The following is a 104,714-nucleotide window of genomic DNA, read 5'->3' on the forward strand; positions in this document are numbered from 1 at the left end:
AAGTTAATGCCAAGGCACTGGTTTGAAGTGATTTGTTGCATTTTAACGGCAGTTATGGCTGCCATTGGTTGGGGAATTAAACTGACAGCAAGTATTGTCACTGCTTACATGTGCTTTTTTGTTTGATGTTTGAGACCTTCTGTTGACTTTTACTGCTTATGTCTCCTTTTTTATTTTATTTTTTATATTGAGAAAATCTTTCTGCATCTCTATTATAGTCTCCCCACAACCTAGGTAATTTCAGGTTTTACCTTTATGGTGACAATATTATCCTATCTTTATGCACAATATTTGTTCCCTGCATTTATGCAAAACCTGACCCACATACGTATTTATACAGTTAAAAACATAAAACTGCTAAACCAAGTAATAACCCTAAAATGTTTTATTTAAAATATATTTAATAATGGACTATAAACAATATAAATGATATAATAATAATTATTATTATATTATATCGTTGTCATTATCATATTATATATATATATGGATATTTTAGTTTTTTTTTTTTTTTGCGCTAACGGCAACAGCTCGAAGCGCGGAACTAATGTGTCAACCTCTGGTTGTTGCAGTGGGACGTTTTTGCTTGTTACTCAAAACAGCTTCCTGGAGGTTGACGTGGACGTTGATAATGGCAGAGACTAAAGCAGAGCTGTCAATTGATGCTTCAAACCTTAACACCTCTAACAACAGCGGGAATGCGTCCTCACAGCCCAACAACCCTCTATCCAGAAAACTCAACAAGATCCTGGAGACCAGGTTGGACAATGATAAGGTTTGTGACAGTCTGTTCGCATTTGCTAACTTCTTAGATCGTGGTGCACCTGACACTACAGATTGTTTGCACGAAATTAGTAATGCTTATACTACTACTACTACTAATAATAATAATACCGACAAATAAATAAATAATTTCCGAGTCATTAATTTGTATATTAAATTGCACATACAATTTTTCATTAAAATGTTTTGCAGTAACGTGTCTCAGATTCAAACATGCATGATATAACCGTCCTCAATTAGAGATAGGATAAGTGCCAAAATGTACCATGATATTATATTTTATTAAAAATAATGGTAAATAATATTTCAGTAGTGGGGTGTTCTGCATGTCAAACCCTAACAGAAAACTACATTGGTACACGTTTATGTTATAACATGGTAACTCTTCAGGGGCTCAATTCTTATTATTATATTTTAATAACTTTTCATTGTCTATATTCTCTAGGTTGTATTTCCGTGTAGTAAAGGTTGTTCAGAAGTACTTAGTAAACACCATGGGTGAAATAGGAAACTTGTCAGGCTTCCAAAAAAAAAAAGAAAAAAGAAAGGCATATCTTGGAAGCCCGTTTAGCCTGAGCTTATGTAACTTCGTTTTAAGAATACGATTAAGACTATGTACAAAAACCTTGGCAAGACTTCATTATAAAGGAATAGTGGGTGAAAAGTAAACGATAAGGATTGTGCCCGAACAACACAGAACTACTGCAGCAAAGTGACAGCAAACCTCAGTAATCACATTGAAGAGAAGACCCTGATTTCCCCCCAAAACTGAATTTATTGAATGATGTAAATTCAACATCCAAGAAAGAACACTAATTGCTAAACATGTAATCACAGACATTAATGCTAAATTGAGAAAAAAAAGATGCCATGATAATAAAACCTGGAAATTTTGAGCACCAAAATGAACTTCAACATCTAGCCCGGCCAGATTAATCACTGGGTTTGACTATTATCAAACCACTGAGGATAGATTTGGAAGGAAAAATCAAAAGTTGCATAAATCTATTGTAAGAGGGTTGGAAGTAAATAATAAAGAAATATTGAATATTTCCCAGTTGTCAACAATTTTGTCTAACCCATTTATAATACTTTTAAGTAAAACGTACTGAAATTCTTGTACTAGGTGTTTTTATGGTACTAAAATAAAAGGTACTAAAATAAAGAATATATGGTACTTCCGTGTTTCATGTCTGAAAAAATATTTGTAGTTTGTTTTGTTTTTGGTTTTTTAGTACGTGGAGAAGCATGATATTATGATGTTTTTTTTTAGACATGTTACAATGGTAATGTCATGTTTTTTTCTTTTTCCAAACATAAATCATGGTGCCATATAATGTAGCCTATGGTAAGGGTCAGTAAAGTTACTTTCTTATGTTTCTTCAGCATCAGATCAGCATATTAAAATTATTTCTGAAGGGTTATGTGACACTGAAAAAAAAAAAATATTTAAATAATTTTGAATAATAAAATTTTAACTATAATAAAACAGAAAACAGTTCTTTAAAATGTAAATAATGTTTCATGATATTGCTGTTTTACTGTATCGTTGATTGGATAAATGCAGCTTAGGAGACTTCTTTCAAAAACATTAAAAGAATCAGCTTTTGAACATTAGTCTTTAACGAACAACCAACAATTGCCATACCATCGCTGTACTGTACCATTGTACTACTATAGTACATTTATTGGTGAAGGTGTTTGCAGTAATATTATTTTGATCAGAACATGCATTATCCTGGCTAAATTCGCCCATTGGTCTCTGACCATCATGGCCTCCTAACAATCCCCATATCTACTGATTGGCTTCATCACTCTGTCTCCTCTCCACCAGTAAGCTGGTGTGTGGTGGGCGTTCTGGCTTAATATGGCTGCCGTCGCATCATCCAGGTGGATGCTGCACACTGGTGGTAGATGAGGAGATACCCCCTGTCTATGTAAAGCGCTTTGAGTGTCTAGAAAAGCGCTATATAAATGTAAAGAATTATTATTATTATTATTATTATAATTTTTTTAATGCAGTTATGTCTTCTGATGTTCATAGGTAACATGCAGTTTCTTCACTTATCTCCTTATTTTGTTTCTTTCTAGGAGATGCTGGAAGCGTTGAAATCTCTCTCTGTGTTTTTCACTGAGAACAGCCTGAGAACCAGGAGGAACCTCCGAGGAGACATAGAGAGACGCAGCCTTTCCATCAATGAAGAGTTTGTACGGATATTTCAAGAAGTGACAGAGGTAAATTCAGAATGACGGTTCTATACAGGAGCTCAAAAGTGTATATTTAAAAAGCAGTATGTATATGTATATTTAAAATCATCCTGTTATATTACATAAAATGCTTGTGAGACTGTTAAATAATCAAAAAATACTATTATATTTTGAAAGTTTATATTTTATAGTTTTTATTTTAATTTTAGTTGAAGTCTTAATTTTGTTGTGAGTTTTTTGTAAGTTTTTGTTTTTAAATTTATATTTAGCTTTCATTTATATTTATTTCAGTTTTAGTAATTTTAGTACTTGTCAACATCTTATAAGGTATATTATATTTAAATTACAAAGTCTATTTATGCATTTCACTTCTGTACTCTAGCAAACACTGGAAACTATTTGGTTTGGGTTGGCAATAACTTTTTTTTTAATAAATAGCTTATTTGAGCTTATAAAAACATTTACATTGTTACAATAAATATTTCAAATTATGTTCTTTTGATCACCCTATACATCAAAATCTCCAGAAAAAAAAATCTATTAATAAAAAAGTAACATTTCACTATATATTAAAATATACAACAGATAAGTTGAAATACTAAATTTACTAAAACTGAAATAAATAAATATAAATGAAAGCTAAAGAGAAATATATATAAAAAGCACACAACGCAATGAATCAAGACTTTAACTAATATTCAAATAAAAACTATAAAAAAATTAACAAATGTAAAATATTAACAAAAGCTATAGTTGTATATTAACAATAATAAAATAATGCTGATATGTGGCTTTGTAAAAAAAAAAAAAGCATCTAAATAATTATAAAGATGATGATGTTGAGGTGGTTTACACAATAAACATTTTGCATTCAACCTTTGCATCACAAGTGAACTTCTACTGCAATATAAGACTTGAGTATGTCTTTCTGCTTCAGGAACTAGAGAGCGTTCATGAAGATGTTCAGGCCATGAGCTCCTGCTGTGAAGAAATGACCAACAGGTTGAAGGTAATTATGCATGTATGCATTTATTTAGCATATTTCTCTTTTGGAAAATCATAATTTCTTTACTTGAATTATTAGCAGCCTACCAAAGATTACAGACCTCAAAAGCTTGAAAAGCATTTCAAGGGATTGAAAAAATAAATTTAAATTTATATAGTTGAAGGGCCAGCATGCTCTTTTCCCATAACTCAGCTTCCATGTTTTGTGTCAACAGGCAGCCAAAGAACAAACCCAGGATTTGATTGTGAAAACCAACAAACTTCAAGGAGAGAAGTGAGTCTGATATAATTATCTAATGATCTGCTGATCTGGAGAGATTGTGTTTGCTTATGGCATAAATTTAAGAAACATCAAAAGTCCTAATGCTGTTGCACTAAATATTTATATGGAATACCACTTGACCAATCAAATTTGATTGTATAATTACATGTATACAAAGGTAAATGTACAGCAAATTAAATACACACAAAATTGTTATTAGTTAATTTATAAATTATCTAATACAAAAGCTACTTCTAACTACTTTCTTACATTACCTTATCTTCGTTAGTGGGCATATTTTACAATTTATGAATAAAAACATATACTACCACTAGGGATGACCCCAAATAGTCAACGATTCGATTCGAGGAGCCTGATTCGACAACCAATCTCCCAGTCGAATATTCGCAGGCTGTTATGATTATGACATTCTGACTATATGTGAGCGCTCAAATGTCTGATTTCACATAGAACATGTGGTTTTCTCCCAAAAAGGTAATATGCAGCCTATAATGATAAAGCCATGAATAAGAATCTGACAAGAAAGAAGCTTCAAATTAATATAATAAGTTTGTGAATAAACCCAACCACCCCTATAGATTTATGTTGTATAGGGATTTAAAACTTTACCAAGACTAAAACTGACAGAGGCAGAGACTGGATTTTTCAATCAGGTAATAATAATAATAATAATAATACATTTTATTTATATTGCACTTTGCACATGAAGAACACATCTCAAAGTGCTACAGCTGCACAGATAAAAAACTGAACATAAAAACAGTCAAAAACAGCAATAAAACAGAATTATATTAAGAAAATGCAATAAAAAATAAGTGAGTCTTTAGATTATTTTTAAAAACCTCAATAGATTGTGGCATCCTTAGGTGGTTGGTGAGGGTATTCCACAGTCGAGGCGCAGCCACCTGGAAGGCCCTATCTCCCATAGTGCGAAGTTTGGACTTGGGGACCTGGAGTTGGTGGCTATCAGTGGAACGGAGATGTTGGGTTGGGTTTTGCCTTTTGATGAGGTCTTGGATAGGGGTGTGCACAGAAAGTCGAACATTCGAATATTCATTCTGCTGTAATTATTCGATAAATATAAATGATTCTAATTCTGTTATATTTTTGCTTGCCGTAAAAAAAAAAAAAAAAACACAATAAAACCTAATTCGGTCACTTTCTGTGATTCTCTACCGCATATTTGGAAATGTCTGTAAGCAAAAAAGAATTAATGAATGAATAAGAAGTGCGGCCTTTTACAGTGCTTCAAATATGCTGTGGAGAATCACAGAAAAAGAAAGAATTTAAGAACATTGTTGCGGCATATCTCAAGCAACAAATAAACACTGCTTACTTGGAGAATGCAGGGAAAAGTTTTCTTCTCATGTCCGCCCTAGACCCTCGGCACAAACGTCTCAGGTTCCTCAACGAAAACATGAGAGAAGTAAGAAAAATTTCTTTTTGGAACATTATCAGAGCATTTTCATTATCAGAGTGGCGCGGATGCAGCCGCCACTACCAACGATGAAGAGGATCTGGTGTTCTGACACCGGCAATGTGTGAGTGAGTGCAACGGCAATGAGTGGGAACAGTTCTTGCTGGAGCCATGTATTCCACCAGATGTCAGTAAAACTTCATAATGCCATTGGATCCTCAAGCTCTAAGCGAAACCTCATCACTTCACCCCGCCTCCACTCAAATTGACGCGCGCACACAGTCTGGAGGAGACAGATCTCCGCTTATTCGCAAAGCAAGGGTAAACAAATAACTGTTTGAATAGTACAGCATTATCTTTACTCAAACACTATGTCTGTAAAGGCTTATGTCTTTGTGTGTTTGAAGACTGGAGAAGTACGTTATTTAACATCTAGCCAATATACTTTTGTAAGTTTTGAATATCCTGTGGATAAGCGCTTTATCGTTTATATCACGAGACACTGGCCAAGTTTACTAAACAACAAGAAAAACTAAGCTGAAGTGCAGACAAGATGCGCTGATGAGAAGAGCGCTCCGAGAGAGTTTATGGTTTCGAATGACTGATTGAATCTTGTTTGTGTGGATTTATTTTATTATTCAAACTAGGGCTGTCACGATATTAGATTTTTCAAATCACGGTTATTGTGGCCATAAGAATTCACGATTTCGATATATCGTGATATCTGTAGAAACCTTGGGGTGGGGAAGATATCAGTCAAATTATTTTTTACCAATAATATTGATACTGATAAACGCAGGGCACAGGACTCTGGCTTTTCTCCGTCTTCTTTGAAGCTCTTATGAAATAACAAGAGAGAAAATACTGTCAAGTTCAACGGTATGATGAATAAATATTAATGGTAACACTTTACAATAAGATGCCATTTGTTAACATTAATGTATTAACGAACATGAATCAACAATGAACAATACATTTATTACACAATTTATTAATCTTTGTTAATGTTAATAAAAATCAAGTTATTTAATGTTCATATTACATTAATGTTTACAAACACAACTTGTGATTTTAACAATGCAATGAAAATTAAACAATGCTGAAATTAACATGAACTAAGATTAATAAATGCTGTGGAAATATTGTTCATTATTATTTATGTTATTTATATATGTTAACTAATGTAATTAACTAATGTTAACTAATGAACCTTATTGAAGAATGACCACAGATGAGGTATTAAGTGCATGGCACTGTGACCAACTTAACATTTTACAGAGTTTAATGTAGCAATGTGGTCGCTCAGTTTTTCAAGATCCATTTTAATCGTGTAACGGTTCATAGATTTCAACAAAGAAAGAAATAAAGTGTTACTACGCACAGGCCGTATTGATTGCAAATACAAAAATAAGATGAGTAAAGAAAACGCAGTACTTATTAAAATAATCACCCTTTACTTAAGTATATGAACACAGAAAACCGCTGTTAATAGGTTATATAATATTTCCCAGTCTATGACTAGTAAAATAATAACAACTTACTCTGATGAACACAGCTCTCCTCAGAGTAGCTGGGAGTGCTGCTTCTTCTTCCTGTGTGACAGGTGTCAGAGTTAAGGCACGATACTGCCACCTGGGCACTCAACCAGGTATTGTTACCAAGTATTACATGTTATCCCTTACGAAAAATAACCATGGTTTTATTATAGTAAAACTGTAGTAACCCATGGTTTTTTGGCGTATTGACTGCCATTTGTAAAACCACAGATTTACTACAAATACCATGGTTAAACTATGGTTAATATAGCAAAACCATGGTTAATTTGTGGTTACCATGGTTTAACTACAGTAACCATGGTTTTTTGGTTTTATTTGTAGTAAAACCATGGTTAATTTTCGTAAGGGATGTCATCATAAGAGAACTGTTCATTTTAAATATTGCGGTTATCACTAATACCGGTATATCCTCATACACTAAATTAACATGATATCGATAATTGTGTATTTGAATATCACGGTTATCGTCAATACCCGTATATCGCGATAATTCAAACCTACAAGCTATGTTGAATAAATGCAGGGATTTACCTCATTATAAACTTGAAAGCTGCGAGAATTATTAAAACAACAGAAATGTAGGACCTGATTAAATATAACTATTACACAGAGATTTGAAAAATAAAATTCCACAACTTTTTCAAAATGTTTTTAGGCCTGGTAATTGTTGTTTTAAAATTGCATGGCATTTTCATGACCTTACAGACCCTAAATGCAGCTGGTGCACGCTCTTAAATTCACTTAAACTGGTCCAGCAATGTGATTGCACGAATGTTCCGTTACCTCTCCCTCCTGAAATTACATACCTGATCCGTTACCTCGTTTTGTTCCGGGACCTCACAATTTACAAATGAACAAGAACATGTAAAACAATAGAAAAAAAAAAGATTTGCAGACAGTTTAAAAGTTTCCAAGTTAAATTTAGGCTAGGGTCTGTACAATAGCCTAATTGCTGCAGGCTGCTTTATTTAAGTTTTTTCTTTGTTCACTTTTTTTTTTGTTGCTTTTAATCTTTACTTTTTTGTTTGTTTGCACACATTGTTAAAGGTTTTCAGCTACAAAACACGATGTAGCGCAATGTTCAAGCTTATTGTGTATAAGCTTGTTCAAAAATGACGGAAACAATAAATTTTGCTGAAAAATATTGCTGTCTTATTAAACTTAATTTAAATAAAACGAATATTCGAATATTCGTTTTTTGTGAGCTCAAATATTCGAATGTGATATTTGCGGAAAACGCCCATCCCTAGTCTTGGAGGTACACTGGTGCGCTGCCGCGGACACACTGATAGGTCAGGAGACATATCTTATACTCAATCCTGAACTTAACAGGAAGCCAGTGAAGTTTATGAAGGATGGGTGTGATGTGCTCAGATTTATGCACCCTCATCAGAACCTTGGCAGTGCAGTTCTGAATGTACTGCAGTCTCTGCAGGGATCCCGATGAGGAGTGCATTGCAGTAGTCGAGCCTTGAGGAGACAAAGGCATGAACCAGCTTCTCTGAATCGGAAAAGGAGAGGGAGGGGCGGAGTTTGGAGATGTTCCGGAGATGGAAGAATGCAGTCTTACAGATAAGTTGGATGTGAGTGTTAAATGATAGGTGGGGGTCAAATCAAACCCCCAAGTTTGTTATAGAGGATGTGAGAGAAATGTCATGGCCAGCAAATGAGTAAATGGTCAGGGTGGAGGATCAGAGTTGGTGTGGGGTCCCAATGAGGAGACCTTCAGTTTTGGAGCTGTTTAGCTGAAGGAAGTTGTCAGTCATCAATGACTTTGTCTCCTCCAGGCAGGCAGTTAGAGTGGGGAGTGATGATGTATACATGCCTACTTATGATGTGGCCAAGGGGAAGCATATAAATGGAGAAAAGGGTGGGGTCGAGGACCGAACCCTGAGGCACTCCACATGTGACTGTGTGGGGCCTCGACCTGGCCCCCCCAGGGCCACATACTCAACTCTATCAGTCAGGTAGGACTGAAACCACTGAAATACTGTGTGTGAAATGCCGATGAAGTGTTGCAGACGGTGGAGAAGGATGGCGTGGTCAACAGTGTCGAAGGCGGCTGAGAGGTCCAAGAGCAGGAGAAGGGATGGAGAGCCCTGGTCAGCGGCCACAAGTAGATCGTTTGTGACCCTGACTATGGGCGGAGCGGAAACCAGACTGGAATTTTTCATAGAGACTGTGTGAGTGGAGGTGATTGTGGATTTGGGTGACAATGACTTTTTCAGTGACTTTAGAGAGAAATGGGAGGTTAGAAATGGGCCAGTAATTTGATAAAACATCAGGATCGAGGGAGGGTTTCTTAAGCCGAGGGTTGATAAGTGCAGTTTTCAGAGAGATTGGAAAATGGCCAGATTGCAGGTAGGGGTGTCAAAATTAATCGTTTCTACGGTGCATCGCGATGCAGATGAGGACGATTCGGTTTCGGTTCAGTAATAGCCCATAACCGGTTATAATGTACTGATGCATTTCTGACGTCAGCACCGCGTACTTAGTCGCGGCATACAATGGCAGAGGGAGGCAAAACGCCTGAGCGTGCAATAAAAAAATGCTCCAACCACTTTAAAAGCCGACATTTGGGCACATTTCGGCTTTTATCAACAACACGGTAAGCCCGACCTTGACAAGACACACGCTGTGTGCAAATCATGTCACGCAAAAATAAATATGCAGGGGGTAATACCACCAACATGAGAAACCACGTCAGTCGTTTTCACGCCGAGCTGCAAACGCCTGTCAGTGCCATTTTGGATCCAGCTCAGCTCAGCCAAAAATTGATCAACTTATATCAACGTTGCCGCCAAACTCAGTGAGAGGGCAGAGAATTACCAGAGCAGTGTCATCTTCTATTGCAAAGGATATACGGTCCTTTTCTGTAGTGGAAAACGGCACATTACATTAGCGATGGCTGGAAGATTTTGTCTCATGTGCTGCAAACGAAAGCCGTTTATGAGTCTCACACGGGTGCTCATCTGGCAGAGCTACTGTCTCATGTCGTGGATGAATGGCAGCTATCACATAAGGATGTAGTGCTTGTAACAGATAATGCGTAGAACATGATCGCTGCAGCTCAATTCGGAAAATTCCCTCACGTAACATGCTTCGCGCATACGCTGAATCTGGCATCCCAGCGCGTGCTTAAAGTGGGCGCGCTCTCCAGGCTTTTGGGCAGAATCCGAAACACTGCTGAAGTGCATATTTAGTTTTTTGTATATTGATTATATTGAATTAGGTTTTGCCTCTTGTTTATTTTGGTTTGTAATTTAATTTCATGTTTATACATTTGTCAATATTTAAATGTTGTTTTACAAGAAAGTACACTACACTATATAAGTATTTAAGTACACTCCCTGCATTATGCACTTTTAGTACTTACATTTGTGTGTTCTAATCTAATGCTGCTGTTGTCTTCTGTGCCTAGACTTGAGTTTTATTTGATGTTTGATACATTCAAGAAGCGTGTTTCAGGTAAAATTAAAGGTTCAGTTCATATATCTGACTGCTTGTATTTATTGACAAAATTGTATACATGTGAAGCAAAATTTAAAAATAAGGATGCAGTGCATTATCAATGCATCGTGATGCATCGAGATAATCGAATCGAACTGAATCGATGACTTGATAATCGTAATCGAACCGAACCGTGAGACCAGTGTAGGTTCACACCTCTAATTGCAGGGAAGAGTTTATAATGGTGGTGTTGAGAGGGCTTAGGAAAGTCATATTTGATTTGATCAGAGCAGTGGGAAAGGGGTCCAGTGAGAACGTTGAGGGTCTCATACTGTGTATGAGAGTCTCAACCTGTCTGTGTGTGGGGAGAATGAAATGAGAGAATGCTGGTGCTGAGGTTGAGGGGATGGATGGAATGACATTGCTGGGTGTTAAGTTAGAACGGATGGTAGTTATTTTTGTGATGAAAGAATCAAGGAATTTATTGCACTGATCGTCTGTACTGTTATTTTGCCTAAGGGTTGGTGGACTGAGAAGATGATTTATTGTTTTAAAGAGCTGTTTTGAATTTCCTGGATTATTGTTAATGATGTTGGAATAGTATTGTGATCGTGCCTGGCTGAGTAATTTGGAATATGATCTTTGGTGCTCTCTATAAGCAGTTTTATGGACAGTCAGCCCAGAGGCAACGTAGCGTCTCTCAAGGACCCTCCCAGCCGCCTTTTGTCTACGCAGCACACCAGTGTACCACAGAGCAGAGCGTGTAAATGTTACAGTCCGTGTCTTGAGGGGTGCATGGGCATCAAGTATCTCTTGCAGTCCGGTATTGTAATGATCGACAAGTGCATCAGGAGAAGAGTGATGGGCGGATATGGCCAGGTTTTGTAGGTCGTAAGACAGGCTTTCAGGGTTAATTTCTTTTGTTTTGTGAAAGCAGATTTTGTGATTAGGCTTGTTGGGTGAGGTTAAGAATGAAAAGTCTAATGATATGGCATTATGATATGCCTAAATCATGTACATGAACATTGTTAACAGGAAAATTTGTTATAATGAGGTCCAGTATGTGCCCTTTTGGGACTGTCACAAGTTGTCTGAGATTGAGTGTATCAAGAAGTTGTAATAATTCTGTAGTATAATGACTAGTGGGAGAATTAACATGGATATTAAAGTCTCCAAGAGGTAGGGTGCAAGTGATTTCAAACCATTTCAGCCAGTGTATCGTGGATATATTATTAATCTGATATAAAATGCATTTGGTTTTGAGTCAAGCGCTTCATTGTAGTAAGTACTACGGTGATATCTCTTCAGGGAACAGTGCAAGCAGGACAAGCTACAATGCAGAATATTATTAACCATGACTGGACTGTCACACCCATACCATTATAATCAGAACACAATTATAATAAAATGCTTTGAATTTTTTGAGTTTAGCTGCCGTGTTTCTGCACATTGTTTCATGAAGAACGCATCGACAAAAGGAGTTCGCATTCAGAGCCGCACAGACACGTTCATGAGCATTCGGGCTCTTTTTGCAGATAGCAAGCATATTAGTCCTAATATTAACGTTATGTTGTATAAATAACGAAGTGTATTCTACATTAAATTATGAGTTTAATCCCATTGATTAAAAACGTATCAAATGCGTCACTCTACTGGTTATCTTCAGCACGCAGCTCAAAACAGAAATGCAGAACATTAATAACTAATGTCATATAGGCTAACTTCATAATGAGAGCACTATTGTAAAAATTGTGAATTGTTAGGGTTTAAACTGCAAGAGCGTGTAGATTTAAACTGCAAGAGTGTGTCATCCTCCCGAACAATGTTAGGTAGGTTATTCCAGAGTTTAGGCGCCAAATAGGAAAAGGATCTACTGCCCGCAGTTGATTTTGATATTTTTAGGTATTATCAAATCGCCTACGTTTTGAGAACGCAGCAGACGTGGAGGATTATAATGTAACAGGAGCTCATTCAAATACTGAGGTGCTAAACCATTCAGGGCTTTATAAGTAATAAGCAATATTTTTAAATCTATACGATGTTTGGTAGGGGTGCTCCGATCACGATCGGCCGATCGTTAATGCGCATCTCGTCAGTAAAGCCGGTTTTTTAATCAGCGGTTAATTCCATCAGGTGCGTGATTTCACATAGAGCAGCTGTTACTACACAGAGCCGTTGTTAACTGAGAAGATGGGCCAATAAACGCTGAAAATCAACGTGATTTGCGCATCTTCTCTATTAACAACGGCTCTGTGTAGTAACAGCTGCTCTATGAGAAATCACGCACCTGATGGAATTAACCGCTGATTAGAAAACCGGCTTTACTGAGGAGATACGCATAACGATCGGCCGATCGTGATCGGAGCACCCCTAATGTTTGATAGGGAGTCAGTGCAGTGTTGACAGGACCAGGCTAATATGGTCATACTTCCTGGTTCTAGCAAGAACTCTCACTGCTGCATTTTGGACTAGCTGTTTGTTTACTAAGCGTGCAGAACATCCACCCAATAAAGCATCACAATAATCTAACCTTGAGGTCATAAATGCATGGATTAACATTTCTGCTTTTAACACTGAGAGCATAGGCTGTAATTTAGATATATTTCTGAGATGGAAAAAATGCAGTTTTACAAATTCTAGAAACGTGGCTTTCTAAGGAAAGATTGCTATCAAATAGCACACCTAGGTTCCCAAGGGTAACCTATAAAGTGTGAAGAGTAGTGGCCCCAGTACTGAGCCTTGAGGTACTCCATACTGCACCGGTGATAGATATGATACCTCTTCATTCACTGCTACGAATTGATGGCGGTAATATAAGTACGATTTAAACCATGTTAATGCACTTCCATTAATGCCAACAAAGTTTTCAAGTCTATGCAAAAGAATGTTGTGATCAATAGTGTCAAACGCAGCACTAAGATCCAATAGAACTAATAGAGAGATTGCAACCACGTTTAGATGCAGGTCATTTGTAACTCTAAGGAGAGCAATCTCAGTACTATGATATGGTCTAAATCCTGACTTAAATCTATATCTGATGTCTATAAATGCTGATCCCAATGCATCTTTTTCATTATCAACATGGATATTAAAATCACCAACTATTAAAAATTTATCTGCAGCCAGAGCTAACTCAGATGTAAAATCACCAAACTCTTTAATAGAGTCTGTATGGTGCCCTGGTGGCCTGTATACAGTAGCCAGTACAAACATCACAAGGGATTTATCATTAACATTTGTTTCTCTGGATAATGTTATATAAAGCACCATTACTTCAAACGAGTTATACTTGAAGCCTTCCCTCTGAGAAATCCTGAAAACATTGTTATAAATTGAAGCAACACCCCCCCCTTTGCCTTTTGGATGCGGCTCATGTTTATAACAGTAATCTTGGGGGGTGGACTCATTTAAAATTATGTAATCATCAGGTTTTAGCCAGGTTTCTTTCAAACAGCGCACATCTAGATTTTGATCAGTGATCATATTATTTGCAAAAAGTGTTTTCATAGAAAGGGATCTGATATTCAATAAGCCATGCTTTATCATTTGTCTATCCGTATTGCATCTGTTTTTTGTTTGTTGAACCTCAATTAAATTTGGTTTGGACATTTTTTGTATTTTCTAGTTCGGGGAACAGACACAGTCTCTATAGTGTGATATCTAGGTGAAAGAGTCTCTATGTGCTGAGAATTAACTGACCTCTGTGACGTGAGTCAGCTAGCAGACGGTCGGTTTAGCCAGTTTGTCTGCTTACTGACCTGGGCCCCAGTTAGTCAAGTATAAACACTAAGACTATTTGCCATATTTCTAGAGAGAAGAGTGGCGCCACCCCAGGAGGGAAGAAGACCATCTCTTTTCTACAGGTCAGGTCTGCCCCAAAAGCTTGTTCAATTGACTATGAAACCTATGTTATTCTGCGGGCCCCACTTAGACATCCAGCCATTGAGTGATGACAATCTGCTATGCATCTCGTCACCACAGTAAGCAGGGAGGGGACCAGAGCATATTAGAGTGTCTGACATCGTGCTTGCAAGTTCACACACCTCTTTAATGTTATTTTTAGTGATTTCCAACTGGCGAAGACGAACATCTTTAGTGCCGGCATGAATAACAATCTTACTGTATTTACGTTTAGCATTAGCCAGCACTTTTAAATTTGCCAAGATTTCAGGTGCTCTGGCTCCTGGTAAACATTTGACTATGGTGGCTGGTGTCTCAATATTCATGTTCCGTACAATAGAGTTGCCAGTAACTAGAGCACTTTCATCAGGTTTCTCAGTGGGTGTATCACTGAGTGGGGAGAACCTGTTTAATGTTTTGATCGGAACAGAAGAGCGGTTTTTTGACCCATGACTATGCTGCCTCACTGTAACCCAGTTGCCCTGCTTCAGGGGCTCTGCCGGAACCTAACAATGTACAGGAATCCCTGAGCTAGACACATCCAAAGCCGTATCTAGAGCCCTAACATTTTTATTGTACTCAATTAAAGTTTGGATGCGTCTCTAATTCTGAAATCTTCTCTGTCAGCAATTTCCCTGCATTTTTCACATGTGAATCCCTCATCAGCGACAGAGATAGATAAACTGTACATGTGGCAAGAGGTGCAAATAAAAATAGCAGGAGAAGCCATTACTCACAGTGCTTAATGAAATATTCTTACCAAAGTTGTTTGATGAACTTGTGAAAAACTGGAGTGAGAGAGAGTAGCGAGAGAGAGGAGGAGAAAAGAAAACAGCGATAGGTACGAATGAAAACACTAATGACATCGATTCTGAATCATTTCTTGATTCGCGATGCATCGTTTTATTCTACCAGCCCTACTGAATATGCCTTTTAATTTAATTTCTTATTTTATAGCCCCCCATCCCCCAAAAGACATAGCCCCTACCTGGCCTCCTTCAAATTTTCTGTTGTAAGGTATTAACCCTTTAGGCGCCAGAGTTTTTTTCCTAAAACTTTCGATTTTGACATCTTAATTTCAAAAGGCTATATCTTAAAAGTTATAAAATATAGATTCTGTGAATTGCAGAAATATTAAGGATGACCAAAAGTTATGTAAGGATTACATTCCCCCATATAATTTGAATATGACGTCATATGGTGGCGGCCATCTTGGATTATAGAATTTTCATGAAAACTCTCATGTTTAAATGATAAAATGCAGCACTTATTTCCCCCCAAAATGTCCCTCACTTTCTGTATGCTATATTGCACAATAATGAATGTTCAGGTAATTAGTAAGTAGTAAACAAATTGTTTAAATCATTACTAATAAATGGTAGAAACAAACCAAATGCATGTAGCGGTTGGCCTTTTGCTGTAGAGATTTTCCATTTACTACATATAGTAGGCTCTCTGATTCCATGTATGGGGCACATATACACTCACCTAAAGGGTTATTAGGAATGCCATACTAATAGTGTGTTTGACCCCCTTTCACCTTCAGAACTGCCTTAATTCTACGTGGCATCGATTCAACAAGGTGCTGAAAGCATTCTTTAGAAATTTTGGCCCATATTGATAGGATAGCATCTTGCAGTTGATGGAGATTTGTGGGATGCACATCCAGGGCACGAAGCTCCCGTTCCACCACATCCCAAAGATGTTTAATTGTATTGAGATCTGGTGACTGTGGGGGCCATTTTAGTACAGTGAACTCATTGTCATGTTCAAGAAACCAATTTTAAATGATTCGAGCTTTGTGACATGGTGCATTATCCTGCTGGAAGTAGCCATCAGAGAATGGGTGCGTGGTGGTCATAAAGGGATGGACATGGACATGATGGTCAGAAACAATGCTCAGGTAAGCCGTGGCATTTAAACAATGCCCAATTGGCACTAAGGGGCCTAAAATGTGCCAAGAAAACATCCCCCACACCATTACACCACCACCACCACCAGCCTGCACAGTGGTAACAAGGCATGATGGATCCATGTTCTCATTCTGTTTACGCCTAATTCTGACTCTACCATCTGAATGTCTCAACAGAAATCGAGACTCATTAGACCAGGCAACATTTTTCCAGTCTTCAACCGTCCAATTTTGGTGAGGTTATGCAAATTGTAGCCTCTCTTTCCTATTTTTAGTGGAGATGAGTGGTACCCGGTGGGGTCTTCTGCTGTTGTAGCCCATCCGCCTCAAGGTTGTGCATGTTGTGGCTTCACAAATGATTTGCTGCATACCGCGGTTGTAACAAGTGGTTATTTCAGTCACAGTTGCTCTTCTATCGGCTTGAATCAGTCGGCCCATTCTCCTCTGACCTCTAGCATCAACAAGGCATTTCCCCCCACAGGACTGCCGCATACTGGATGTTTTTCCCTTTTCACACCATTCTTTGTAAACCCTAGAAATGGTTGTGCGTGTAAATCCCAGTAACTGAGCAGATTGTGAAATACTCAGACTGGCCCGTCTGAAACCAACAACGAAGCCACGCTCAAAATTGCTCAAATCACCTTTCTTTCCCATTCAGACATTCAGTTTGGAGTTCAGGAGATTGTCTCAACCAGCACCTCACCCCTAAATGCATTGAAGCAACTACCATGTGATTTGGTTGATTAGATAATTGCATTTATGAGAAATTGAACAGGTGTTCCTAACATTCCTTTAGGCGAGTGTATATTATTCATATGACACACAAACACAAGTAGACAAGCCCTGTTTAGTTCAAAAGCTCACTCACCACGGTATGGCACAGATCATGAGTGAGATGACGAGACAAGATGAGAGACAATGTAATTATTTTTTTTGTCTCGTGGTTTTTGTTGATTTTTTTTTTTTTTTAATTAGCTGACAGACGCACACATCACAAGGACATTAACACACACAAACAATAACACATTTTACACTACTAAATGGTCAGGTAAGTAGATAAATAAATAATTACTAATAAAAGGCAGACAAAAGAAATTATAATAATAATTTGTGTAGCAGGCATTTTGCTGTAGAGATAATGACTTCCTATCCATCCAGGAGACATTTATTGTAGTGTTTCATGTTGTTGGTACCTTTCATTGCAAGGCACAACACATTGACCCACCCCACACTGCCTGCACATGTATCTTAGATCTGCCTCTTGCATGCGCCGAGTGTGCACAGCTCGGACTACTCTTGTCATTGCGACTCCCCACCTTGCCTCCACGTTGCTAACATACCCCGTGGCATTAGACAAATCTCCACCACAATACTGTTGCCGCAATTGCGGAGAGGCACATGGCCAGGAGACAGAAGACAAAGATACATGGCTAGCGTGGTAAAAATCTCCTGCTTCGTTCCCCACAACATTAACACACAAAAGTTAATGACACTGAGAGAAGAGGATTCTGGTATATGCGACTAGGTTTCTTGTTTACTTCTTTGGTTGAACCAAATCCTATAGGGCAATTTGGGTATATTCACAGACACAAAGTAAAGGCACAGAATGATACATTGAGGCTCTAGCTTCAGCATATCTTGTATTTTCTGCCACCCACAGATCAGGTTTATGGCCCTCACTGGTGAAATGTGCTTGTTTATGGCCATCAAGAGGCTTCCAGTGAAAGTCATTTGGGTGGAAGTGATTGAAAAGAGGGATGATAGGTCATTGACACTGCTGGGCTGTGGTGTGCCATGTGGTGAACTAATGAGATGCAAAGAGAGACAAATAACTCTGTTCCCAAACCCAGTGAGCTGCCTTGCTGTCGGCTTTCTATGGGCAGCTACCTTCTAGGCAGCATTTATGTGTCCACTGGTTTGGGGCTGTGTGGGTGTTTTCAGTTTAATGGGAGGTGCGGGGAATTGCGGGATTAACAGCGGATTGTAACATGCATTTAAAAAGCTGCGAAAAGTAAACATTAATTAAATGTGTGCGTGCGTGTGTGTGTGTATGTATATGTACACATCGTGGACTTCTAATATTGCTGAGCTCACCAGTGGGGTTTTTGTTTTTTCTCAGAATGTACTGAACTGTTGATTTGGCTATTAATAATGTTCCTGCTATCTTTCTAATTTATTTGTTTTGTTTTTGAAGCTTAACAATTGTCTGTTTCATCTGCATGGGGAGATCCTTTGACTGCATGATGTTGGTTCAGAGCCACAGCTATGAAATGCAAATAGCACCCTTAGAATCAACTCCAGAACATTTACCTGCTTAGTTGATGTAGAAATAATGAAGGAATAGCCCAAATCTGTCCATGAAATGGCTTTTGAGTCAAATGTCCAATTATTTACGGTGCCTTGAAAAATGGGGGAGGTAAATATTAAAGACCTGTAATTAGTTGATCTTTCCTCCAATTGTGATAAGAATACCCTCAAATTAAAGCTTGGAGTGCACTTTATGATAATATTTATTATATAACTGTAACTTGAATATTTTTTAGTCAGCAGCTAAAATAATCAAAGTTGTGCCAGTGTCCATATATAAAGGGTCCAAACTTTATACAGATACACACAAAAATACACAACCATGCATATTTTAAAACGCTTAAAAAACCAGTTGTGAAATATTATTTAAACTGAAAATAAAAAGGGTTCTATTTTAACGTCAAAAAAAAAAAAAAAATATTATTCCATTGAGGGATAAGCTGAATCAACTATTCAGCAGCCATTACTCATGTCTTCAGTGTCACATGATCCTTTTAGAAAACATCTTCTAAATCACTATCAGTGTTGAAAAGGGTTGTGTTGCTTAACATTTTTGTGGAAGCATTTTTTAAGGATATTTTGATTTTGCTTAAAGAACAGAATTTAAATAAGGATTTCTATTTATTTATTTTTTTTTTTTGATAATTCTTTCCAATTTAAATGTTTAAGTTGTAGTGTAATATGTAAAAAATATGTAGCACTGAACTATATATATTCAAAGTGGACATGTTTTATCTGTCCTTGAGTTTTCTGCAATATATTGTTGCAGCATTAGAAACTGGCTTACAGAGTGGTGTTAGAAGGCAACATAACTTTTGGAGCAAATGACAGGCATGTATCTATTATGTCTATTATATCTATTATTGGTAGGTTTTCAACTAGGTTTTCTGATTAGGATTTTGGAACAGACTTCAGTGAGGTAGGAAACATTGTGGTGACTCAGAACAACATATTTTGATTAAGAGATTAACTGAAACGGAAGTTCAGAGATTTGAGTGATTAAAGAAATCTGATATTGGAAGAGGTATTAGTCCTGTTGTTTGAGAACCAAGAGTATTTATGACCTTGTGGAACGGCCCCAGATTTTGGAATCAGAACAGATGCTGACATCTGTGATAGACAGTAGGCTTTTCTACGCTCCATTGCCATCAACCATGTCATGTACTCATCCAGCAGAAAAGTTTGACTAAATCCACAGAGTGAAACACAAAGACAGACAGGTGGGAGAGGAGAGAGAAATAGACATTGATGAAACTCTAATGGGGTTCAATTTTCTGGAATGTATTGTAATGGACTGCTGTCAGGAAATATTTGTCATGGTGACATGCCATGAAAAAACAAAATTCCCTTCCTCTTTTTCCTGAATAAGAGTTTGGTCTACTGAATGCAAAAGCTTTCTCTTCAAAATATTGCTGGTTTATGATGCCACAAAAGTTTAAGTTGCTGCGTACCGTCCACATTCCAGGGGAGCTCAATCATGCAGCCAGTGTGCTCTCATGACTGCTCACATTCTCTGGGCAACTCCATCCCGAGACAGTCCAGCTGAACTGGAGTCAATTTGGGGAAGCTTAGGACATTTTTGCTTCCTGTGAATCCTCCCATGGTTAGCTGCATTACTCAGTGACTGAGGCCCCCCCTTGGCATGGACACAGTGGCCTTGGGCTCTATGCAAGTATGTGTTTCACCCAGTGAGATTTCTTGCACAGACACTGTACAAGGTCAGGGAGGATGAGGAACAGTTCTTGCACTGTACTGGCTCACCCAGACCTGTTTTTCGAAAATCATGGTCCTCATGACAGGATTTCCTTTCTAATGGGCTTGGCACCATATGGCACCCACATCTAGATGTTTGGGACCTCCACCTGTAGCTCCTGGATGGGATGCGGCAGACTCAAGTGATCTGGAATACAAATACTTGTATTTAAGTTCCTGTCTGTGCAGTCTGTCTCTGTTGGTTATATTTGTTGGAGGTCGTCCTGGTTTCCTTTCTCTACTTTGAATTATTAAACGGTTCTTCGTATTATCTTCAGCATTTTCTTGTTCCTCATTCTCTCCTAGAGGGAAAGTGTGACAGAAGAACCAACTAAAATATAGTTTATTGCAAGTTTCCCCTCCATTTTTTTTTTCTGTGTTTTTTCTTTCTGTCTTTCCGATGTATCCCCTTCTTCGCCCCGAGTACCACATGAGACATGCCCGTAGCTTACACCACCACTTACCTGGATGACACCTTGTGTGCTTTCTATGACACAAGCCTGAATGCCGAGAGGATTTCACCGCCTTCATGGAGTGGACTCTTGCAGATCCACTCTTGACCCAGTGGCCCCCACCCGGGAGCAAGCTATGGACGTTGTAAATGCGGAAAGAAGCTCCGCCCCCTGCATCTCGTCTGAGAGAGAGTTGAGTATGGCAGGGAGTTCTATCTGGAGAACAAACTGCCCCCTCTCCTATCTCTGTCATCTCCGCTGGTCCCGTCCAGCCCACCTTCATCCTTGGTTCCAATATCTGCTCCTCGAAAGTGCCCTCCAGGGCCTGCTCTTCAAAAATGCCTGGTCACCCACTCCTCCCGGAGCTGTTGATTGGCTCCCTGGAGTAGGCGGCCATCCCTCCTCCATGGCTCCTCCCACCATCAGCTCCACCGTGGGTTGCTGTTATGGCAATGGCTTGGGTCCCGTCCTGTCTCTGTCCTGGCTCCTCACTCCTTCATTGCCCCCCTGGTCTCTGTCTGCCAGGGTATCCATCCTCCTCCAGAACCTCCTCCCAAGCTTCCGGGTATCCATCCTCCTAAATTATGTTGTGGGATAAATAAATATATTCTAAATAAACTACAAATATAATTATATACATTTATTTTGTTCTCACATTCTTTCTTGTAACTCCTCCCTCACAGTGGCACAGCTGACTGAGAGGCTCATTATGCAGCTCATTATGCTGGCTTTTGTCTTCTCAGGTGTAAATCACAATGATATTCATGATAGTTGACGCCTACTCGCATGACTTTTACCAACAAAATGTGTCTTAGAAAATTTAAATCAATATATTGTTTTCTGTAAGTGAGTAAACAAGATGATTTTCACATAATTTAGAAAGAAAAATTCTAGGCTACAAGCTCCAGTTCTGAAAAATCCAGAGAACCAATGTTTTGTATGTGTTTTATGGCCTTATTCAAGTGATTTAACATTTTTAGTTTTTCCCTAACCACGCGTAACATTTTTTTTCTCAAAAATACAATCATGTACATGCATGCATTTCACATATTATTATAGCCCAGTTTGTGCTGATTACAGTGAGATTAGACTTTTCTGGAAAACAACCCATATAACTTAACAATGTGCACTTGCATAAAGAGAGCAGTTGCACAGCTCTGATAGCATAAGCAAAGTAGTCTCTAGATTATGATTATGGAAATTATGATTATGAAATCATAGATTATGAAAAATGAAATTGTGACTGATTGAATATCATTAGGTGGACCAAAAAAAATAGAAAGTGTAATGTTTCAAACTGAAGCGCGCGGCTTGAATACGCCCACACAGAAGAAAAAGCAGCGAGACTGTTCTTCAATTTTTTTTATTTTACTGTTTGCTTCGCGATGAGAGGAATAAGACATAATTCACCCCAAAAAGATGTGATGTGGTTGAGGATTTGACAAATAGATTTCTTCAGAAAAAAAAAGAATGAAGCACTTTATTCAGCAGGGATCATAGAACACGAGTAAGTCTCTTTTTATTTGTTTATATACATGTACTAGTTTTCACATAACGTGTAAACATTTTACTAGTTAGACTTTTTCCAAAGACATTTTCCAAACTATAATTCCTGACTGAATGTATAATCAAGTGAAACATTATGAAGTTTCAATAACAATATACAATACTATACCATTCAAAAGATGGTTGTAAATAATATAAATGTAACAAATAGATAACTGTAACAGATGTAAAAACAATGCTGTTCTTTCAGTTTATTCCCCCTAAAAAAACTGAAAAATTTTCTCAGCTCTTTTCAACATTAATAATGATAATAATAATAACAATAAATGTTTTTTAAAATAATAGAAAAATAATAGAAACCAAAATAATAGAAAGTGTAGGATGAACTTACTTTACATCTAAAAATATATATATTTTTTAATGCACTGTCCCTATGGAATCACATTGATATTCTATGAATATAGATTATACCTTCTGCTTATGTTGCCCTACTGTTCTGTTAGGGACATTGCATGTCTCAGTGACATTTTCATCAGACAGATGGGATTGTGCCTGCTTGTCCGGCTGCTTTTTAACCCCAGAGGGACAGCTGTGCAAGGGACAGGTCAGGACATGACTTGTCAAGCTTTCATAGAGGACAAAAGTAGGATCTCAAATATTAATACACACCTGCTGGTATGCAGCTTTCTAAATCTGGAGATCACCCTGCCAGATTACCTTTCTGCATCTGATATTAAAAGAGAAAATTGTGTTGCAAAAGTACCTGTAAAAAGAGATGAGTATTACAACATGCATTTACTCAGCAGTGCTTATGTATGATGTCTTTCCGCACAAGCCCCCAATTTTTGGCATTTTAAACCTTGCTGTGCCATAACATGATGTTGTTTTTTCTATTTGTACCAAAGTTGTTGGAAGTACTTTAATGTCATTGTGAAAAAGTAAATGTTATAGTTTGACTGCTTTTGACGGTTTCATTTAAAATAACTACAAATACCGTATTGTTTGTGATGGCATAACTGAGTTTGCGACAGCAATAAAAGGTCCAACTTAAGGACAAGCAAACAGACCAACACCTGGCAGAACTGTTTATCCACAACCTTCATCACTCATTTAAGCTTTAGCTTGTGTTGAGAGACATTCTGAGTAAGAGGCAGGAAGTGATAATTCTGAAGGCTGTGGGACACAAGCAGGACAGAAATCATCTTGTCTAAAATCTTTGTCTTCCCCTGATGTTCCAAAGGAAAAAACATCTAAAAACCCTGAAAAATCTGTGAGCATGTGCAAAACATGAGTGAAGATTTGAGAAAAGAAATTGTCTCGTAATATTAATGTAAAATAGCATTCAGATACACACACATAAACTAACTAACTAACTAACTTGACTAAGAACAAAATAATCCAACAAATAAACAACAAAAAAAAAGGTCATGCCACCATATATGATTTTGGACCAGGGGCAGTGGCACAGCCCTACTAAGTTATTAAATCAATTATTTAAACATGGAATGCACTTTCAAATTTAATAATATGAGGTTCTCTAAAGAGATGTTTTGCAACATTTCTTCAATTAAGGATGATTGCTGCGTAGTATATGGTGTTTCCATTTGCTTGAACTTCTTCAAGTGAGTTACAGGGCAAACTGAAAATCCTCTTTCACTACTGATACCGCGATATTCTTTTTTTGTATGTGTTTAGTCGCTGGCATTCTCCACATTTATTTTATTTTTCCCTTGTACCGAACTAATGGCTGTTGATGACTATTTGAATTAAATTTTGCCAAAGTGCATGCTTGTATGTAAGTCTGCTCATGTATGAAATTAATTGATGAAAAACAAAAAATAATTTCACATAAAAACATTAGGCTATAGCTTATATTTCTTTAGTAGCCTACATTTTTTTCAATTAATGTAAAAAATTAAATTAATTGTAAAATATAGTTTTTGTGTGTGAGAACCACTGCTTTAAGCACTGAATGAATGAGTGACAGGTTCGTTGGTAACATCGCACAAGGCACATAAGAGGGTGACATCTAGTGGAGAAGATTTGTAATTAGATTAATGCTAATCTTACATTCAATGTCTGCGGAAATAAATATGAAAAAAAAAATCGATTCATGGCCTTTGAGAATCGATTTTGAATCGACCACATTTTAAAAAACGATTAATTGAAAAATCTATTATTTTACCCAGCCCTAACTGGTCCTAGTTACAATTCTAGCAGCTGAATTTTGTACCAACTGTAATTTACTTACCAGCAAAGCGTTACAGTAATCAATACGTGAAAAAAATAGTGTTGATTAACTTTACAGCCCCAGAGAAAGTCAACATTTGACGCAATTTGCCATAGCTTCTGAGATGAAAAAATGATGATTTGACTGTGTTATGAACATTATGTTCAAATGTTAAATTGGGGTCAAATATCATTTTTTAGTTTAGTTTGGAATCATAAAACAGAGCGATCCACATTTAAGGTTATGCACTCTGCTTTACGCAACTGATGAGGTGAACCAATAAGCATCCCTTCAGTCTTGTCACTGTTTAGACAGAGAACATTTTCAGATATCCATTTTTTTAATCTCAGTAAAACATTGAGAAAGAAGAGACACAGGCATATTGACATTAGGTTTTGAATGTATTCAGATCTGAGTGTCATCTGCATAAAAGTGAAAGTTAAGACCCGGAGTTCTTAAAAGTTGGCCAAATGGAAAAATGTAAATAGTAAAAATTAAAGGGCCCAAAACTGATCCCTGGGGAACACCAGAGTGCACCACACCGACCTCAGACTTGCAATCACCCATCACAACAAACTGCTTGCGATCAGAGAGGTAGAACTTAAACCACTTTAATGCAAAATCAGAAAGTCCAAAGATAGTCTCTAAATGTAATTTATTAATAAGATTCGGGAGGAGCGCGTCAGATACTTAGCCTAATCAACACAGGTGGACCATAATCAAGTAATCAATCCCATAGTATAAATATCGCTGACTTACCTCTATCCATTGACGGTTTATCAGCATCCCTCCTCCACCCCATTTCCTCACTTCAAGTTCACTTTATAAATAGATGGGGAAGGGGGGTACTCTAGGTTCGGGCCATTCCCGAGCTCGGAGCCCTTCCCCGGACAGCACGCCAAATACGCATACCATACCTCAGCTAATTATATGTAAGCGTGAACTAGTGAAACGGGTGATTAAAATGGAGTGATCTATAGTGTTGAAAGATCAACAAGAATCTGCATAGACAGACGGCTAGAATCAGAAGCCATTAACAAGTCATTAGTGAACTTAACTAACGCTGTTTCAGTGCTGTGGAGTTTACGGAAACTAGACTGAAGTTGCTCAAAAAGATCATTAGAGGAAAGATGAGAAAGCAGTTGAGAAGCCAGTTTGTTTATATCAGTTATAACGATTGTCCACGGTTGAGTGAAGAAATATGAGAATATTTTTTTTTTGGAAACTAAATAACACGTCCCAATCAGTGACTTGTGTGCTCAGATGTTCTCAGCACCCCATATGATGGATTGTATTATTGTAACATTTAGTGTTGTCACGGTACCAAAATTTCAGTATTCGGTACCAATACCAGTGAAAATCCATGGTTCTCGATACCAGTATCGGTACCAAAGCAAAACACACTTATTAAAACATGTCTTGCACTCTATTTGTGTTGGGTTTCTCCGGTAACGACTGTAATTAGGGATGCACCGATATGAAAATTTTGGCCGATACCGATAACCGATAATCAGCTGCATGCGGTGAGCTAAAGATGATCACCAGCAAACTGAAGTGCTCTATTAACCCTCTATTGGCTATAGCTTAACCAAATGCATTCTATATGAGTAAAATCTGATTTATATGCATAAAATAAACACAATATTACAACGTACAATTGCACAAAAGACTAAATGCACAAGCGAACTTAACTGTGCTAGTCATGTGGATCCATTGTGGATGCGCTCTTCCCTTAACAATGCACTAAAACACAGGCAAACAAAAATTCTGTTACATTATTTTACAGTTGCTAATAATCTCATTATAATATGACAGACTTGCTCTGCACATGTTGCAGTTCACTGTATTTTCCTTTTAGAAGCATTTCCAATGATATTCAAAGTAATTAAAAATTATCATGGTGAACAGAGCGCATCTGAAGTGTCTCTGCAGGAAATAATGCAATTATTTATTGGCTCTAAGATTTCGGCCAAATTCTCTTATCGGTTTGATAATGATAACAGGAAAATTAACATTTATCGGCTGATATCGATATGATGGCCGATATATCGTGCATCCCTAGCTGTAATCAAATAAGTGCTCAGCCAGCGCTCCCAAACACTGCTCAGTCATTACAGGCAAGATGAAATAAAAATGAAATCCATAATTTTCTGAAGACAGCTGGTTTCCACCCGCACTGGGTTTTGACTTTGACATGTACTGTTCAGCAAAGTCAAAGCCTTTTAGAAAATCTATTTGTGATGGTCAGTTTTGATATTGTGGCAGGCTGACTCAAATAAATCAATGTATGGGAAACACAATTAAACTTACCTGCTTGAATTCTTTCATTTGATCTGGGGTGTCTGTCTTTAAGGGTGCTTTCACATCTCTAGTTCGATTCATTTGGTCCGAACCAAGGACAAACAATTATACATTGCAGCATTTTTCAGCTTTTTTGGTTCCTTTTCACACCACACTGATTGCTTTGGTCCGTACCAGTTGAAACGTACCAAAATGCAGTCACATGACAACATCTACATCACTGATTGGCCATGACGTATTTCCGAAACTGCTTTTCGATTGGTCAGAATTTACGTGTGGTAAAATTCCAACATAAAGAGGCCAGCAAACAACACGGAGACAACACAACTACACAACAACACGACTGGCGGGCTGATTTTTGTCCCTGGCCATAATCTGTTACATTGATTTTGTACACCACCATATGCAAAAAAAAAAAATTCTATAATGAAGCGCGGATGCGGCTTGAAAACAATGTTCTAATGCACTGCAAACGGCAGGCGGGAATCGCTCGAAACTTCCAGCGGAGGCGTGCATTAATTCTTCTTAACTGACATGCTCATGGTCATCTGACCAAATTTCTATGAGGCTCCGCACCAGTGTTAATTTTGACACGAAATTTTAATTTAGTTTTAGTCTTAGTCTTTTGACTATAATTCTTTTTAGCTTTAGTCAAGTTTTAGTCATCTGATTTGTTTTAATTTTAGTCTTATTTTAGTCGACTAAAATTGCTTGGTATTTTAGTCGACTAAAATAAGACTAAAATCAATAACAGATTTACTAGACAATTTTCTACAGCTGGTATAGGAAACAAACTTAACCAAAATATATAAAACACAAATTCAACTTTATTTCAACACAACTGTGTCTTTATTTCGATTCAAAAGCTTCTATGCAGCAACAAACACTGTCATGATAATGTAAACAATAACTAGCTGCCAATTGACCATCAATAAAAGAAAAATAACGTTAGGTCCAGGACCTTAAAGCTTACAGCTGAGCTGAACAATAAGTGCATACATTTAAAGTAAATATTTAATAAGTTGGCAGCTAGGTGGATAAAAAAAGTAACAAGATTTTATAAGGTATTAATTTGTCTAGCAATATTGTATGTTTTAAATACTACAATATTGCTAGATTTGTGTGTATAATGATAGGATGTGAACATTCATGTTTCACATGACTAATATAGAAATATTTGTGATATTGTCAACAAGTAGAACATTATAAAATATACTAAACATTAGTATTAATCAAATGTATTTATCATGATATTACGTATTAGTATTGTGCTCTCATCTAACTTGAAGAAGGGGCTATTTTACAGTACTTTTCAGTTCGTAATATTTAATGCTACAACATCTACGCACTGCACTATTCCAATTTTGCTTAGCTCAATAAACAAAAGAACATCGTTGTGAAATTACATTTGAGAAAATGTCCGGGTGGCTCGTCTGTAAATGTCTTTTCAAATTGGTTGTGTTCTTGCCACGAATGAGCGCTCCGCGTGCTTTACGCTTTGTTTTGTTTTGTTCGTCGTCAAACGTGAAGTGAGCTGTGGACATTTTGTCGCTCTTTTAGACATCACCTCTTCGAATGCCGTCTTCCCGGGAGCTCATTTAAAAACTGAAAACCTTCGCTTCACGTCTCAATAAGTCAGGCTCTGATTGGTTCTCTTCTCTCATGCTGTCTGGCCTGTTCCGTTTTGCCGGTTCTTTTGCTCATTCCTCGCATCTCTCCCGTCTGCTGATTTGATTTTCGTCACAGTCTATTTTCGTCTCGTCCTTTATTCGTTGACGATAATGTCAATCAATTTAGTCATAGTTTTAGTCTCCATCAGTGCCTTCTATTTTAGTTTTCGTTTCGTTTTCGTCCGCAAAAATATATTCGTGATGAAAATAATGACGAAAATATTTAGTCAACGAAATTAACACTGCTCCGCACCTCCTCACTACTCCAAGTTTGTCCATGAGCTGCCATGCTAAAGGGCAAACTGTCAACAAACACTTCCTCATCCCATAATGCACAACACAGCTGACTACAGCAGCCGGTTTAGTCCAAAAATGATCAGTACTTTTTGCAGTTGGGTCTGTTCGAGGTCGGATCACATTCTCACCACAAACGAACCGCTCCAGAGTTTGTTTGAAAGGGTACCGAGACCACCTCTTCAAGTAGGTCTCGGTATGCTTGTTTGGTCCGCTTTTAGTCCGCACCCGAGTGCGAATGCTGCTTTCTCACCTGCCCAATCCACACCTTTCAGCATCAGGAACCAGGTTAACCGGGTACTCTGTACCATTGGTACTTAAAAAAAAAAAAAAAAAGTAGTATCGGCTCTTTTAACAACACTAGTAAAATTTGTTGTTTTGTTGTCATGGTATCTGAAGGGATAATTTTAAAAGTCATTTGTTATTTGATGTCCCTTTCTTTGGTAGTGATATTTCTGAAAGTGAAGACTTGCAGTGAAAATTCTGATATTCAGAAGGGCTTGTTATCTGATTGTGTTAATTAAGCTGGGACATTATTACCAACCCACACAAATGTCTTTGTCTTTAGTATATCCCCATACACAGCAAATAAATGAAGGTCAATAAGTAGGCAAGCCTGCTGCACTGTGTTGTGGGCTTCTGTGGATGTTATTCTGGGTTGAGGCATTGATTAATGTCTTCACTCATTTTCTGTAATATGTTGTGCTTGATAATCAGTAGGTTTGATTAAAGGAGGCGTTAGCCTGAGGAACACTTTGGATGGTTATTTCAGTGTTAGTAGATCAGACATAAAAAAAAAAAAATCATAATTTCATTTATCAGCCATATTTATCTGTGGTAACAAGGTTATTGGGGTGCACCATAAAGCTTACAAATATTATTAAATGTATGTATTGTATAGCAGTGCAACTACAGATTAATATTTAAGTCATTGAATTCATGTAAACTCTTCTCTTTGCTGCGGCTGTCTGTCATCCTCCATTCAGCATTCAAACTGTGTGTCATATTTATTTACGACAGTCAAGACGATGAAACTCTCTCCAAGAGCGCACAATAACTGAGATTTAAAACTGTTAAAAGAAAAGGCTCAATATGCTATTGCACAGATTTAATGCATCAATATCTCTTTCCTTGAGCTTTCTTTGAGCTTCTCTATGTGGAGCTGTGCGCTGTGACTCTGTATTGCTTTGTGTTGCCTCAATTATTAACATTTGTCATTAATATTTAACACTGCACAGCAAAAGTCTTCAGGGTCAACCTATGCTTTCTATATACTACGGCAGTGGTTTTCAACCTGTGGTCCACGGTGGTATTGCAGGTGGGCCGCCAATTACTATTAAAATAAATAATATTGTTAATATATGTAAAAATGTCTAAGTCATAACATAACATCATTTCATATATATAATTAAATAATAAAAAAGAAATATTAAACTGTTACTATGCTTCCACTATTCGAGCTCGCTGATTGGTTTAAGAATAAACCACCAATTTATCTTAGATATTTTTGCTGCATATGCTACAGAACAACAAATTCAAACATGCATAAATGGCTGTTGTGTTTCCTCCTAACTGCTTGCTCCGGTGACTATCTATCCGGTGCTGAGCTCTGCCTGGATCTGGTTTTCCCATTTTGCTGAGCGGTGCCAGCCCAAGTTATTTTCTGTTCATTTCCAGTCCATTCTAGGGCTGTGTGATTAATAGAAATCATCATAAAATGACGATTTGAGCGTGCACGTTTCTAAATCACTTTATAGCACGATTTTCCGTGGCAATGACCTCCTGTAGTATGCTATCCAATCCAATCAGAATGCAACGCACCTAGCGCGAGAACAGAACAGACTGGGCATATGCCTACTCCAGGTTCACATACTGTCTGTGATGCGCCTTTTTTCCGAGCCCATGTTAACGGATCAGCGTGTTCACACTGCACGCGGTAAAAGGCTAGAAATAAAAACGTGCGAAAATAATATCTAACACATGAGCATAGAGAGTGTTGTGAGTGCACAGGACGCAGTTTAAGTGAGAGGAGACACGTTTTAAGTGCGCACACTCTCTCCGTGCAGAGCAGTGTGTAACTGAGCAAGCACGTCTGGATTTGTGACAGCGCAAAGGAAATCTGCGTGCGAACAGAGAGATTCACACTCGTGCATTATTTTAATGTGCTTTCGCGTTATATTTATGTGCTTTCGCTGTTGACCGCATACACATACTGCACACTGCAAACACCTGAGGCACCACTACAATTAATGAGCTCTATGAACAATGCATGACAAAAAAGAAAAAAAAAAGTCCCTGGACAAGGGATTTTTTTTTTTTTTTTTTTTTTGACATAAGTCTATACATTTTGTTACATCTTTACTATAGTGATAATTTTGACTTATGTCTGTTCTAGAGACGTTACAACTTTTTGATAAAGCTCTAATTGGTTTTCTTTTGGAAATATGTTTCAAATTAATCGTGAATGCATTTATGACTGTAAAAGCATATTAGGTGTGTGTCATAATCGCAAAATTGATCAAATAAATCGCGATAGTTTTTTTTTTTTTTTTGTCCATATCGTACAGCCCTAGTTCATTCAATAAATACAGTTAACAATCTAGCTTCTGAGTACTTAGTTATTAACCCAACAATAGCGGTGCCAGTTAATTTTTTTTTGAAGTGGGCCGCGCAAACATATGTGTGTGGTGGTGTGGGCCGTGAGCTGAAAAAGGTTGGGAACCACTGTACTATGGTAACTAAACAAGCAATAGCTAAAACAAAAGAGAATGAGGAAAAACAAGACCAAAAGCAAACACAAAAACAGAGGCCATGTCCACACGTACACAGGTTTTTTTTTTTTTTTTTTTTTACAGTTTTTTTTTTTTTTTATATTAAAAAAAAAAGCTCTGGTCACATGAAAATGCAAAAGCATGCTATGAAGCACTATCAAGAGCATGCCAAGCCAAAAGATGGCAATATAATCTTAATGGTAACGGCCATATTGGCCAATCAGAAGCCTAAAAAATGTTTCCAGTAGGCGGAGATAACTGCACATGCTCTGACTTCACAAGCCAAAATCTCTGGTTTCACTGTCTACAAGATAACACTGAGAGTTTTTGAAAATCTTCACCCTGGCAGGAGTTTTCTTTCTTTTCAATTATAGGCCTATGTCCTGAGCTTTACAGACTGCTCCTAGGTTTTCATCTGTGACTTTCTGCTTTTTTTATAGTTATATTTCTTCACTTGTGGGATGGTTTCACCCTTTTTCAGTTCACTTTGATGTTTCTTCTCATGTGACATCCTGTGGTTCTGCAGTGATCTTTTGGCACCAGCAGTTCTCATTAATAGCTCATGAGGAGGATTCAGAGGATGATTGACAAAACACAATCCTTCACAGCTTGGTGTCCGATGAAGGCACCCATGCTCATCTGAGCCATAAGTTCAATAAACTGTATGCGCGTTTATCAGTGATTTTTTTCCACAGTTACACTCCACTGAAATAAATGTAGTTTAGTCTTAAAAAATGTGTAATATATGTGTCATCATGGGCATTCAAACCTTCAACCTTGAGCCAGATGGATTTTGAATGCAGTTTCTAAAAGAAACAACAAAATAACACATTTGATAATTAAGTTATGCAATTATTGTAGGTTCAACATAAACAGTGCCTCAAAGTTGTCACCTTTTAGTTAACTGCACGGGTTTTAAGCTAAAATCTATCACTAAGCCTACGTGGAGTTTTAGCAGGGAATTATTTTAGCCTTGCTGGTTAAAGTCAACAAACCGTAATGAAAGCTTTGATAATAGAAGCTAGTATATAATAATAATAAATATACACCTTTCATATCTTCTCATTATTCAAATATTTTAGGTCAGATCATATCTTTTCCCTGACCTAAAGCAAATGTCATGTACTTTTACACTGGAAACAGGCAGTATGATCCCAAAGCAAGCCCACACAACTAAACGCATTTTATCAAAAGTAAAAACAAAAATTACAGTCCCTCCAGAAAAACGCAATTATGCGATCGCGTGATTTAATGCATAATCAGCCAAAGGCCGCATATTTATGCGGGGTTGCATTTTTTCAAATACGCCCCACTTTCGCTGCATAAATTGCCGATATCAGGAAGCAAAATATGTGGAGGTAGCATGATTTCATAATAATAATAATTTTCGTTGCAAAAAAGTCAAATATATCTTAGCAGAAAGTTGAAAAATGTTGCGTTTACTTCACACAAGTAAATCGCCATTATTTTCCAATGATAACCTTATGAAGTGACGTAATTGCACGACGTGAATATCATCTGTGAAGCCCGCGGTGAAACCAGGGTGAAGGACGCAAATCATTCTCATCTGCCAACAAAAATAAGCGCAAAAGACCCCACGAAGCAGTTACCCGGTGTTTTACATGACAGTGGGGGCAAATTATTATGACAGAGGGATGAGGATGAGGATGGTGAATGATAGGCCAGTGTTAGAGGCTACGCAGTTAGCTTTCATTTTCACAGTGGACTGTTGTAGTTTCATTCAGAAGTTGATGCACCTCTACAGTTGTAAGATTGTACTTTTTTGTTACAGAATAGTACCAAAACCTTACAGTTTATTAGTTACAAGTATATAAGTAGTATATAAAATAATTTACGTAGCAGTACTAAGAGATTGCACGTTGCAATTCCTGTAAAACAGCATTTGTATATTTGTGTGTATATTTTATTTGTATTAATTTTTACAGAAGTTGTTGAATATTCCTTTTGTAAAGCTAGAGAACTTGTTTGACTAAATTTTTTGTAAGTTTGAGCCATGTGTTAATTAAGGTCTGAAATAAAACAGAATGAGAACTTAAATATTATGTGATTTAGTATGCTTGCTTATCATAGGAAGTCATAAGAAATGACTCTTTACAGTAAGGTAGTAGCCTAGTGAGAACGGTGTTGGGGGGGGGGGGGGGTCACCTTTTTTTCTCATTTTCATCAAACCGCAGTTTTTTTGCAAGTTCCCGCAATTTCATCGCATAAGATTGCAAAAATATCCTGCATATTCCATCGCATTTTTTAAGAAAACCTGCCGCAAAATCAAGGATTTTTGCCCGCAACAATCACAAAAATAATCCGCGTTTTTCTGGAGGGACTGAAATTTAATTAAGGACAAACAGAACAATTGAACTGAGATAAAAAAAAAAAACATAGTTTTTCAAATGCAAAAGGCTTATATATATATATGAGGCTTATATGATATAACTGTGTGCATTGACCATTCAAGTGCAATACAAATTTAAACAAACTGAATTGTCGGCTGTCTGAGAGAGGGACATTCTCTGGGTGTTATTAATAAAACTTTCACATTCACTCACAAAACTTGTAATGTTTTGCAGAGTTTTGCAAAAGTTTTGCGTTTCGTTACAAATTTTGAGGTTCACTCACAAGACTGAGATTTTGCATTCGATTGCATTGAAATCCACGACATTTATTTCACCCATCAAAATGCCCCTTTCACCATCACCAAGCAGCTCTGTATCTTTCGCCAAACAAGGTAGAAAATAGGGAATTTTTTATCCAACACATTATCATAAGGATCTGTCAGAATAGATGAAGCCTTTCAATACTTTGAATGGACTGAACCAATTGCAAATGGATTCGCTCAAAAATGCTGCACGCTGCAGGTTCAAAATCTCACTAGGACAAAGCAAGGTTATATTCGTAAACGAATACTGAAACTAAGACTAAAACTAAATCAGTTTTTAAATAAGATTTTCGTTAACTGAAATACAATGTAAAATTCTTAATAAATGAAAAACTAAAACTAAACTAAACTAGCAAGGGTTAAAGAAAAACTAACTGAAATAAAATAATTAGCAAAAATAAGTATTAGTTTTTGTAATTAATAAGCTTTCATCCCGTGACGTGCTTTAGTTTAAAACCAAACAGGCTGTATAATACATTTAACTGTAGATGGCGCTTTGTGCATTTGAGGTTAGCTGAGGCTGACAGCAACATCAGTTTACCGATAAATACGACAGACATGTATGATGGCAGAAGGTAGGAAACGACAGAGCCCTGTTTGGGACTATTTCGAATTTAATTCCGAAACAGGAAAAAGCAAATGCATTGTCACCCTGAAAAATAAACTTTGTGGTGTTGAAATTGAGGGGAAAAATCCCACAAACTTAAAAAATTTGAGGTGCATTTGTTTGGTACTTTTTTGCATCTCAAATCCTTGTTATTTTTATCAAGAGTTAACTGTAAACTGTGCAAACATTACATTTTGCTGAAAATAAATGTCTTGCTTTGCTTTCTTTGGTCTACACTGGAAGTGTTCTGTTAGCTGCTAAACTATAATTACTAAAACTAAATAAAATAAAAACTAAATAGAAATGTGTTTGCAAAATAAAAACTAAACTAAAACAAACAAAACCATTCATGAAAATAACTAAAACAAAAATTTAAAGCAAAATTGAAAACTATTTAAAAAAAGCAGAACTATAATAACCTTGGGTCAAAGGAATGGAGGACTTTATTGTTTCATTAGTATTGCTTTAACACTAAGAGACAGTATCTAATTACAAGCAGCTTCACAAAATAAATGCATGGTCTGAGTTGCTGGTAGGTGGTGAGAGGAAAGTGAAGAAATGAAAGAGGGCTGAATCAGCAGAGTTGCTCTCTTGAGGACATGACTGCTATTGTTCTGATGTCATGCTTTATAGATGTTCTTGTTCTAATAATGTTGCCTCGAGCCATCTTTCCTTGTTTTAGTGTTCTACAATTCCTTTTACAGTTCTCTTTTCTAATAGTGTTATGAATGGCGAAAGACTAGTAATATGTTTATTTTGAAGTGCGAGTATGGGTTGTAGTTTTGACAAGAGCTTTGGTGCCATCTTGTGGTTGGCTCAGGAAAGTTGCTTTGAATAAAATCTTTGTTTCTGTATAAGCGTATGCTGTTATTTGAATTTATATGTTTACATAAATGTAGGCAGTCATATCGCTCAAGTACAAGACTGCTTGCCCACTGAAGCTAAGCAGGGCTGAGCCTTGTCAGAACCTGGATGAGAGATGTCCTGGGAAATCTAGGTCACTGCTGTTAGAAGTGCTAGTGAGGCCAGCAGGTGGTGCTCAGCCAGAGGTCTGTGTGGGTCCAAGCACCCTATTATAGTGACGGGGACTCTATACTGTCAGAAAGCACCGTTTTTTGGATGTTACATTAAACCGAGGACCTGACTTTCTGTGGTCAGTCCCAGGATGTCCTTCAAAAAAATGTAGGGATGTACAAAATCCTGATCCTGAACAAATTCACCCATTCCATCCTCATGTCCATCATCATGGCCTACTACTCACCCCCATATCTACTGATTGACTTCATCACTTTGTCTCCTCTCCACCGATAAGCTGGTGTGTGGAGGGGCGTTCATCCAGGAAGATTCCCCCTTTCTATGTAAAGCGCTTTGAGTGCCTTGAAAAAACGCTATGTAAATGTCACAAATTATTATTATTATACCTATTAAAATGATTATTTAAACTTCTCTCTTTAGTCAACGGTTGGAGGTTCGAGCTCAGGTGGCCCAGGCATTCCTGTCAAAGTTCCAGCTGTCTGCCACTGAAATGGCAACATTACGTTCTGCACGAGATGGTCCCATCACTGAGGTAACCATGTTATCCTATAGAAATACTGCTGGTCATTGGCCATGAAAATTCAGTTGATAACCAAAGCACATAAATGAACCATGAGATTTGATTGTCAACATTATATTCATCTTAAAATATAACAATCCCCCCCCACCCTCCAAAAAAAACAAACAAAAAAACAAGATATTTAATTAAAAAAAAAAAGCTTCTCAGCTCAGTATTCAAACTTTCTTGTAGTGTTATATTACACCAATAAAACTCACAAGTTAAATTATCCCATGCCGACTAATTCGAAAATAAGTTCAGACAGAATCATCTCTAATGTTAGTTTGAACTGTGTGTGTATTGTGCAGGACTTCTTCACAGCACTGAACCGTGTGAAGAACATCCATGAAGATGTGAAGGTCTTACTGAGGACTAACCAGCAAACGGCAGGGTGAGAGAGAATACACTAGAATAGAATAGAATTAAATAGAACAGAATAGATTAGAAATGTAATTAAAATACAAGAATACTGTATATAAGAACCATCTTGATTCTTTCTTGACTTTTTGAATGTAGATGTTTAGTGATGTCTGTGCTTTACTGCAGGCTGGAGATCATGGAGCAGATGGCTGTGTTACAGGAGACCGCATACGAGCAGCTCTATCGCTGGGCTCAGAGTGAGTGTGTGCTCTGGACACACACACAGACACACACACACACAGCGGAGGCGAGAAGTTTCTGAAATATAAGCACAGTTGCTTCTGCCAGAGAATGTGAAACAGAAAACTGACTCATAGCTTACAGAACGACTAATGACACTCCTGTTTTACATTATTATTGTACTACTTTAGTATTATGTTTTAGTTGCATAATGAAAAAATGTAATAAGGTATTTATGTGTTTTTGTATTATAGGATGTCTTATAGATGTTTCTGTGTCTGTCTTCTTTGTCTGTAGATGAGTGCAGAGGGTTGACTCAGGAAACATGTGATATTTCTCCAGTGTTGAGTCAAGCTATGGAATCTCTCCAGGATCGTCCTGTTCTTTATAAGTGAGTTCTGTCCCTTACAAACACATTTGTCCCAAAACACACTATTTTCTAATGCCCATAGAGCATAACAATACACATCTTTTTTCAGCAGTGATGTATTTCATTTTCTTAGTGAAATCATTCTAAAATGCTGATTTGGTGGTTTCTTATTAGTAGTATGCTGAAAACAGTTATGCTACTTATTGTTCTTTTGGAAACGATACTTTTACTCATACTTACTGACCCCAAACGTTAAATTAAATAAAACGTTGAATTTGATTTATACTAACATGCTCTTTAAAAAACAAAGAAAAAAAACATTGCGCCAGACTTTAGACCAGGTTTGAGTTGGTCTATTACGCAGTCTATTTTCAGCTGCATAAAATAGCATTGCGCCAGCCCTTTTCTATAACCATTACGCCCATGGGCGCAAAAATGAGCGCCAATACATTTGCTAATTATAACGGCGTGGTGCTTGACGGGAAAATGCATACAGCACCGGACTGAATCTAGCAAACATACTTGCACTGCTATGTATATTCACATAGTTGTCAAAATAAATGTACAGTGAGTGTTTTATAATGGATGCTTGCTGAAGAAGCGTGTTCTGGAGAAGTGGTGTTTATGTAAATACTGTAGGTGCATCCCAGATACGATCACTTGTTCTGAAAGAGGAACTGTTCACTGATGATCTGCCTTCAGATCACTTAGTTTCCATACATTCAAAATTGAAATTTAGAATAGAATTGGTTTCATTTTTTTCATTTGTGTTTTGGTGTGTTTAGTGACACTGAATAGATTCGTATAGTAGTTTATATGCAGTCCTTTGGCATCTCCCTGTGGTCTTGTTTGGTATGGCAGGTTGACTTGTGCTTATTTGTTAAAGCTGCAGTCCGTAACATTTTTTTTTTTAAGGGGTCATATGAAGTCTCTAAAAATAACATTAGTAATGCGTGGATGACTCTTATTTTTATAAAGAATATCATATATTTGAGACTTTAGTCTTTGCAATTTTACAGATCTTATTCCACTCCAAAGAGAAAGGAAAAATTGTAATTGCATCATACGACCTCTTTAAAAATGAACTGAAATCAATATTTGAGCAAGTATATAACCAGCCAGTGTTCAAAACTATCGTCTTACTTTAGCCCGATTCACAATGGTTAGCTTATAATAATGCTTTATATTTTGAGTGGTACGGGTAGGTTTTTTTCGCAGGAAATTTTTAGCATGCTGCTGTCATTGTGTCACGTCTGTAAACCTAAAGATTTTGTCCCGGCTACCAGGCGATCACATGTCAGGATCCAGTTCGAAGGGAGTTTAGCTTTTTGGGTTAAAAGAATTTCAAATGGTATGACAATTAGGGTGCTTTCACACCTGCCTCATTTAGTTCGGTTGAATCGTACCAGAGTTCGTTTCCCCCTTTGGTGCGGTGAGAGGTGAGAAAGCAGCATTCGCACTCGGGTGTGGACTAAAAACGAACCAAACAAGCGTACCGAGACCTGCTTGAAGAGGTGGTCTCGGTATGCTTTCAAACAAACTCTGGTGCGGTTTGTTTGTGGTGAGAATGTGATCCGACCTCGAACAGACCCAACTGCAAAAAGTACTGATCATTTTTGGACTAAACCAGCTGCCGTAGTCAGATGCGTTGTGCATTATGGGATGAGGAAGTGTTTGTTGACAGTTTTCACTTTAGCATGGTAGCTCGTGGACAAACTTGGAGTAAGGAAGAGGTGCGGAGCCTCATAGAAATTTGGTCAGATGACCATGAGCATGTCAAAGTTAAGAAGAATTAATGCACGCCTCCGCTTGAAGTTACGAACGATTCCCACTCGCCGTTTGCAGTGCATTAGAACGTTGTTTTCAAGCCGCATCCGCGCTTCATTATAGAAATATATTTTTTGAATATTGTGGTGTATACAAACAATGTAATAGATTAAGGCCAGGGACAAAACCAGCCCGCGCAGTCGTGTTGTCGTGTAGTTGTGTTGTCTCTGTGTTGTTTTCTGGCTTTTCCTCTTATGTTGGAATTTTCCCACATGTAAATTCTGACCAATCGAAAAGCAGTTTAGGTAATACATCATGGCCAATGAGTGGTGTAGATGTTGTCATGTGACTGCATTTTGGTTTGTTTTAACGGGTACGGACCAAAGCAATCAGTGTGGTGTGAAAAGGAACCAAAAAAGCTGAAAAATGCTACAATGTATTTTTGTTTGCCCTTGGTTCGGACCAAATGAATCGAACTAGAGGTGTGAAAGCTCCCTTAGAGATTAATGTTAGACTGTACAGAAATTTTAATCTACATGCTAATACATACTATACTCATAGTCACACAATGCTGAGGTTGTTAACAGATGCCGTAGCGCTAGGCTCATGTGAACTTATCATCTCCTCCACATTAATAGCAGTTTTAGCACAAAATAGACTTGACTAATCATTTAAAGGCAAGTTGGTAACACTTTAATATAGGGTCCAATTCTCACTAATAACTAGTTACTTATTAGCATGCCTATTATTAAAATATTGGCTATTTATTAGTGCTTATAAAGTACATATAATGCATGACATCCATAATCCTACCCAATACCCTAAACTTAACAACTACCTTATAAACTATTAGTAAGCAGCAAATCAGGAGTTAATTGAGGCAAAATCATAGTTAATGGTTAGTTAAAGCGGCAGTAGGGAACTTTTGTAAAAATATATTTTTACATAATTGTTAAACCTGTCATTCTGTCCTTACAGTAGAATATGAGACAGATAATCTGTGAAAAAAAATCAAGCTCCTCTTGCTCCTCCCAGTGGTCCTATTGCCATTTGCAGAAAGTCATCCGCTCCCGGTAAAAAACAACCAATCAGAGCTGCGGTCCGTAACTTTGTTTGCGTTCAAAATGTAGAAAAATGAACATAATAAGCGAGTACATCATGAATCCATTTTCCAAACCATGTTTTTAGCTTGTCCTGAATCACTAGGGTGCACCTATAATAAGTGTTTATATTCAGACTATTTTAGATTGCTTCGGGGGTACCGCGGCGGAATAACCCAGTACCTTTGTGATTCTTCATAGACATAAACAGAGAGAAGTAGCTCCGGCTACGATGTTCTTCCGCAAGACACAAGCAGTTCTGTTTATTAATCGCTAGAGCATCAAAAGTTCCCTACTGCAGCTTTAATAGTGAGAATTGGACCTTAAAATAAAGTGTGACCGGCAAGTTAAAAGAGAGAGTATAACTTTACAATCCTTATCCTAGCTGTTTCATGTAATCGCTCAATCAGTTTTTCAGCCACGCAAAGACATCAATATAATATTATTATTTTAAAAACATCAAGTGTAATTTTAACATCAGTAAATTTTAACATTTTAGTAATGTAGTACCAACTGACTTTTTTCCCTTGAGAAAATTTGGCATGTACTGTACTAGGGCTGTCACTTTTAGTTCGAACCAAAACCAAAAAAGTTTCGAAAATGAAAATAGGGAATCGATTTTAACAAAATATGTACACTAATAATTTTAAAAGAATTAAAAAATTAAAAAATATAGATGTAACAAAACCCATAAACAAGCAGAAAAAGAAAATAAAGAATTCCGAAAAGTGCAGTATGTGTTGCAAAAGCTAGACAGAAAATACCAGCAATTTTACGTGCCTATAAGACCCAGTGACGTTGAAAGCGACCTCTTGTGCTGCGTACACACCAAAAGTGAATAGAGCGTCTGGCGCAAATAATTTCAATGTTAAGTCAATGTAAAGACGCGTTTACGCGCGTCTGGAGGTCTCGCGGTGCGGTAGACACGAAATGAAAAGGACCATTGCAAGCTGACAGCGACCGGCTTTTGTGATGGAAAATTGGCAGTAATACCCCCACCTTGCGCAGTTGTACTTGAGTGTCCCGGGACATCAGTGCGGTCAGAGCGCGTGTTCTCAACAGCAGGATGTATAGTGAATAAAAAACGCTCTGCTCTGGACCCTGAAAATGTTGATCGACTTGTTTTCCTGTCCAATAAATTTGTAATGGCCCTAGCCTTTTTGCACATTTCATTATGCCTGCCTAGTGCCGCCTAGCCTAAGTGTCGGTTACGTTCAATAAAAAAACACACATGGCCTGTTCTCAAGTCCATTTAAATGGATTGTTCATTATTTAAAATAATCTTGGAGATTGTTGAATTGCCTAAATCATAAATGCAGCCGTGTTGAAGGCTGCAATGATGTTTTTGTTTGGAATGGCAGCCGTCCCCGTATTTTTTCGAGAATGTTGCACTCCTGTTGCTGCTTGTTATTCTGCACGAAACTTAATGCCGAAACGTTGAAAAAGGAAACGTCTTTTTTTAAGACATGGAAAATCAATTTTACAATAGATTCAATGAACACTTATGTCTTAAAAATTAAAAAAAGATTTTTTCTCAAAAGTGACAGCCATATACTGTACCTTATATATATTCAAAAGAATTTATATCAAATTGAATTTTAATCGAATTGAATCGCAAGCTTGTGAATGAGAATCGAATCGTGAAATCTGTGTCAAAATTCAGCCCTAATAGATTGCGTTTGGGCAGAGTAGCCTAATAGTGTAATCTAACTATGGATAGAAACCAGTCTTTTATAAGTACCAGATATGGGTGTCATAACTGATTTGTATGTAAACATTTTAAGTTACTTAAGGTTTGTTACTAAGTACCCCTTAACACTTTCATTGTACAGAAAGAGAGCTGTAGTGTAGTGATATCGCGAGAACAGAACGAGAATGAGATCGCCAGAGACATGAGTGAGCATGTAACTGAAAGCTGTTGATTTATGTTAAAAGGCATTAACAAAGTCATAATATTGAGTCAAACAACACCGAAAGAGCAAAGAACATTTTCATTTACTTCAGTCTCAGAGTTCAAGCACTCTCAAAAACTCCCATTGTAATCAGTAAAGCTGTTTACAGTGTAAAATTTATATCTTACTTTTGGTTCTTACATTCGTACATCCGCACGTTGTTGTTTCTGATGAGAGCATTCAGTCAGTGAATGTGCGCGGTTAGCAAAACAGTGGGAATTCATTAATGACTAATCTGAAATGCCATTGTATTCATAAGCACAACAGAAAAATGTATTATTGGTTCAAATTTGCAGCACTGTAAAAACGTGTATGTCTCCCGCTCTGTGCCAGCCAGCGAATGCAGATTTGAATTTAGCAGATGGTTAAATGTGGCACTGAAAATTTTAATCACACTGGTGTGATTGTATCAAATATAAAAAATATATAAAATATCAGTTTTTTAAAGATACTTTTAAATAAACAAATTTAGTTGAATAACTTTCACTTTTTTTTATTAAATGTAGCTAAAATAAATAGTTTGCAACCGATTACCTTAAAAACATTTTATATATATATATATATATATATATATATATATATATATATATATATATATATATATATATATATATAATTTATTATTTATTTATTTATTTATTTATTTATTGTACAACTAACAAAAAGCAAAAAAGGCATCTAATAGTAGCTTGCTCTATTCTTTTTCTATTACATCTGTTTTCTTTTTATTTGTTATATTAAATTTAAAATTAAAATTAAATTTAAGCATTTAGCAGACGCTTTTATATATGTTATATATGTTTTATTATATAACAAATAAAAAGAAAACAGATATAATAGAAAAATAATATAGCAAGCTACTATTACACAGTACAGAATAACTTGTATATTGTTGTTTTGTTGATTTTGATTGCTTCCATTGTCCTCATTTGTAAGTTGCATTGGATAAAAGTGTCTGCTTAATGACTAAATATAAATATAAATCTAAAGGTGTTTCAGGTATGTATACTGTACCTTTTACCTGCAGTGAAATAGACTGCAATTCCATCATATATAACACAAGGTGTCAGTCTCTCACAATATTTTGGAAGCAGTTTCCTTTGTTTAGAGTCCAACTGTCTGTACATTAGAAATAAACTGTAAATGAATTTTTTTTTTAAGATTGATTAGTGTTTGAGTTAAGCCACGTCAATACAATGCAACAACAACAACTTGGTTTGAATGAATGAACACAGCCAGAAAAATGACATATCCCTGCAATGTAAATAAACTGTATCAAGCCCACACGCAGACATGGGCAGTATTTCAATTAGATGTATTTTAAATACGTATTTAATTACTTTAGTGTATTTTGTAGGTGTGGAAAAAATTAAATGTAGTTTGTAACAAAATATTTTGAGGGAGTGTATTTAGAGTATTTCAAATACTTAAATACTTTGAATGGCAATGGCAATGTCCAGGTTAGATGCACGAAAACCACGTGACACCCTGTAGACCGGGATCCCTCCAAGAAGAGAATGAGTTTTGAACATAGGAGAAGAAGTGGCGCTGCTCCTCTTAAAAACGGCATTAAGGTAAAGTGTTTTGTGATGTGAAAAATTATACAGTCTACACACACATATTGCACACTGAACGGCATTATAGAGAAAATAATTCTGCCTTATGAGATCAATGCACTGTGTTGTCATTAATAAAAGGACATCATACCTATTATGAAACAGCGCCAGAGCGACTTCCGTAACTCCACTGAACGCTCCATGCTAAGCAAGCTCGGAGTCCTCCACCCGGACAGCATGCCAAATACGCATAAACTTACTGTATTAAATATACATAGATGTGAATTCGTGAATCTACTATGGAAAAGGCATACGTGGTCAGGGCAGTTAGAGTCTCGAGTGTAAAACAAACCCACACATATTATGATTAATATGATTAATCATATATATTATGATTAAAATGGAACTTTGATTTTGCGATGAAAATTCTCGGTCTGTTATTCCCCCCCCGGAGTACTATCCCCAACATTTTCTGCAGTAATACGTTAGTTCTCCACTGATCTGAGCTAATGAGCTGATTACCTAGTGAGGTAGGGGTCCCGGGAGAATAATATATACTCCCACTCTCAAAACCTATTTTAAAGGTCAGGCTATAGGCCTACTGTAGTAGGCTTAAAGGCATTAATTTAATGTACATTCAGTAAAGGAATATGGTGTGCATTTTCCTGTAGTAATTATGAAGAAGTAATTGATTTAAAGTGAATAGATTTCATTCTGGCTAAATGTTTTATTAATAGAGCTTACTCCTTGGTGTGTAGTAATTTGAATTATGGCTGTGTAAATTGCAACTGCTACTATTTCTGTTATTGACCTTTCAATAAAGTTTTGCTATTAAGGGCAGCCTACCACACCATTGATGTGAACTTAGCTATACATGCCATTTACATCAGAGGGAGCTATTTCAGGCCCTGTTGAGATTTAGAGAAATGCCCATGCTTTTTTATTTTGCTTTTTTATTTTTATTTTGAATTTACACATTTCTCATATTTGTGTTATTGCTACTATTTGTGTTATAGACCTTTCAGTAATAAAAAAAGACATATTAAGATTATTGTGGGAGTATTTTTGTATTTTCAAAATACTAATTACTTGTATTTTATTTAAATACATTTTTCACATCAGTATTTTGTATTTTATTTTGTTACATTTCATGAGCCAGTATTTGTAGTTTGTAACAAAATAGCCATAGCCTATATGCAACAAATGCCTAGATTGTAATAGGTTTTATTGGTTTTGTCTCATCGTGCCCGGAGACGGCAACACAGTATGGTATGGGGCGTAACATTTCTGTCACACGCTTGAGACATTTGGCCAATCACAATGCACTGGATAGCTGGCCAATCAGAGCACATCTCACTTTTCAGACGATGAGCTTTGTAAAAATGTATGTGTTTCAGAAAGATAGGGAAAAGTGGAGCAACAGTAATATATATTATGTGGAAAATAATGTTTTTTTTTTTTTTTTTATAACCTTAAACTGCATTAACACATTTCATTACACCAAATACTCAAAGTAATGTTATTTTTAACAACATCATATGACCCCTTTAAAATGCTTGTTTTGTTACAAAATAGTGTAACTTTTGGATAATTTATGCTATCACCACAAAATTGAAACAAATACAGCTAATATGCCAGGGAACATCATCAAAAAAAAATTATCCTCCTTCCTTATTTCTGTCCTAAGATATTGAATTGCAAATAAGACGGATATGAAAAATTTATCTTGAACAACCACATTTTTCTTACATTTTATCAGCTATTTCTCAGCAGGACAATGTCCAAATGAAATACATTTCACATCAATCTACACTCCATACACCATAATGGTAAAGCAAGATGTTTTTTTAACGTCTTTGCAAATTTAAAAAAAAAAAAAAACGAATGATTCCATTGCATAAGTATTCATACCCTTATCTGGGACTGTTGAAATTTAGCTCAGGAACATTCATATTGCTTGTAGATGATACTACACTTCAAGTTCAATTGAATGGGTATGATTTGGAATGGCGGACATGACGTAATAAAAGGTCTAACAGCTGATGCATATTGGAGGATTGAAAATCAAGCTCTGAGGTAACAAGGAGTGCCTGTAGAGCTCAGAAACACGGTTGTTCAGAAAAAATTCTGCTTCACTGAAAGGTCACAGAAGCATGTAGTCTCTGTTACCCCTAATGGAAGAAGTTTGAAACAACCAGGACTCTTCCTAAAGCTGGCCTCCTGGCCAAACTGAGCAGCAGATGGAGAAGGGCTTTGGTTAGTAAGGTGACCAATAACCTGATGGTCACTCTAGTTCATATGTGGAGATAGGAAAAATCTACAGAAGGACAAACATCACTGCAACACTCCACCAATCTAGGATTTATGGAGTGTGGTGCAAGACTCAATTCTCGTTTCAGTTAAGACACAACAAAGGACCCTCAGACTCTGAGAAACAAGATTCTTTGGTTTGATGAACCTCAATTCTTAGCATGTTTGAACGAAAACAAGACAACTTTTTGAATGACCTTGAGTGGCCTAGCCACAGCCTGGGATTGAACCCAATCAAATATTTCTGGAGAATCCTGAAATTGTGCATCTGCCCCCATCCAACACGACCTGAGAGGTGAAGAGATGAGGAGAAGAATTGTAGATAATTGCCAAATGCTGATGAGCAAAGCTTGTCGCATTAAACAAAAAATGCTTGAGGCAGTAAAGGTGCTTTAGCTAAATATTTAGTTAGGGAATTAATACATATCCAATGTACTTATTTCAGTTTTTTGTTTTTAATAAATTTACGAAGTTGTGACAATTTTGTTTTTGCTTTGTTAGTATGGTGTATGGAGTGTATATTGCTATTTCAGTTTTAATTTAAATAATTGTGCTGTGCCATTTGTTTATTTTAATGGAAAACCCTGCATTAGACAGTGAATATTTAGTGTCACATATTTGCAAAGTTATGCAGTTGTCATATTTCATCTCATTTCCTTGTCAATACTTCCTGTAACGACAATTTGTGAAAGCATCTTTCAGTAGTTCCAAAATATTCAGTTTCTCTCACTGTTTGGTATTTCTTTCATTTGTAACACTTTTCATAGAACATACTGTTATCCAAGGTGTCACAGGACCATCATACATTTTAACAATGGCTTGTGCATTTCAATTCTGGGTTTTTTTTCTCACACTTTTATGTTTTATTGTTCTCTCGCTCTCTCTTTGTGTTTGTGTGCCCCTGTCTTTTGTCCTGCACTCTCACTCCCCCTTTTTATCTATGGGAGTCCAAGGACAGAGGAGAAAGAGTGAGAGGACAGGGCCTCCAGAGTTCCTGGAATCCATGCCAAACTTCTACATCCCTCCCCTCCTCCCTTTTTCTCTGGCTGCTGCGGTCACTGCTGTTTAGTCTGCACAGGGCCGTTCTCAGCCCGTAGATCAAAACACAGCCACGTTTCCTTACTTCAATGGGGCCCTCCATTGTTTTTGTCTGTGTGTGTGTGACCCTGGGTGTATCTAACATAAAGTATTTTTCTCTTTCTGAATTCAGTGGACGTTCCGAAGGTCTTGCAATGTCTGTTTTGTTTCGTGGCCCATTTAATCTTATTGTTACTAGATGTAAAAAATGACATTTTTTTTTTAAAAATCAACTAGTCTTTCCAACTAGTTGGTCTTAAGGATGCCCTTAAGGATTATGGATAATTTTAGGATAATTTTAGGATTATGATCATATGCATGTGCTGTTGTGTTCAAAGTTGTTGCATCTCTGAAGTCATTCAAGGAGGTCTGCAGTAGGACCCTCAGAAGTGCAAGGTTTGAAATCTTGCAATTTTTGCTTATGAGACCTCAGAACTCACAGAACTGGTTCTCAGCCAAGGGGCCTTAAGATGACTTAACAAAACAAGCATTTAAATAAGCTAGAACTATAGGAATAAAAAGCAGGAAAACCTTGATATATGTTAATAATAAATAATAAATTAATGTATCTATTTATTTTAAGAAATGTGTTTTGCTGACCTAGACTGCATTTATTTGACTCGAAATTTGAAAAATAATATCACAAAGAAAAAAGTTTTAAAGAATGGAACATTTTACATTATTACCAGTTTAATCTTACATTATAACCTATTTATTTCAGGCACTGCTAAATCATTGACATTAGTAAAACAGTAGTATATATTGTATGTGGCTTTGAAAAATAATATTTTTTTGGAAAAGCATTTAATTTTAAATAGCTTTCATACAGAAAGATCCATTTTGTCTGCAGTGTGTGTATTTAGATCGACCAATTAGCTAACGGGGCCATGCTAACCAGACAAACCATGTTCTCTTGAATTCATATTTAATTATCACTCTTTGTTTTAATTCTCTCAGGTACACACTGGATGAGTTTGGAACAGCTCGGCGGTCAGCTGTTGTCCGAGGCTTTATCGACGCCCTGACCCGCGGAGGAACGGGTGGCACCCCAAGACCCATAGAAATGCACTCTCATGATCCAATGAGGTAGAGTCTTATAACAAGTGCACATCCCAACCCTCCCATCCAATAATTCCATTTAAAATCTTGTGGAAAGACAATGGATAACATTTTCACTTCTGCGTGCTAAAAATAATCACTTCAATCTGACTATGATTGGGGGGTCATTTTGAGGGTCACGCTGTTATTAGCAGCTAAAAGCCTCTCCATTGCTGATTAACATCTTCACACACAAAGCCTCCATGCTTTCTATGTGCCACATCTCCCGAAGCTGAAAATCCAATTCAGTGTCTAAGCACATTAAACCCAACCTGATTCTTTCAGGGGAAGTGCTTCCTCTTTCAGAGAATTACTTAGTGCAGGTTCAACGAAAGGTCAGCTGTTGAAATCTATAGATTGTCACACGCGCTCCAGGCCAGTACCCCGTCAAGCTTTCGAACGCCCTCCTCCCCCATTCCGTTTGGAACCTGAGGAGAGAACATGAGGTTCTTGGCAGAACGTCGATAAAAGTGGGAAGCGCAGGTTCTCAGAACAGCACTTTCCCCCGGTGTCTGGTATTAAAGGATATGGTGCCAATGTAATGATAGCTGACTGTGTGATGGCCTCAAAACTCAGGAAATCTATAACTCCATTAGATGTAACTACAAATCTAGAAGACACTCCAAATAGTTATTAATCTGGCCATTCTGTTCCTGACTGTGCAACTCAGCACCAAGCTGTTTTTTAATTATGTCTCCATCACATTATATGTTCAAAATATACTCTATTTGATGTGCACATGAAGACAGGCACTCAACAGGTGCACTAGAGTTCAAAATGGCTTTGTATTTGATTAAACTAGAGTTCCAAGTATCTCTTATTTCCCTCAAACAAGCACTCACTCATGTGGGTGTCTGTTGTTGTTGTCTTCAGTAGTTTTCATGAGCGTACATTGTATGTATGTAGGGGCGCAACTGCACATTTGCCAAGGGTTATACCCACCCCACCCTCGGATTCTAGTAGCCCCTAGCACTAACTCCCACATGAAACTTTCTGCAAGTCATTGAGCAAAAACCAATTCCCTAGCTTGCACATGGCAGGATACAAAATCATCAGGAGTAAAAAAATAAAAAATAAAAAGTGGAAAAAGGGGGGGAAGTGTGTCACGTAACATCCCCTTTAACTCCTATGGCGGACCCCAGACAGTAGAACACACACACACACACACACAGATATATATATATATATATATATAATGAATTTGCCTTTTATTCATCGTTTACTACTAATGAACATCTGCATTATTTTCATTTTTACTAATAGAGATAATTCATGGAAAAGTTGAAGATTTCTGCCAAGATTTTTGCGATTAATTGATTATGCTTTTATCACGGTATCGTCAGTAACAAATTCTTTAAATATGAAACCGTACAGGCTGTGAGCCAGAAGCACCAGACTGTCCTTGCAAAGTTGCAATTGCCCCACTTTATTGAAACCGCTTTTGTGCACAGCCTTCCCAGATTCAGGAAACAGTCCTCAGTAAAATGTACTGCACACATCTCAATATTTGGGTTAAACTGTTCTGGAACAGTGTTGTAAATACAACTTAACCACTGATTTCTAGTTGTGTCCTCTTTTGGAAGACCAAACTAAGTTACTGTAGTTTCGCTTTCAAAACGAAACACACAGCATCTCCATGACATGGCGGCGGTGGCAGCAGCAGCAACAATAACAATACTACAGCAAGAATCAAAGTTACGCCTTCTTTCTTTGTGTGAACATTTGGGTGGTGTTATGCAACTCTTCCCACTCAGTGACATAGACCTGTGAGGGTGTGTTTAAATGAGCCATTTTAGGAGGGCGTGGATGAGTCTTAACTTTTTTTAAAGAATATCTCTTTGGATTTGCAACTTTAGGTATCTTATCTATTCACGAACAGCTTGTAAAACTCCAAAGAAAGTAGAAAAGAAAACTTGAAATTGTATCATATGACCCCTTTAATGAGTTTATAGTAAATAAATTTAACTCATTAAAAATGCTAAAATGCTATGTGTGGCGCCCATGGACTGCTTATACAGCATTCCCCGTTTTTGTGCCACTGTTTGTATGATTAAGAAGATCTGACTGTGCCGTATTATGATGATGAGGAAATTTGCATTTTGTGCACTATGTGGATATCCAAGCATACATGTAAAAAAACTAAATATACTTTGGGTTATATGGTTAAGGCCATTACACAACAAGCTAACGGTTGTCCATTTTTGGACTGTCATCGAGTCTCTCCTCAGTTTATATTGCATGTTCTTTACGGCCTGCACAAGTTGGACCCTGAATCAGTTTTTTTGGCCATTTAAGCATGTTGAAGCAGCAGTTGCATTTTGAGCAGTTGGTAAGAGAGATCAGTCTGGTTGGCTTGTTTAACTTGGTGAACCAGTGCATAAGAAAACCTAAAGTGATAAAAGCAAGCAAACTACAACATCAAGAGAGAGCACAGATGGCTCTTCTCATTTTACTTCTTCGTTTTAATTTCATTTTAACAACTGTCTGAAAAAACGTATTTAGGGGCCTTTGAAATTTGTGAATCAAATATGATTATGATTGCCATTATAGAGGTAAAGTAATATTGTGTATGGGTTTCCATGCTTTTTTATCTTTGTTAATGCTTATACATACAATCATCCAACCAGGTATGTTGGGGACATGTTGGCCTGGCTCCACCAAGCCACAGCCTCGGAGAAGGAGCACATGGAAGCCTTGCTCAAGCAAGTTACAGTGCAAGGTACATGTCATTCCACCTAAATCTCATAATGCACAAACACAGTGCATACACTGGAAGAGAGTTTTTCTTGTTCAGAACTACAGTAGTTTGCTTTCAATATGCACAAATCTGTCTAGATTTGGGCGTGTCACATTTGACTAGTGCCCCATTTTTTTATCACTTCACTTTTTTCTTTGCATCTAAAGATTAAAGATATTTAAGTGAAAATGTTTTCACTCATAGAAAGTTCTCTTCATAACCAAGTGGGATGCATTCACTCATTGTACAGTTGCTGAAGTCTTGCCTCCATTGTTAAAGTGTGGTCATATTAGCCAAACGAATAGGAATTGTGAGATTTTAACTTTCACATGAAGCCAAGTTGGTCTTGCAGATTTGCTGACTAACCATCAGAATGTTGCTTAGTGGTTAAAGTCATTTCTTTGTGAAATGAGCTTCATACATCTCTAAGCTATTGACAATGGACAGTATACCTTTTTTCGGACCAAACTGTATGTGACAAAAACCTTAAAGAGATAGTTCAGCCAAAAATTAAAATTCTGTTATTAATTATTCACTCTCATGTAGTTCCAAACCTGCAAGGCCTTCGTTCATCTTCAGAACACAATTTAAGATATTTTTGATGAAATCCAAGAGCTTTTTGATGCTCCATAGACAGCAATATAACTGAAATGTTCCCAGGCCCAGAAAATTGTGCGCAAAAAACAAACGAAAATAATGACTTTATTCAACTGTTCTTCTCCCCGGAGTTACCATCTTCCACCTTTATCAAGAGTACTGTGACGCAGGCTTACAAGGAACTCTCTTGAGGGAGAAAAATGGTTTAATAAAGTATTTTTCTTTTCTTTTTTAATTTGCACAAAAAAATATTAATGTAGCTTTGTAAAATTATGGTTGAACTACTGATGTCACATGGACTATTTTACAGATGTCCTTTCTATGTTTTTTGGCCTGGGAACATTTCAGTTGCATTTCTCTCCGTGTAGGGTTAGAAAGTTCTTAGATTTCATACAAAATATCACACACATTTTAAACTGGTTAAACTCATGTTGGGGTTATACTTGTTGTTCTGAATCTAGTTGCGTTATAGATAAATTTGTTCTGCTGTGTTTGTATAGGGGTTGAAGAAAACATGCAGGAAGTAGTTGGCCACATCACTGAAGGAGTGTGCAGACCACTCAAGGTGAGATTGAAACAGTGTCATAAAGACTGATATTTCAACTTTTAAAAAAATCAAAAAATATCAGCCTGAACCTGTCGCATAACAGCAGTTTGTTAATAATTGTGATTTAATTGTGATTTAGCTCAAGTTTAAATTCTGCTTGCAACATTTCTCAGTTCCATATATCAGACAAAACAAAAGTCAAAAACCAGTCATGAGGGTCTTTTTTTTTTTTTTTATTGAGATTTAAACCACCCGAAATCTGGATAAATAAGCTTTCCATTGAATGTAAGGTTATTGTTTGTTATTATTTAGGGAAGATACAGCTATATGAAAATCTGGAATCTAAGGGTGCAAAAAAAATAAAAATATTGAGAAAATCGCTTTTAAAGCTATCCAAATTAAGTCCTTAGCATTGAATGTTTCTAATCAAAAATTATGGTTTGATATATTTACGGTTGGAAATTTACAAAATTTCTCCAACATGATCTATGCTTAATATACTAATGATTTTTGGCATACAAGAAAAAAATTCATTTTGACCCATACAATGTATTATTGGTTATTGCTACAAATATACCTGTGCTTCCTTTGGCTGTTTTTTGTGGTCCAGGTTCACATATTTGAATGATCTATATTTCAAGAAACCCTTTACTTACTCAACAGAGAATAATGAAATCATAATTCTATATTTTTTTCTCTCTCTCTACCAGGTGCGAATTGAGCAAGTGATTATTGCAGAGCCAGGTGCTGTTCTTCTGTATAAACTTTCCAACCTGCTCAAGTTCTACCATCACACCATCAGGTACACAAACATGTCAGCGAATTACTTTATTGGGTTGATTGTCTTTTTATTGTATTTTATACTTTTATACTACATTTGATGGAAGACAAATCGTTTCTCTTTTACTGAGGAACAGAGATCCAAAAATACAGATGCAGTTTTAGGTATAACATATTGCAAGATGCTCCAGTTTTTCTGAATGCATAAGTCTCTCTCTCAGTGGTATCATGGGTACCAGTGTTTCCTCTCTGTTGATGACCATTGATGAGATGCACATGCTCAGTAAGAAGATGTTCTTCAACAGCCTTGGTCTTCACGCCAGTCGCCTCATGGATAAAGTAAGTACCTTTCAATGTTGTTTTTGTTAAATAAAACTAGAACTGTGAGGTAACTGAAATAAAGCTGACATGAATAAAATGGAAAGCTTAAACTGAAGTTAAACAAATTAGAAATGTTGCCTTGGAAACTAACTAAAATATATAAGTTCAAGTACTAAAATCACTAAAACATTCAAATAAACTTGTATATAGATATTTACAAAAAACTAAAACTGATTTTAAAAAAGCAGATAATATTACTGAAACTTGAAATATAAAAATATTCTGAAAATATACAAATTATTTTTATAAATGCTATAATAGAATTCAAACAATACTTTTTTTTCTCAAATATCTCCTTTTGTTCTACTTTTCCCACATATCGTAAAAGGTGTAAAAATTCTGATTTTTTTTACCTACACTTATACCATTAAATCAGTAAATGTTGGCCTTACCAGCCAATGAAAACACTTTAGCAACTGTCTAAATACAACCCAGAATACACTAGCATTGAGGTCCTCTAACACAGCATCTTACCCCTATAGCTCTGTAGTGATCAACATAACAAATGTGCGCAAATGTGCCTCACGTTCATTCATCAGTTGGATTAGATTTTTAACAGGCTGAAAAAACACATTCTCATACCAGGGATTTTAAATTATCCCCAAAATATCCTTGAACACGAACAGGCTAGTAAAAAAAAAAAAAACACACTTCATTGATAAGTGGATCAATAACCAGAACAAGATGGCCTCTGCTCTACACTTCTAAAATAATTATCGCCTTAGCAGCACACTAATCAAATCACCTCAGGCTTAGGACGTTACGTTTCACTCCCTGACGCTGCTCGGTGCCAGGAACACAAGTCTGAGCTAATAAGATATATTAGAGGCAGCAGAGCTCTAGTTAGTGTTCGCAAGCAGGTTGTTTATTAGTCAGCTTTCAGAGGTGCCAGTCTCGCTGTCAGACATGCCTGGCTTGATTTTGAAGGTCTTGAATTGTAAATACTGCTCTTAAAGGTCAAAATGTATGGAGTTACTAAATGTGTTTTCAGATGGTCAGTGACATGATGCACTTTTTTTTTTTTCGTTAAAAATGCTCTTTATACACACTGATATTAATACATCTTACAATAGACGTTTTCAGTTTTCCTGTGAAATTTATATGTACTGTATTACTTTTTTTTTTTTTTTTTTTTTACGATTTTTAAAGGACTTCTTGTTTTCATGTTTTCTCAGGTAGAACTTCCACCTCCTGATCTGGGTCCCACTGCCTCCCTTACTCAGACTCTGTCTCTCCTTAGGGAGGTTTTGGCCTCCCATGATTCATCAGTTCTGCCCCTTGATGCCCGTCAGGCTGACTTTGCACAGGTGAATTTTCTTTTCAAGTTTTTTGGCAAAAAATCCGGTATGTATCCACCTTTTAATGACTGGAATTTGGCAGATATAAAGAATGTGTCAGAAAAAAAGGTCACTGTTTCTCTTTTGTTTGTCAACGTTATTTACTTTACATTTATGTAAATTATTTTGTGGAAGAAGTGGATTTTTGTTGTTGTTTCATGCAAGAAATGAATCGGTTGTCTTAATATATTTGAATTTATGTTTATACATGTGCAATATTATAAACTATACTAGTAGACTAATAATATTACACACTATTCTATTTAGGCATGGAGTACTCTATTCATGTTAATGTCAGACATAAACATTTATGCCACTGTTTTTTTTTTGTTTGGTTTTTTTTGCTTTTTGTTAATCCCATCATCCTCAATGCTGTTTCTCAGGTATTGTCCTGCATCCTTGACCCATTGCTGCAGCTGTGCACAGTATCAGCCAGTAACCTGGGCACAGCAGATATGGCCACCTACATGGTGAACTCCCTATACATGATGAAGACCACATTAGCGCTCTTTGAGTTCACAGACAAACGCTTAGAAATGCTTGAGTTTCAGGTGTGTTACATTATAAAATTATAAGATAATCTAGATCAGTTTAAATTGTGATGAGTCAAACTGAGTTAAAATGTAATACATTTGTATGTATTTTTATTGGCCACTTACTCTAGATTGAGGCTCACTTGGACACTCTAATCAATGAGCAGGCATCTTTCGTGCTGACCAGAGCTGGGCTTAGCCACATTTACAGTTGTGTCCAGCAGTACACTGCAGAGCAGGTGAGAATGAATACGAAAACTGTTTCTTTACGTTTTTCTTGAATACAAAGGGATGCTAGGGATGTGCAATCCAATATTCTGTGTTGATATTATTCCAATATTAAAGATCTAGTACTATGTGTTACGGTTGTTACTGTCATGCTCTAAAAAGAACAAAAAAACTATTATAAAAGAACAATTCTAGTCCTTCTGAAGACATCCTGAACTGATTTGAGCTAAATAAGGATATTATTATCTGTTAGAGCTTTCACAGTAGAATCTCCATAGGTGCATTTCCATTACTGTTTCTGCTATTTTCCTTTTTGAAACACTATCACTTGACATTTCAATAGCTTTATTTTGAGGAACAGACAGTATATTAAGCTGTCAAATTTATGTTCCCAGAAACTCTTCTCCCTACTGCAGTTGTCACGTCTAACAAACAGCATGCTGATTTTGGTTATGACAGTGAACATGCTAAAACTCTATCCAAGTTGATGCGGAACACACCGAATCATTCTCAGACATAATGGAAACACTTGGGAGAGAACTAATAGGAGACTTTGCACAAAAGCGGACAGTGGTAAAAGAGGAATCATGAATCATTGTTTTACATGTGAAAATATAGCAAAATTAACACAGAATAAAAAAAAAAACTTGTTATAAGGTCCCTGAAATATTTACTTTAAGTTTTTATTTTGTGACGAGTGATTTTTTTTTTTTTTTTTTTTTTTTTTTTTTTTTTTTCATGGTTGTTGTCCACACCATAAATTCCTACAGTAAAGAACAATGAACTATTTTTACTTTACTAACTATTATTCATTAAAGTCCCATATTTACACAATATTAAACATTTACAAAATACTTTTTTTTTTTTATAAGCCTTTTACTCATCTTATTAATCTTTGTATCAGAACTGAGCAGTTCCCTGATAGTTGGATAAAAAAGCATTGGTTAAGCCTATCTTCAAATCTGGGAATTTAGATTCTGTTATTAACTACAGACCAGTTAGTCTTCTTACAGTTCTTTCCAAAGTGCTGGAGAGGGTTGTATCTAGGGTTGAGAATCATTAGAAAAATTTCGAGATTTCAGTTCCATTAAAATCATTAAACAACTATTTAAAAATAGTGGTATGGAAAAATGCACAATACTCAATGCTCAATACTGTATATTACTTACTGTAAACTTAATTGTAAAAGTTGGCAATGTCAAAATTCAACATATATTACCGTATACAAATTTTGAGGTTCCGATTCCAGTTCCATTTAAATGAACTATTATGTTTTTTAATATTTTACCTTCATTGAATGTAGTGTTGCTGGAAGGTACAGTAGTAAGTAATATTGAGTAATTCTAGTCCACCAATCAGCATGTGCTTCAAAGTTGATGTTTTTTACACTGTCTATAACATTTTGCTTTTCAAGCAGGTTTAAGCTGGTTGGTCAAATAGTCCCTTGAGGGCTGAGACAGTTGTTCATTTCCCTAAATTAATGAACTATAAGCTACTATACGTATAACCATGTATACATACTCTCCATAAAGCCCCTATTTTACAAATAATGCAGTCAGGAGATGGTGTGATGCAATGAGTGGTTTCCACATTTTTAAACATAATGCATGAAAATGAATATTTTCTATCACTTTGTTTATCACCCTTGAAATAACCTGTACATTAATTAATCTATCCTTCATACTTGCATAACAATATCAGTCTATTATGTAGTGGTCCAAGTTGAAGTCAGTATGTATATTAATGACAATATGGGACAAATATAATGTAATCTAGTGGAATGTACAGTCAGACAAAACTATGTGCACAGTTATCAAAGGCGCAAGTGCAGGTACAGTTTAGGGAAATGTGTTCGACAGTTGAAGTCCCAATGCAGCACGGTGGAGTGCGCTTCATTTGAAACAATATGTTGAGTAATTAAAGAGGCAGGGCAGCATTTATGTTATTTGCTTTGTGACATCCTTTACGGGAAACGCTGATACATCAGATCACTGGTGCAAGGCTGCTCACAGCCCTTGATCACGTGTCACATCAGAACCGTTTTCAGAAACGAAACCTCAAAATTGCTCACATTTCCGGTTCTTAAAAAAAACAAAAAAAAAAAAAACAGAAAAGAGGTTCCCAACCCTAGTTGTATCAGAACAATTTTTGCATCCCGTAGAGACTAATAATCTTTTACACTCACTTTACAATTTGGTTTTAGACATAACCATTCCACAGAAACAGCTACTTGCTTATTATTAGAAAATATTAAGCGATCACTTGATAAAGGATCTATTTTTGTTGTTGCAGTACTCTTGGAACTGAAAAAAGAAAATTACAATCTGTAATCTGTAAATCATAATATTGAATGTCAAAAATAACAAAGTATAATATATCAAAAAGATGTCTGTTATTGTTTGATTCGTAGTAAAAAAAAAAAAGAAGTAATGAACAAAGTGTTATCATTAGTAATGTGAGGTCAGTAACTCATTATATTGATATAGGAATTACTCAGGGAACCATTTTGGGGCAGATTCTTTTTAGCATTTATATTAATGATCATTCAGAATTGTATCCTGATGCAAGTCTTCAGACGTATGCTGATGGCACGGTTTTCTACGTATCTGGTAGGAATTAGCTTGGCTTGATGCCTCTTTTTTTTACTTTAAATACTAAAAAGACAAAGAATGTCCATTATTCTTTAAATGTATATAATGTATCATTAAATGTTAGAATAAAAGATGATTATAGAACAGGTATCAGAAGAAAAATATATTTTTATGATTTTAGATTCGCAGTTAAATTTTAAAAGTCATTTTAAAAAGTTGCGTAAAACAATTAAGGTAAATCTTACAAGCTTCAGAATAATAAGAAATTGTTTAACATATGATCATACTTTTTTTGTTGTTATATTAGGTGATATCACATATGGTATATGGATTAGCTATTAGGGCTCAGACAAATCAATCCATAATTAATCATGTTGAATGTCTTTGCAATAGAGCTTTGAAAATTTTAGATAGAAAACAAATAAGATACCATAATTGTCAGATCCCAAGTAAATGCTAGATTTTGATCTTTGCTCACTTTGTCTTTTTTCATCATGTAAAGTTTGTATATAAAGGTTAAGATAGTCTTGCCCCTGTTACGCGACATTTTTTTAAAGATTGCAAGGGAGGAGTAGATCCACTAGAGCAGTTTTTTGTAAAACATAATTTGCTCAGGCTGTCCTCTCACTGAAAAGTGTACGATTTTGGAATTCATTGCCTGACTATTTAAAATCGATAGCAAATTATAATACTTTTTTAAAAAGTATCTTGGTTGATACACATTTGTGTACTTGTATTATAAATTTGTGTACTACTTGCTTTTTTATAACTGTAATTTATATAAGGGACAAGTGTTGCAAATTAGCTTCAGCTACAAGCACTATGGTACATGCATGGGACAGCTTATATGGTTAACGTTTAATGAGGTAGATATTCTGAAACTGATCAAAATAAAAACAAAACTTTGGTATTGGCAGATATTCTAAGCTGCTGTATTGTTACCATTATTGGAGATGAAAAAGTGATACTGAGCCATCCCTAATAACGGCTTCAACTGTCTGCAGCAATACAGTGATTGACATGCTAAAGTCCAGACAACTCTCCTTCTCTCTCTTTCCTCAGTCTCCCGCTCTAAAACTGCTGAATTATATGAATTATTCACAGTTTCACAAGACCCAGAAATAAAGCTTTTAAAGAAATTATCCACAGAGCAGGTGATTTACTATTATTATCAGTTATATGATGGCCTGAACATTTTGAGTTTTTCTTGCTTCTTATCAAGGACACAGGAGCAAATGCGTGTTACAAAACAGAAAGTTTAATTTGACTGAATTAATATTCTGATTGGATATTCAAAGCTGTTGTAAAATATTAGATATATTTTTCTGTTAAGGTGAATGTAAACTGTCATCAAGTGGTCTAATGAGCAATATTACATGGTGAAAGAATACATTTTGTAACTTTTTTCCAGTCATTATTTTTATTACATTATTTTTAGTTTCATGCACATAATACCAAATATGAATAATACAAATCTATAATTATTATTAATAACTGGTAATCATTTATTGAACAGATGCTCTTGCAGCTGTTTTGTTAAATCAAGAAGTTTTGAGAGGCTATATGTTATTATTATTATTATTATTATTATTATTATTATTATTATTATTATTATTATTATACCACAGTTGGGGATATAGATGGGGGAAAAATGCAAAATGATGCGTCTTATTAATTTAATAGTATTTTGAAGTTTGTGACATTGTAACTTCTTACATTTCCATCTTTGCAAAACACCATTTTTGGCCATCTTCCCCTTTCATATCACCTCCATCCCACATGCACACACTAATAGCGCACATTATGTCCTTATTATCTTTCTCTCATTTCACAGGAATAGTCTCTATTGTTTATAAGTCTCCTGTTTGGGCCTTATTACCATGGTTACCCTATGGTTAGAGACTCATTAATAAAATCACATAGTGCAGATTTTCACTCAAATTCATCACATGGCAGGAAATGGGCTAAGACTGAAAAAGAACACAAAATAGAGCTTATTCTGTAAACACGATTACCTGTCCACATCTTTGTGCACATTTACAGCAACCTGTGCATTTACGGATTATGAAGAGTACATTATTTATTTTTGTTTTGTTGTTGATCATTAATGATTTGGCTTCGCACAGCTGATGTTAAGTGCATTCAGCATCTCTCTAAAATTGTATGGCGTATTATACAGTGTTTAAATTGATTTTTGTTGTAAATAAAACAAAGATTATTGGAATAAGTTACTTGTCATTTCGAAGAACAATGAGTGGCTCTCATGAGCTGATTTCTTCATTTTTTTTATGAATCTGAAACTTATGTAGTCCGAATTTTCATTTTAGTGAAAGAGTGGATTCAGTGCAATCTGTGTGAATGATTCTGAATGTTTTTAGAAGCCATTTTAATACATACTGTACAGTAAGTGCAGTCAGTGTGGGCTGATTACTTGAATAAATGACTCTTATGATCCAATCGTCTTGGTGACTTGGTGAATCGTTTTTGGTGAAATATACTGCTCAACCAGTGTAGTCTGATTCTCAAATGAATGAATCTTTTGAGCTGATTTTTTAGGAAATCAGAAACATACAGTGCAGCCAGTGTAGATGTACTGCATTCTTCTGCCAATGTAGTCCAATTCTCAAATGAAAGACTCTTAGACATTTATTTTAGTAAATCAGAAAAACCGTAAAACCAGTCTAGTCGGATTCTTAAATGAATGATTCTTCGGCTTATGAACTGGTACAAATGAGCCCGTTCTCTTTAATAAATCACTTAAAGTAAATACTAAATTGTTACTAAAATGTACTACTTTCATCATGACTTGAATTGTTACTGTTTTATGTTGTTACTGCAGCTTGTGAAACACTCTCTTTTATGGGTGTTTGAGTTTACAACCCAGCTTTGTCTCTTTAGTTCAGTAGAGAAACTGTCAGGTGAAAATATTCCAGTAAACTTTGTGACCTTTTAAGACATGTACAGGCACTTTAAGCAAGGTGTTATATTACAGAAGACAGGCGAGAACGCAGAAGCATTGAAAGTAAGCACGGGTTTGTGTGGGTCTTGGCAGAGGAGTGCAGTCTGGGCATTTCCACGCCTGTCCTCATCACACACCCCCGTAAAAGGCTGGCGTGTGACTAAGCGTCTTTGGACACCTGCTGTCCACAGCACAGGGCACAACTGTCTCGCCTACTGCATCAATGTCTTCTCTGTCCACTCATGCTGTTAATTTTATGGCCTGTCTTGCTTTATATGGCTCATGCTGCCCACATCAGACATGATTCATGAATCTGGCCCTCAAAAGCCAACTTTGTCTTTTATGTTGATGGCATCATCTTAAAAACGTTATGACTCTCCAAATTGTGTGTACAATAAATGGACCACTAGACACTAAATAAAGATCGTGTTGATGTTTGACACTCTGTGCATTAAACTGTTGCAGTAGCATGTTAGGCACAATGTGAAGTTCCCAAAACCATAACCAGAATTGTTATTTTTATAATAAAGCACCCGGACTTTTCACAAGAGGTTGTGCGTTACAGCACTTCAAAGTGCCTAAAACTTTATTGTATTAAAAATCTGTGTAATGAATGCCCTTGCATATTTACTGCTGTTATTAAGTGGTGGAAAAATTAATATGGTAAAAGTAAAATGTAATAATTTTACATTTGTATTATATTAATCTGCAAAGTTGATAAGTATTTTATTGTTATGGCTGTTAACTAATAATGGCCAATATTATATATGATATACTGTATGTTCATTACTATTTATTAAAATAAAACATAAAACCCTAAAACAATAAAATATATTTTTTTTATAAATATTTTTTTTAATAATATGGCCTAATATTGTTCCAGTATATTGAACGATCCTAGAGCAAAGACAATGGTGAATAATTGGTTTTACAATTTATAATTAATGCTAATCATATCGAGCAAAAGAGTTAATGATTGCAGCATCACAGAATGTGTCAACTCAATTCATAATGCAAAACAAGGATGGGTTGTATCCTCAGTGTTGTAATGTTGCAGTCTGTACAATATATGGACAATTTGACCTTTGGTAAACGGTCTATACTTGTTTTAGCTTTTTTGTTGTTCTTTTATCTCTCGTCTAAAATAATGTTGTTGTTTTTTTTATCTCAAGTGTAATTTAGCAGCTATGGATTTGGTTAAAATGTGAAATCTCTCACTTTGTGTGTTTTCAAGCTGTTGCACCTGTTCTTTCTCTTATTTGTTTGTGTTATGTTTGTGCTGCAGGCTGTCTCAGTTCACAAAGTTGAAGTAAAGTAGTCGTATATTCTTCACTTATGGTTTACTGTGTTCTCCCTCCTAGGGTCCCTTGGCCAATCTGCCTGGAATGGACAGCACATCCTTAAAAACAGCCATGGTGAGACCTGTTTCTTTATTAAGTTATTTTAAACAGGATTACTTTTTTCTTCAGAAGGTCAGATTAATTCATGCTTCCAAATGTTTTTTGTGATTAAAAAAAAATACATATATTTGGTCTGAATTGAAAATATCTGTGTTTTCCTCACACTGCCTTTTCAGCTAAATGATTTTAGATCATTGTGGTTTCAGACCTTTTTACCACCTTTCTAGGAAAGGTGAAATCATATTGAAATCATATTTCACATTCATTTTTAGATGAAATCACAGATGTCTCATGTTAAAAATTGCAAATCAATGAAATAGGTCCCTTATGAATAGTACTTAGAGTTTTATGAAAGTCTTTTCTTCGCTTTCTTGTTTTGTCTGTTGTACTCACAGGTCCAGTTTGACCGTTATTTGGCCTCTCCTGATACGCTTGTGATGCCACAACTCAACTTCCTGCTCAGTGCTGCTATCAAGTAGGAGCATCTCACATTTAGCACACATTCTGTCTATAATACAGCCAGTTTCAAAGAACATTAAGCATTTTGTTTCAAAACAATTTTACAATTACACACTTTTCTGCTTTTATAAACAGTGCTCAAGAATAATGTAAAATGAAAAGTTTACAAAAAAATGTTGGCTTCCATGAAAATTTTATCTCTGCCATGTCAGTCTGTACTTGTATAACTTTCTTTCTTCTGTAAAAAATTATTATGTGTACTGCATTTGGGTAGCTATCATCATAGCTATCATTGCTCTTTTGTTGATTTTGATTCTTCCATTGTCCTCATTTGTAAGTCACTTTGGATAAAAACGTTTGGTAAATGGCTTAATGTAATGTAAATGTAAAGGACAATTTCAAAAACTGTGTTTAATTTGAATATGAGGGGCTCGATTATGGCAAAAATCATAATCACGATTATTTTGGTCAATATTGTAATCACAATTATTTAACACGATTATGAGCTTAACTTTATAAGAGTTTAGAGATGTTCTTCTAACAGCCTACTACAGAAATTTATTAGGCTATAAATTAAAAATTAATTCTCAACTGTTTCAATGAATTAGGCCTGGGCGAAAAATCGATTGAATTAATTAATTCAAATTTTTTTAAGTAGCAGCACCAGCCGAATATGAAAATGGGGGTTACATTTGTCTTGCTTTTGATTAGGGCTGCTCCGATCACGATCAGCCCGATCGTTAATGCGCATCTCGTCAGTAAAGCCGGTTTACGGAAATCGAATTAAAAAAAAATAAAATCTGAGATTTTATTTTTAGGCCATATCGCCCAGCCCTAACATGAATAATCACCAAGTGCCGCATTTTGACACATTTTTTTTGTGTATTTGACTGTTTAGGCCCACAGCTTAAGCTAATTGTTCAACTTTCTTGTCTGTGTTCTGTTCCGTCTCTGAGCACATACATAGAACAGCGGAAGTTCTCTTTAGTGCTTTTGAAAATGCAACATCACATAAACATTATCAAGCACGCCCCATTTAATGAAAGTCAAGTTGCATGATTTTAATGATTTGCATGTGAAATTGGGCTTTTATGGAGGAGCGAAAGTCCACTGCTGGAAAGGGGGTGAATGGGGTGCAATAATCCTTTATCTTGATTATTGTATTTTAATAATCGTTTGAAGCTGAAATCGCTAAATTGCACAGCCCTATTTTGAACATTCTATTCTTAAAAGAATCTTGAAAGGGTTTTCTGCAAAAAATATTAAGCACCAATACTGTTTTCAACAAATTACCAAGTACCAAGTCCGAAAATTATTGTGAAATTAGTGAAAATTATTTGGTATTTTACACTTATATTTTAAGTTCATCTTAAGTGGAACTGGCAATTTCAGTCTATTGCTAGCATAGAATATTGCCCCTTTAAAAGAAAAAAAAAATTATATATATATATATATATATATATATATATATATATTTTTTTTTTTTTTTGTAAAAAGCACACATCACATTTTCAATCCTCAACTGAACAGTTTTGTTCTTGTCTGAATTTTTTGTCACATGAATTACTTTACTAGCTACCATTTAGCTACACGATTTCTGACTACTCAGTCACATCCAACCTAAACAAATAATGTTTTGGTCCATAAAATCGATCCAGCCGTCATCACATTAATGAAGCAGCGATGAGCATGAGAGGTTTCTCGTGCATTTGTCATGGTTCTGTTTCCCCATCTTCCTTGTAGTTGGTGCTTTTAGCATCAGCACATCAGTGTGATGTTGCTATTTGAGCGGTAGAGAAGCACACACACTGAGTCACATTGTTACTGGGAAATGTAACAGGCTTGAGGAGCACTCACTGTCCCTCAGGTTAATGTTCTCTATTAATGGAGATGGACTCGTGCACAGGCTTGGCACAACTAATTATCTCCTGGTCCATTTCTCTCTCTCTTTCTAGCTATCTCTCCCACACATAAACATGGCACACGTGACTGAACTCTGCATGAGATACAAAGACCAAAAAAAATTGCACACACACAATTTTGACCTGTACATTTCATGTTAAAGAGATCAAACAAATATAAAAATTCTGCCATTATTTAATCAGACTTGTGTCTTTCAAAACTTCATAAAGGGAATTTTTGCTGAAAATCTTGATATACGCATTTTCATGTCTGATTCATATCGGAATTGTTCCTTTGGGTCAGGTATTGTAGTGAATTGTTTGGATCCAATTCACAATCCAACAATTGTGAATAGGAGGGCAGCTGTGGCCTAATTATTAGACAGTTGGACTTGTAACCCGAAGGTCACAGGTTCAAGTCTCGGTGCATGCAGGATTTGTTGGGGGGTGAATGAACAGCACTCTCTTCCACCTTCAGTACCCATGGCTGAAGTGCCCTTGAGCAAGGCAATGAACCCCCAGTTGCTCCCCGGGTGCTGGATATAGCTGCCCACTGCTTCGGGTGTGTGTTCACATTGTGTTCACTACTCACTGCTGTGTTTGTGTGCACTTGGATGGGTTAAATGCAGAGGACCAATTCCAAGTATGGGTTACCATACTTGGCAAATGTCTGAACTTTCATTTTTTCACTTTCAAAACTCTTCTAAATGATTTGTTTGTGGATCTGACTGATCCTGTTATCAGATGTATCTTGATCCAGTTCCTCACTGATTAACAGCTCTCTAGAATGAAAGATTATCAGTGAGTAATGACTATTATTCACTGATAATGCTATATTTCTTGTACAAACCCAGATGGTTTCTGAAGAAATATAGCAATATACACTCACTGGACACTTTTTGAAAGTAAAAAAGTCGTGACATTTGCCAAGTATGGTAACCCATACTCGAAACTGGTGCTCTGCATTTAACCCATCAAAGAGTGCACACACACACAGCTGTGAGAAAGTGAACACACCATGAACACACACCCGGAGCAGTGGGCAGCTATATATCCAGTGCCCGGGGAGCAAGTGGGGGTTCATTGCCTTTCTCCCCGCAACCTACATCTCCTGCCAGCAGACTCGAAACCTGTGACCATCTAGTTACAAGTCCAACTCTCTAACCATTAGGCCACAGCTGCTCCAGGTTTTTAGGTACACTTGTTCAACTGCTGACTACAAACATGGCAAGACAATTTGCTGAAGCTCAAACTGAGCATCAGAATGGAGAAGAAAGGTGATTAAAAAGGTGATAGTCACTCAAAGTGACTTTAAGTGTATCATCATTGTTGAAGCCAGGCGGGCTTGTCTGAAGATTTCAGAACCTGCTGATACTGTGCATGGGCAAAAATGGCTTGTTGATGTGAGAGCAGAATGGCCAGACTGGTTGAGCTTATAGAATAGCAACAGTAGCTCAAATAACCCTTCGTTACAACCAAGCTATGCAGAGGAACATCTCTGAATGGACAACACAACAGAAGACCACATTCCTGACAGCAAAGAACATTACCAAATTCTGACTCTACCTCCTAGCCCTTCTTGTGATGGCTACTTTGAGCACGATAACACACCATGTCTCAACTCTAAAATAATCTCAACTGGCTTCTTGAACATGACAATGAGTTCAATATACTATACAGTTCTCAATCCAATAGAACACCTTTAGGATGTGGTGGAACTAGGGATTTGCATCATGGATGTGCAGCCAACAAATCTGGTGCAACTGTGTGACGCTATAATGTTAATATATAATAAAATATCTGAGAAATGTTTCCAGCACCTTGTTGAATCTATGGCATGAAACATTAAGGCAAAGTTCTAAAGACAAAATGTACCTTATAAAGTGGCCGGTGTGTAAAATGAAGATATATGAAATACATTTATGATAATTTTATGGTGTGTTTGCGGTTGCCTTTATAAAGCTTGCAGTCCTTTTAATTTTAGTCACAGGGAAGAGACATTTTGTGTTTCAATGAAAAATATGATGTGTTGGTACAACTTGAGAATGAGTAAAGGACACATTTTACATTTGAGTAAATTTAAAGCCAAGCCTTAATTTGATATGAGTTATATTTGTATATGACATGTTAATTGCTTATTTAGTAGTATATACATATGTGTAGCTGTACTAGCAGAAGTGCATCTCTAGAGGGCAGTGTTACAGTAGTCCTGAACTGAACCCAGATCAGTGTTTTCTATGGCTCTACTGTCTTTGCTCACTCATCAAGCAATATTCGGACCAGTTTATGTAGTTTTCAGGCAATTCGTGTGTGATGTGTTTCCAAGAATCCAGATCAACGGAAGTACCCTCAAAAATGGAAACGGCACCAAGTTATGACTACCAAAGTCCTCCTAGAGTCATTTGTCATTTGTTTTGATTCACTTAGTTTGCTCAGTCACAGAATTTAAAATATATTTGTCAAGTTAGCCTTGACTGGTTTGTTTACTAACCATGTATGGTAAAAAGGTTTCAATGGCTACTCATTTTCTTATTTGGGGAACTCTTGTGTCTAACATGATACATGAAAGTGTAGTCAGCTACAATAAGTGTAAGTTGTCCATTTTATTTAATTACAATGATATCAAAAGTGTGAAATGAGTACTGTAATGTGATCTGTAACTAATATAAGTAAACTCAAATTGAATGTGTAAATTTAACAAAGTATTCATAATAATTCTCTCTCTTTCTCACAGGGAGCAGATCTTCAAACAGTCCACAGAGCTGGTGTGCCGTGCATATGGAGAGGTGTACAAATGTGTCACCAACCCTACAAATGCCTATAAAGATGCAGAGCCTGTCCTGCACAGAACCCCACAGCAGGTACAAACCCTGCTGTCCTGAAATGTGCCGCACACACCCTACAAACTGTGACGCACGGATTTGGCTTCCGGATTCAGTGTTCTGAGACTGACACTGGATTCTAGCCACAAGACAAGACCATATTCAAATACTCGTCTGGTGATGGGGAGGGGTTTATCATTGTTAATCGTTAATTATGTTAAAACAAAGACACTCCATTGATAATGAGTATGTACAGAAAAATTATCTTTCTAGATTTCTCAAATGTTGCTCTGAGGACGCTGCTGTTTCCCAGAGGAGAGGAGAGGACAGCCCACACTGAGAAAAAAATATTTGTTTTTCCATGCCATGTGAATGGAGAGCTCCACTTGCAGGCTCAGGGACGCAAACTATAGACCATTTCATTGCCACAAACAGATTCACATGCACTGAAATATACATAAAGTAATTTCATTATATACACGGGGGCTTTTTTCGTTCACCACCACAGACGCCTGATATGACTCAGCATCAGTATGTAATCAGAAACAGCTCTGTCTTTCTTCCCTTTAAATAATGTTTGTTTGTTTGTTTTTAAACTGCATTATAATACACACTTAAAAGTTCACAGACTTGTCTGTCTCACAATTTTTTCCCCTCTTAACTTTTTTTGAAGCAGTGAGTTAAAAGAAATTGTGCGGCCACCCAGTGAAGAAGTTGACCAATGGGGAGAAAGTTGAAGGCATTCTCTCAGACAATGGTGCTTTCATGTCATCGGCCCAATGGGCAGTCACGCCATCATTTAATTGCCTACAAAACGCCTGCCAGTGCTCATTCGTCAACTAAATTTAGCAGAACACTGAAAAACAGTGGAGAAAAAAAGCAGTATTACTCTCAGACTATTAATAGAAGTTTGTACCAGTTCTGAAATGGAAGCCGAAAGAATCGTAAGGCCTAGCAGAAGTACAGGGTGACAGAGAAAGACCATTAGGATGTGAGGAGACTACAGTGAACTTAGTGTGTGAGAGTCGCTGGGGGCCACATGACCTCTCATCTGCTGGAATATTTTGAGCGTGTCACATGGCCACATTAAAGTGACTCTCCCCGCAGTGCCCGTAGCTAAGATGCCCCTCACTTGCCTCACATTCAGCTTGAGGCTTTCAGCTAGCAAAAAGCAAAGTCAAGTGAAGTACAAGTGCAACACTGTGGTGTACTGTGAAATGGGTTATGAATATAGATGACTATTTTTAGCCCAGATCACATCTGTGGGAGGCACGGAAACCCGTTTTGGTTATCGCACAGCATCTAAACCTGCAACACATCATCTGAACTGGAAACATTTTGTGTGTGGTGCAGGGTCAGTTTGAGTAGGTTTCAAAAGTGCATGCTTTTTCTACATTCATTGGTTGCAAAAAGTATTCGAACACTGAAGTAAAGTGGTGTAACACGTACATTTTACCCGGAAAGCCTGAAATGTGAAATAATAAAAATGGTACAATATATTGAACTCTTAGACAAAAAAAAAAGTATTTTTTTTATTTATATTGAGTAATATTAATTAACTACATGTACTTATTATGCATATGGTTTTGATTAGGGTTTGGTTTAGGGTTACTTGCTAATAATTATGCATACTCAATTGTTATTATAGTAAGTACATGTAACGTGTAACAAGGACACCTTAAAATAAAGTGTAAAAAAAAACAATTTGATGTGATTTTTTTATTTGTATACCTTTTTTATTTATACATACATATAAAACACACATGTATATATATATATATATATATATATATATATATATATATATATATATATATATATATATATATATATATATATATACAATACTTTTTACAATACAGATTGTGTCAAAGCAGCTTTACAGTATTAAACAGGAAAATTGTGTGTTGAAGGAACTAAAACTCCATCGTTCTCCTCTGGCCAAGCGAAACCAGCAGTTTAATTCCAGGCTGCAACAAAGTCAAATTGTCCAGAGGACTCATCTGGTTCCCATACAATGTACTTGTTGTGCTCATATTGTATTGCAAAACATTTTTGCTGCCATTGAGGTGGAATATAGGTAAGGTTTGGGACAGTTTTGGTGGTATGGGTAGGTTTAAGCATGGGTTTAGGGATAAGGTATGGGTCAACAGTGTTGTATCTACAAATGTAATTACAGAAATTAATTACAGATGCATTTACATGCAGGTATGTTTTGTAATTATAAGTACAAAAATAAAGATGGAAGAGATGTGTTTTAAGCGGATTCTTGAAGATGGCTAAGCTGCTTGGATTGAGTTTGGCAGGTCATTCCACCAAGAGGGAACATTTAATTTAAAAGTCCATAAAAGTGACTTTGTGCTTCTTTGGGTTGGCACAACCAAGCGATGTTCACTTGCAGAGTGCAAGCTTCTAAGGGGCACATAAGTCTGAATTAAAGGGGTGCAGAACCAATGGTGGTTTTGTAGGCAAAGATCAATACCTTGAATTTTATGCGAGCAGCTATTGGTAGCCAGTGCAAATTGATAAACAGAGGTGTGACGTGTATTCTTTTCATCTGATTCATTTTTAATCTTGCTGTTGCATTCTGGATTAATTGTACAGGTTTGATAGAACTGGCTGGAAGACCTTCCAAGAGATCATTGCAGCAGGAAGAGTTGTGCAGCATGTTCTGAAAGAAAGGGTCTGATCTTTTTTATGTTGAATAAAACAAATCTGCAGGACCGGACAGTTTTAGCTTTGTGGTCAGAAAAAGTCAGCTGATCATCAATTTTAACTCCAAGGTTTCTGGCTGTTTTTGAAGGAGTTATGGTTGATGTGCATACCTTGATGGTGAAATTGTGATGAAACAATGGGTTTGATGGAACCACAAGAAGTTCTGTCTTGTCACAGTTTAGTTGAAGGTGATGGTCCGTCATCCAGCAAGAAATGTCTGTTAGACAAGCTGAGATGTGAGTAGCTACCGTCGGATCATCAGGATAGAATGAGAGGTAGAGTTGAGTGTCATCATCAATTTACTGTGATTAATCAACTAGGGAAGTATGGTATTATTTATTTAAAACCATAATATATATTTATATATATATATATATATATATATATTTATATATATATATATATATATATATATATATATATATATATATATATATATATATATATATATATATATAAGTATAAATATTTCAACTGTGGTGTCTTATAATTATTTTTATTTTTAAATCCCCTTTGAGTGAATGTGGCTTAAGTGTCCACTTAAGTGTTAAGTGTTTTGGCCAATGTATAACAATACTTTGGGCTTTAAGAGAATATTAAGAGAAAATGTTGTAATTAATCACTTACCCCCATGTCATTCCAAACCTGTAAAAGCTTAAAAAAATCTGTGATTCAACCGTAACATTATGAAGCGAGAAAAGAGAATACCTGTATGTGAAGTAAACAAAAATAAAGACTTTTTTTCAACAATTCATTGAACCACTGATGGCAGATGGACTATTCTGACGATTTCTTTCATACTTTTCTGGACCTTGACGGTGTAATTTATTTGGCAGTCTGTGGGACAGTCACAAGCTCCCAGTTTTCATCCAAAATATCTTAAATTGTGATCCAAAGATGAAAAAGCTTTTACGGGTTTGGAACGACATGGTTAATGAGTTAGTGATTAATGACAAAATTTTCATTTTGGGTGGAGTATCCCTTTAAGTTTATTTTAAGTTTGTTCCTGCAGGCCGCACTGTACAGCCATAACTCTTAACCATACATGCTTTTAAATGTTACGCTATAAGACGTTATCTAAGCGGGGTCAATACTGAGGTGTTGGACTCTGTAATGTGATGACATCATGGCTGTGGATATACTGCTGGATTCAGATCTAGACTAACCCCACCCCAACCCGTCCAAACCCACAATCAACACAGACTAACATACTCCAGAAAATGAAAGCTGATGTAGTCCTTATATTGTAAGCAGACGAGTTTTGTGGTTTGTTTATTGTTGTTGGATATAGAGCAGAATTATTTTCGTAGGATTGATATACTACTATATATATATATATATATATATATATATATATATATATATATATTTACACACACACACACACACACACACATATATATATATATATATATATATATATATAATATATTGGAAAAGAGACAATCACGTTAACATTAAAAAAACTATAATAGTATATCAGTGACATGAAAATAAGGCTGCTTTATATACAACAAAAAAAACTGTATAGGGATTTGCAGCCTGTTAAAAACCTTAAAACTTATTTAAACATGAAACCTTATTATAATTATTATATACATATTTTTTTAATTCTCACAAAATTAAAATGACTTTTAACACTGTATTGTTACAAGTATTATTATAGTTATTTTCCTTGTTGAGACTGAGCCTTTAGTCTGGTCTAGGATGATCTAGTCTTGGTCTAGATCTTGGGTTACACTTTATTTAAAGGTGTCCTAATTATACATTTAAGTACTGAGTAATATTAATTAACTACATGTACTGTACTTATACTTACTATATGGTTAGGATTAGGTTTTGGCTTAGGGTTACTTGAATGTAATTAATTATGCATAATTTACTTTTATTATAATAGTAAGTACATGTAATGTGTAACAAAGATACCTTAAAATAAAGTGTTACCAGGTCTTGTATTGTCTGCTCTTGACTCAAACTCAGGTTATTACAACAACAAGTACATAAATACCACCTACAAACATGACCCGTTTGATTGGTCACCTGCTATCAGTTGTTTTTTTACACCTTCACTTCCCACTAAAAGGTTCGCAAAAAGTGCTTAACTGTGTTATAAACATTTATACCTGCTCATGTCGGTGAAAGTGTTCTGTGTTAATGAGTATTACACCAGCTGGTGGTTTGGGTTTGCACATGTATCAGTGTGCAATGAAGCACATGGCCGTATTTAAGTAGACGCACACACGCTCATTCCTTCCCATTAGCACGTGTTATATGGCGGCTGCACCAGTGTGCAACAGGTGTTGTGTTCCATTGACAGGTGTAAGAGGAACCATTAGGGTTAACACTTCAGTGCACACAGCTGACATATCCATCAATCCATTCATCCGTCCATTTCTCTGTCTGTGATATCTTAATTAACCAGAAATGCCCTGCATTTGCCCTTTTGACCTACTTTGCATTTGAACCGGTTTCTGTATTCATTAAACTGGCTGATACAGCTGGCAGGAGTTCAGTTTGCTTGGAACACTTTGCCCCATACTGTGTCCCAATTCACATTAGGTACATACTTTTGAGTGTGTTCTTAGACAATATGCGATGTTATCATTTTGAATTGGAAGTCACAGAGTCGTTTGTGGGCTTTTCGTTGTTAAATGTGCTATATGTAGGATTGACACAGAGTGGTTGAACTAGGTATTGCAGTCCAAATTCAAAATATTCACCCGGCCCCTCCTCCTCAGACTTGTAGCACACGTAGGTTGCCAGATTGACGACACAAACAGGAACGAGCGCACTTGAGGATGAATGGAATGAAATTGCCAACTGGCAACCCGGGGTACTGAAATATAATTTTGCTAAACTTGCAGTGGGTGGGTTTAACAAAGCAAAACAAACAACAACTTTCCAGCATTCAAAGGAGAATAACTGACTGCAGCATTGATTTTTCAGATAACCAAGTATGCTAACTTAGCATGTTTCTTAAAAATATGCAAACATATTATGGTATTTTTATGATTTAGTAGAGTCGAAATGCTACATACAGCACCTTTAACTAAAAGTAAAATTATTAACTTTATTTTTTGTTAGTTCAAAAAAGTTGAAATAAAATAAAACTGAATGAAAAATGTAACTGAATACTATATTGATTAAAACTAAAATGGAAATAAAAAATGAAGCTACAGTAAATAGAAATATTTTAAACAAACTAATATAAAAAAACACAAAAGCACTTAAAAATACTAAAATTGGAGAAATGCAATTATATATGTATTTTTTATTATTATTCTTATTACAAAATTCCAATAATAAACATAATTTATTCTCTTTAATTTGTGTGACCGATTGTTCTAGCCTCCACTGGCAGCACTTAGCATACGCAAACCAATAATCGTTCTTCTTACTATACAAAAACAATATGAATTCATATCAGAGGGTTGAAAAGATGTAGTACAACTTACTGTATATCTCTCATGCATATTTATTTGACTTTATTTAATTTAGAATTTCATTTATTTTAATTAAGTTTGAATAAATCTCCTAACTCTTTCATTACAATGACTGAAAATTGTTTTATAACATCCACTGTATTAAAAGACATATTGACAAATATTTTGAGCATAAACATAGTAATTACGTCATTAGAAAGCAGAAACTAAAAATATGACCATTTTCATTTACTACATGTAATTAAAAATGTGTTTCTGGGTCAAAATGACTGGGTCAGGCTTAAATGTCATAAATCTGTGTCTTTAGCCACATACCCTCTTGTTCATTTTTTACACACATGAATAGTATGCAAATAAGGAATGGTGCATGAGAGTCAAGATTTGGGTCAAACTGATTTTGGAAGTGCACAGAAAGGCCAGCTCAATTTGATGTGATAAAGCTGTTCAATAGGATGCAGTGGTTAATCACTGAGTGGTGTTGGACTTTGTCCAGGGCTGCCACGAGCTCTGGATGATGTCAGACATCCTTTAGACTGAATCCAATTGATATCTTGATCTGTTGCATATCTAATTAATTAAAGTGAAATACAACCAGTCTGTGTCAATAATACTCATCTGTTTCCAAGGCAATATCGTAGGTTTGTTTAATCTCCTTCAATAGATTTGTGCATTCCTCCTTGTTCTTCCCCATTCTTCATGATTCTTCAAACCTTTTTCTGTGGGAATTAACCATTGCAGCCAAATTCTTAAGACTGATATTCTGTGGCTAATCTTGGCACCTGTCTCCTCCCTTTTGCATTAATCAAAATATAATGAATGCTTTGGATAATCAATATACATCATTACCCCTTGTTTTAGCTATTGAGGTAAATTAGGATTATTTTTGAAATGCTCTATTATTGCACCAAAATGCAATGAATGACATGTTGACAGTGATGGGTTTAATCGTAGTTAAAAAAAATAACACACACATGCATATTTATATACATACATGCATATATATATATTGACAGATTGCAGTGATGTGGAAGCTTCAAATTTCAATATTTTATTCAGAATACAACACAGATGACATATCAGATGTTTAAACTGAGAAAATTTATAATTTTAAGGGAAAAATAAGTTGATTTTAAAGGGGGGGTGAAATGCTATTTCATGCATACTGAGTTTTTTACACTGTTAAAGAGTTGGATTCCCATGCTAAACATGGACAAAGTTTCAAAAATTAAGATGTACGTTTGAAGGAGTATTTCTGTTCCAAAAATACTCCTTCCGGTTTGTCACAAGTTTCGGAAAGTTTTTTTTAGAGTATGGCTCTGTGTGACGTTAGATGGAGCGGAATTTCCTTATATGGGTCCTAAGGGCACTTCCCCCGGAAGAGCGCACGTTCCCGTATAGCAGAGCACAGACGTTCACTGATTAGAGCGAGAGCATCGCGAAATGTCACAAAAGAAGTGTGGTTTTGGTTGCCAGGGCAAGACAACCCTGCACAGATTACCAAAAAAAACCATCATTAAGGGACCAGTGGATGGAGTTTATTTTTACAGAGCATCAACGGAGTTGTGCAAGTGTTTTTGTTTGTTCCCTGCATTTCGAAGATGCTTGTTTTACAAACAAGGCCCAGTTTGACACCGGATTTGCACATCGTTTATTTCTTAAGGATAATGCAGTCCCAACGAAAAAGGGTCACGATCGTGTGTTGGGACCGCATGCGGTGAGTAAAACTGCTTCAAATATCTCTGTGTTGTTAACTTCGCTATCGGCGCGTAAGCACATCGAGCAAACAACATGCGATGTTATCATCAAACTGCACTTTCCACATGTACAGCTTAAAAAAAAAAAAAAAAAAAGACGACATAAAGTGGAACTTAGTCATTTTCCAAAACCGCTAAGCAAATATATACAGTTTCAGTACATGAAATTTGTTTTTCCGGGACAAATCGGTACAGACTATCTTTCTCTTATGAATATAATAAAACTAAAGACTTTTTGGAGTTATGAAGGATGCAGTACTACTCTATAGGTACTCAAGATTAACAGGATATTGAGTGAAAACGAGCATTTCACCCCCCCCCCCCCCCCCCGTGTGTTGGGACCGCATGCGGTGAGTAAAACTGCTTCAAATATCTCTGTATTGTTAACTTCGCTATCGGCGCGTAAGCACATCGAGCAAACAACATGCGATGTTATCATCAAACTGCACTTTCCACATGTACAGCTTAAAAAAAAAAAAAAAAAAAGACGACATAAAGTGGAACTTAGTCATTTTCCAAAACCGCTAAGCAAATATATACAGTTTCAGTACATGAAATTTGTTTTTCCGGGACAAATCGGTACAGACTATCTTTCTCTTATGAATATAATAAAACTAAAGACTTTTTGGAGTTATGAAGGATGCAGTACTACTCTATAGGTACTCAAGATTAACAGGATATTGAGTGAAAACGAGCATTTCACCCCCCCCCCCCCCCCCCCCTTAAATTTCATGGTATCAACACATCTGAAAAAAGTTGGGACAAGGCCATGTTTACCACTGTGTGGCATCCCCTCTTCTTTTTATAACAGTCTGCAAACAGCTGGGAACTGAGGAGACAAGTTGCTCAAGTTTAGGAATGTCTAATACAGGTTTCTAGTTGCTTAACTGTATTAGGTCTTTTTGTCGCATCTTCCTCGTTATGATGTACAGAATGTTTAATATGGGTGAAAGATCTGGACTGCAGGCTGGCCATTTCAGTACCTGGATCCTTCTTCTTATGCAGCCATGATGTTGTAATTGATGCAGTATGTGGTCTGGCATTGTCATGTTGGAAAATGCAAGGTTTTCCCTGAAAGAGACGACATCTGGATGGGACCATATGTTGTTCTAGAACTTGGATACCTTTCAGCATTGATGGTGCCTTTCCAGATGTGTAAGCTGCCCATGCCACACGCACTCATGCAACCCCATACCATCAGATGCAGGCTTCTGTACTGAGTGCTGATAACAACTTGGGTTGTCCTTGTCCTCTTTAGTCCGGATGACATGGTGTCCCAGTTTTCCAAAAAGAACTTACAATTTTGATTAATCTGACCACAGAACAGTTTTCCACTTTGCCACAGTCCATTTTAAATGAGCATTAGCACAGAGAAAACGCCTGCGCTTCTGGATCATGTTTAGATATGGCTTCTTTTTTGACTTCTAAAGTTTTAACCGGCAACGGCGAATGGCACAGTTCACAGACAATGTTTTCTGGAAGTATTCCTGAGCCCATGTTGTGATTTCCATTACAGTATCATTCCTGTATGTGATGCTGTGCCATCTAAGGGCCCGAAAATCACGGGCATCCAGTATGGTTTTCCGGCCTTGACCCTTACGCACAGATATTGTACATAATATCATCCAATCTTTGGATGATATTATGTACCGTAGATGATGATAACTTCAAACTCTTTGCAGTTTTTCTCGGAGAAAGTCCTATCCGATATTGATCCACTATCTTTCGCCGCAGCATTAGGGCAATTGGTAATCCTCTGCCCATCTTGACTTCTGAGAGACACTGCCACTCTGAGAGGCTCTTTTCATATCCAATCATGTTGCCAATTGACCTTATAAGTTGCAAACTGGTCCTCCAACTGTTCCTTATATGTATATTTAACTTTTCCGGCCTCTTATTGCTACCTGTCCCAACTTTTTTGGAATGTGTAGCTCTCATGAAATCCAAAATAAGCTAATAATTGGCATGACATTTCAAGATTTCTTACTTTCAACATTTGATATGTTATCTATATTCTATTGTAAATAAAATATAAGTTTATGAGATCTGTAAATTATTCCATTCCTTTTTTACTCACAATTTGTACAGTTTCCCAACTTTTTTGGAATCGGATTTGGATATACATAGTAAGGACGTGGAGTAAGGTGCAATTTCACCAAAAACATTTATTATGGTTTCAGAAAAGTAACGAATGTACACAAACTCACAGATCATATTAAAAATAAAGACAAAACAACATAAAAATTAAATAATACTCAAAATTAAACCAAAACCAATACAACTTAATCTTCACTTTAATAAAAAAAGAAAATCGGCAAAACAAAAGGCAACACAGCAAAAGAAAAGGGAGCTTGTACCCAGCGGGTGACAGGGAATGAGTAGATGCAGTACCTGTGCCCTTTATTATCATTAGGAATGACATCTGAGTGCCAGAGAGTGAGAAAATAAGCTTATCTAATGTAACATGAAACAGAGACATGGTGTCCCAGAGACTGTAGCGGGAAGCTCAGTGGAGCGCTCGGGTCTCTTCTTCATGTGGTTATTCATTGCTCTGTCAGAGAGCCAGACGCTTGTGGTTGGAGCTGTTAAAAAAAAAAAAAAAACCTTGCCTGCATTTCTGACACATTAAATGGGAGTGGAACTTTTTATAACACTCTCCAACTAATTTGGACCACTCAGTGCCACGTCAATATTACAGTTTTCAATCTCCCTTTAATTTGAGGACAAAAAATAGATGCTCTACTTTTACTTAGGAGAAAAATACTTTTGTTTTTGCACAGTTAGCATTTAGATAAACACATTAGAGTTAGGAATCACAAATCATTAATATCTCACATGCTTCTCCTATACGCACTGAAAAAAGCAAATTGAGATTAATTTTCTTGCTCTATACCCTTATATGTCAGCAAATGTCTCAGTTGTCCCAAAGGATTTATGAGAAACATCTGAGACAAAGATGAAACATTAAGTTTTTACCAACAATCTCCAATTTTGCTAAGCCTGCAAATCATGAATTTCAATATGAATTAAAGCTTCTCATAAAAGCATTGTAGGAGAAACGTTTGAGAGGACATGACCTCATTTTTTTTTATTTATATAGTGATTTAAAGATTGTGTCAAAGCAGCTTTACAATATCAAACATAAAAATAGTTTGTCAATAATGCAAGAGGACAATTTTCCAGTTAAAGTCAATTCATTGATCATTCAGTGATGTCATTATCGAGTTCAGCTGTCTTCTAATAGTGTCTGTGCAATCAGTCAAGCGTCCCCAACTAAGTAAGCCAAAGGCGAAAGGGTCAAGAAACCCGAACCTTTTATTTCTCCTAAGAAATTTTAGCAGAAACATCTGAGACAGTGTTAATACAGTGCTACATTGCACAGTACAGCCGAAACGCCCCTCACAGTGCCCCAGAATGCTTTTACTGTACTGAACATGCCAACGATGCCCTATTGTGCAAATATTGTGCTTTTGACTCCAAAGAATTGTGTTTGCTTAGCTAATGTGAACACTTTGTCCGGATTCCTGGAACCTTTACAAAACCACTTACATAATTTCAAAATAGTGCCACTTCAGACCCTGTTTTTGGCTCTGTCGTGGATCATTGTTGTGCTTTTTTTCTCTCTCTCTCTGTGATGCTGTTATTGTGTTTGTTGTTGAGTGGCAGGAAGGGGGTGACGCAGTTGTAAATATTCAGCTCTGAGAGCTCCGGCATAATCTCTGTTGGCCGGAGTCATGATTACATGGTGTACTACATCAGAGGGCTGATAGTAGAGTCGGGTTACTCATTCATGACTTTATGTCTGGTATTTTAAAACCATGATGTTGACAGTTACTTTCACCATAACAGTGACTAATTGGTTTATAAATATTAATATTGTGGTGATATTAGGACTGTCTATATATTTTATTCAATAGATAAATAAAATATAATGTATTACAATATCAACCATGACCTTTTGTACATTTTAACTAATATAATAAAATAGTATATAAAAAAAATACGCATTAAAAATAAGGATTTACAGTAGGAGACTGCTATTTTTAAAATACTTTTTCAATAAAGATCTTTTTTTTCTAACACTTGATATTGTTATTCTGTTTTTTATTTTAAATACATTTTAAATATGAAAATGTTGCTTTTATTTTTAAGAAAATTAAGATTTTTTTTTTTAATAAAGTTTTTTAGTCAAGTAACCTTCATTTATATAGTGCTTGTAACAATACAGATTGTGTCAAAGCACTTTAAAGTATAAAATAGGAATATAGTGTGTCAATAACGCGAAATGGCAAAAGTAAACACTCAATTTTCAGTTAAAGGCAGTTCATCATTGATTTCAGTGATGTCATCATCCAGCTCAGTCCTGTTTTAAAAGTATCTGTGCAATCAAGTCGACATTAACTAAGCAACTAAGCAAGCCAGAGGCGACAGCGATAAGGAACCAAAACTCCATTGGTGACAGAATGGAGAAAAAACTTTGGGAGAAACCGTCCTAGGGCCAGTTCTCCTCTGGCCAGACGAAACCAGCAGTTTAATTCCAGGCTGCAGCAAAGTCACATTGTGCAGAGGACTCATCTGGTTCCTGTGGCCTTGTCCTGTTGGCTGTTTAGGAGACAAGGTCTTCACTGGGGATCTGTCTCTGGGGCTCATCTAGTTGTCCTACTTTCCATTGACATTCCGGGCTGTTAAGGTCATTTCTAGGTGCTGATCCATCATCTGGTCTGGATACGAACTGGATCTGGGTGACTGCAGTGACCCTCTGATGACTTTACTTTATGTAAATAAAGTAACACTTTATTTTGATAATCCACTTTAGAAATTCTACTAACAGCAAGTAAGTTTGCAATTATCAACTAGCAGTCACTAGAGTATTAGTAGACTTTAATATCTTCTAACTCTTTAATTTGATGGGTCCACAACATACAACATACTGACTAGAAGAAACTGGCAAGTATATGTCTACTAACCCTAAACCTAATCTAACAGTCTACTTGGAGAGTTAGTAGACATGTAGCTTCAAATGAATGAGAATTAGTTCACAGTTCATTAGTTCAAAGTTACTTATAGTTAATAGATGTCTAAAGTGGTCTATCAAAATAAAGTGTAACCTATATGTGACCCTGGACCACAAAACCAGTTTTGAGTCGCTGGGGTATATTCTTGGCAATAGCCAATTATAGATTTTTCATTATGATATTAAGTGAAAAGATCATGTTTCATGAAGATGTTTTGTAAAATTCCTACTGTAAATATATCAAAACTCAATATTTGTTTATTAATTTTGCTCCCTCAGATTCCAGATTTTCAAATAATTGTACCTCTGAATATTGTGGCCAAATATTGTTCGGTCCTAATAAACCATACATCAATGGAAAGCTTATTTATTCAGCTTTCAAATTATGTATAAATCTCAATTTTGAAACAATGACACTCAAGACTGGTTTTATGGTCCCTGGTCACACACACATATCAGTAATTTTATGTAAAAATGAAATCAATATAAAAGTAGATTTTTTTTAAATCTATGACTTGTTCAACCTTTTTATTCCATATAGAATTTAAGCGACTATTCCTGTCATTACAACAATAACTACAAGTACAACTACTGTACACAGCTTCATCCTTTATACTCTGTTTTCTGTTTTTGTCACGCAGAAGTCCGTTCCCCTTGTCAATAGCTCGCTGGTGTAGATCTATATCTCAGGGTCATGACAGGTGAGGTAAATTGTTGTGCTGCGTCTTGTGGGTGTCAAGGTCAATCAATAAACAGAGCAGAGACGACAAAACAGAAGGAAGGGGAACATGCTTTAGAACCATTTCCCCTCTCTGATACTGAATCATTTATCATGAAACCTGTTTCTTTGGTCATTAGTAGGGTTAGAGCACTCAGTGGGGTGCTGACCAACTGAATTAAGGAAAGACAGAAAGGCTGAGGTTAGAAGAGTAGGATGGGTGAATGCACAAGCACTACCGTAGAGGCCTTTAAAAGGGAGGCAATCGCCCTGGTTACTCAGTAACCCGGAGCAACAGTTGTCAATCACCTCTCCCCTAATACCCTTCACCCTCAGGCCCACGTGAAGAGGGACTGCTCCGAACCAGCTAGCTCTCTTTCTCTCTTAAAGGCTTGTTACCCTTTAGGGAGAGACTTATAGAGCCTTCATGAAATGACTAAAACACTTTGATCATAAATAGACTTCCTCCTTGTGATCTTTGCAATTGTTTTCAGGGCTGGGTGTGGTGGATCAGAGCTTTTAGTTAAATGTCAGCTTGTCAAATCAGCCAATTCTTCTTACGATTGTGTTGACATTCTGCATTTCAATACCAAAGCCATAATACAGTGAAATATGCACGGATATCTTCACCGCATGCACCATAATCCAGAGGCCCAAGAGGTTTGTATGACTCACTGGAGGAGTGGCGTGGCTTTTGTGCACTAGATGCATGTTGGGATTTTGTCACACACACACACACACGTCCAGACTAGCACTGGGAGGTGCTGAATGGTTGGTGGCAAGAGGAACCAGACTTAACCAGTCAAAGTTCTGAGACTGCTTTCCACAGCCAGGGAGGGTGTGACTGAAGGCTGTTTGCAGGCCAGGATTTTGACTAACCCACAGAATGCTACAAACACAAAGATTCTGGTGAGGGTAATTCCATTAGGATTGACTCAAGAATAAAAGAGCTGCTTATGATGGATGCCCCAATTTTTGCCGTTTACTTTTCTATGAAGGCAACATAATAGTGCTGTATCAGTGATCCTCAGGTTGAGAAACACTGTAGTGATGAGGATGATGATGATGATGATGATATTTATAAAATGTTGCTGGACTGTTTGGGTACACCAAGTTTGGAAAAGTAATTTAATATTTATTTGATGCCATAGAATATATTTAAAAATGAATACATAAATAAGAATAAATGCATTGTCTTTTTAATAGTTTCTGTAGCTCAATTTCTTCCAGGTCATGATGGCACATTGCAGGACGTTCTTGGGATAATAAAATGTCATAAAAGTCATGAAAAATATAATATATTTTGTATATAAAACAATATATTTATAAATGTGTAATAATGTAATTTTTGAACTCAAAAAACAGCTATAAAATGATAATAATAAAATCAAATAAAATGTATACAATTATTTATTTGTTGGTTTATTTACGAATTATATTTTGCGTTTAAATATGACATTTAAATAATTTTAATATGTAATATAAATAATATTATGTAAAACATTAGATAAATAGTGACATAAAAAACTTAATTTAAAACTTTACATATTTTTCCCTTTTAAATTTTCTAAATTTTCTAAACTAATAATATACTTATTATACTTAATTATATAATAGAGCTTTAACTGAACTTTGGAATTTTTTTTTTTTTACAGAAAAGTGTCTGTGGAGATTTCTGGGTGGTTGAATATGCTGTTTACCATTACTCTTATTTAACTTTTTGGATTTTATAAACATTGGAAACCATACGAAAACAACCAGAGACAGAATATGTAATTCAAGAACAGTATTTATACAGTTTAAAAACTGTAGATAAAGATGTTGTGGTCTGCTGCTTTAAGTCATGTAACAAAAGCAGACTAGAAATGATTCAACAAATTTCAGGTTAGGCAAGTCATGGCTGGAAAACACTGAAAATTTGCCACATACAGAGTACTGTTTGTAATGGGGAAGGGAACTAACTGAAATAAACTAAACCCCTTATATAAAAGAAATCAAAATTTAGATTTAATAGTATAGATTCATCTTTTTTTTATGAACCAAATACAAAGAGAATACAAAGTGAGGCCCAATCAAATGCTCTCTAAAATGACCACATAAATGCATACGCTAATGCTATGGAAATCCCACATTTCTTTCCTGGCGTAGCATCAATAATGGTCTATTGAACAAAAGCTACATTCACAGACTTCCCTAAGAAGAGCAGAGCAAAGACAATAAGCAAAGCCATTACAGCAGGTTACTGTCCACCGCCGCTGTGAAAAGACTATCTCACGCTCTACATGACTCCTCGTTTTGTTCCTTTGCCTGCTCTGCTTTGGACAGCCATGTAAATGAATGGCCGTGGGTGAATCACACACGGATGAAGATTAAGTCTCGAGTCCTGACTCACAAGATGAATCATGCAACCTGTTGAGAGTCCAAGTCATCAGAGCAGCTGTCTCAACACACTGAGGTTACGAGCCTCCATCGGTACTCGCGGTGGGATGTGTTTTTATGGCTATCAATCTGTGGGCGTATTATGGATTCCTTTTTCGATTTTTGGCCTGAGAGAGTTCAGCTGGTCTTCTTCACAATATCAAATGAACTCGGTGGCCGCTTCGAAACAGGTTGAAAAATAAACAGTTTTAAGTGTCCGTTCGGAAAAACATGGCCATTTACTGGCTAAGAAATGCTTCGTATTGTTTTAAGTTACTGTTACTCAGGAAAAGCTCTCTTGAGGTCATTTCCTGCCATTCAGCAGCGACAGATCTCCACTAACTTTTGGCCGTGAGTCCTGTGAGCTGGCAAACATGCTCCAAGCTGGTTTTGAAAATAAGCTTGGTAAGCAAATATCAATTGTTCCACTATGGTACACTTGTAAATGAAAACTGGGGGAAAAAAATATTTTGGAAAAAGTGATATTCATGCTCAGTTGTTCACTGTATATAACTTTTATCACTGTTTAGTAATTCATAAGAAAGAGTTTATTATATTTTTGTATATTTAAAAAAATAATAATGTAAAAAATGTAATTTAATTGTATGTCTATTTCATCTTTACTAATCATTCGAATGATTTGGATATTTTATATGATGTATTTAAAAAAATATATATTTAAGTATATTTTATAAGAAATATGTGTTTTGTATAATATTAGAAATTAAAATGAGAAAATTTGATCTATTTTATATATCTATTTAAAATGACATTTTGATTTGATAATAGTTTTTATGCAAGATTAATAATTACATTCATACACTTTTCTAAAGCAGCAGCTCTTTTAGAGCTTTGTTGTGGTCATGTACTGTGGCTATGAATCATATGAAGAGAGACCAGTCCAGATTCATATTTAGTCCTGCTTTCTGGTCGTTATAGAAACTGTTGATCAGATGGTCCACCGAGCAAGTGAGTCAGTGATGTGACTGCTCAGATCTCATCTGCTGTCACGAAATGAGAAGAGAACGCTGCTGATTGCATAATTGCCATCACGACTCGTATAATTACTTGCCATTTTAACAGATGCTTTTTTTTTTCGTGCAAATCAAATTATAGTACACCAACTGCAGCCATCAGGAGCATTAGGGTCTCGAAACCAAGAACGATTACTGAGAATGTAAAACCAAAGGCAACGCTATAGAAAGACAAGAGCTGAATACTGCACCTTTTTTAGTAAATCACCTGTAAATATATTGTAAAAAAAAATAAAAAAATAATAATAATTAAACTGTGAACCAACTGTGGGTCCGTTTTTAAATAAGTATAATTATTAGAATAAAATTTTTCCTACAGATAAGAAATTCTATCTCACAATAAATGTATATTTAAGAATTTTATTAAGCTGTGAATAAATTATACAAAAATTGGACCTCTGTCTTTAAAAATTAATATAGTTAATATAATTAACATGTATTTAAGGATAAAAAAAAATCTATCTCAGCTGTAAATATATAATTTAAGAATTTGTATAGAACATTAGATGTTTGGCCATTGACTAAAATTACTGTGTAATTGACTTAAATTACTGTAAGTCCACATCAATTCTTTAATAATTTTTCAAATGAACAGTAACATTTTCTATTAATAATACTACTAATAATAATAATACATTTTTAACATTTCTGTGTCTCATTAGAAAACTCATTTAGATAAACTAAAATTATATATCAGCAAGGCAAGAGAACAGATTAATCTGCTGCTGGTTCAACACAATCTTGACTGCTGTATATAGTTGCTGATTTTATATTATTATTATCAGTTTTTTTTTTTTTTTATAAACTTATGAAACTAAGCTTTAAGGTCCACCGCAGACGTAACCTTTAGTGCTAACAATGAGATTTAACAAACATAGTTGCAAATTTCCATGAGAGTGTATTGGCTACTCAGGTTGTCATGTACTAAACTAGTCATTCTCAGTCTCTGTGACCTAAACTGTTATGTTCCTCATTTTATATACTAGAAATTATTACTCAGACTTTGGATTATAGAGTCCTATGACGTTGTGCTGACGTAAAATTCTGGGGAATCACCGCTGCCATTTCACAACTCATTCATTTACTTGAGTGATGAAACATGACTAGTTGACCAAAATATATGTACTAGTCTTACTAACAGTTGATTTAATTTCAGTAAATGAATATTTTTAGAGTGCAGCTGAACTTTTGTTGGGAAGCAGGGCTTTAATTCATCTATCATGATTTGATTTGGAAAAGTCAGCAATTAATAAGGATCATGCAATTTAACCTTTATTAACCGTAGTGCTAACCATAATATGTGTTCGCTAACACTCATTTTTTTCATACAAGTTTTTCAGAAACCAGATTAAGAAGTCAGTGCCACTTTTTACTGTCACCCAACCAGCCCTCAAGCTATTTTTTTTAACCTGATCACAGATGCGGACCAGGACAGGATCACTTCTCACATACCTCCCAAGAGATACAGTACAAAGTATCCTGCTCAGACTTGTTGATCTGAAGCGAATCCAAATCCCGCTGGAATCTATCAAGGCTTTTGTCTTGTAGTAGTCATAACTATTGAGCTCTATATTTACTAGAGCAATCAGGCTAAGTCAGACCTCTGTACAGTATTTTATATTGTTTACTGTAACATCAAATGGATTAGATGTTGACAGGAATTAAGGTTTCCACACTATAGTTGTAGGTGGAGATGTTTAACTTGGTTTGAAATGAGTAACTCGCATCATCTTTATTTTGGGGAATGATTAATTGACTTTGACTCAAGACAGATGGACCTAGCTTCTTTCTTAAATCTCATTTTATATGCCTGTTTATCTCTAAGTACATGTCTGTTCTTATTTATTTTATTTTTTTCCTTACACCACACCTTAGATGATGTATTGCGTTTCATGGCATTCTGTTACTGAAATGGTGGTGAACATTAATTTAATGTACTTTTATTAATTATTTTTATGTTCACATCTAGCTTTTTATTGTATGCTTACCTTTATCCTATTAAATTTAGTGTTTATGTAATTTTATGTATCCTAAATATATAACTGAATGATATTTGTACACATTAATTTTTAAAATACAGTATTGAAAATACTCATTAGTAAAATAGATGATAAATAGATAGATAGACAGACAGACAGGCAGAGATGGATGGATGGATGGATGCATGGATGCATGGATGGACGGACAGATGATAGATAGATAGAGAGATGGATGGATGGATAGATGTAACCTGCCTATTCTCTGCTCCAGACCACAGGCCATACGTAACACTATGAGGCTAATGAGGGGTTAGTATTTCAGCTCAAGGGCTCAAAGCTCTCGAGACCTGGCCACGGCTCTCTTACTGTGGCCTGGATTCAGCGAGCCAAAGGCAGGCCGTGTTAATTAAAGCAGACTGATGAGAGAGGGACAGTGTGTGTGTGTGGACAGGAGAATGCAGACACCTCTTCTTTGAGGCTACTGGATCTTAAATAGTCCACTCAGAACACCACAGGTGCATGCTGGGTTAATTCATTACAGGACATTCTGTGCAATCTTATTCCTTATTACGGTAATCTTAAATCAGGTTATGTAAAGCTGTTTAGTACTTTTTATAACATTTGTAATAGTGAATGTAATATTGGCATTCACTCAGCTTGTATAATGCCAATGCAGCTGATCAGGGGGCACAATGATCCCCGGCTTTACAAAGTCTTTGTGGGAAAAGCCAAGTTAATCTACAGTCAAACTGCTTGACCAAAAAACTACAAAAATATGATGAATAGCAGCATGTAACTATGTATTGCATTACAAAACTGAGGATATAAAATTTTCATTAATTCATTCATTCAAAAAAGCCACCCGCTATAGGTTGTGTTGTATTTTCTTACTAACCAGGTGCTGATGGCCTGGTTTGGAAAGCTCCTGATAGAGGAGGAAATCACATGTGCTGTAGAGCGTAGCAGGTGGCAAGCTCTGACTTGACAGCAATTAGATGTACAAATCTTTGATTAGGTTCATGGGAGCACAGTCATTAGAGCAGCTGATTGATTCCCTGTCTCTGTCTATGTTTTTCCCATGCATTCATCACCTCTTTCTCTGTGTGTGTGTGTGTGTGTGTGTGTGTGTGTGTGTGTGCGTGTGTGCGTGCGTGCGTGTGTGCGTGCGTGTGTGCGTGCATGTGTGTGCGTGTGTGCGTGTGGGTCGGCATAAATTGTGAGGTGAGATCTGAAAACTATTTCACGTAATAATAATAGGATAAATATATTATAAAAACAGTATTTGTTAATATATTAATTAAATATGAATTACATATTGTCTAAATACATTACCACATATACATATTTAAATAATGGTCTGATATTATATTTATTAATATTAAATTGTTACCTAGTATTATTGGTTACACTGAACCTGGGAAAATTTCACTAACTTTTAACAACGTTTTATACTTTTTTTTATTTTTATTTTTTTACTTTTTTTGATATCCCTATTGTATAGTGCTTTTACTTCGCACAATTTGTTTTTGATCATTAATTACAATAAAAATAAATATTGGATTAGCCCTTAATTAATTGAAAATATAATTAAAAAAATCTCTCTAAATCAATACAGATCATCCTTTTTAAGAAGCTAGTATGTTCTGTCTTACTTTTGCCAAATTAATGCTTAAGATTTATATATTTGCACTTATGAAGTAACAAATTAGATAGAGGGTATAATAATGTTTAATGACTACCTTGAAGATGTGGGCTGTTTTGGGAGAGTTGAATTTTGCAGCAAATAACTGTCATTACCTTCAAGATAATGGTTTGTCTTAACATTAATGGCAGTTTGTCCTGCTTTTAAAGTGCTTTGGAAATGCCACTGTATTTCACAAGGGCAGTTTGTCACAGACATGCTCAGCAATAATGCAAAATACATAATGCACAGATACTATTTAAACTGATCTGAGCTGGATGACGACATCACTGAATTCAATGATGAACTGCCTTTTTATTTTATCGACACACTATTTTCCTGTTTAATGCTGTTCAGTTGCTTTTTCACAATATGTATTGTTAAAAGTGCTATATAAATAAAGTTGACTTTTGACTTGATCATGGAGTATAACTGTATATACAGAATTTTCTTTATGCATCAGACAGCATTAAATGCAAAAGCACAATGAGCACAAGGTAGTTAAATAAAATAAATAAAACATTTATTCATTCGTGATTAACTGTTAAATTCTATAATGATTTCTGTTTCCAATGCCGTTCTTTTGAACTTTCCATTTATCACAGAATCCAAAGAAATTATATTTTTCTATAAAAATATTAAGCACTACCTGTTTTTTTAATAACCACACACACAATACAGCTGTCAGCTGAATCCCACAGATGAAGATTATGAACTCAATAAGATTTATGTGAATTAAAACTTTAAATATGTAGTTAAAAAATATTGAATGTAAATATGAAATATATTTAAAATGGAGCAAACTGTCAGGCCGATAATATAGTAATAACACATTAGCCCTGTTAATTTAGATGTTACTACACAAAGCACATTTTAAATGCTTTAAACAGTGTGCTTTCTTTAGTAATGCTCAAACTAACGAGTCCCCTTTGGCAATCCATCACCTCCAAACTTAAGCATCTCCCTCGTTTGCTAATTAGAGCTTCAGGTCTTTCCCAATTCACTTTTTCCCAGGTGTGGGGTTCACTGTGGACGCTTCTCACCACGGAAACCAGACTTGGATTGCCCAGAGGCCAGCACACCTCTCATTACTCATCTTTTGCATTCCTCAAACAATACACAGCCACATTTCCCAATGTACTGCTGGTAAATACAACTTCAATTCGTGAAAGCATGCTTTCAATTTCAAATGTCACAGTCTGACATGTATAATTGTCTGTGTAGTTGTTAGATATAGGATGATCTAATGGTTTCAGCTGTGGATCTCTGAGGAGGGCTGTCAACTGTGCTCTGCTCTTGATGTCTTGGGAATACATGCCACTATAGTGTTAAGATTATATTCCCAGCTCCATTCACTCTAGAAACTGAAGTCTGGCTTAACCAGCCTCTACAGTGGAGGAACAACTACTTTCACTGTTTGAAGTATAAATAGATTTTTGAGTCACAGAATGCATTTACTATGGTTCCATTCTTTAAAACTGCTTAAGAGACATTTATGTCCATGGCACAAACGTGCGGGAAGAGTCACTGTACAAGCCAAAGCTTAAAGGTTAGCTCATGTAAAAATGTAACTTCTGTCATCATTTACTCAACCTTGTGTTTGTTTAAATTAATGTGATTAATTTTAACACAAAAGAACATGACTGAAAAATAGTTTAAGCTGTTTTCACCCATACAGAGCAGATCTATGGGGATCCAAAGGGTTTTAAACTCCAAAGCGAAGCCTGGATTGCATTTCATTACTGTATACAGTAGCTGTATTTTATATTTTGGCAAATTGATGAACTCATTTGCACACCACACTAGGGTCTGACCTTCATGCTTAGATATAGAGAAATCACACTGTACAAATGTATACAAAATTGCCACTTTGTAAAATAGCTGTGTTTTCTCAAGAGATTGAGTTGGTAACATAAAAGTTATCCACAGTGGTTTTATTTTTTATTTAATTCACATGTCAGATATGGCAGTGCTTCAGACCTCATTGATTCTTAAGGGTCAAGTTTCTTAACATAATGACATCATGAGATAAGCACCATAAGGTTTGATGATTTGGCAAGTTACCATATTTGATTTGAGCTCTGCATACAGGAACTGATTGATTTGATTTGAATTGAAAGCAAATAATCACCTACATTTTTCCCTGTTTCTCAGACTAACAGAATTTTCCGCTTTAAAGAGCTTGAGGACTTAAATCATCAGGCGACAAAACCGATGCTCCACCTATAATAAACAGAATATTATTGTCGCTTAGTGTGGGCATCAATATATCATTATAGTTATCATAATTATTGTTACCTTTCTTGATATGAATGGGCTTTAACACATTAGGTTGATGGAAAAAAACTTTTTCTCATCAGGAACCTGAAGTTGTTGATCATAGGTCTTCAGATAAGTTTATTTGTTCTAAGCATAATCTGTTATTAAGGAAAACTGAAGCCCTGATATTATAAAAACTCACAAATATTCAACTATATAGCATTATAAAATGACTAAATTATCTCTTTCATGAAGAGACGCTTGGTAAATTTAAATGTATATATTTAATTTAATTTAAATTGATACAATTTAGAAGAAATAATCAAAATCTTTCAAGAGGCCCACAATTTAAGATTAATTATCGTGCTCTGATTAAATACGTAACTTTCTTTAAGAAGGGTTTGTTCTCTGCTCTTTTCTGCGCTTAATCTGCTTTTGTTTTTTTCTCGATGCACCAGCAGTTAAATTCAGAAGCATTTTAAACTTTATTTTCAGACAGAAGTTGCCATCATCATAGTATAGTATAGTACATCAATATAGTTGGGATGATATGATGACTTTATAATTATATTTAACATACTCACTCATAAATTCATGTAACAGTAGTGTGGTTTACATTTCAGGGAACTGTAATTTCCACTCATTAATGTGAAGCAAATTTACCAGAAAATATAATACAGGTCATATTTGGCAATACTGGAGTGTATGGTGAGAATATGTTTTGTGTTAAAGTCTATTAATCATTTTCTCTGTATTTTCACAGCTTCCCTTTACTGCCAACCAATATGCTGTTTTTTCGGCTAAACCATTTTCAAATCCCCCTTCATATGTTTTCTAATAGACTCATCCTCCTCTTTAAAACCAAGCCAAACCCGCTAATCATGCGATCAGGCCAGTGCTCCGAGCCACGCATGCCTTTGCACATGGCAGGGCAAATTAGAGTGTCTCCAGCAGTCTGGATCTCTAATTCAGCAGCAGCAGGCCTTCATCTGTCCCCTGAATTACAGCTCAACGCTTCCCGCTGTGCATCCCGCTTGGCCCGGCCCTGCGGCGCTCACACAGAGAGACTGCAGCTCGGGGAACTAGCATGCAGACCACATGAGATCAATGAGACACAACCTGTGGTAAACACCTTTGAAATAACCATGTGGCAGTTGAGGCAAAATGGGTAATTCACATCACGGCAGTTTTACCTATAGGCGAGGTTTAAAGTTTTGAAGACGTTACTAATATTTGGGGACAAATAAAATCAGTTCACTTGATTTTGGCAAATGCCTCTTTTGCTTGGAAAAATGTCCAATTATTAAATATAAGAGAATATATTAGAGATTTTTAAACATTTGTTCCTGTATGGCGGTAATCTCCATTCCGTGATGGCTGTTCCCACTGGAACCTCACATCTTAGGTTAGACCAACCTGTGGAGCCACTAAACTTTTTAAGATCTGAGCTAAATGATACATTGTTGCTTTCAGAAGTGAACTCTGAATTGACTGAATCATCAATGAACTGACTTCAACTAGAAAATTTTGAGTTTACTGTTATTCTCTTGCATTATCGACAAACTAGTTTCCTGTTTAATGCTGTGAAGCTGCTTTGACAGTCTTTATTGTATAACACACTTACACTAGATGACTTAAAAAAAAGAAAACTAAAGCAGAACAGTATAACTGAGGTCACGCAAAATGATATTCAAACTCACATTACACACTTTGAACATTAAATGAGATTATCATTGTCATAGTTTGTATGCTGTTGTCCAGCTGTAATGTCACAGAAATAGAAACTGTTTCTAAAATAGAAGCTCTGATCTGCATCAAGGCTGTTTAGGACAAAAACTCTGATTAACAAATAACAAATTAACAATTTTTCATCCTCATCTTCATTCATGGGAGGGGGGTGGGAGGAGTTGTTTGAAATGTTGATTTAAATGCTTTCATTATTAAAAATATTAAAACATAATTTTAACTAAAGGTGGAATACTTTACTCAGTATTTATTGTTGTTATTGTTGTTATTAGTTCTTGTTTTTGTATGTGTCTTTATTCTCTGTTATAGTATTTATACCATTAGCTTAGCAACATGTTGTGTGGTGCAGTAATGGGTTTGCACAGTCGTGCTGGGTTGTGTCAGGAAAGGCATTCTGCATAAAACCAGGGGCAAATGGCTATGTGGATACTGCTGCTGTGGCAACCCCAATATGCTGACATCAAAATATAGGGTGTGTAGAGTTTCTTCCTATATATTTACTTAAATTTTTTTTTAACACCATCACAAAGTGTTATGTAACATGCCTATTTTTTTTTTTTTTTTACATTTCTATTTAAGCAAAATTAAAGTATCTGATAGGCTTGTGTCTTTAATATCACGCTCAACAGATCTTCAGATGCAGTAACAGGCTGGGGTCATGGCCTGTGCTTCCGTAATAGATTTGTTTGAGTAATTCTAGTGCTGTAAATGATGGATCAGGTTTGGTTTGGAGTGTTGGTACAGTTTCTCAAGCTCTGGTCTTGAAGCACCTGTGTGTGTCTCAGCAGTTGGCGACTCATGACGACTCAGAGCTTATTTCCCTTCACTCCAGAAATCTGCTGAGGAGGCAGAGACTCAGAGCAGATGGGCTGAGATGGAGCCAACATAACATATTTCTCCAGGATTAATTGTTTGGCCCTGTGCTCTGTCTTTCTCTCTTTCTTGTGCATTAGACATCATCAGATTCTCATTGGTGATCAGCTACAGTAGTAGTTCATACCTCCCTTGTCTGTATTAAAACAGCTTGACTTCACCCCAACCTGCAGTGTTAAAAGAACATTTCACCAAGAAATTTAAATTCTAGTAATAATTGTTATTTAAAACCTGTACTCTTTATTTCTTTTTGGATTACAAATAATACATAAATGTTCATAGTGGCATGTCTCTAGCACACCCCTGTTGTACATTTCAGCATATTTAATATAATACAGAGTAAAGTACAAACAGATAAGGTACTGAATGTAATGCCTGGACACTTAATTGCAAATTATTTGCAATTAACCTAAAACACATTATAGTTAAATTCATTGACCATTCATTGAATGGAGTGTTTTTGACCATATAAGTAGGACTTAAGGTCAATTTCATATGTAATTTTAGAATTATTTTAGAATTTTATTTGATACATGGTTAATGTGTACTGCTGAATGTACTGACAAGTGTTTAAAATACACTTTAATGTCATTTTTATTAAACTTGTATGTTATGTAAGCTATTTTTTTCTGTTTTATTTAACAGCTATTATTATGAAGTTGCATTTTATTATATGTAATATATTACCTTCAAATGTACAAATGAAAAAAAGAACTTTAATGTAAAACACATTACATTAAATAATGTGTGACATGCTGGAATCACAAACTTTGCAACTTTTGAGAAACCCATGTAGTTTAATTGAAAGCATGGTCGTAAACAGCAGTATTTAATGAAATAAGTATACTACACAAATAAAAATAAAAATAAAAATGCCATACAAGGACTTCTGGGAACACTTTTGTGCAATGACTCAAATAAACCATGATTAACAAAATTGATTTGGAATTCACTGCCAAAAATATTAACTGATGCTGCCTGTCAGCCAGCCATGTATCTAAATTATGTTTTTTAAGCATAGTTTAGTGTTTTTGTAGAGTGCATTCTTTATTTTCTTTTCGTTTCTATTTTTTTTTTTTTTTTCCCAGTGTAAGGGCAACTACTTTACTAAAGACTGAAGAACAAAAACTGAAAAATATGATTGTCCTCTAATTACCAAATTGCTAAATAGCAAATAACATACAAAATAAAGACATATCTAAGTGTTCATGTTGAACACAAAGACCAAGCACTGATTTATTAAGATGCTTCAAGATGCAAAAAAAAAAAAAAAAAACTCGGACTATTGTGTAACACTAATTAAAATCAGTTGTTTAACTTTGTGGTAGTTTTCAAAGTTTGTTCCTTGGCTTCGAATGCAAATATTTAGCATTAACACACAACTCAAAATAACATGTTTGGCTGTCGACAAAGGTTTTCGTGAGAGCAGAGTGGCGTGGTGAAAGTTATATCCTTTACAATGCGCCAAATACATTTGTTATTAACAAACATTCTTGTTATTGGTCAGTGTTGTTATTGCATTTTGAGACGTGGCCTGAAAGCCTCACTGAATGAAGCGTGCTGGAGTAAAGTAACAAAGCAGGGGAAGGAAACACGCTCACACACGCACGGTTGTTTTTGCTGCTCTACGAGGTGTTGTTTTCAATCCTTTGCCACCCACGTGGCATGTTGGAGTGTGAGGAGAGGGTTCAGGTAACGCCATGTGTTCCCGATTAATACAAAAACAAACACTGGAGGTCAACAGGCAGAACAGACACCATTACACTCATTAATATCTACATGACTTTTGACTGGCCTCATGGGCTGATACTGTGTAACCATGGGTCCTGCCATTGAGAACACTGTGCCGGTTAAACTCTCCAGATGGGAAATTAATGTTTGTGGCATCAGTGTTGGTTGTTTAATTAACAAGTACTACTGTGTTTATTAAATACAATATATTTGATTTTAACATTTAACTTCCCTATTAATTTTCCTATGTGCTCTTGTTTGTTTTTCTCCTTTCCAATTGGCAGATGCCGATATCTAGAGAGCAGGGTGGGTAATACATAATACAAATTAGAGACTGATATATATTTTTGGCAAATAAATAATAAATGTTTATAGTCAACTGTTAACTATTTTGTTTATTTTTTTGTTGTAAATGGTGATCAAAGGAACAGCATAGCTCAAACAGTAGAACATGGCACTAGCAATGCCAAGGTCATGTGTTTAATTCCCAGGAAATGCATGAAAACTGAAAGGATGGAAAGATGCAAACTGAAAAAAAATGAAATGTGTTGCTTGAGTTAAAATGGCAGACTCATTTATCTTGCTACAACTAAATTCACAGCTAGCATTTTATGTTTCCTAAATACTCATAATTTAAATCATATTTTCACACTTTTTGCATAATTTCACAATATTATGGCTTGTATGGAAATTACAAAAATAAATATAATTAAAATAGTACTTTTTTTATATATAAAAATATAACATAAAATACAACTATACAATACACTATACAATAAGGGCATGTAAAAAATGATAAAATTAAAATAAAACTTAAATAAAGGACCACAAGGCACATGGAAAATAAAGTGCAAACCAGTGAAGAGAAACAACCAGTGCATATAAAAAGCTTATTCAGTCTTATTAAAGTGACAAAGGGCTCAAAGAACAGTTATTTTGTTTAAATTGACTGAAGGAGTAATTGAATGAGGTAGTGAGCAGACCAATGCTGCACAAAGTGACTGGTGCATGTCATCACATGTTAGTGGGAGGGGGGAGTGGAAGGACCTGGGGATGTGGATCTGGGGGGGCCACGTGGGTGACGAGCTGTATCACCACACAGTGAAGAGTCAGGATGCTGTCCATGGTGCCTCTGTAGAAGGTGTACATGATGGGGGGCGGGGCTCTGGCTCTTCTCAGTTTGCGGAGGAGTAGAGACGCTGCTGTGATTTTCTGGCAAGTGCTGCTGTGTTTTCAGTCCAGGAGATGTCCTCTGTTATGTGCACACCCAGGAACTTGGTGCTGCTCACACTCTCCACAGTCATGCACCATTGATGGTCAGAGGAGCATGCTGAGTGTGTGCTCTCCTGAAATCAACACAAATCTCCTTCGTCTTCTCCACATTCAGAGAGAGATTGCAAACTTAATATAGAGGTTGGAGTTGTGTGACAGTGTGCAGTCGTGGGTCAGCAGAGTGAAGAGTATCTCAGTACACGCCCAGGAATGTTGTCAGGACCCGGAGCTTTGCATGCATTGATCCTGCTGAAGGATCTCCTCACGCTGTGTGGGGTCAGCCTCATCACCTGGTCACCGGGAGGAGGTGGAATTTTCTGTGTGGTGGTGCTGTTTTGTTTCTCAAAGCAAGCGAAGAAGGCGTTCTCCTCGTTCAGCAGAGAGATGTTGCTGTCACAGGTCCGCGTTGGGGGCTTGTAGTCCGTAATGGTCTGTATCCCCTGCCACAGGCTCCAACTGTCTCTGCAGTCGCTGAATTGATGGGCTATCCTCCTGGAGTACTGTCTCTTAGCCTCTCTGATCCCACGGGATCCCACGGGACCTAGTACAGGTGTCCATGCACACTGTTGTGTTCACAGATACCTCCACCACAGGATGGGGTGCCACATACAATAGGCATGAAGCAGCAGGGTTGTGGATGGGCCCCCATCTGCATTTGCACACCAATTGCCTTGAGTTAGTTATAGTACATCTTGTGCTGGAGCACTTCAAAATGCTGCTACGAGGCAAGCACATACTGGTCCATACACCAGGGTGATCCAGCTGATATGGAGATACTTTGGAGCCACACAGGTAGACCTGTTTACCTCTCCAGACACATCCCATTGCCAGCTGACCTGGGGGACCGGGGGGACCCAGCTGACCCGGGGGACCCTCAGCATGGATTCACTGGCACACAGCCCGGGGCCTACACAAGCATACGTTTTCCCCAGTGAGCCTACTTGCACAGACACTGTGCAAAATCAGGGAGGATGAGGAGCATGTCCTGCAAGTTGCACCTTACTGGCCCAACCAGACCTGGTTCCAGAACTGATGCTCCTTGCGACAGCCCCTTCCTTGTGCATTCCTCTGAGGTAAAATCTACTTTCTCAAAGATAGGGCACCCTTTGGCACATGCGTCCAGATCTGTGGAACCTCCACATGTGGTCCCTAAGACTAGACATAAAGGTCCTAAGTGAGCTAACCCAGGCGGTGGTAGACAGCATAAATTTGGCAAGAGCACCCTCTACGAGGCATGCCTATACCTTGAAGTGTAACCTGTTGGTTGAATGGTGCTCTTCTCACCAGGAAAACCCCTGTAGATGCCGTTTAGGGCTGTGCTTTTCTTCCTCCAGGAGGGGTTGGAATGAAGGCTGTCTCCTTCCGCCATAAAAGTGTATGTTGCCACAATTGCCACACATCACGATCCTGTTGACAATGAGTCTTTGGGAAAGCACAACCTGATCTTCAGGTTCCTGAGGGGTGCGAGGAGACTAAACCCTCCCCTTGGATTGTTTAGTTTACACTCAAAGTAGATTGGTCTCTCAAAGCAATATCCCAATTTGTCGGTCACAATGTGATGTCTCCGTTCTCTCCTTCAGGGAACGAGGGTTGCATTCATAACTGAGACATTTCTAGGGTTAAGCCCTCTCAAAATACAGGGAAGAGAGTCATGAGACTGGTGTTGGGTATCAGCACAGCACCACACATGAGTCCCATTTTTGCCTTGTGTAATCATCAGTCTGCTGCACCCGTGCAGAACACACTTCCTCCTCTACCTCCTAATTGTGTGCAGCTTGCTATCATATTAAAATGTAATCCTGGTGTGACAATTACTGCCTGTGTGAGTCAGGAACAGCTATTTGAGTGAGTTTCAGATATTTTGGTCCCTTGGACATTTTGGTTTTTATAGTATGTGTGTGTGTGTACATATAGTTTTATTTGAAATAAATGTAAATTATTTATATATTTAAAAATACATATACTATACATTTATGTATGATACTAATATATATAATTTATATATTAATTATGGTTATAAATTATGGTTATTAATATTAATATTCACAAAGAAAATTTGTACACTACTGAACATATTTGTAAAAAAAAAAATCTTCCATCTCTGCTAATGTCTCCACTGCTAAAAGGACATACTGTCATAACAAAATTATCCATTTGTTAACTCTCGCATGCTCTCGTCCTCATCCATCATCAACTCTAACATCGCTTTATTGTGCCCAAAGATGCACGAAATCATTTTTACAGTCTTTCAAATAAATGTCCTTAACCATCTTCAAGAATTGCCTAAAACACTTCTCTTCAATCTTTATTTGACCCTCTAACTCTAGCACTCTCTATTCTAATTCTATTCTTAAAAATGATGTCCTTGCACTCTATTAATTTATTGCTTGTTTTCTTAAAAAATAAAAAGAATAACACTAGCTTTTCTAATGTTTTTGCATTCTCTGTTTTCTTTTTATTTATTATGTAATTAATGAAAGCAAAAAAAAGAGGCTTCTAACACTAGCTTTCTCTATTCTTTTTCTATTCCATCTCTTCTTTCAATTTATTATAGAATAATAAAAACCCTTGCTATGTGTAATGGGTTAAGCTAACTGAGACTTGTTATAGCAAAATAAAAATGGTAAAAAATAAACTTGAATTATGAGGCTTGAATTATCTTAACGAATGGAAAATCCATTATAACAAAATTTTTAAACATATCAAGGGGCATGGTTAATACATTTTGCTGCGTATTTAATTAATTAATCACACTATTGAATTAACACTAATTGTTTTGACCATTTGACCACCACAATCATGTATCATCGTGGCAAATATATATACATCATTTTGTGTGTATGTGTGTGTCATATATAAATATATTACAACAAATATTTTCTAAAACTGATGGCCCTGAGGTGAAATAATTCTCAGCTACAGTCATACAGATGAACCTGTGCCTTTTTTGTGAAATTACATTGGTTATTAGCATGTGGCCAGATATCTTTCACTTCCCCAGTGTAAACTCCATGACCTTCTTTGGAACTGGTCTTTCTTAGATAATGCAGAAATGCTGCATCATTTCAAAGTGATGAAATATAACTGGCACATACTGCAGTGTGATTCCCGCATGCTTTGGTTCCCCTAAAAAAAAAAAAAAAAAAAAAAAAAATAGTCACATATTTTAATTTGTTTTATTGGTTTACAAAATAAAACATAAAAAGCCTTTGCTGTTGTTAGTTTTGTTGTTTTGTATATGTAACATGAGGTGCTGACTGGAAATTCAATAGGAGTCTCCTAACCGCACAGTCTTCAAAAGAGGAAACAGATTAAGTTATAGTGCTGTGGTACTTCCAAAATACCATGTTATGATCAACCATGAGACTCTGTCTGCACGGTCTCATGCACTTCCCGTAAGAGAACTGAAGACTCATGCCACACAATGACCAACACATGGACTGAAAGAGTCAGGTAGATGGAAGAGCTTTTCCAAACAGTGTGAAAAAAAATCTCCCGTGCAAAAGATCAATTTACACCCTAGAACCTTCCACTTAATATGTGTTTGTATAGTTTTGTGTTATATTTTTATTTATATTTTTATTTTTATTTATATTATACATTTAAATACAAATATTTGGTTTGGATGCTCTTCTGAAATGATATTTTTGTATGTACTTTAAAAGATGATTAAAGAAGGAGTAAAAAGTATGTAAAAAGTACTGAGAAATATTAGAATACCTATAATAGTGGGATAAAAAAACATATAATGATATAAATAATATTAATTTAACAAAATATACTATATATGTTAAAGGCTTATTTGTGACAATAACATATTATTAAAAAAGTGTGTCCTCTTTAGCACCAATATGTATACAAGTATATTCAAATTCTGCTCCAGAATTGTGGTTGCCTGGGCGTTATTATGTGATCACTAAGATGTTCTTGGTGGTTTGCCCAGATCAAAAAAAAAAAAAAAAGCTCAGCCAAGTTTTTATGACCTGATACTCTAGTCAGGACCCAGGTTCCTCCTTCAATAAGTCTATGAAAAATTTTCACCTGTTTCATCACCCACTAAGTGAAAATTTTATAACTGGCTGAATAAAAAACGAATATGCAGAAAGAATCTTTCTACAATGACTTTTTAAATTTAAGGAGCATGTTTGCTGCTTTAAAGTGAATGTTTACCTAAATATGCTAATTCTGTTATAATTTACTCATCATTTAGATTATGTCATTCCAAACATATACGACTTTTATTTTTCATTAAGTGGATGTTTTGCAGAATGTCTAAGCTGCACTTTTCCATGCAGAGAAGGAGAATGGGAAGTGGGCTTGTGTGAAAAATGTTCAGGTGATTGCAATGATCAAACATCATTAGTTATTGCATGTTGAATGAGTTTTGACATGCTTCTGAATATTTGCAGAGTCCCACTGCAAGAAATCCGAGAGCTACAGCAGAGAAAAAGATTTTCAACAAAATTTAACAAAAGTTTTACAAGACATGCAATATTTTTCATGACTTGATTGGACTATTTTTTATTATACGTAGGTTGTCTTTTTTTTGTTGCTTAACTACGTATATAAATAACCACTCACTTAAGTTGTATGCAAAAAAGATGTTCGGACATTCTGCAAAAATAACTTATTTGTGTTTCAGATGTTATACTGTTTTGTAACGTCATGAAATGTAAATATGTATTTTTCAGCATAGAAAAGGTCAATATCCATGAGTCAATGAAATCTTAGACTTAATGGCACTTGTAACATCACTTGTAATTTTGCAAGATTTTTTTCCCAACCAGTCCAGTGATCATCACACAGTGAAGTCAGCTGAGGACAGCAGTCTGAGATGCCTCATCTCTCTTCACAAAACCGTCTGCTACATCTGCTTCTCTTTTTTCTCATCCTTTCCTTTCTCCAAGTGGGTTGATGAATGTGCTAGTTACGTTTGCTCTTTGGCAGATCTTGTGCAATTCAGGGGCTGAATGCTTTTTCAGAGTAAGTAACTGGTTCCATATGGAGAAGCAAGGTGAGACACTTCAGTGTTGCGTCTCCAGCCAGCAGAATGAATTCCATGCAAGGACTGCATTCATATTTACAGTATACCACACGAGACCAGGCTGCTGCTTGGAGTGCAACGCAAACCATATGATGACTTAATATTGTACAAAGTCCCTGTTTTGCGAAATCTTGTATGTAGAGGCATTTTATAATTTTTGTGTACATAAAAAAAGAAGTAAAAAAAACATCTATTTCTGCCAGTATTGAGACTGTATTCTGAATCACATGGTTGATCTTTTACTGCAACTCCAAATTGGATGTGCACGAAAGATGGCAGTTGTTAAATCCCAAAAGTTTTATCAAGGCTTGAAATGAAACATCATTATTTACACTTTTTGGTTTAGTCTTTAGTTGTTGTTGCTGTTGTTGTTGTTGTTTTTTCATGGTAGAGCTATATATTTATAAAATATTTTACAGTTTTAATGAGTTAATTACTATTATTGTAATGCAGGTTGTAGAGACAAAGTAGAGTAGGTGCCAACTGTGCTGATTTATTAGAAACAAAAACAAAATCTGAAACAAAAACAAATTATTTAGAAAGGACCATAGAGAACCAAATTAAGCATGCAAAGTTTACATCCAACAATGGTCAAGACCTGATGAAGAATGCTGAAAGCAAAGGCTTAAATACACACAGGGTAATAGACTAGCAAGAAACAGGTGAAAACAATCATGCAATAACAAGGTGAACATAATACAGGAAACAGGAACAGATTGAAAATGTAATGTCCAAAACAAAATTGCAAAATGTTTTATTCAAAATATAATCTTTCAAATGTAATTCTAATCATTTTATACCATTAAATGTTAAATCTAGGTATAATGTGTCATATAATGTTAAATGTCGTAGGTATAATTTATACCTGTACCCCCACCACCAGTGAACCACTGATATCTCAAAGCATTTCAAAACAGTTATGATGTAATGAAGCCTTGTTTACTGAAATGATATGGTGGTATGCAGTATGATGTATGATGGTCCTATGATAGTATGACAGTGATTCGGTTTCAAAGCTTCATGAAGCAGTGTTGAAAAGCTGCCATCACTATGTGAACACTCATGCACTGTAGTCTCTTTTACTTTATTCTGAATGCAGGGTTAAAGAGTTATAAATTACAAAAACGAACTCTGGGTTGCTCTTTAAAGGTAAAGTGTATGATTTCTGCACTACTAGCAGCATGAAAATGCTAATGTTTTCAAACAGGTTTGCCAAACACACCAAAACTAATGCCATTGGTCGAGCAAATGTTGCTATGTAGAGATGGTTGGAAAGTTCAAATGTTTTGAAACTGCCACAGAGACACATTAGTTTCATTTTTCCAGGGGATTCAACCTCCAAATGCGTCAGCTGTCTGCATAGTAAACATAGTAATAAAAAATTACACACATTGCATTTATATTTTGTTCTTGAGCTTTTTGCTCAATGATGCAGGAGTTTGTTGAAAAGAACCTGAAAAACCACTTTAAAAGACTCCAGACTGTACCAGCGTCACACATGTGTCCTCACATAACTTGTCTTGCTTCGTGCCCTTTGTAATGTAAGGGCCATATATGCAGTTGGCTGCCATCCACACCAATCTTACGCACATACGCGGAAAACTCACACGCACTGCATTCCACAGGAGCTGCTCATAAGGGGCCTTCAGCGGGGTGGCGCCCCTCCTCCCCACACTTCCTCCTTCTCTCTGTCAACACACAGTTTAAAGAGAACACTGGACCACACTACGACACTAAAGACTGAGATGGAGAGCAAGGCAAAAACTCAGGAATGACTGAGAAAAAAAAAGTACTGTAAATGTCCGTTCTAATATCGCTTTGAGCTTTACCACCTGTCTGTCTCCCAGAACCCAACTCAAGTCCTTGGGTGACCCACTTCTGGGCATTTCAACAATTATTTGTTGGATCTTAAGAAATATATATTGGATAACCCATATATTGGATCCATATAACTCTGTTGGGTGGGTGTTGTCCAAAAGAAGAGAGATCAGGGCACAATGTCAAGATCGTTCTAGTGACGCAGACCAGCTGGAAGCCCGAACCATAATAGAAATCCAACACCCAGACCTGGAGAGAAGTGCAAAGAGAAAAAAGTGCCAGTTAAGCAATTTTTTTCCTGGCGTCCTTTACTATCAAAGCCAGGACAAAGATCCCCACTGCTTTTCACACGATTGCTTTCCACAGGACCATCTGGCTCCAGAAACCCCCAAGCTGATCACATCTCAGTGCTGAGGAGGAGCCAGAAAGAACCCAAACCCTGAAATGGGGTGACTGAGTTCATTCTGACTAAAAGCAGAGGGCTATTTCAGGGAGAACAGTGAATGCGCTCCACTTTTTACAAAATTGTATAAGAATTTATTAGTGAAAATTCTCCAGCATCTCCTTTAAAGTCACACCAAGTCAGGTTTTGCATTGTTACAATTTTTACTCCTTAACAAATAACATACTTTAGAGACAGATTAAGATTTTTACAAAATCATTTTTGCTGAAAATTCAGCGTTGCCATCACATACTTAAATTACATTTTGCATTCAACTAGAAAACAGTCATTTTGAATTGTAATAAAATTTTACAATATTGCTTCTTTTAGTGTATTTCTGATTAAATAAATGCATCCTTGGTGAGCATAAGAGATTATTTTCAAAAGCTCTTTAAAACATATATAGTCTCGCCAGTCATAGTAGCTTTCCAGTCCCTTATTTTCATTGTTGTTTTTAATCTTATTTATTGAACACTGTACATAATTTTATGATTTATTAAAATGTAAAAAAGCATTCACACAGAGACACAAACGTTTGTTTTTGTGAAAAGTGTGGACATAGGCGTAATGGTTTTAATACTATACAAACTGTATATTCTATGGCCCTACACCTAACCCTAACCCTCACAGGAAACTTTTGTGCATTTTTACTTTCTCAAAAAATCTCATTCTGTATGGTTTATAAGCGTTTTGAAAAATGGGGACATGGGTTATGTCCTCATAAGTCACCCTCTCCTTGTAATACCTGTGTCATACCCATGTCATTATACAAATTTGTGTCCTGATATGTCACAAAAACTTGCACACACACACACACATACAGTATATATATAGTTGCAATTACAATGTTTCAAACCCCTTGACCTGCAAGACTATGTTATGAAAACAATTAAATAAAGCAATTAAATTAGAGTAATTCTAAAATATATATTGTTGATGAAAAATTAAAAAAAGATCTAACAGGCTCTAAACATTCATGTACACAATTATTCAACCCCC

At 36.2% G+C, this 104,714-nt stretch overlaps 1 protein-coding gene across 1 annotated transcript; it reads left to right on the top strand.

Moving 5' to 3' along the window:
- The first annotated feature begins 578 nt into the window (after nt 1–578).
- Nucleotides 579–68,399, top strand: cog6 (component of oligomeric golgi complex 6). The gene is made up of 19 exons (XM_052576095.1): nt 579–775; nt 2,875–3,018; nt 3,929–4,000; nt 4,212–4,270; nt 36,534–36,645; nt 36,981–37,063; nt 37,219–37,289; nt 37,570–37,663; nt 48,362–48,490; nt 51,130–51,221; nt 52,337–52,401; nt 53,094–53,185; nt 53,385–53,502; nt 54,720–54,851; nt 55,265–55,432; nt 55,546–55,653; nt 62,554–62,607; nt 62,988–63,067; nt 67,687–68,399. The coding sequence occupies exons 1-19, from the start codon at nt 632–634 to the stop codon at nt 67,832–67,834; spliced, it is 1,965 nt and encodes a 654-aa protein (XP_052432055.1). The 5' UTR covers nt 579–631; the 3' UTR covers nt 67,835–68,399.
- The last annotated feature ends 36,315 nt before the right edge of the window (nt 68,400–104,714 follow it).

This window comes from Carassius gibelio, chromosome B15 (assembly GCF_023724105.1).
Source record: "Carassius gibelio isolate Cgi1373 ecotype wild population from Czech Republic chromosome B15, carGib1.2-hapl.c, whole genome shotgun sequence".
Lineage (NCBI taxonomy): Eukaryota > Metazoa > Chordata > Actinopteri > Cypriniformes > Cyprinidae > Carassius > Carassius gibelio.

Coding starts and splice junctions, on each gene's coding strand:
- cog6 (XM_052576095.1), top strand. CDS start 632: ATGGCAGAGACTAAAGCAGAGCTGTCAATTGATGCTTCAAACCTTAAC. Junction 37,664..48,361: donor GATCGTCCTGTTCTTTATAA/GTGAGTTCTGTC, acceptor TAATTCTCTCAG/GTACACACTGGATGAGTTTG. Junction 53,503..54,719: donor CCAGTCGCCTCATGGATAAA/GTAAGTACCTTT, acceptor ATGTTTTCTCAG/GTAGAACTTCCACCTCCTGA.